At 42.8% G+C, this 142576-nt stretch overlaps 9 protein-coding genes across 21 annotated transcripts in view; 5 read left to right on the top strand and 4 right to left on the bottom strand.

The window, feature by feature from the left end:
- The window catches only part of LOC109868665 (sarcoplasmic/endoplasmic reticulum calcium ATPase 2-like), a 57753-nt gene extending 41154 nt beyond the window's left edge, over nt 1–16599 (bottom strand). For both annotated transcript variants that reach the window (XM_020458378.2, XM_020458379.2), the window contains exons 1-4: nt 15753–16599; nt 15349–15366; nt 15174–15256; nt 11482–11586 (exon numbers count right to left, since the gene is read on the bottom strand). In XM_020458378.2, coding sequence (XP_020313967.1) covers nt 11482–11586; nt 15174–15256; nt 15349–15366; nt 15753–15870 — 324 coding nt within the window. In that variant the 5' untranslated portion in view covers nt 15871–16599. The remainder of the gene's footprint in view (nt 1–11481; nt 11587–15173; nt 15257–15348; nt 15367–15752) is intronic.
- A 14527-nt stretch (nt 16600–31126) lies between these two features.
- pus1 (pseudouridine synthase 1) lies at nt 31127–38720 on the top strand. 2 transcript variants are annotated; one of them, XM_020458323.2, is made up of 6 exons: nt 31127–31301; nt 31958–32190; nt 36898–37035; nt 37227–37329; nt 37642–38339; nt 38537–38720. In XM_020458323.2, the coding sequence occupies exons 2-6, from the start codon at nt 31990–31992 to the stop codon at nt 38573–38575; spliced, it is 1179 nt and encodes a 392-aa protein (XP_020313912.1). In that variant the 5' UTR covers nt 31127–31301; nt 31958–31989; the 3' UTR covers nt 38576–38720. The 2 variants fall into 2 exon arrangements, with proteins under 2 accessions (XP_020313912.1, XP_031658389.1); XM_031802529.1 differs by lacking the exon at nt 31127–31301 and adding an exon at nt 31714–31804 and having other exon boundaries at nt 38537–38714.
- Nucleotides 38721–38986: 266 nt separating this feature from the next.
- On the top strand, nt 38987–46074 carry noc4l (nucleolar complex associated 4 homolog). The gene is made up of 15 exons (XM_020458358.2): nt 38987–39199; nt 39375–39495; nt 40888–40994; nt 41908–42015; nt 42327–42476; nt 42701–42803; nt 43731–43765; nt 43869–43919; nt 44017–44128; nt 44366–44426; nt 44681–44791; nt 44918–45081; nt 45255–45337; nt 45440–45553; nt 45803–46074. Exons 1-15 carry the CDS (start codon nt 39047–39049, stop codon nt 45926–45928), a joined length of 1599 nt encoding a protein of 532 aa, XP_020313947.1. The 5' UTR covers nt 38987–39046; the 3' UTR covers nt 45929–46074.
- A 265-nt stretch (nt 46075–46339) lies between these two features.
- On the top strand, nt 46340–49103 carry LOC109868582 (vacuolar protein sorting-associated protein 29). Of its 4 annotated transcripts, XM_020458239.2 has the most exons (5): nt 46395–46470; nt 47257–47268; nt 48013–48204; nt 48329–48564; nt 48717–49103. In XM_020458239.2, exons 1-5 carry the CDS (start codon nt 46468–46470, stop codon nt 48832–48834), a joined length of 561 nt encoding a protein of 186 aa, XP_020313828.1. In that variant the 5' UTR covers nt 46395–46467; the 3' UTR covers nt 48835–49103. The 4 variants fall into 4 exon arrangements, 3 of the variants coding, with proteins under 3 accessions (XP_020313829.1, XP_020313828.1, XP_031658388.1); XM_020458240.2 differs by lacking the exon at nt 47257–47268 and having other exon boundaries at nt 46340–46470; XM_031802528.1 differs by lacking the exon at nt 47257–47268 and having other exon boundaries at nt 46453–46485.
- A 2242-nt stretch (nt 49104–51345) lies between these two features.
- On the top strand, nt 51346–53865 carry LOC109868400 (GPN-loop GTPase 3). The gene is made up of 8 exons (XM_020457933.2): nt 51346–51603; nt 52043–52151; nt 52236–52403; nt 52554–52678; nt 52797–52912; nt 53075–53171; nt 53280–53408; nt 53567–53865. The coding sequence occupies exons 1-8, from the start codon at nt 51556–51558 to the stop codon at nt 53630–53632; spliced, it is 858 nt and encodes a 285-aa protein (XP_020313522.1). The 5' UTR covers nt 51346–51555; the 3' UTR covers nt 53633–53865.
- A 70-nt stretch (nt 53866–53935) lies between these two features.
- LOC109867931 (actin-related protein 2/3 complex subunit 3-B-like) lies at nt 53936–56632 on the top strand. Its single transcript, XM_020457262.2, has 7 exons — nt 53936–54054; nt 54524–54623; nt 54915–54991; nt 55398–55466; nt 55630–55756; nt 55867–55961; nt 56100–56632. Exons 1-7 carry the CDS (start codon nt 54049–54051, stop codon nt 56160–56162), a joined length of 537 nt encoding a protein of 178 aa, XP_020312851.1. The 5' UTR covers nt 53936–54048; the 3' UTR covers nt 56163–56632.
- On the bottom strand, nt 56395–62058 carry LOC109867932 (ubiquitin-conjugating enzyme E2 G1). Of its 2 annotated transcripts, XM_020457263.2 has the most exons (6): nt 60857–62058; nt 60221–60323; nt 60036–60133; nt 57961–58139; nt 57627–57734; nt 56395–57446 (listed from the first exon to the last, which is right to left on the bottom strand). In XM_020457263.2, the coding sequence occupies exons 1-5, from the start codon at nt 60897–60899 to the stop codon at nt 57648–57650; spliced, it is 510 nt and encodes a 169-aa protein (XP_020312852.1). In that variant the 5' UTR covers nt 60900–62058; the 3' UTR covers nt 56395–57446; nt 57627–57647. The 2 variants fall into 2 exon arrangements, 1 of the variants encoding a protein (XP_020312852.1); XR_004204962.1 differs by having other exon boundaries at nt 56737–57446; nt 57627–58139; nt 60857–61620.
- A 5102-nt stretch (nt 62059–67160) lies between these two features.
- On the bottom strand, nt 67161–100308 carry ulk1b (unc-51 like autophagy activating kinase 1). 7 transcript variants are annotated; one of them, XR_004204968.1, is made up of 27 exons: nt 99535–100308; nt 98641–98733; nt 98489–98530; nt 94314–94346; nt 91870–91906; nt 90864–91037; nt 89341–89414; nt 88901–89002; nt 85901–85959; nt 85501–85583; nt 85352–85402; nt 85070–85161; nt 84143–84305; nt 82675–82738; nt 82466–82552; nt 81768–81902; nt 80443–80597; nt 80266–80343; nt 79676–79926; nt 79196–79508; nt 75427–75549; nt 74787–74971; nt 73611–73801; nt 73269–73387; nt 72864–73061; nt 72397–72532; nt 67161–71331 (listed from the first exon to the last, which is right to left on the bottom strand). XR_004204968.1 is itself a non-coding variant. In XM_020457501.2 (27 exons), the coding sequence occupies exons 1-27, from the start codon at nt 99622–99624 to the stop codon at nt 71276–71278; spliced, it is 3144 nt and encodes a 1047-aa protein (XP_020313090.1). In that variant the 5' UTR covers nt 99625–100156; the 3' UTR covers nt 67161–71275. The 7 variants fall into 7 exon arrangements, 5 of the variants coding, with proteins under 5 accessions (XP_020313090.1, XP_031658474.1, XP_020313091.1 ...); XM_020457501.2 differs by having other exon boundaries at nt 72904–73061; nt 99535–100156; XR_004204969.1 differs by having other exon boundaries at nt 69581–71331; nt 74787–74968; nt 99535–100307.
- A 21082-nt stretch (nt 100309–121390) lies between these two features.
- Nucleotides 121391–142576, bottom strand: part of LOC109868558 (matrix metalloproteinase-17-like) — a 103659-nt gene continuing 82473 nt past the window's right edge. The window contains exons 6-10 of the mRNA XM_020458196.2: nt 135786–135888; nt 133883–133965; nt 130713–130865; nt 126041–126298; nt 121391–122554 (exon numbers count right to left, since the gene is read on the bottom strand). Coding sequence (XP_020313785.1) covers nt 122226–122554; nt 126041–126298; nt 130713–130865; nt 133883–133965; nt 135786–135888 — 926 coding nt within the window. The 3' untranslated portion in view covers nt 121391–122225. The remainder of the gene's footprint in view (nt 122555–126040; nt 126299–130712; nt 130866–133882; nt 133966–135785; nt 135889–142576) is intronic.

Here is a 142576-nt window from a genome sequence, read left to right as displayed (position 1 = left end):
GCAAGGGGATCCATGGCTATAGCGAAGAGAGCAGGCGAAATAGGGCACCCCTGTCGGCACCCCTTGAACAAGCGGAATGACTGCAACATTTCTTGATTGGTTACCACGGACGCCATTGGGTGTGCAGAAATAATTCTTATCCAATTAATAAATTCCTTTCCGAACCCGAAGTGCTCCAGAACCGACATCATATACTTCCACTCAATCCGATCAAACGCCTTCTCTGCATCAAGAGCTATTACCACTGCCTCAACCTTCTCTGCATCAAGAGCTATTACCACTGCCTCAACCTTCTCTGCATCAAGAGCTATTACCACTGCCTCAACCTTATGATCGTGATACATTACGTTGAAAAGGCGTCTCAAATTGTAGTATACATGTCGGCCCGGGATAAAACCTGTCTGGTCAGGGTGTATGATGTCGGAAATATGTTTTCAATCGGTGTTAATGTGTTAATTTCCTCTAAAGTTATCCATGCATCGAGTGCAGAAGCTGCCCCAGTCTAGTTTAGGAAGTTCACATTCAGCGAGAAAGCGTTATAGTGGATTAGTAGCATCGCATTTTGATTGGTATAGCTCTGAGTAAAACTGCGCAAAGCATTTATTAATATCCTGCGGATCTGTTACCATTTTACCCTTGTCTTTATTTTGTGAATAGCTCTAGATGCCTGTACATGCCTTAGCTGTCTTGCTAATAATTTGTGGTTTGTCACCCAGTTCAAAATAACTTTGTTGCGTTCTAGCAAGTAAAGAGCCCACCCGTTTCGAAAGGATGGTATTGTATTCATATTTTAACTTTGTGATCTTCTCAAGGACTATATACGAGGAATTCGTCCTAAAAACTTTCCTGTTCCCCTAACTTTCAATTTCTCTCAGCCTAGTATTGGCGCGTTTCCTCCTCTCTGATGTTTAAGAAATAATGTAACCTCTAATCACAGCCTTTAGAGATTCCCAAAGGGTGGAGTCGTCAACATCTCCTGTGTCGTTAGTTCTGAGGAAAAAGGCAATCTGCTCCTTCAAATAGTGAAAAAAAGCCTCATCTTTCAGCAGGTATGCTTCTAAGCACCACGGTCGCAAGCTGTCGACATATTGTCGAGTTTCAGCACCATGGACACAGGAGAGTGGTCCGTAATTAGAATAGGGTGATAGGTAACCGACTCAGCTGCTGAAATTAGTTTGGAGTACAACAAAAAAGTCAATTCTGGAATATGATTTATGAACTGATGAAAAGAAAGAGTAATCCCTGTCTGTTGGGTGCGTCAGTCTCCAAATATCGACAATGTTAAGGTTTGTCATCAATGTATTTAGACAGACACTGGCATTTTATTGTTGAAGTGACCTTGATAGCTGTTTATCTAAAAGAGGATCTAACGTACAGTTAAAGTCCCCTCCAACAATAACACTTGTATCCGAGATATTTGGTATGTCCTTAAATACCCTTTGAAAATATAATGGATCATCGAAGTTGGGACCATATAAATTGACCAAGGTTACTGGTTTCGAATTCAGTGTACCAGCCACAATAATATACCGACCATTAGGATCTGAAATCGAGGATGAGTCAACAAACTGAATGTTTTTCCTTATCAGGATTGCTACCCCTCTCGCTTTTGCATCAAAGTTAGACTGGTATATCTGACCGATCCAGCCGACTCGTAGCTTGGCCTGAGCGGAGCGTTTAATATGAGTTTCTTGAAGAAACACTGTCAGCACCCAGTGATTTAAGATGAGAAAAAAACCTTAGCTCGTTTCACCACATGCCCTAAGCCATTACAGTTCCAGCTGACTATCTTTATTCCACATGGTCTACTCTGTGCTCTGTCACTATGTGGCATTTCTTATTTTAGAGCAAATGGTTGCTGTCATACAAAACTCAGAGAAAAACGTCCCGCCGTGCGGGAGCTTGTCATGCCACCTGTACTAATAATAAACGTGAACATAAAACACATACCCCCTCCCGTCCATTTACTGAGTGACTTCCCCAAACGAAGCACTCCTTGGCTAACACACAAACCTTAGGGTGTCTAGACATACAGCTTGAACTAACTCGTCGTCTATAGATGCTCCGCATAGACGCTAATATTAAATAACACTTAACTCTCACGTTAGGGGGTGAGTGGTGCTAAAACATGATGTGCCAAACAATGCTATATTAGCCACAACATCTCACCAATCATAAGTCCCAAATTCTGATCTTCTAATCGAAAAGACATAGGCCGGAAATCCAAACACATTCCTGGCCTGTATTTGGTCATTTAGCCAGCTGACAGAGCCGTTCTGTATCCTCAGCCAGGGAGCCTGCTTGTCAAGAACAGATTGGCCTCTTTTGGGTTGTCAAAGGTACGTGTTGATCCTTCGACTGTCACCTTAAACCGGGCTGGGAAGAGGAATCCATATCGGATGTTGGCCGCCCTGCATTTGTTGCGTACCTCATCATACTCTTTCCGTTGGTTCCTCACCTCCAAGGTAAGATCTGGGTAGAAAAACACCCTGGCTCCGTTGAAGTTAAGGGGGAACTTTTGACTAGCCAGCTTGAGGATGAGATCCCTGGTCTGGGGATAGTGCAGCCGTACAATGAATGGCCTTGGTAGCCCGCCCTTGGCCGGCTTCGTTGCCTGAGATCTGTGTGCGCGGTCGATCAGGATGGCCCTTTTGAAGTGTTCACTCCCCAGCAGGGCCGGTATCAGCTCCGAGACAAATTCAGTGGGTTTCCCTTTCTCAGTGTCCTCCTGGATGCCACATACTCGGATGTTCTGGCGTCTTGAATGCGACTCAAGCATTTCCAGTCGGGCTTTCAGGGTTTTGTTGTCATTTTTGAACGTTGTGCACTGTTTCTCTATGTCCTGTAGCCTGGCCTCGTGATCGACTGTCGTCTGCTCAACCTCATGCACCCTTCTCTGTGTTGCCTTCACAGGTTCGGCCAAAGTCCCAATACACTTTGAGATATCAGCCAACCTTGTGTCCACCTTCTTGCTTAGTGAGTTTATGGCAGCCAGTATGTCACTTTGCGTAGGCTCTGTGGGGAACTCTTGGAAGCTAGCCTCTTCAGCTAACTCCTCATGGGTTGGCGACGTTGAAATTGGTTCGCTGTCCATCTCATTCAAATTATCTTGTTTAGCGCTAACTTTTTTGGTGCCTTTTCCCTTTGTCATATTTGTTTGAAGTTATAGGTCGTGAGAGGTTAAGATAAATACTAATTTGTTTCAAAATGGAGCGGAGCTCTAGCAAAGCACGTCTACTCCATAGCACGCTCTCTAGCGCCCCCTCGCTAGCCTAATTTAACTGAATATGGCATGCTAGAGTAAATTAACTTAACGTTAGACATTGCATTTGCTTAGTAGCAGCAGTAGTATGTTATCATTAAAAAATAAAAAGCATTTTCAATACTACACCTAAATCAACCCCCCCCCCCTCCCCGTAGAGGTAACCTCCCTGTGTGCGTGTTGTAGATCAACAAGGGGGACTACGAGGTGAGGTGTAAGTCTTTGGGAGCAGTGAGGTGCAGCAGAAGGCCCGAGAGATGATCGAAGAGTTAGGGACCAGAGACAACAGCCCCAGAGGATTCCGCAGAGATAAAACACACGTAAACCACACTTAGTCTTCTCTAAAATTAAAACACGATCAAGCAACACAAAAATAAAGAGCAATATGCGTGTAAAATCAATGTAAACATTGCATAGGCCTATGCTACAATTTCTTACAAAGAGAAAAAAAAATAAAGGGGGCATCAGTAGCATAGTACTTCTCATGTCCCATTCCGGGGTAATGTGATGGCCTATCACTAAGTAGCTCTCTGTAGCACTGAAAGTCCATCCATCTGAAGTAAGTGCAACACACAGTGCATTGGCCAATTCATGGACTTCAGATTTAGCTTGCTTATATAGAGCAGGTACTACCCTTTTGCTGAAATGGGTGAAAGAGGGCGAAATTTGTAATGTTGCTCGGGCACTTGAGGTGCCGAAACACCCCATTCTCAACCACCAAGAACGGGCGCATATCTGCGGCTATAAACATACCCATTGCTCTGGTAATTTTTTGGGGCCTGGTCATAATCGGAGAACACACACCAACTGATTAAGGAACTGCTGAAACTTGATTTCACATTGGTACGATACAGCCTTATTCTAAAATGTATTAAATTGTTTCCTCCCGCACCCATCAATCTACACACAAAACCCCATAATGACAAAGCAAAAACAGGTTTAGAAATGTTTGCAAACGTATATTTTAAAAAATAAAAATAAAAAAATAAAAATAAAAAATCACATTTACAGTTGAAGTCGGAAGTTTACATACACCTTAACCAAATACATTTAAACTCAGTTTCACAACTCCTGATATTAAATCCTAGTAAAAATTAAATTTTAGGTCTGTTAGGATCACCACTTTATTTCAAGAATGTGAAATGTCAGGAAAAAGAGAAAATTATTTCAGCTTTTTTCTTTCATCACATTCCCAGTGGGTCAGAAGTTTACATACACAATTAGTATTTGGTAGCACCTTTAAAATTGTTTAACTTGGGTCAAACGTTTTGGGTAGCCTTTCACAAGGCATAGCTATTTTCAGGTCTCTCCAGAGATGTTCGATCGGGTTCAAGTCCGGGCTCTGGCTGGGCCACTCATGGAATATTCAGAGACTTGTCCCGAAGCCACTTCTGCATTGTCTTGGCTGTGTGCTTGGTTTGGTTGTCCTGTTGGAAGGTGAACCTTCGCCCTCAGTCTGAGGTCCTGAGCAGGTTTTCATCAAGAATCTCTGTACTTAGCTCTGTTCATCTTTGCCCCAACCCTGACTAGTCTCCCAGTCCCTGCCTCTGAAAAACATCCCCACAGTATGATGCTGCCACCACCATGCTTCACCGTAGGGATGGTGCCAGGTTTCCTCCAGAAGTGACACTTGAGATTGAGGCCAAAGAGTTTAGTCTTGTTTCATCAGACGAGAATATTATTTCTTATTATATTAGTCCTTTAGATACCTTTTGGCAAACTCCAAGCGGGCTGTCAAGTGGCTTTTACTGAGGAGTGGCTTCCACCTGGCCCTACCATAAAGGCCTGATTGATGGAGTGCTGCAGAGATGATTGTCCTTCTGGAAGGTTCTCCCATCTCCATAGAGGAACTCTAAAGCTCTATCAGAGTGACTATCGGGTTCTTGGCCACCTCCCTGACCAAGGCCCTTCTCCCCCGATTGCACAGTTTGGCTTGGTGGTTGTAAACTTCTTCGAATTTAAGAATGATGGAGGCCACTGTTTTTAGGGACCTTCAGTGCTGCAGAAATGTTTTCGTAGCCTTCTGCAAATCTAACTCGACACAATCCTGTCTTGGAACTACAGATAATTCCTTTGACCTCATGGCTTGGTTTTGCTCTGACATTCACTGTCAACTGCGGGACCTTATGTAGACAGGTATGTGCCTTTCCAAATCATATCCAATCAATTGAATTTAGCAAGTGGACTCCAAATTTTAGATACATCACGGATGATCAATGGAAACAGGATACACCTGAACTCAATTGAGTCTCCTAGCTCCTAGAATACTTATGAAAAAAATCTAAAACCTGTTGTCACTTGGTCATTATTGGGTTGTGTGTACATCGGATTTTTTATTTTATTTTTTAAAATAAATTAAAATGTAACCTTATTTTTTTAAATCAGCATTTTTACAATCAGGCTGTAATGTAAAAATGTGGAAAAAGCCAAGGGGTCTGAATATTTCCTGAAAGCACAAATCCTAATTTAAAGCCCTAGTCATTACGTTTATAAGTTAGTCAGTCGGTTGAATCATGGCTGTGTAATGGTGTTGCCAGCAAAGTAGATTAACTTTTGCTCAAGGGAAAATACACAATGTGATTAGCCTATACATCTCTTATACAGTTTGATTGATCAACTTAATTAAAGATTAGTGATCCACATAGCCATTCTTCTTGCCTACTCACTGCATAAAGTGGAAAAGTAATTAACTGCCTAGTCCTCCCCTGGAGCACAGTGTGTGCAGTTCTACAGAACATGGTTTTGCTAGATTGAGTCAAGAAAGCTAGACTTCACTCTAGTTATTCGCTCTACTGCTCATGGGGCTATCACAATGGTAGAGTAAGGCGAGTAACCCATACACTACTCAGTAGTACAGTGGGATCCTCACATGAAAAGGTCAGACATAAACCCAATGAATTCAGCCTCGTCATTCCATCCCTTTTTTTTTGTTGCTACGGGACATTTAGATTAGTTCCTTTACTCTAGCAGGACGAATCAGGTCTCATGAGCTTTGACGCTTTATAACTCGCAAACCAAGGTTTTTTATCCCCAGCTGTGCTTGTGTCACTTAAAACCAAGTCAGAAAAAAACATTGGAAACCAACAGATGTTTAAGGTACTGCAAGAATTGTGGAAGATGTGTGATTCCAGTCACTCTAGTCGAGATGCAAGACTTACTTTAGCTCCCAGGTGTCAAGAAATCCCTAGATGCCGAGGGGAATGGAGTTGGATAGTAAAACTTTGGTTATGAGAAAGGAGTAGCCTATATTGAGTTGTCATTGTAAAACACCAGATCTAACTAGATAACTCCCCATTCAGGCTAAAGATAGCGCAAACATCCCACTGGAATCCCCAGGCCAGGAGCAGAGAGAAAAGAGGTCCTATTTTCCCTTCCTGCCTTCGTTTCTCACTAATGCAGAAACTCTCGTCCCACTTTCTCCTCCTCGTCCCACTTTCTCCTCCTTAGTTTTATTTTAGTCTCCATTCATTACCCTGACTGGCCTGAAACACCATGCCCCCCCCCCCCCCCCCTTCAACCCACATGCCAAGTTTTCCCTCCTCAGTCTTGGGTCCTTTTAGGGGTAAAAAAAAAGTCTCACTGACACTACCTGTATCGTTGTATGGGTATGTCTCTCTGCTTGTTGTTTCCCCTAGACTTCTGGCAAAGCCCAAGGCGGTCAAGTGGCCAGTCATGGACCGGATGGATTATTGATTTGGCTGTGTGCACCTTGGAAGCAGGAGCAGGCTTGGAGGCACACAACCTAATTACCTTTCTGCTTTCTTTTTCAATCCGAGTGGGAGCAGAGGCAAGAGCGGATCGCTGCCTGATGGGCACAGGTACTCCTAGCACCCGCCGTGCGCATGGCAACAAGATTTAGAGGTGATAAGACAACTAGAAAGAGTGTCCTGTTGAGCAAATGTCCACCCACAGCTGGAAGGAATCCCATTAAAGCAGGTCCATACAGTCTCTGTTTAGCTAGTTATATATTTTTGGTCAGTGGTGTCATTGACTACTCGAGTTTAGTACAGAAGTCTTTCTTGCCATATGGCTTTTGCATCCTGCCAAACTGTGGACTATATTCCTCAACCAAGAGAATGAAATCTGTCTCTAGCCATAGAACCCTGTGGTGAGTCATTCAATTCAGAATACACCCTGGATACTGTGGCTTGGACAAACCTCTAATTGAGAGCCACGTATTTTTCTTTATGTGCAGGATGTAAATGAGATTACCCACACTTCAAAAAGACTCATTGTAATTCACACCAAGCCCCTTCTCGGCTCTCATTTGAGAACAATCGGCTGCACAGTTCACACTGAACACACCTCTGCCGCTCAGTACAGTGTGTGGCTCGTGAAATGCTTTCCAACATTCTGTCCCTCTCAGTTAAACTGTGTGGTCTAGAACATTCACATTAAGCTAGCTAGGTGGGACAATCACAGTCGTAAGTTCTTTATTGAGGAAAGATATACTTATCAGCAAAGTCAGAGAAACATCCCTTTTTCAGGACCCTGTCTTTCAAAAATCGTAAAACTCAAAATAACTTCACAGATCTTCATTGTAAAGGGTTTAAACACCGGTTCCCATGCTTGTTCAATGAACCATAAACAATTTATGAACATGCACCTGTGGGATGAACGTTAAGACACTAACAGCTTACAGACAGTGGCAATTAAGGTCAAAGTTATGAAAACTTAGGACACTAAAAATACCTTTCTACTGACTCTGAAAAACACTTAAATAAAGATGCCCAGGGTCCCTGCTCACCTGCCTGAACGTGCCTTAGGCATGCTGCAAGGAGGCATGAGAACTGCAGATATGGGCAGAGCAATAAATTGCAATGTCCGTACTGTGAGACGCCTAAGACAGCGCTACAGGGAGACAGGATGGACAGCTGATCATCCTCGCAGTGGCAGACAACGTGGATCAACACCTGCACAGGATCGGGACATCCAAACATCACACCTGCACGACAGGTACAGGATGGCAACAACTCCCCTTGTTACACCAGGAACGCACAGTTCCTCCATCAGTGCTCAGACTGTCCGCAATAGGCTGTGAGAGGCTGGACTGGGGGCTTGTAGGCCTGTTGTAAGGCAGGTCTTCAACAGACATCACCGGCAACAACGTCTACTATGGGCACAAACCCACCTTTGCTGGACCACACAGGACTGGCTAAAAGTGCTCTTCACTGACGAGTCGCGGTTTTGTCTCACCAGGGGTGATGGTGGGATTCGCGTTTATCGTCGAAGGAATGAGCGATACACAGAGGCATGTACTCTGGAGCGGGATTGATTTGGAGGTGGAGGGGCGGTGTGTCTGGGGCGGTGTGTCACAGCATCATCGGACTGAGCTTGATGTCATTGCAGGCAATCTCAACGATGTGGGTTACAGGGAAGACCTCCTCCTCCCTCATGTGCTACCCTTCCTGCAGGCTCATCCTGACATGACACTCCAGCATGACAATGCCACCAGCCATACTGCTCGTTCTGTGCGCGATTTCCTGCAAGACAGGAATGTCAGTGTTCTGCCATGGCCAGCGAAGCACCCGGATCTCAATCCCATTGAGCACATCTGGCACCTGTTGGATCGGAGGGTGAGGGCTAGAGCCAATCCCCCAGAAATGTCTGAACTTGCAGGTGCCTTGATGGAAGAGTGGGGTAATATCTCACAGCAGGAACTGGCAAATCTGGTGCAGTTCAGATGCACTGCAGTGCTTAATGCAGCTGGTGGCCACATCAGATACTTACTGTTACTTTTAATTTAGACCCCCCATTTGTTCAGGAACACATTATTCCATTTCTGTTAGTCACATGTCTGTGGAATTGTTCAGTTTATGTCTCAGTTGTTGAATATTGTTATGATCATACAAATATTTACACATGTTAAGTTTGCTGAAAATAAGCGCAGTTGATAGTGAGAGGACGTTTCTTTTTTTGCTGAGTTTGATTATATATAATCTTCATTTTCTATTTTTTTTTTTACCACAGATCAAAGTAACGTGCTGTATTCACACACACACCACATGACCAAAAGTATGTGGACACCTGCTCGTCGAACGTCTCATTCAAAAATCATGGGCATTAATATGGAATTCGACTCCAATCAAGTTGAAGAAACAGCTCAAGAATGATCAATGGAAACAGGATACACCTGAGCTCAATTTCTAGTCTCATACAGTAGCAACGGGTCTGAATACATATGTAAATAAGGAGTCTTTATTTTAATACATTATCTAAAATGTCTAAATCTATTTATCGCTTTGTCATCATGGGGTATTGTGTGTAGATAGATGCATACAGTGCATTCAGAAATGATTCAGACCCCTTCCCCACATTTTGATTCTTAGCCTTATTCTAAAAAAAAAAACATCCTCAGCAATCTACACAAAATACCCCATTATGACAATGTAAAAACAGTTTAGAATTTTTGCAAATGTATTAAAAGTAAAAACAGTTTTCAAACCCTTAGCTATGAGAAATTGAGCACAGGTGCATCCTGTTTCCATTGATCCTCCTTGAGATGTTTCTACAACTTGATTGGAGTCCACCTGTGGTAAATTCAATTGATTGGACATGATTTGAAAAGCACACAGTTGACAGTGGATGTCAGGGCAAAAACCATGCCATGAGGTCGAAGGAATTGTCCTTAGAGCGCTGAGACAGGATTGTGTTGAGGCACAGATCTGGGGAAGGGTACCAACAAATGTCTGCAGCATTGAAGGTCCCCAAGAACACAGTGGTCTCTATCATTCTTAAATGGAAGAAGTTTGGATCAACCAAGACTCTTCCTAGAGTTAGCCGCCCGGCCAAACTGAGTAATTGGGGGAGAAGGGCCTTAGTCAAGGAGGTTACCAAGAACCCGATGGTCACTGACAAAGTTCCAGAATTCGTCTGTGGAGATGGGAGAACCTTCCAGAAGGACAACCATCTCTGTAGCACTCCACCAATCAGGCCTTTATGGTAGAGTGACCAGATGGAAGCCACCACAGCCCGCTTGTAGTTTGCCAAAAGGCACCTAAAGGACTCTCAAACCATGAGAAACAAGATTCTCTGGTCCAATGAAACCCAGGGTTAACTATTTGGCAGGACTGGGAGACTAGTCAGGATCAAGGGAAAGATGAACGAAAAGTAGAGAGATCATTGATTAAAACCTGCTCCAGAGCGCTCAGGACCTCAAACTGGGGTGAAGGTTCACCTTCCAACAACCCTAAGCACACAGCCAAGATAACGCATTAGTGGCTTCGGGACAAGTCTCTGAATATTCCTTGAGTGTCCCAGCCAGAGCCCGGACTTTAACTCGATCGAACATCTCTGGAGACCTGAAAATAGCTGTGCAGCAACTCTACCCATTCAACATGACAGATCTAGTGAGGATCTGCAGAGAGGAAGGGGAGAAACTCCACAAATACAGGTGTGCCAAGCTTGTAGCGTCATACCCAAGAAGACCCGATGCTGTAATCGCTGCCAACGGTGCTTCAACAAAGTACTGAATAAAGGGTCTGATTACTTATGTAAAATGTACATTTATTATTTTTAACAATGTTGCCTTGTCATTATGGGGTAGTGTGTAGATTGATGATTTAAAAAAAATTGTAATACATTTTTGAATAAGGCTGTAACGTAACAAAATGTGGAAAAAGTCAAGGAGTCTGAATACTTTCCGAAGGCACTGTATAGGCCTAGCTATATGCCCAGTGTATATGTTCACTCTCCTGTGCCATAAAGGACTGAGAAGAATATCCTCTGGTGCCACTCTAAGCTTGGTTCTATTTTGAACTGTTTTTATATTCATGGCATTTTCTCTCCCTGTGGTTCGGCGGATTGGTTTGGGCAGGCAGGCGTTTAACTGGCAGGAGGATGTCCACAGGGATCCCTCCAAACCCTCATCCTGGGATCCAATCCCTGCCATCAGGGGAACCAGCTCAGTGACCAATCACAGGCAACTAATGGTTGTTACTAACTGGAGAGACCTTAAAACTCATTAAACCAGCCAGAGGAAAAACAGATTTGCTACAATTTGTACAAAAGTTTCAGCTTCTTCCACATACACACAATCAATTCCCTCAATGTATAGTGAGTGAGGCAATCGGTTATCTGTAGATATGGCCTGATCCTATCATAAGCTAGGCCTACTACTATTAACTATATTCCTCTTAAGGTGGGACAGTCTATCAAACCAAAAAAATTACCAAGTTCACCATATTAAAAGAAAAAGGTTGTAAAAAAGATCTGCTTACCTGCCAGACACCCACAATGGCATTTGCTATCAGAATCAGCAAAATTACAAAAGGCTCCACGAAGGCTGTGATGGTCTCCTCTCCCTCCTCAAACCAGGCCAGCACCTGAAACAGGCAGACAAGTCAGACAGCAATACAAAAAAAAATACAATCATTTTATGCCCTGCAGTTGCAGATATCAATGTCTCAGTTATACCAGCTTTAGGGTGTGGCGGAGATGAGGCAAGGGTCAAGATAACAGAGCCTGGAGCACTATTGCAAAACCAGAGCAAAGGCAATCACTTGGTAACAGTAAGTAATTCAATTTGGGTGAAAAGTAGCAGTTGGAGAGTGACAATGCTCGTCAGGGCTGAAAGTGTGATTGTCAGCACAAGCCCATCAAACACTTAATTGTTATGTCAGCTGCAGGACTTTCAGCTCCATCAATCAAATCATGAACATGCCATTTCTAATACCTGTAGTTCACATTCGAAGTACCACACAACTCTACCCTGTTCAGGCATCCAGTCTCTAGCAAAGCATTTTGTCCTCTCAACAGTGAGTGACTGCTCTTTAAAGTGGTGTTCATTTCCATTAAGTCCTTCTCAGCCACTGAAATAGGATGCATGGGTTTAATCCAGTGGTTTGAATAACCACATTACATATCAAAAAATAAGCAATTTCATCTGCTGAGGCCCAGCCACTTTACCTCATAGAAATGACTTGGAGATAGAGGGAACAACAGTAGAAATTACTGAAAAGAAAGATAAAGAAATCTCTAGAAATCCCTAGAAATCCTAAACTAGGCTACACTAGGGCTGGAGCGGTAGCTTCCCACACAACAGTGCTCATAAAGGCCAAGCTTGAACTTGTATGCTATGGAATGACCACTTCTTTGAATGAAGAGGCAAAAAAAACACACATCCTCTTATTTTATTTTGATGTCTCCGACAGTCAATCATGAACAGAGAGATAGGCTCTGCGCTCAGGCAGTGGAGTACACTACAGAGGCCTCAGCATCATTAACTCAGAGGTAGAGGTCGATCGATTAATCAGAATGGCCGATTAATTAGGGTATTTTGGACACCGATTTGGACGATATTTTTTTTATACACCTTTATTTAACTAGGCAAGTCAGTTAAGAACGCCTTCTTATTTTCAATGACGGCCTAGGAACGGTGGGTTAACTGCCTTGTTCAGGGGCAGAACGACAGATTTTACCTTGTCAGATCAGGGATTCAATCTTGCAACCTTACGGTTAACAAGTCCAACGCTCTAACCACCTGCCTCATTGCACTCCACGAGGAGCCTGCCTGTTAAGTGAATGCAGTAAGCCACGGTAATTTTCTAGCTAGCCTTAAACTTATCTTATAAAAAGCAATCAATCATAATCACTAGTTAACTACACATGGTTGATGATATTACTAGTTTATCTAGCGTGTCTTGTGTTGAATATAATCGATGCGGTGCGTATCGTTGCTCCAATGTGTACCTAACCATGAACATCAATGCCTTTCTTAAAATCAATACACAGAAGTATATATTTTTTAAACCTGCATATTTAGCAAAAAGAAATCCAAGTTAACAGGCAATATTAACCAGGTGAATTTGTCACTTCTCTTGCGTTCATTGCACGCAAAGTCGGTGTATATGCAACAGTTTGGGCTGCCTAATTTGCCAGAATTTTACGTAATTATGACATAACAGTGAAGGTTGTGCAATGTAACAGCAATATTTAGACTTATGGATGCCACCCGTTAGATAAAATACAGAACGGTTCCGTATTTCACTGAAAGAATAAACGTCTTGTTTGAGATGATAGTTTCCGGATTACCATATTAATGACTATGTGTGTTATTATGTTATAATTAAGTCTATGATTTGATAGAGCAGTCTGACTGAGCGATGGTAGGCACCAGCAGGCTCGTAAGCATTCATTCAAACGGCACTTTCGTGCATTTGCCAGCAGCTGTTTATGACTTCAAGCCTATCAACTCCCGAGATGAGGCTTGTGTAACCGATGTGAAATGGCTAGCTAGTTAGCGGGGTGCACGCTAATGGCGTTTGGAGTGGTTGTTCCCCTTGCTCTGCATGGGTAACGCTGCTTCAAGGATGGCTGTTGTCGATGTGTTCCTGGTTCGAGCCCAGGTAGGGACGAGGAGAGGGATGGAAGCTATACTGTTACACTGGCAATAGTAAAGTGCCTATAAGAACATCCAATAGTCAAAGGTATATTAAATACAAAATCGTATAGCGAGAAACAGTCCTATAATAACTACAACCTAAAACTTCTTACCTGGGAATATTGAAGACTCATGTTAAAAGGAACCACCAGCTTTCATATGTTCTCATGTTCTGAGCAAGGAACTTAAACGTAAGCTTTCTTACATGGCACATATTGCACTTTTACTTTCTTCAACACTTTGTTTCTGCATTATTTAAACCAAATTGAACGTTTCATTATTTATTTGAGGCTAAATAGATTTTATTGATGTATTATATTAAGTTATAATAAGTGTTCATTCAGTATTGTTGTAATTGTCATCATTACAAATAAATACAAATCGTCCGATTAATCTGTATCCGCTTTTTTGGGTCCTCCAATAATCGGTATCTGCGTTGGAAAATCAACTATCGGTCGACCTCTACTCAGAGTCCACCTAATTATCCTTGTCAAGCTCTCTGGCGTTAACAGTCAATAATATGACTAATTTGCGCAATGAATAGAGGATTGAAAGCCTCTCACTACCATGTATTGGTAAATGTGTTCAGCGTAATGACAGCATCAGTCCCATATCATCAAATCTTATCCAGTAAATGGGTCTATTGTTGCTCAAAGACTATTTCAGAACAACAGGTTAAGAATTAAGTTGTCTCCTCAATCAGAATCTAGGCCAGAACCACCCAGTTAGAGGTACAGCCTATCGCAACAAATGCCAATGAAAAATGTGAACATCTTGACAGCTCAAGCACGTTTAGGACTCTCGTGTGTGTGTGTGTGAGAGAGAGACCCGGCCACTGCTGGATGTGATTTAAAGGCCAGATTCCTGAACATCACTGTGAGTGACTGTCCCCGCTGCTGGTGATATCTACAGTGATGTGGCGTTGAATACGAGCCAACAGGAAGGGAAATGGGGTCACAGAGGTGAACTTGGCACTCACCAGGATCACCACTAGTGAGGCCACTTGTGATATAACCCAAACATTGTTTATGTCCAGATCAACTGCTTCCCCTGAAGGACTTCAATAGAAGGGATATGATGGGGCCTAAAAGGAGTAAATTAGGCATAATTGGGCAACAGCAGGAAAAGGAGGCTCCAAACAGGTGCAAGAAAATGGCTGACGACCAGTGACTCACTAACAACTGGAAACTCAATCTCCATCAATGATGTTCTCAACATAGCAGACTAGGATGTAATGACATTACAAGTAGGTGCAACAACCAATTATCCCTAAATTATTGGATGAATGCCAGTTTAACATCACATTTTCACCGGAATAGACAGATACCATACAAAACCGACATGAAGCTGGAGCTGTGGGTACAAGGCCTAATGGAGACACAGGATTTTGCAATTTCTTAAGAAAACACTCTTCAGTGCCATCTGCCCTAGAGGGGATTTGTGTGTTCCCAACAATTATGCTCATACACTTATTCTGGACATATGAAGCATACCATCATCCTCATTTCAATAAAGTAATTATATACTTACAAAGGATATGCAGGCCGCAAGAAGAAGAATCCTCACAAGTAGATCTCCAAACTGTTCAGCTACCAGTTCCCATAAAGACTTTCCTAAGAAAAGAAGAGGGTTTGATTGCATCCAAATAATTGGATACCTATAAAAAGTTAATTAGCAAACAAAAAAAATAGAACGATTTACTTACCCTCCTCAGCAGGTAATTCTGCGATTCATCCAAAGGATACCACACCGGAAATAGAGGAAAACAGTGAGAGAGGAAGGTTACAACAGAAAATAAGTTATCCGATTACGAATAAGAGTTTCAAAGGGGAAAATACATCTAAATTGACGTGGACTGGAAGACAAACATAAGACATACTGAACATCGTTTAGAACAGGCTGACCACTTTAAATGTACAGCATTTTGCTTTAGCTCGTTCACTGAAATTGTTTCAACACACGAGACTGTACATGTTCGTGACGTCAGTATTTCGTTCAAACAAGCCGGTTGCTGAAGAATGCCAGCGGCGGAGCGAGTTTAGCAGGCTAACAGGCCGTACACCGTGTGGCCAGGGAAGGGATATCACATTTCAGCAACATGTTACTCACCGTTAGGTCCCCATTTTTCCCGCTGCCTCTTCACCTGGTCTAAACCTAGACCTGTGCTTTCGTTCACGTTGAAATGGCTGTAAACTTCCTCCACTGTCTTTGTGTGAGCGTTCTCCATGGTGAGTATCTGTGCGAGGTCACACACTAGCTCGCTAACGTTCGCTGAAACCTCGACAACCCCACTGATTACTCACTTATTTTGTGTCTTCCCCAAACTCACGCTGCCAAAAATTCATTCGAATATCTTGAAATGGATTTGATTTCCCAAACACTAAATAACCTGACGTGCAATGAAAATGGTGGATGTTAGTCCTCACACTTGTTAGGAGACCGATGCCTTCCCCCGTCAAATTCGCCGGTTGGCTACAATGTTCCAGACAACCATGAAATACGGATAATTCATACCACTATCAAAACTATTTAATTTTTTAAGGGGCAATAACAAAAAAATGCGTCTCTGTAGTTGGATAATGCAGGTGGTTACGCGGTAGGTCTGACAAGTACAGCCTTCGTGGATGTCCGCTGTCTATTTGCTCTTGTGTTGTGTGCTGCCGCGGGTTCAATGCTTTCCCCATCAGCACCAATAGCATTTGTTCACTACCCTTTCGCATGCTCTGAATGCTGCGCTCGGCGTCCGCATGTGGAATGCGCTTATTGGTTGGAGAGACTCCGGAAATCCATTTTTCTTCCCGATCTTTCGGTCCTCACTAGTTACCACAGCCTATTTCAAAAAATGGATCTGAAAAAATCGTCTTTCAACCCTAACCACCCTGCTAACATTATGCCTAACCTTAAATTAAGACAAGTTTTGTGATAGCCAATTGCGACTTTGTGGTTGTAGTAACTTCTGACAAACTGATCTTCTTCGGTGGGGTTTATCAGCGGTTGGAATCCAATGTTATTGTGTCTTACCACCACCTACTGTACTGGAGTGTGGGCCAGAGACCAAGAGAAAGTAAATCCTACCTGCCAGCCCCGTTGCTCTTAGAAAAATATTACATATTTGAGACTATATCTAATGACGTTCTACTCAATATACTCTAAACTACTTTTCTGTATCCCCTTCTCCCTCATACTAGATTTCAGCCTCTCTCTTTCCCTCTGATACTTGAAATAAATGCCTGCCCTTAGTATCTCTACTTCACTGCTCCTGCCATCTCTGCACCATCACTGTCCATATCGGTCTTTTGCCTCTGCCTTGCTCATTGAAACTACAACATCCCCACTACTAAGTGCTTGTTTAGCGGGTATATCAACTACCAAGTTCCCCTCCACCCCCACATGGGCTGGGACCACAGGAGGTTGGTGGTACCTTAATTGAGGAGGACAGGCTCGTGGTAAATCCTCCATTTGCTCCGTTTCAGCCATTATTATGAGCAGTCTTCACCTCAGCAGCCTCCACTGACTGGGAACCAAGTAAATCTTATCTGTATGCCCATCTGTTTAATCCTGCCATGGGTTTGTAGTACATCATAAAGCAGGTCTTGTCTGCTATGTGAGCTAAAGGACTGCAGACTCGTCAACACTGCACATGAATCAGAGCAAATAACTACTCTGTCTGGCTTGACTTACTCCACATATTGCAAGGCCAACAGTATGGCCATCAGCTCTGCCACATATACAACCAGATGATCTGAAATACATTTCCTGACTGTCACCCCACATTCCTGCACTTCAAATGCTGACCCAGTACGTCCTGTCCTTGGATCTTTTGAATGATCTGTGTAAATGGCCATAAAATCCTGATACACAGTATGCATCTATCTATTAAACAAATAAGATGGACCAACACCCATCCTATCTTTCCGTAGTCTCTCCAACACTTCTAGATCAACTGCTGAAGGTGGGAGTAGCCATGGTGGATTTACAGGAATAGGTATCGTTGGACTAAACTCTCTTGCATACAGTCCCACCTCCCTCGCCTGGGTATTACCCACCCAAAGCTCGTGTTCTGTGCTCGCTCATGTTTTCCATCATGCCTGTAAAATCCCTTTTGCAGAATGAAACACCCCATGTCCCTGTAGGTTGACCCAATAATTCATTGCCAGCTGCTGTCTCCTAATCTGCAATGGCAAATCTCCCATCTCCACCTGTAGTGCAGCCACTGGGGAGGTCCGAAACACCCCACTACATATTCTGAGTCCTTTCCCCTGAATGACATCTAGCCTTTCCAATAAGGTTCGGGCTGCCGAACCATACTCTATGCTACCATAGTCTATTACGGATCGGATCGATGCAACATACATGGTCCTCAAAAAGGAACGCTCACCCCCCCCCACCACTCCTTCCCCATCAGACAGCGCGTCACATTTAGCACCTTCTTACACTTACCTGCCACTCTCCCAATGTGTTCTGCCCAGGTCAGCCTAGTGCCAAAGTATACCCCAAGGAACCTGAAGGCCCTCACCCTCTGCAAGTTTCTCCCATATAACCTCAAGCGTACCTCATCTCCCATCTTCCTCCTGGTAAAAAACACTGTCTAAGTTATCTCTACAGAGAACCTGAATCCCCACATTAATGCTCACTGTTCTACCTCTTCAATTGCTTCCTGTAATGGCACATTACAGGAAGCCCTCTCCCATAAGGCCCCATCATCTACAAATAACGACCTCCCAATATCCAGCCGTACCTGAGAGTAAACATCATTGATCATGATTGAGAACAGAGGACTAATCACGCTACCCTGCGGTGCACCGTTATCCACCAGGTAGCTGTCTGATAGAGACGTCCCCACCCTCACCTGGATAGACCTTCCAAACAGGAAATAATTTATCCATTTGTACGCTCCTGCCTCCATAATATCAAGCTTTATTAACAACCCCTCATCTCCACATCAAAAACGACAACTACAATAGTCTCCTTGTTCACTGAGTCTTCCTGACCTCTGCTTCTAAGCAGAGCACTGGGTCCATAGTTCCCCTCCCCTTCCTGAACCCACTCTGATGTGGCAATACTAGCTCCCTGCTCTCCAGGAAGTAAGTTAGCCTCTCCGTAATCATACGTTCCATAATCTTACATACATGTGATGTTAAAGCTATTGGCCGATAGCTTGTTGGCCTCGTTGGGTCCTTCCCTGGCTTCCGGATTGGTACCACTACTGCCTCCTCCCAGCTGCCTGGTAGTTTCCCCTCCTCCCACACTCTGTTGTACAACACTAATACCTTATCACTAAGATGGGCCAACATAACACCTCATCTTTCCCAGGTGAAGTTAACCCAGCCTTACCTGTTGCCCTTTTCATCTCTGCCATGGTAAATGGTGCATTCAATGCATCATTTACAACCCCCGTCCTATCCAACACTCCAGGATGCTCCTCTCTCGTTCTCTCTCTCCCCCTCCTGACAAATTTGCAGAGTTATGCACTTGGACAAATGCTTTGTCCATCATCTCTGCCTTCATCTGTTACTTCCACATCCTTTCCTTCTCGTCAACACAGGATAATCCCACTCCCTTCAGAAGCCACTCATCCTCTTAATCATCCCTCCCGCTTTTCAAACAGGTGTCGCACTTCCAATGGTGTCACAGAACCGACGCCAACATGACCTCAATTCCTGACGGATAGTTCTCCTCACCAGGGCCTGCTGATACTGAATCAGATGTTGGAAGTTTTCAGTATTCTAAATGCCCTGTTCCTATTCCTCACCATTGCCCCTCACTCATCCATGTGACTGCGTTCCTCCTCCTCCTCCTCCCTGAACTCTAAGGTATAGCCTCAGTAGCTGCCCCCACTAAAGCTATTCATACTATCCACATTCCCTTTATATCCACCCGAGCCATCACCTGCTCACTCAGCTCCTGAAACTGATCCCACTTTGCCCTTCCAAACCTAGATACCAGAGTGAGGTCCAAGGCAGTCTCTTTCCCTGTGGCTACATCAATCCTGGTCCCTCAGCCATCATTCAGGCACACCAGATCTTCTGTAAGATTTCCCATCACTTGCACCCCCCGAGCATGTTCTGGGCATTAAAATGGCCACACCACTTAACCTCTATCCTAGCACTCCACCATCTCCAGCACTTCCAGGTCCAATATCTGATAAGGATTATAGTAGTTCACTACCACTAGCACCCCTCCTCTCAACCACACATTCATCCTGTTCAATACCTTTGCCTAGCATCCTATAAGTATGTCCTTGCTTTATGAAGGTGGCACCCCCTCCCCCCCCCAAACTCCTATATCCTATGGTTACTTTATTTGGCAGTACCCAGTCCTTGAAGTGTAACAGAATAGAGAGCCTATCTACCCTAACTCCATCCCTTGTTGCTTGCCATCTTTGAACATTTACTAGAACGCCTCGTCTCAAGTTGTCACTTGCTAATGTAACAGTTGTTAAAGTACTATGTGAATTTCACCAGGTTCATATATCAATATGTTGTGTTGATTTGTTATGCATGCCTGCATCCTGGGAGAAGGGGAGTGTGTACTTACGTTTTGCCCGGCGTGCTCAAATCATTTTGATGCACTGAGAGAGGTAGGCACGATTTTTCTGTCTTCAGAAAAGTTTGATGCTTTTAAGTACAAAGTCATACACACAGTGTTTTGTTCATGAATAATGATGTATATTTAGAGGTTACTCATAAGTGGATGGTATTGTTAAGATGCACTTGTAATTTTTAGGATGATATCAACATTCTGAATTCAACATGTGGTTAATAGCTAGCTAAGGTATTAGCAGGCTATTGTATGTGTGAACGATGGCTAGCTCCTCGAATGATCCCAGTCCCTCCTATTGTGCATCTGTTGTAGAAAGAGGCGACGATTCTCAGAACAGATGTGCTCTACAAATGTTTTATTTCCTTTTGGATGCAGATGCAGGATGCAGAGAGGCAGTTCTGCTTGATTAAAACTACCTGATCTCCAAAGTCCACGTTTATAGTCTCTATCAACCACACACAACGCAGAGTTACAGCGGTGCCGTATAGCACCGGCTACACTAACACTCACAGGCACTCCTGTTATCACCCCTTTAATCCACTGCTTCTCTGCTTGATCACCTCTGCTGCTCGACACCAACCTATGTGCTTCACTCAGAGCTTTTTCCCTCTGCGCCATGTCCTTACAGAACACCAACAAGCTCCCATCTCTTAACACTTTAGCCTTGACAACTTCCCCAATCAACTATTTTATAACAGCCGTCAACCTAACCCCCCAACTTTCCCTTCCTCCCTAAACTTCAGAATCACTTTATACTCCCCTCGCGACTTTTCTTGCCCTTCCTCGGCACTCTACCTCCGAACTGCCGTTGGTGTTAGCTCTCCTCAAACTTCCTTTTCTTCTTCATATCTGCCTCCATTGACCTCTCGCTCCCCTTCAAACCACCACTCCCTTTCTCTCCAGTTTTCTTTGTATTTTTACCTTTCTTACTCCCCCTTTATTTGTACCACTATGCTCCATTCTTGCTTCACTTTCTTCTCCATCACTATCTCCTACCATCTCTGACCCAGTCACAGCACAGCCGTGCCGAGTAAAGTTTGACTCTTTGTTTATCAACGATTGATACCGGAGCTCGGATCAACCCACGTTATGTCTCTACTGTTCCCAGCTCACTTTCCTCAAAGAACTATGCCGCGTTCACGTGCTAGTCGGAACTAGGAAACTTGGAAATGTGAGATTTGTGCTAACTGGTTGGTTATTTAGTCGGACATTTTCGAGTCTCCTAGTTCCGACTAGAACATTAATGCAGCGTTACATATATTTTCTTTAATATTACAGCCCATTCATATAATTTATCTGGTAATATTTAGAGCATTTGTATTATATTTATATAAAACCAGCTAGTGTAAAAAACCTGATAGATTAACTGTAAAATAATCTTGGCATATCACTTGAGGGTCAAAACATACAAACATTAGCTAGGATTCCATCAATTGGCCACATATTTTCATGCAAATATTCACAATTCGCATAAAAACAATAACGCCTTTAACCGCCAGAGATGTGTTTCCATAAAATTGGCATGTTGCAGATATAGCCCCACAGTGGAGGCATCATAATACCCTCCCAAAACCTAGCAGTCAAAAAGGGAAATGGTTCTAATAGTTTTTTCGCCATTCATTTTCTCATTGGGGATTTCTGAAACACTTCAAATAAGCACTGTGTTTCGTGTAGGCTTGACGTTTTGATAACCACGTAAATCTCTCTAGGACAAGGCGACTTCTACCAATATATTCAGCTCTATTTACTCTCAGGTTAGATAACGCTAATTAGTATCCAAGTAGACATCATGCAAGATTGCAAATCCCTGCATGGTCCTGCACGTCATTTAGAGAGAGATTTACACGGTTATCAAAAAGTCCCCCGTCCCCCTTAATCATATCACAATCAACTTTTACCAGTTGAGTGTAGATACAAATATATTTTTTCCCCTGAAATATTGTGTTAAAATTAGCAAATTAGTTAATAACTAATGAAATATGTGCATATTTGCATTTCCTGTAAAAACATTTTTGGGGACACTTAATCACAAATCAGCCTAATACTTTGGTTTAATTTTGTTAAAGGCCAATTATGCCACTTTTTAACCTTATGTTCATTATCTCCAGCACCAGACCAGTGTTTAAATATCTGAAAATGGTGAGTTTATATGATCTGTGGTTAAAACGAAAGGTCATAAAAAAGGTTGTCTGTAACATCACAGGGTAGGATTAAATGTAAAAAAGGTGATTTTCAAAACCTGCAACGTCCCTCTGAACAGAGGGAGAGTATTTTCTTGCGCCCCACAATACCGCAAATCTCATTTTTTATTTTATTTATTTCACCTTTATTTAACCAGGTAGGCTAGTTGAGAACAAGTTCTCATTTGCAACTGCGACCTGGCCAAGATAAAGCATAGCAATTCGACACATGCAACAACACAGAGTTACACATGGAATAAACAAAACATACAGTCAATAATACAGTAGAACAAAAGAAAACAAAAAGTCTATATACAGTGAGTGCAAATGAGGTAAGTTAAGGAAATAAATAGGCCATGGTGGTGAAGTAATTACAATATAGCAATTAAACACTGGAGTGGGGTGCAAAGGAGCTAAATAAATAAATAAATAGATACCAGTATGGGGATGAGGTAGGTAGATAGATGGGATGTTTACAGATGGGCTATGTACAGATGCAGTGATCTGTAAGCTACTCTGACAGCTGGTGCTTAAAGCTAGTGAGGGAGATGTGAGTCTCCAGCTTCAGAGATATTTGCAATTCGTTCCAGTCATGGGCAGCAGAGAACTGGAAGGAAAGACGACCAAAGGAGGAATTGGCTTTGGGGGTGACCAGTGAGATGAGATATACCTGCTGGAGCGCATGCTGTGGGTGCTGCTATGGTGATCAGTGAGCTGAGATAAGGCAGGGCTTTACCTAGCAGAGAATTGTAGATAACCTGTAGCCAGTGGGTTTGGCGACAAGTATGAAGCAGGGCCAACCAACGAGAGCGTACAGTAGTGTTACATAGTGTTACAAAATCACTGTTTTTAAAATGTTTTAACCTTTGGTGATGTCAGCAGGTATAACTTTGTAATGTTATATAACTTTTTACAAAATGTGGAAAAATTTGCAGTTTTCACATGTAGACACTGGTTTAGTACTGGAAATATAATTATGAGGTTGAAAAGTGGCGGAGTTGCTCTTTAAGACACACTTAAGAGCAGATTGTGGATAAATTATTTTTTCATCTTTCTATTTGTAAAATACTAAAGACATGTACATAAAATGACTTTTTGCCACCTTTTTCTAAAGAAAATGGACAACATAGAATAAAACATGGATAACATATCAACAAGTCTCGAGAATATATCTAAGGATAACCACACAAAATTTGATGAATGTATATGCTTCTGGAGCTGAGTAAAATTAGTTGTCATGTGGGAAGAGTCTTATTTTCGGGAAATGGCTGGCAGTTAAAGACAAGTAGCCGACACTGAATTTAGACTAGCAAACGCCAAATACCTAAAGTTACCACATATAGTACAGTTTGTTACATTCTCTGTGAAATTGTCTTTTAAATTATGTGTAATTCAATGTAGTGAGCTATGAAATGATGGCTGTATGTCCATTTTAAAGTGGTTAAAAATCATAAAATGTTGCTGATAACTAAAGAAAATATACATTTTCATCAAGATTTTGACATCTTTAGGTTTACTTTTTGAAAGTACTAATATTAATGGACCAAAATACCAACAAATCTCAAAATTGATAGGCAGATGCAAGCATATAATTTCAGTCTGTGATGCCTGGCCTTAACATACAACTGACAGCTAATATTAACACAAATCTGCTAAGGTCAGCAAAAATAAATAATACTAGAATTACATTCACTCATCCGGATTGATAAAAGCCCAGTTAAAATCCATGTTGTCTATGTTTTTTCCCTCATTGATTGCAGTGGAGAGGACCTGGGTTGTGAGGTATTATTCAGAGAGGCCCATTATCTATTGGTTTGCATTGGTGGACTGTGATCACCAACATGTCATAGGTGAACTGATGGGTTTCTGGCGGTCAATTGCGAATTCAGTGTTTTCATACAATCTTGGTCCAGATAATTTAGTCTCATTTGTGAGAATCCCACTAAAAAACCTTTGACTCTGCTCATGTGAGTCATTGACCTGTCACTTCTCCCTCACTCACAGTAGTTGTTCTGTCAATGCAGGAAGAGGATATGAGAGGCTGCCTCCTCCACTCAAGGCCACAACAGATGTTTCTATAGCTCCTCAGCATCCCCAGTGTGAGACACTATTTTCTGCCTGGCTCCAACATGTTCAATCAGGCCACCACTAATAAATCGCTTGCATGAAACCCCTACTCCACTGGAAGATGATAGTCAGTGAGTGGAGAACATGCTGTAACAGCTATCTTGCACAAAGTAACTCACATTCAACACAAAGTAAGAGATGGATAATATTTTTGGTTAGTATAGTGCATGTGTATTGGCAGTGTGTGTGCCTGTATGTGGTTATTGTGGTATTTTATTAGGATCCCCATTAGCTGTTGCAAAAGCAGCAGCTACTCTTCCTGGGGTCCACACAAAACATGAAATGTGACATAATACAAAACATTAATAGACAAGAACAGCTCAAGGACAGAACTACATAAAAAATGTTTTAAAGGCACATGTAGCCTACATATCAATACATACACCCAAACTATCTAGGTCAAATAGGGGAGAGACGTTGTGCCATGAGGTGTTGCTTTATCTGTTTGTTGAAACCAGATTTATTATTTATTTCAGCAATGTGAGATGGAACAGAGTTCATTGTAATAATGGCTCTATATAATACTGTATGCTTTCTTGATTTTGTTCTGGATTTGGGAACTGTGAAAAGACCCCTGGTGGTATGTCTGGTGGGGTAAGTGTGTGTGTCAGAACTGTGTGTAAGTTGACTATGAAAACAATTGGGGATATTCAACACATGAATGTTTCTTATAAAAAATAAGTGATGCAGTCAGTCTCCCCTCAACTCTTAGCCAAGAGAGACTGGCATGCATAGTATTGATATCAGCGCTCTAATTACAATGAAGAGCAATATGTGCTGCTCTGTTCTGGGCCAGCTGCAGCTCAATCTGGTCTTTCCTTGCAACACTCGACCACATGACTGGACAATAATCAAGATAAGACAAAACTAGAGCCAGCAGAACTTGCTTTGTGGAGTGTGGTGTCAAAAAAGCAGATAATCTCTTTATTATGGACAGACCTCTCCCAATGTTTACAACCATTGAATCTATATGTTTTGACCATGATAGTTTAAAATCTAAGGTAACGCCATGTAATTTAGTCTCCTCAACTTGTTCAACAGCCACACCATTCATTACCAGATTCAGATGAGGTCTAGAACTTAGGGAATGATTTGTACCAAATACAGTGCTCTTATTTTTAGAGATGTTCAGGACCTGTTTAATACTGGCCACCCATTCCAAAATAAACTGCAACTCCTTGTTAAGGGTTTCAGTGATTTCATTAGCTGTGGTTCCTGATGCGGAAATGGTTGAATCATCAGCATACATGGTCCCACATGCTTTGTGATTAATGCCAGTGGCAGGTCATTGGTAAAAATAGAAAAGAGTAGAGGGCCTAGAGAGCTGCCCTGCGGTATACCACACTTTACATGTTTGACATTAGAAAAGCTTCCATTAAAGAAAACCCTTTGAGTTCTGTTAGATAGATAGCTCTGAAACCACAATATGGCAGAGGTTGAAAAGCCACAACACATGTTTTTTCAACAGCAGGTTATAGTCAATAATATCAAAGGCCGCACTGAAATCTAACAGTACAGCTCCCACAATCTTCTTATTACCAATTTCTTTCAACCAATTATCAGTCATTTGTGCAGTGCAGTACATGTTGAGTGCCCTTCTCTGTAAGAATGCTGAAAGTCTGTTGTTAATTTGTTTAACATTTGGTCAAACACAATTTTTTTCCAACAGTATGCCAAGAGCTGGCAGCAAGGGTATAGGTCTGCTGTTAGAACCAGTAAAGGCCACACTTGGGTAGTGGAATTTCTTTGGCTTCTGTCCAGACCTGAGGACAAAAACTTTCCTCTAGGCTCAGATTAAAGATATGACCGATAGGAGAGGCTATAGAGCCAGCTACCATCCTCAGTAGCTTTCCATCTAAGTTGTCAATGCCAGGAGGGTTGTCATTATTGATTGATAACAATCATTTTTCCACCTCTCCCACACTAACTTTACAAAATTCAAACTAGCAAATACTTTTCTTTCATGATTTGTTTTTTTATATATGAATGTGGTGGCTCACTGTTCGTTGTTGGCATTTTCTGCCTAAGTTTGCCCACTTTGCCAATAAAGTAATCATTAAAATAATTGGCAACATCAAATGGTTTTGCCATCTGATTTGACGAAAGATGGAGTTGAATGTGTCTTTCTGCCCATAATTTAATTTAAAGTACTTCAACGTTTTTTCCATCATTCTTTATATCATTGATCTTGGCTTCATAATACAGTTTCTTCTTCTTTTTGTTGAGTTTATTCACATCATTTCTCAATTTGCAGACTTATTAGCCACTCCTTTTGCCCCATCTCTTTCAACCATACAATGTTTTAATTCCTCATCAATCCATGGAGCCTTAACAGTTCTAACAGTCAGTTTCTTAACAGGTGTATGTTTATCAATAATTATTAATCACATCAGACCAACAAATATTGTTAACATCACCCACATAAGAGTCACAGCAAAATATTTTGTTGAATCTCTTAAACAGTATTTTAGGCACAGCTTTTGGAACTTTGGCATTCCTGGATATAGCCGATACGGCTTTAGGTGTCTAAAAGCCTCACTGTCATCACTATCTGTATGCAGAGGATTCCCCCCAGATACTGGTATTATTAGGTCTGTGAGAGATGAGCCCCATGCTCTGATAGATATGGATGTGGATTCAACACAGGTCACCCCATTACCCATTAGGCTATCTATGACCATATCAGGGTCTATTAGCATGTGCTGTGGCAGCTAAAAATAATACATTAAATGTTGTTGCAGAGTTCTATAAAGTTCTACTTTATTATTTTTAGGCCTATGTGAGTGTATGATCCACATTTCCTGATATCATACCAACCAAGGGTGCAGGTTCCTGGACACAGGTTAAGCCTAGGGGTGGCAGGTAGCCTAGTGGTTAGAGCATTGAGCCTGTAACTGAAAGGTTCTTGGATCAAATCCCAGAGCTGACAAGGTAATGATCGGTCATTCTGCCCTTGAACAAGGCAGTTAACCTACTGTTCCCCTGTAAGCTGTCATTGTAAATAAGAATTTGTTCTTAACCGACTTGCCTAGTTAAATAAGAAAAATTGTCCTGGAATAAAATGCACACTCAATGCAGAATTGAACATGCTTTTTGGTCCAGGATAAGTTGTAATCTATGTCCAGGAAACTGCCCCAAGAAGTCGAGTCTGTACAAAATCTTGTCAATGTGAATATCACCCCTGGGTTGTGAGTTATTCGGGGAGGTGGATTATAGTAGGAGATGGTTTCTGTCTCTTACAGCTGGCCTGTTGTCTGCCTGAGATTATGGTTATTTATAGACACTGTGATTAGTGTGTCTTTTCATACATCAACCCCCAATGAGGAAAATAGATAGTTTCGTGTAGACCTCTGATGGAAACAATAAAACAGGGGTCTGCAACTTTTCTGCCACGCCAGATAAGATGTAGGAGGGCTGACATTGTTCAGCTGATGTGGGGTTGTTATGGAGATCTGCCCATCAACTAGTCCCAGAGCTTTTAAAATGGGCAGTAGATGTTTAATGCACATTACTCCCATACAATGTAAAGGTTCATGTAAAAGCTTAAGGTAAATGGTGTCTTATTGATGTTCAGATGGACTGAAATCCATCATGAACAGTGGGTCCCCAGTATTACCGTTGAGAGAGATAGAGATACAGACAGGCTGACTGTTGCAGACTTAACATCAGGGTAAAATATCATGTCATGTCCATTATCTCAGATTTGAAACAAACAATAGAATATATTATCTCCCCCAGGTTCCCACCACCAACACACACACACCGTTTCCTACTTATTTTACCAAATGGTTTTACTTGTGTGGAAATGGAATGTGGCTGCTTGTGTTCTTTTCCCATATTAAGTCTGTTTGACAACTTCCTCTGGGCAGTTTGTCAGATGATCACCTTATAAGGTGCTGTGAAAAATTGGGAGAAATAATCTGGTTTGACATAGAAATAGGGAAAATTCACTCTATTGATTAAGGATGATAATGCTGATTGATGTGTCATTCATGGCGTCTCTACATGTAGTAGACTTGTGACCTGTATAGCACCATTAGACATAGGAGATGATTGCGGGGGAATTGGGGGAAATGGTAAAAGAATAACATTTGTTATTATAACACACTGTCATGACAGGATTTAATCAAAAAGGTTATTTGCTATTATTCAGTGTCTTTGCTTACAAATTACGGATGTGTCTTATTGTGAGATCTGGTGAGAGCTGTGAGGTGAGTATACTTCGCATTATAACATTAATCAAAAACCTTTGTGATTGTATTTGACCGAGGGTAGAAATGTACATGTGTGGCTGCAAATTTGATGGAATTGAGCCCTCAACTCTGACCCTTGCTTTTCATGGGCATACAGTATATCTGTGATGATCTACTGCACTCTAGTGGGCACAGATAGTGCATGAAAATAGGGACAGAGCTTGAGAGGATCTGCAGAGAAGAAACTTCCCAAATACATCTGTGCCAAGCTTGTAGCATCATACCCAAGAAGACTCTAGGGTGTAATCACTGCCAAAGGTGCTTCAACAAAGTACTGAGTAAAGGGTCTCAGTACTTATGTAAATTTAATATTTCAGTATTTTTTTAATATATTTGCAAACATTTCTAAAAACCTGTTTTTGCTTTGTCATTATGGGTATTGTGTATAAATGTATGTGGGGAAAAAATAACAATTAAATTTTTTTAGAATAAGGGTATAACAATATGGGGCGGCAGGGTATCCTAGTGGTTAGAGCATTGGATTAGTAACCGAAAGGTTGCAAGTTCAAATCCCTGAGCTGACAAGGTACAAAATCTGTCGTTCTGCCCCTGAACAGGCAGTTAACCCACTGTTCCTAGGCCGTCATTGAAAATAAGAATTTGTTCTTAACTGACTTGCCTAGTAAAATAAAGGTAAAAAAAAAATATATATATGTGGAAAAAGTCAAGGGGTCTGTATACTTTCCGAATGACCTGTATATGCCCTCCAAAGAAAGGTTGGTGGCAGTGGCGTGTATTCATGGATGCCAAGGAAATGTATCCTTGGCATCCATTAATACTGTATCTCACAGGAGAAATCATCCGAGTGAGCGAAACAGCACCCCTCTCTCTCTCTATGTGTAGGCCATCTATCTGATGTTGTCTGGGAACAAACAAGTATGACATTGTAGCCCACAGCATTGAAGGGAAGGGAAGCCAGCGAGCATCTGGCCTCCCTTGACAAAAAAAACTATAAATAAATAGCCAATCAGCGTTGAGCTAAACTAAGCGATCTCAACTGTGAATGCTCCTGGTGCACCAAAAAAAAGTGTCAAGGGAAGCCAACTTGGATTTGGTGTCAGTCCTATCAAATCCCATTGAGATCATTCGTCATTGACAGAAAAACTTGTTGTTCTATCTCGTTGTGTTGTGGTTAGCTTGCCAGCTAGCTAAAATGGTCCCTTTCCTAAATTAGCCATGGCTGGAGAAAGGGATTTGGACTTGTGCTTTTACTTTATCCGCTGTACTAGCCAACGATTATAATGCCAATTCTGATCCAACCATTATGTCATACATTGTTGTGCCCCTGGCCTGAGAGGATGGAAGTTCCCTTTGTAGCTAGATGTAGAAGGCTAATGTTAACTAGCTAACGTTGCCCAAGAATGGAAGTTAGGCTAGAGAGCAAGAATTTTAGCCAGGTAGCCTAGGACATTAAAAAATAAATACTTTACTGTATGACAGAGTGATAGACCGTTTCGTCAACTTGAAAGAGAGGAGGATGGCATTGGTGTTTCTCTACAAGTAGGGTGAGTCAACATGTTTTTCTACTTGCACAAACGCATGTGCACGCACACACACATGCGCACTCAAACAGAAATCAGAACCATGGGCAGCCACATCATATTTAGCTTATGTTGATTGGACTAAATTGTTTTTGGTATCGTTTAGTTGTGACTGTATTAGACTAAGCAGAGGTGATTTGTGGGTGTTGAAATGTTGAAGTTGAAATGGTCCTAGAATAGTGGAGGCAGCTTCTGTTTTCTTTGAGACTTGCGGTAACTGTCTGTTGTTCTAAATTAATAGTTGTTTAGTGGTCTGCACATTTCGGATACATTAACTTGCTTGGCCATGCTGTAGGTGATGTAACGGTCTGTTACTGTACATGCAATATTCTTTGTGTACTTCACTGGACAGAGGTTACTATCTGGTTTTGTGATAAAACATAGGTGTGGTTGAATTTATTCTGCCACTGTGTCTTCTTATTATCTTGGCCTTTAGGCCTATATATCATAGTTGCAAAGCATAGGAATTAACAGGTTATAGAGCAAACAACGCAATTATCACAACACAGGTTGTAATGTGGCTTGAAATCATCATCACATCTGGTTGGCAAGCATGTGAATGGTTTGTGTCTGGAGTGTATAGTAGATGAAATGGTGGAACATGTTATATTGTTGTATGTTGAAGAGAGGTGAAAGGCTATGGTTATTGAGTTTGGAAAGGGATTTTAGAAGTTAGTAGGGCTCTTTTTTCTCAGAAGTAATGAGTCAGGTAGAAGGATTTAGAAATGTGGAGCTTGTGTTGTAAACCGTGATTGACCACACACTCCAGCACAGTAAGTGGCGGCATGCACCTTTAACGTTTGTTTGCCGCCATTATATCATAGAACAAGAAGGAGAAGGTCAAAGTTGATTTTGCCCATGTGTGTCGCTGTTGCTGCCTGCAGTGATAGCTATCTAGCTTGTAAAGGGTTTCTTGCATTTTTGTTTCAGATTGTACAGCTGTCGTAAATGGATTAACTGCCAAAGTTGTGCTATAAGCAAGACGTGTATTTAACGATTTTTCGTGGATCACACGTGAGTCTCCTGCAAAGGATTGTTCCTATTTATTGCTGGTCATGGTAGCTAGTTAGCTGGCTAGGTAGCAAACCATAGGCAATTTGTATTTATTGTGTGAGGAAGCTAGTTTGCCTAGCTGAATCGGTAACGATAGCTATCTGGCTCCTATTTAGATCTTCAGAACTTAAAACATTATTATATGTCATTAAATTAACACTTGAGGAATTATGAATATTTGTCCACCAGTGTTGCGTATCAGAAGCAACAGTAAACCTAATTGAACGAAATGATCTGACTACTTTGGAAGAAGGTCAAATTAAGAGAATCCATATTGTTGTGGTGTTCTAATGTTCGTAAACTTTCATGTAATGATGACCATTAGCTCCTCCTCCTCCAGGCAGGAAGTCATGTAGATCTGAAATGATTGGATATGTTGTCTGTAGTGATTCTAGAGTACCTAGGGATAAGGGTCTAGGTATCGATTTCAGCCTTAAGCCCACGGCTGGATTTCATTTTAGAAGGTTGTTCCCTCCGTTCTGGTCTCCTTCACTCCCCTTCTCATAGGATTTTTTTAGATATGAAGTGATTTATTAGGTTAAAGGAACAGGGTGGAAACTAGCTCTTAGCTCACTCACAATACTATCCCTTTAACTAGCTATCTGTGTTTTCACCAGGTTGGCTTTACAAGTGTGCAGGGATCCGGTGGATGATGAGTGAAGAAGGGTCAGGAAATATGCTGATCAAGCCACTAAAACGAGTGGAGGAAGGAAATGGAGAGTCGGGTGAGAATGGACACATCAGAAAGAAGCTGAAGTCTGTAGAACCAACTGGCAATGAGAGGAAACACCCCAAAAGAAAAGTGGTCCTGCTTTTGGCATATTCAGGCAAAGGTTACTACGGTATGCAGGTTGGTATTAATCTTAATATTTTCATAAAGGGATGATTTAATAAAAATAGCTAGTCCTCCATTTAGGTGCAGCTTTCTAAATATACTGAACACAAATATAAACTCAACATGTTGGTTTCATGAGCTGAAATAAACGATCCCAGGAATTTTCCATACGGACATTTGTTTACAACCATATTAGTGAGCATTTCTCTTTTGCCAAGATAATCCATCCACCTGACATATCAAGATGCTTATGAAACGTTTGATCATTACACAGGTGCACCTTGTGCTATCGACAATAAAAGGCCACTCTAAATTGTGCATTTGTATGTGCCTATGTGCATTTGTATGTGCACTTGTATGTGCACTATGTGCACTGATCTCTTGGCTACATAGCTGATGCACGCTGGACTGTCCATTAATCACGGTACTCCATTCTGCTTGCTTGTTTTATCTGTTGGCCCCGTTGCCTAGTCTACGCCATTTTACCTGCTGTTGTTGTGCTAGCTGATTAGCTGTTGTCTCACCTACTGTTTTAGCTAGCTTTCCCAATTCAACACCTGTGATTACTGTATGCCTCGCTGTATGTCTCTCTCAAATGTCAATATGCCTTGTATACTGTTGTTCAGGTTAGTTATCATTGTTTTAGTTCACAATGGAGCCCCTAGTTCCACTCTTCATACCCCTGATAACTCCTTTGTCCCACCTCCCACACATGCGGTGACCTCACCCATTACTACCAGCATGTCCAGAGATACAACCTCTCTCATCATCACCCAGTGCCTGGGCTTACCTCCGCTGTACCCGCACCCCACCATACCCCTGTCTGCGCATTATGCCCTGAATATATTCTACCATGCCCAGAAACCTGCTCCTCTTATTCTCTGTCCCCAACGCTCTAGGCGACCAGTTTTGATAGCCTTTAGCCGCACCCTCATACTACTCCTTCTCTGTTCCGCGGGTGATGTGGAGGTAAACCCAGGCCCTGCAAGTCCCCAGGCACCCTCATTTGTTAACTTCTGTGATCGAAAAAGCCTTGGTTTCATGCATGTCAACATCAGAAGCCTCCTCCCTAAGTTTGTCTTACTCACTGCTTTAGCACACTCTGCTAACCCTGATGTCCTTGCTGTGTCTGAATCCTGGCTCAGGAAGGCCACCAAAAATTCAGAGATTTCCATACCCAACTATAACATCTTCCGTCAAGATAGAACTGCCAAAGGGGGAGGAGTTGCAGTTTACTGCAGAGATAGCCTGCAAAGTAATGTCATACTTTCCAGGTCCATACCCAAACAGTTCGAACTACTAATTTTGAAAATTACTCTCTCCAGAAATAAGTCTCTCACGGTTGCCGCCTGCTACCGACCCCCCTCAGCTCCCAGCTGTGCCCTGGACACCATTTGTGAATTGATCGCCCCCCATCTAGCTTCAGAGTTTGTTCTGTTAGGTGACCTAAACTGGGATATGCTTAACACCCCGCCAGTCCTACAATCTAAGCTAGATGACCTCAATCTCACACAAATCATCAAGGAACCCACCAGGTACAACCCTAACTCTGTAAACAAGGGCACCCTCATAGACGTCATCCTGACCAACTGGCCCTCCAAATACACCTCCGCTGTCTTCAACCAGGATCTCAGCGATCACTGCCTCATTGCCTGTATCCGCTACGGAGCCGCAGTCAAACGACCACCCCTCATCACTGTCAAACGCTCCCTAAAACACTTCTGTGAGCAGGCCTTTCTAATCGACCTGGCCCGGGTATCCTGGAAGGACATTGACCTCATCCCGTCAGTTGAGGATGCCTGGTCATTCTTTAAAAGTAACTTCCTCACCATTTTAGATAAGCATGCTCCGTTCAAAAAATGCAGAACTAAGAACAGATACAGCCCTTGGTTCACCCCAGACCTGACTGCCCTCGACCAGCACAAAAACATCCTGTGGCGGACTGCAATAGCATCGAATAGTCCCCGTGATATGCAACTGTTCAGGGAAGTCCGGAATCAATACACGCAGTCAGTCAGGAAAGCTAAGGCCAGCTTCTTCAGGCAGAAGTTTGCATCCTGTAGCTCCAACTCCAAAAAGTTCTGGGACACTGTGAAGTCCATGGAGAACAAGAGCACCTCCTCCCAGCTGCCCACTGCACTGAGGCTAGGTAACACGGTCACCACTGATAAATCCATGATTATCGAAAACATCAATAAGCATTTCTCAACGGCTGGCCATGCCTTCCGCCTGGCTACTTCAACCTCGGCCAACAGCTCCGCTCCCCCCGCAGCTCCTCGCCCAAGCCTCTCCAGGTTCTCCTTTACCCAAATCCAGATAGCAGATGTTCTGAAAGAGCTGCAAAACCTGGACCCGTACAAATCAGCTGGGCTTGACAATCTGGACCCTCTATTTCTGAAACTATCTGCCACCATTGTCGCAACCCCTATTACCAGCCTGTTCAACCTCTCTTTCATCTCGTCTAAGATCCCCAAGGATTGGAAAGCTGCCGCAGTCATCCCCCTCTTCAAAGGGGGAGACACCCTGGACCCAAACTGTTACAGACCTATATCCATCCTGCCCTGCCTATCTAAGGTCTTCGAAAGCCAAGTCAACAAACAGGTCACTGACCATCTCGAATCCCACCGTACCTTCTCCGCTGTGCAATCTGGTTTCCGAGCCGGTCATGGGTGCACCTCAGCCACACTCAAGGTACTAAACGACATCATAACCGCCATCGATAAAAGACAGTACTGTGCAGCCGTCTTCATCGACCTTGCCAAGGCTTTCGACTCTGTCAATCACCATATTCTTATCGGCAGACTCAGTAGCCTCGGTTTTTCGGATGACTGCCTTTGCCTGGTTCACCAATTACTTTGCAGACAGAGTTCAGTGTGTCAAATCGGAGGGCATGCTGTCCGGTCCTCTGGCAGTCTCTATGGGGGTGCCACAGGGTTCAATTCTCGGGCCGACTCTTTTCTCTGTGTATATCAATGATGTTGCTCTTGCTGCGGGCGATTCCCTGATCCACCTCTACGCAGACGACACCATTCTATATACTTTCGGCCCGTCTTTGGACACTGTGCTATCTAACCTCCAAACAAGCTTCAATGCCATACAACACTCCTTCCGTGGCCTCCAACTGCTCTTAAACGCTAGTAAAACCAAATGCATGCTTTTCAACCGGTCGCTGCCTGCACCCGCATGCCCGACTAGCATCACCACCCTGGATGGTTCCGACCTAGAATATGTGGACGTCTATAAGTACCTAGGTGTCTGGCTAGACTGCAAACTCTCCTTCCAGACTCATATCAAACATCTCCAATCGAAAATCAAATCAAGAGTCGGCTTTCTATTCCGCAACAAAGCCTCCTTCACTCAAGCCGCCAAGCTTACCCTAGTAAAACTGACTATCCTACCGATCCTCGACTTCGGCGATGTCATCTACAAAATGGCTTCCAACACTCTACTCAGCAAACTGGATGCAGTCTATCACAGTGCCATCCGTTTTGTCACCACTGCGACTTGTATGCTCTAGTCGGCTGGCCCTCGCTACATATTCGTCGCCAGACCCACTGGCTCCAGGTCATCTACAAGTCTATGCTAGGTAAAGCTCCGCCTTATCTCAGCTCACTGGTCACGATGGCAACACCCATCCGTAGCACGCGCTCCAGCAGGTGTATCTCACTGATCATCCCTAAAGCCAACACCTCATTTGGCCGCCTTTCGTTCCAGTACTCTGCTGCCTGTGACTGGAACGAATTGCAAAAATCGCTGAAGTTGGAGACTTTTATCTCCCTCACCAACTTCAAACATCAGCTATCTGAGCAGCTAACCGATCGCTGCAGCTGTACATAGTCTATTGGTAAATAGCCCACCCTTTTCACCTACCTCATCCCCATACTGTTTTTATTTATTTACTTTTCTGCTCTTCTGCACACCAATATCTCTACCTGTACATGACCATCTGATCTTTTATCACTCCAGTGTTAATCTGCAAAATTGTAATTATTTGCCTACCTCCTCATGCCTTTTGCACACATTGTATATAGACCCCCCCTTTGTTTTCTACTGTGTTATTGACTTGTTAATTGTTTACTCCATGTGTAACTCTTTGTTGTATGCTCACACTGCTATGCTTTATCTTGGCCAGGTCGCAGTTGCAAATGAGAACTTGTTCTCAACTAGCCTACCTGGTTAAATAAAGGTGAAATAAAAAATAAAAATAAAAAAAATATTTAAAAAATTGTCACACAATACAATGCCACAGATGTCTCAGGTTTTGAGGGATCGTGCAATTAGCATGCTGACTGCAGGAATGTCCACCAGAGCTGTTGCCAGAGAATTTTTATCTTCATTTTGCTACCATTGGCAATGCGTCCAACCGGCCTCACAACAGCAGACCATGTGTAACCACTCTAGCCCAGGACCTCCACATCTGGCATCTTCACTTGTGAGATTGTCTGAGACCAGCCACCCAGACAGCTGATGAAACAGGAGTATTTCTGTCTGCAATAAAGCCTTTCTGTGGGGAAAAACATTCTGATTGGCTGGGCCTGACTCACCAGTGGGGGGTTCTATGCCCACCCTTGGCTGCGCCCCTGCCGAATCATGTGAAATCTATAGATTAGGCCCTCATTTCAATTGACTGATTTCCTTATATGAACTGTAACTCAGTAAAATCGTTGAAATTGTTGCATGTTGCGTTTAGATGTACTTAATCGGCTGTGTTTTGTGTTTCAGAGAAATGCTGGATCCTCCCAGTTCAAAACCATTGAGGATGAGCTGGTCACGGCACTGATTAAGTCTGGGTGCATCCCAGACAACCATGGAGATGACATGAAAAAAATGTCGTTCCAAAGATGTGCGAGAACAGACAAGGTATGGGAGGCAAGCATGGAAAGGCTTTGTAGCTGTCTGCCCAAATGCATCCCTTGAGCAAGTATCCTTACATTTGTTTTATACCTGAAGAAATTAAATGCACAGGAAAAGACATATACTTTGTGTGGCCTCAAACACTAATTCATTGTTATTACCTTGCTTTGTGATCAGCTTAATTTGTTTTCTGTCAGGGTGTTTCTGCAGCAGGTCAAGTGGTCTCTCTAAAACTGTGGATGATTGAAGACGTGATGGAGAAGATCAACTCCAATCTTCCACCACAGATCAGAGTGCTGGGTGAGATCGCACTGCTTCCTGTCAAATGTGTTGGAGACAAGCCTAAAACCGTCACAAAGCAGCCTATGGTTCTTGTATAAAGACTAGGAGGTCTTGGTGGTCCCTTTTGGGAAGTAATTGATTCAAGGTGTTATGTGAAAATGTGTTGGACATGCACTGACAATGCAATGTTGTTTGTCCAATGCTGTTTATTCTGCCTATTGGCTTGAACATATAATAAAAACAATTTATATAAAAAATTAAACTTTAAAGACAAGAACGGTTTAGTTACCAATGTTGTTCTGCATCGTTTGTGATCTTTTGTCCCTATAGGTCTGAAACGAGTGACTGGGGGCTTCAATTCTAAAAACAGTTGTGATGCCCGCACATACTCCTACATGCTCCCCACTGTGGCCTTCTCCCCAAAGGACTATTACACCAACAATTCCGCTGCATTCCGCCTTGAGCCAGAGACACTGCAGAGAGTAAACCAGCTGTTTGGCAGCTACAAGGGCACCCATAACTTTCACAACTTCACCTCCCAGAAGGCCGCGCGTGACCCCAGCGCCCGCCGCTACATCACAGAGATGTCCTGTGGCGAGCCCTTTGTGCGTGGCGGCGCCGAGTTCGCAGAGATTACTGTGCGTGGCCAGAGCTTCATGATGCATCAGATCCGGAAGATGATCGGCCTGGTGATAGCTGTGGTGAAGGGCTATTCGGGGGACGAAGTGTTAAAGCGAAGCTGGGGTGAGGAGAAAGTGGACGTGCCCAAAGCCCCTGGCCTGGGCCTGGTGCTGGAGAAGGTGCACTTTGACAGGTACAACAAGCGCTTTGGTGGGGACGGCCTCCATGAGTGCCTGGAGTGGACTGAAGAGGAGCAGGCCATCTTGGCTTTCAAGGAGGAGCACATCTACCCCAGCATTGTGGAGACAGAGTGCAAGGAAGGGTCCATGGCTAGCTGGATGGCCACACTGCCCATACATGACTTTGAGGCAACTGCAACAGGAGCGCAGGATAAGGATAGGGAGCAGGTGGGTGAATACAACACAATTATATATTTGCCAGTTCAATTATCAGTGGTTCTTTGTCCTACAAAATGTTTAACATTATTAGATGAATCATCAACTATAAGCACTTAACACCCAGACCTCATAAAACCTGCTGTGTTTTTGGGAGGTGCCATCACCCTCCCTTTTTTGAAACTCATAAAACCATTTTCCATTTTCAGGATGATGAGGAGGGTAATAGATCAGATTCTGCACTTTGAAGTCTCTGGCAAGTGGAAAGACACCTTTTGCTTTGCTGTATCTCAAGAATGAGCTTTTGTTTTGCTATGGAAATGCATTGTCAGTAATGCCACTGATTTACTCAATAATGAAGACATTTTAATAAACATTTTTGTTATTTTTAAACCATTGTGTGAATCCTTTCTAGTAAAATCTTTGTAACACATTTTATTTGTAAGGATTTGTTAGTTGGATGTGTTTCATGAAACAAACACAAATTGATAAGACATGTAGGTCTAAGACAGGATGCAATGATAGGAATGATGGTGTTTTATAAAGCTTTCAATTTGTTTTGGAGTGTCACATGTAAATTATGGAAGTACATTTGTTATAGTACAGCTAGAATATTTATTTTAGATATTTGGCCAGGCCCAGCACAGTATACACGCCGACCGCAAGGGGGCGAAATTAGAACGTAAAGGACGTCAACACTACCCTCATCTGGGGGAAAAATGGCGGCTTCCAAGAGGTGCAACGTGAGTTCGGAAAACTTAACCGTAAATGATGTGAAAACACCGAAAATAGACATCAACGGTAAAGTAGATCTGATTATTCAGAGCAAGAAACATGCCAACGATGTGTTCGACGTTCTTGAGTATCTTCAGGTATGTAACTTAACATAAACGGTCTAATGTGCGTGTTCAATGTTAGCTTTGCCTCTTGGTTTTGGAAAGCTAGCCCCCCCCCCCCCCCCCCCCCCATATTTGGCCCCATGGTTCTCATGGTGATTGACGATATATATTACATACCAATGCACATTCTCCCCACTTTCATCCTCAGTCGGAGAAAGAGAAGAACGTTGTTTGTGCGATTGATGGATGTACTAAACTGTTCAGCACGTTGTTGGAGAGGGGAGAGCTGTATGTTGGGAAACTGCCCAAAGAAGAGTTGTTGATTGGTGGTGAGTATCAGTTTTGCTCTGCAACTCCAGATCTGGCAACCAGAAAAAAGGTATACTAAAAATATATAACCGCAACGAGAAACAATGAACAATTTTACTGAGTAACAGTTCACATAAGGAAATTAGTCAATTGAAATAAATTAATTATGGTCTAATCTATGGATTTCACATGACTGGGCAGGGGCCAGAAAAGGCTTTATTGCAGACAAAAATACTCCTCGGTTTCATCAGCTGTCTGGGTAGCTGGTCTCAGACTATCCCGCAGGTGAAGAAGCCGGATGTAGAGGTCCTGGGCTGGCGTGGTTACACGTGGTTGTGAAGCCGGTTGGACGTACTGCCAAATTCTCTAAAACAACGTTTGAGGCAGCTTATGGTAGAGAAATGAACCTTCAGTTCTCTGGCTACAGCTCTGGTGGACATTCCTGCAGTCGACATGCCAATTGCATGCTCCCTCAACTTGAGACAGCTGTGGCATTGTGACAAAACTGCACATTTCAGAGTGTCCTTTTATTGTCCCCAGCACAAGGTGCACCTGTATATAACGATCATGCTGTTTAATCAGCTTATTGATATGCCACTCCTGTCAGGTGGATGGATTATCTTGAGACAGGAGAAATGCTCACTAACAGGGATGTAAACAAATTTGTTCACACAATTTGGGAGAATATTTTTTTCTGTGTGTGTGTATGAATCATATCTGGGATCTTTTATTTCAGCTCATTTCAAAAAAAAATTATTTCACCTTTATTTAACCAGGTAGGCCAGTTGAGAACAAGTTCTCATTTACAACTGCGATCTGGCCAAGATAAAGCAAAGCAGTTCGACACATATAGCAACACAGAGTTACACATGGAGTAAAACAAACATACAGTCAATAATACAGTAGAAAAATAAGTCTATATACAATGTGAGAAAATGAGGTGAGATAAGGGAGGTGAAGGCAATAAATAGTCCATGGTGGCAAAGTAAATACAATATAGCAATTAATACACGGGTAGATTTGACAGATGAGTGTGCACCGTTGAAATACTGGGGTGCAAAATAAATCAATACAGTAGGGGAAGAGGTAGTTATTTGTACAATTTATAGATGGGCTATGTACAGATGTTGTGAGCTGCTCTGACAGCTGGTGCTGAAAGCTAGTGAAAGCTCATGAAACATGGGACCAGCACTTTACATGTTGCGTTTTATATTTTTCTTCAGTATTTTTGCGGCATTTCCTCACCAAGTATAAGGACAACGTATGTAGTCTGTTTGGGAAAGTCTTTTGTTCAGTTACATCTATAGAGTTAGACTTTGCAAAAAAATATATATATACCTTTAGGTGTCTTGTATCTCTATGTTGCTTGGGCCTCAGGCTATGCTGGTGACTGACTTTTTGTGTCCTGGCAGGTGATCGCAGTGCGGATGAGAAGTACTGCATGTTCATGCGCCACCGATACAACGGTTGTTTGGAGCTGCTGCTGGAGCACATCAGCCATGAATCATACCAGATTAAGGTGAGTTACTTTTTTGTCAACACCAAAAGTTCATTGTTAGGGCCAGGAGGGAAGACTGGCCTGGTTCCAGATCAGTTTGAACTCTTGCCTACTCCTTATCACTCAATTTCATAAGACGTTTACGAGAGAACAGAAACACTGGCAACCAGGCTAAGAAAACTCTGGGCCCTAGTTAGTCCCAATTGTGGCTCATAGGGGAAAAAACAACTAAATGTCCCTTGTCGGTCACGAATGTTGTATAAAATTATATTTGAACATACTCTGCCGATTGGCCATCAGGTTTGTCCTTCAGTGGGTTGAAATTTGACACAAAATATCCACAGGAAACTATTATTAAAAGGACTTCAAAACGCAAGTCTCAGTCTGTGGCGATCGAGAGTTGTTTGCTCTTGACCTAAAGCACGTGCACAAGACGGAAGTACATGCACTTAATGCATTCATACTAACTGAAGTCTTGCAGGTGTTTACATGGTTTTGCACATGTGCTCGGGGTATACATTTCAACAGCAGTACTGGCACTCTAAAAAGTCTGGTAAGTAATACTTTCCTGTGGATATTTTGTCAAAAATGTTGACCCACTAAAGGACCAACTGCACAGACAACCGTTTAAGTAAGTTAAAATGTTATTTTATTTAACATTCTGGCTTGTAATTAAACTTTTTGCAGTGCTGTATACCAGTAATTGGTATCTCAGTCTGATTTTACATCCTAGAATAAAAGGTCAGCTGCTTCATAAGTTCTGATTTATTAGGGCCTGGTGTTTTTCTGGGGTCTGGTCACACGGTAAAGAAAAACCATTGGTCCTAATCATTAGTGACGTGTGCTGTGTGTGTGTGAAATGTACTCATTTTAAATGAAGGATTTAGTCAAATGTTGTGTGTTTGGGCTGACGATGCCATTTATTCCGATGCAGGAGAGTGCCCTGTGTGCACTGATGCAGTTTGCCTCCATGGAAGGAAAGTTCCCCCTCCAAGACTTGGACTGGAGTGAACACTACAGCTTCCCAAGAGAACTCATCCAGGTAGGGGTTTCAATTAAATACTGTACTACATGTTAGTTGCCTGGTGCAAATGTTGCACAATGTAAACTGTCATAAGGGTGCATCTGCGCACCAAAGATGCCAGTTTGAAACTGAACCGCCTGTATTTATGCCATTTATGAGCCGCTTTTATTCAAAGCAACTTAGTCATGTGTGCAGACATTGTTAGTATGGGTGGCACCAGCGGGAATCGATCCCACAATCCTTGGCGTTACAAGCGCCACGCTCCACCAACTAACCCACACCTGTTACATTGAGATTCTGTCTGTAACGATCCGTTGCTCTGTGAACAGGCAGTGGTGGAGCGGCTGCTCTCTCAGAACGAGGATATGGCGCTTCTCATCTCCAGATTTCAGGAGTACCTGGATATGGAGGATGTGCGTTATTACGTCATGAGCTCTGTCCGTGACAACGTGGGCAGGGTGATGGACAAAACCAAAGGGGTAAGCCCCGCCAGGACTGGTGTCTGTTTGGAGGTTCTAAATGAGATGGTGTATTGTAACTTGTTTAGGTGTTTGTTCTATAGCAGTTATGTATTTTTAACATTCTTCACTATTTTGTCTTTAATCACCTCAGTTGACTTGTGCTCCACGCCTTAGCTCAAGTGTTGGGCTGTCATATCTGACTGATGTTGTTTGTTTAGAATGGTCTTGTCTTGTCTCTTCAGGCAGTGATGCCCATTTACCAGAACAACGTGTTCACACTGCTGTCCAATATCAACATGCCTAGCCAGGAGTCAGAACTCACCAACTACCTGGTCAAACAGGAAGGTCAGCCTGCTGTTTTGCTCTTATTCTATATATTAAAATGAAAACAATGCATTTTTAGTAACTTGTGTGGAACATGTTCTTAAAATTGTCCATATTATTCAATGGGGAAGGTGCATAAAGATGGAGGCCCCCATGTACTTAGCACAAATGCTTAGTTCGCCATATTGTACATTGCTCAGTTTTTTTACAGCATTAGCACAGTATACATGGCCCGAACTCTAGCTCCAAGACAGTAGCAATTTGAAAAATCAAAAAAGTAAATTGTGCTGGTTTACTGGTACATTGAACCATGTCGTGCGCCGTAATTTAAGAACTCTGTGGGTAGTGTTAAAAACAATGATGTCATTTCTGAATTCCTTCATCTTTATGCACCATCACCATTGTTGTGCAAAGGTGCCATTAAATTATCCGAGTGGCTGAGTTGCCAAATTCTCTGGATGCCTCTTCAGCTAAACACCTGAAGCTTCTGTGTATGCTTGGGATTCTCTACGCACAGATGTGTTTTAGCTGCTCAGGAGCGATGATCGGACGTCTTTGTCTGGTGTAGCCGGCAACCTTCGACATGTTGTAGAAAATATGATTTAACAAACTTTGTCTGTTGTAACAGTAGGTTATTATAAAACGTAAGCACAACAGACAGGCAGTCTAAATAGCGATTTCATGTTATTTTTTCATCGTCATTGCAAACATTGGCGAAGCAGACAGGCAGTCAAAGTTGTAGTGTTTTTTTTGGGGGGGGGGGGGGGGGTACGTGAGAAATGTGAAGGGAGGGTGAGCAGCAGCTACGGAGAAAAGGGTGTGCGTAAAATAACACATACACAGAATGGGATTCGGTTCTTTAGCTCTGGGGAAGAAGCTTCCAGACTTCCTTCTGTTGCTCAGCCTTAACTTATTGTGTGATTGTTTGTCGCTTGGTTAATTTTACAGCTAAACATGAAGACTGGAAAGCAGCCAAACTAAAAGTAAGCAAAGCACCCTATCATCTGGAGAAAACATGCTTTTTGTGTCTCATGATTTGAAGTATTGCTATAACTGTGAATGTAATGATTCTCTCCTTCCCATCAGGAACACAAGCGTACCTTTGAGCGGTTGTGGCTCGGGTTTCTGAAGTACAAGGTATAAGATCCACTTTAACATACAGACCACCTTTGAACTTGTCTTTTGTTCCAGTCTAGAGTCCCAGATTTTCAGTCATGTCTTTCATACCCTGTAGTTGCCCAGCAACATGTACAAGAAAGTGCTGGTGATCCTCCATGACTCCATCCTGCCCCACATAAGCAATCCCACACTGATGATCGACTTCTTGACTGCAGCCTATGATGTTGGTGAGTTGAGTTTCCATAGTTTGTCACCTATAGAACAATCTGACTAGATGCCACACTGTACTGAAAGAGAAGAGTACTACGAGAAATATATTATTTGTGGTGTACTGTAACCATAAGTGTGTTAGAACTTCTGTAATACAGCCATACTCATCACCCACAGTGGCATTCTGTGTAGCTTTATTTTGTACGACTGGGAAAGTTAATTCCTTGTATATTGTTTTTTCTGTGTCTGTACAGGAGGGGCAATCAGTCTGCTGGCTCTCAATGGCCTGTTTGTGCTCATCCATCAGCACAACCTGTGAGTATTCCACACTCTTAGTGCAGAAGGTACTGAACCAGCAAACATTGTCTTCCTCAGCTTCTGAAGGTTTAGGTTTTTGCATTGGATGCAAACTATTTAAACAGAGGTAGACATTACCCACTATCATAGGAACAAAAAAAAACTGGTCCTAGCTATTGAATATTTTAAAGTTGGAGTTACTTTCCCTCAACACTAGAGTCATGTGACTATTCTAGTAATAACCGTTTAAGTGTGTGCCTGTGTGTTTGCAGAGATTATCCCGATTTCTACAAGAAGTTGTACAGCCTGCTGGAGCCCTCTGTTTTCCATGTGAAGTACAGAGCACGCTTCTTCCACTTAGCTAACCTCTTCCTCTCCTCCACGTAAGACCTCTCTGTCATGATCACTCCATTAACTATCGATGACTGGCATTTTATCATCACACTTTCTGTAAATCAGTTAACAGTTATCAACTATTTGTCCATGGTGTCTTTTCTTTCTCTTTCCAGTCACTTGCCAGTCTACTTGGTGGCAGCGTTTGCCAAGCGTCTGTCCCGCCTGGCCCTCACGGCGCCACCTGCTGTTCTGCTCATGGTACTGCCCTTCATCTGCAACCTGATCCGCCGCCACCCTGCCTGCCGAGTCCTCATTCACCGGCCTAGTGCAGCAGACGGTAAGTGTCCCCATTTCACCCCATACATTCACCTGTCTGGAGATGGGAATGAATTCATTTGATTATGATGATAATGTTGATGTGGTGGTTTGACATATAGGCTAGGTCTTAAAAGGGCTTTCCAATAGATAGGTTGTTTGACATGGCTTGTCATTTCCTGTGTGTTTGGACAGAAGCCTGTGATGACCCCTACCTGATGGAGGAGGAGGACCCCTCCCAGTGCCACGCCCTGGAGAGCAGCCTGTGGGAGATTCAGGTGTGTAGGGGTATCCAGAGAAACAAGAACATGATACATAGAGATGAACACAGCCAAACTCACTGTGCTCTTCACTTTCCCCTCCTGCTCTCCTGAGTGTAGACCCTGCAGAAGCATTACCACCCTGATGTGGCCACGGCTGCCATGGCAATCAACAAGCCACTGTCACAGCAGGAGGATGCCATCAGTGAGCTGCTGGAGCTATCCACCTATGAGGTGAGGTGACATGACCAAACTCTGAATGTCCTTTCGTCCACTTTTTGGTCCTCATGGTGATTCACATTCCCAAGTGGTTTTACTTTGTTGGTGAGGATATTAATCTCATTTGTAATGTCTTATCATTTGTTAGCATGTTACTTTGTCAGTGTATTGGTGTCTGTCACTGTAAATTGTGTGCATACATGTGTACATGCATGGCTTTGATCATGTTGTTGATGGAATGTGGCTCTGTGTCTATGCACACAGCTGATGGAGCGGGACCTGAAGCATAAGCAGAGCAAGACTGTGCCGCTGGAGTTTGACCCTGCCACCCAGCTGCTGCAGGGCTCTGGGGGGGTGGGGGTGCTGGGCCTGAACTTCTCTCTAGAGTAGAGACAAACAACCCCAGGACACTCGCACACCTAGCTCTCTGGACCTCACTATCTCTCCCCCATATCCCCTTTTCATTCCACATCCACGATTACATATTTCTGTTTGGAATTAGTTGTACCCCAATAAACCTTTCTAGAAAACTGTGAGCTGTGTTTATAATTTAGGCTTATTGTCAGATAAGATTTACAATGTTTTGTAGCTGTTGACTCATTGGTATGAATGTCTGCAGTCTCTGTGAGACTGATATAATTTTATACAGAATTGAAATACGGTTTGACATGGAGGGAGTAGCACTTGAAAGATACATTCACAACTCTGCATTATGTCTATAATGCATTCGAATGGGGGCATTGAGATAGAAAGTAAAGCAATGAATTTTAAAAAATGGCAGGAATCCACCTTGCTCACATTCGAGTATGTTCTACATTGGCCTCCGTAAGATTGCTCGGCATTCATTGGCTGATTGCATGACTTACTGTTAACGTCATTACGTTTTCTTGCGTAGCTGCTTCCTGAAGCCCAACACAGCAAAATAGACGATGGTAAGTGAAAATAAAGTAAATATTAGATTTTTTTACCTTGTTTATTTTTCGTGAACACTGCTTGTATGTGGATGTATGGACTAATTGCGTTGTGACCGTAAACTCGTATCTCTAGATCCCAGCATATAAAGCATGTTGGTCTGCTAGCTAGCCCGAGATGGATGAACGATGATCACATGACAAAAAAGTGGTCTGAATAACGCAGTACTGCTCAAATCAATCACCCTTTCAATATGCATTGGGTTCTACTTTAAATTTGTCATTGTCTGTGAATCTGTGTGATGAGATTGAGTTTGCTCGAGTAGCTAGCTAACGTTAGCTAATTTCCTTCTCCATGTCTCAGCTAGCAGGTGATTTCTTCATTTTCTCTGGTTGTTTAGCTACCACTGTCATTTCTCATGCCTCATCGCAGCAAGTTACGTATTTAAATTCAGTCATTTTAGTTTGATTTTAACTTTATGGACCTTTTGACATTTTGTGTCAGTGCACAAACCTAACGTTAGTGTTTGGTAGGGGCACTACTATAATCACTCACGCTATAGTTATGATCTTACTTGCAACCCACTAACAATTAAGGCTATCATCTATTGTCACCTTACTAACACTTATTTGTTTAGAATGTTTCCTTAATTTTTAATTTAAGTTTTCACTATTTTCCCACCTGGTTTTATTTGTTCCTTTCCTATCTTTGATCTTGCTTCATGTCAATCTCTCCACACACATCCTGCTTCCCACCCCTGTTACCCACCCTACCCCTTCTCCAATCTTCTTCTGCTCTGTATTCAGGCTGGTCACCAGGTAAGTGCATGCTCTCTGTGTTGGAACCTGTACTCTGCCTGTTCTACCTCTTCTGGAGGCTTGTTTTGCAGACTAATGGAGGGATGCCTGTCATCGTAACACCCCATACCTCGCTAAACTCTAAGGGTTAGCCTTATAATGATGTCCTGGTAATAAAGACATTTTCCATACTAACACACATACACACCAAGAATGTTGCCATGCATTCAGGTGAGGTTATTGAGCAATCTGTTTGATACATTTAGAGGCAACTCTAAAAACAAACTGTTATTTTGGGTACACACCCTTTGCTGGATGGTTGGTGATGTAGTATGACCTTTCTAATGTGTGATGTGGAAAAATAAATACGCCTTAATTATTTGTTCGTCGCTGTTCAGACAAACTGATATATCTGTGGGGATAGAGTATTCTGCGGAATGGGACAATAAGCTTTAGTCCTTGATCAAATTGGCAACAATCTTCTAATTACCATGGAGTATTGATATACCCTACTCGAGAACTTAGTTATCTTCCATCTCAAGGACCAAAGTTGTGGCATTTTTAAGATGAATTGAAATTCAATACGACAGACTAGTTGAACATTTGCAAGTCACATGTTGAATTTCATTTCCTGAGTTGAAATGCTATCTACTCCAAACTTGATGTCATCCTCCTAATGGACAGCCTACATTTTGTAAGTATGACAGAGCTCCCTCCTGTAACTGCCAACATATCTCATCTCTCCGTCTACTGTTTTGATGCCAGTTGGTCCTGGTGTTAGGTGACCTGCACATCCCCCACCGATGCAACACCCTACCAGCCAAGTTTAAGAAGCTGTTGGTGCCAGGCAAGATCCAGCACATCCTCTGTACAGGAAACCTCTGCACCAAGGAGAGCTATGACTACCTGAAGACACTGGCTGGGGACGTACACATTGTCAGGGGAGACTTTGATGAGGTTTTTATATCCGCTTTCCTTATGCTTTATTACATGATCCATTATATCAAAATGTATGTATAATCTTTTAATAGGTAAGGAAAGTGGATGAGCTGTGGTGTTTTCTGCCTTCTCTTCCCTATAGAACCTGAACTACCCGGAGCAGAAAGTGGTGACAGTAGGTCAGTTTAAGATCGGCCTGATCCATGGGCACCAGGTGATCCCCTGGGGGGACATGGCAAGCCTGGCCCTGCTGCAGAGGCAGCTCGACGTCGACATCCTCATCTCTGGACACACACACAAGTTTGAGGCCTTCGAAAACGAGAACAAGTTCTACATCAACCCTGGCTCAGCAACTGGAGCCTACAATGCACTGGAAAGGTAATGGTGGAATTTCTACAAATTAAGCCGTTCACATATTTATTGGGTCATTTAGCATATGTTTTTAAAGTGACTTGGTAAGTTGCTAACTACTAGCATTACACTGGTGTGTAAACATGAGCATTCCTCTCCCCTGTTTGGCCTCTCCTCAGCAACATCATCCCATCTTTTGTATTGATGGACATCCAAGCATCCACAGTGGTGACGTACGTATACCAGCTCATAGGAGATGACGTAAAAGTGGAGAGGATTGAGTACAAGAAATCCTAAACCCAAGGCTGAAAAGGAAGGGGTGCTGTCGTTCAGTGTATCGTTTCATTCCTGTCTACCTGCAGCTCCAACTACATAACCACAAAAAAAATGCTCTACCATAACTGTTTGCTAACTTAACTCTATAAAGAAATGTATATTTTATGTCATCCGCATTGGCATGTGTTCCACCCACCATGTGGTGTCTGTAAAAATAAATGTAAAAAATGCAATTGTCACACGCGTTTGCATAATGTCATTCAAATAAATATTTGGTGCCACTTTTTGAATTTTATGTATTGTCATGTAAAATGTCCTGTAAGTCCATGGCCTTTTATTTTCCTGTAGTGAGCCTTCTCTTACTAATTTCACCCACAATAAGAATCCCATTTCATTCTCAGCCACCTGTTCCTATTAAACTGTAAGACAAAGAAAACACTTTTAGGGATACTTCAGGATTTTGGCAATGAAGTATGCTAGCAGATACCCATAGACTTCCAGTCATTGCGCTAATACTAGTTAGCATTGGCTCACGAAACTTGACACAGAGACATAAAATGATATCCACAAGATCATCTGACTCTGGGGAAGTAGATAACAGGCCTCATTGCCAACATTCCAAAGTATCCCTTTAACACTTAAAGAAAATTACACCACATGTAAAAACACTGAAAACAAATGAGCGATGCAGTCATATGATTGAGAATAAGTCATCTTGCTCCCCCATAGACAGTGAGCTCATGCATTCACTCAGTCATCAGCCATTTAACTCCAGGTTGTCTTTTTATGAACACTGATAAAGGCACAGATGTAAGTATGGAGTAAACTACTATAGTCCTGCTTTTTGGATTTCCTGTCTTTCGACACAGAATAACCTGGTGATGTCCTGTAGGGTTAACCACAGGCAAAAAAAAGGACCGTTTTTGAGATTCTAAAAAAGTAAATGCCATACACCTCATTTGTTGATTGTGGATATTTGGTAGAATGGTTTTACCCATATGCCCTTTGGTCCACAATGTGGTCGAGGTGTGGTCTTGCTGTGAATTTTGGAATGATGTTAATTTGTCTCATGACTTAACATGGGTGTTCATCCAACCTCTGGATGCACATCTAGGACTCGGTCCTTCTCCCTTATGGAACCTACAAAAAAAATGTGAATCCTATGAGCACTTTTCTTATGCCTCAAACAGGTATGAACCACCAATCTTAAACATCATCATCATTGTAGTACTTCACTGTCCCCCAACCTCCTTGTAGGATGTGTCCACCATGGTTATAGAGTAACCCCTAGTTTTCCCTGTCCTGATGCATCTGTGAAGCACATTTTAGGTCATGTTTCTGGATGAGTTTTTGCGCATGCTCTGTAAGCATCAGCAATCGTGGATATGTAATGCTTCTGTCCTGGTGTCAGCTCCAAATGCTGTAATCTTTTAGCCAAGTGTGACATGCCAGTAGCCTGCTGAATCTTTCACAGATGTGGCCCAGTGATTGCATTGGGCCTGAATTAATTTGCTGCTTTTTGGAGTGGGAATCAATTCTTTAAAATCAATTTTCAGTAGTTCCAAGTTAGCGTTCCTAATGTCGTCTGACCCCACATGGACAGCATGAGCCCCCAGTGATTTGAGCCTTCCTACGGCTTTAGGAAAACACTACAACATTATGCATTAATGTCAATATGGTTTTGCTTTCCTACTGAGACTAAGGGTCTGGTTGCCTTGGAGCTTGATGTTGACCAAGAGGAGTGGCCCTAGCAAGAAGAGGGGCTGTTACCCCAAGGGAAACCACTGAACACACTGCTGCCTGCCAATATGCAACATTCTTCATTTTGATATTTGAAATATTTTGATAAAGATGTTCCTCACTAATATACTTGCTGTTTCCACATAATTCTAGTGCTTATTGGTTATTTTGTAATCTCAGTTTTCCCGCAAATTAACGCGCTGCCCCGTTAGAAAAACTCGTCTCAGATTGCAATCTACACATATCATGATATTGAAAACATGTTGTTTTTCCTAAAGTTACCTCTCTTTGAATTATGAAATTCTACAATAGAAAAGAGTTATTTTCATTGTCTGGTTAAAGTCCTTGAATTGACCTATTGAATGTATTTATTGACGAAGTGAATTGACCTATTCTATTACTTTATGTCAATGTTAAATTTAATTGAACGCTATAAACGAATGTATAACATTCATAACATTTAAATATAACATCTAAAATAATGAATTGTACTGTTTCAATAAGGGACATAGAGACATGATTAGAAACGTGCAATGTAATTTGTCCTATATAGTGTTCAAAGCAGATATTATTGGAAAAAGACATCAAGACCATTATTGCACTGAGACAGCCATACATTTTTGGCAAGATACCATCATCGTGTTTCATCCGATGCACTCTGACATAGTCTTGGCATTTTCAGCAAATATCACCTGTTTTTTCATTCAAAACCAGAAGTAGCAATAATATTGACTGACAAAATCTAAGTTGCTGTCGATTCTTGACATTGGCGTGTAGGTAAGATTATTTTGTACGCATGCGTGAAAATCTACTGCTCACTCTGCTCACTCGAACGATAACTTTTGGTCTTCACACAATACCCGTAGTTAGCGAATGTCTTCTGCCTGCAAGCATGTTAGCTGTGAATGTAGCCGCCGACATGGTTTAGCAACATTACTCTTTAATAATTAAGCGACTAAAATTGTTTTGTGTAGTTTCAGTCCTTGGGATATTATAGTATAAATGCCTCGTTATGCTCAACTCGTGATGGGCCCCGCGGGAAGTGGAAAGGTAAGTTAAATAACTAAGCTAGCTAGCTAGCTAGCTAGCTAATGTTTTTAGCTAAAGTCGTTAGCTATCCACAACACTGAAACGTTACTGTTAGCTTCAGTGGGTAGCTAGCTAACGTTAAGTGTTTGCTGTTTGTTCCATGTCACTCCAAAATGTAGCTAAACGAGCAGGGCTAGGCTATGCTTTACAATTAAAGGCAATTCACATATTAAAATAGTTATAGTTAGCGCTTGCTAGTTTAGTTGCAACATCCAAGGTCTGAGCTACATGCACTGACCATGACTTGTCAGTGTCAGAAATGCAGTTCCAGCACTTTTCTAATGTGCTTGTACTGTAGATGTTGCTTGATTTATCCTATTAAAAGTTATCATATCATCACGTATGTTTTTGCCACAGATATTTCAGTCCGCTGTGGTTTATTAATCTCCCCTATCTGTAGAGTACCTACTGCTCTACACTGATCCAGCATGCAGAAGCCATAAACCGCTCTGTACAGGTGGTCAACCTAGACCCAGCCGCTGAACACTTTGATTACCCGGTCATGGCAGGTAAAACACATCTCTGAGGAGTTCTGTGATAATCCTGTTTATATTACAGTGAGTGGCACTGACTGGTTGTTTTTTTACCCTCAGATATCCGGGAGCTGATTATGGTGGATGATGTGATGGAGGATGAGTCACTGAGGTTCGGCCCAAATGGAGGGCTGGTGTTCTGCATGGAGTACTTTGCCAACAACTTTGACTGGCTGGAGGAGAGCCTGGGCCACGTGGAGGATGACTACATACTGTTTGACTGTCCTGGTAAAGTGCTATTCATAGAGAGGGGCAAGGAACATGACTTTGATGGATCTGATTTTGAACATGATGATCATAGTTGTTGAGAAGTTTGTGCTGATGTTGTAGTGAGAGTGGTATTAACTAAAATTATGACGGGGTTGTTGATGTCTGCAGGTCAAATAGAGCTCTACACACACCTCCCTGTGATGAGGCAGCTCGTAGAGCAGCTCCAGCAATGGGAATTCCGTGTTTGTGGCGTCTTCCTGGTAGACTCGCAGTTCATGGTGGAGACCTTCAAGGTAATCTGGCCACTATTAACCCACCTTATTCCTGATCATGCTGCCTTTTACTCTGTCAATAATATGCTCTGACAGTAGTATTTGAAGTTAATTGCTAAACAATTTTCTCCCATCCCAGTTCATCTCTGGTATCATGGCTGCTTTGAGTGCAATGGTGTCTTTGGAGATTCCAACAGTCAACATAATGTCTAAAATGGACCTGCTGAGTCCCAAGGCCAAAAAGGAAATTGAAAAGTAGGTGCCAGAATGAAAGAATTCCTCCTTTTTATATGTTTATCTGTCACTGTGGTCTTTGTTTATCTGATTTTGTGTGTGTCTGGCTCTGAATGCATCCTATGCACATGCTTAGCGGACCTGTATTGGCTGACACTGACAGATCTCACTCTCTCCATGCAGATACCTGGACCCAGACATGTACTCAATGATGGAGGACAACTCTGTCACCATTAGGAGCAAGAAGTTCAAGAAGCTAACCAAAGCCATCTGTGGCTTGGTAAGTTCCTGCTGTGCACACAGCCACGCTCAGAAAAGGCAGCAATGATTTTGAATGATTTATGAATTTGGAATTCATTTAAAATATATATGTTTGTTTGTTTTCCAGATTGATGACTACAGCATGGTGAGATTCCTGCCATTTGACCGCACAGATGAAGAAGGCATCAACATAGTGCTTCAGCACATTGACTTTTCCATACAATACGGAGAAGACTTGGAGTTCAAGGAGCCAAAGGTAAGTACATAAAAATGCACTATGTGGACTGAAACGTATGCCTAGTGCTTAACTATAATCCTGCTTTTGGAAGTAATGTACTACATTTCTAAGTATACTAAGTGTGCTCCCAACTACTTAAAACCTTTCACTCACTTTACTTGTTTTTCTGTCCTTAGGAGCCTGAGGAGGAGCCTGACAACACAAATTATGATGATTTATTTCAGGACAAAGTAGAGGACTGAGAGGTGACATAAGAGGCCCAGAAAGAAAATCATAACATTTGATGGTCAGAGGGAAATGTTAATTGCAGTATCATGCCACATAATTATTTATTTATAGACTTATTATGTCTGTTTAAAAATGTTTTAGTTATCATTTTAAAATTGTGTATAGTGTATTGTGACCCTGATATTGCAAACCCCCCCCGTTGAATATTTGGATTATATTTTTTTGAATAAAAACTATTGTAAAACAGTTTTCACACAAGTATTGCTATGAAAATGTTAAATTGGCACCACCCTGTGGCCATTCAAATATTCTACACACCGCATCTGTCTACTTCCTGTAATTCTGTTGGGTGGGACATGCGGAAGCAGTGTTCTGGCAAACGAAACATTTTTATTTTGCTGGGTTAAAAGATTGACATTTATTTCTTAAAATGCCGGTAAGTAAATTACAATATTATGACCACCTCTTAAATGAACAACCTTTATCAAGTGTGTAGCAATACTGAAATGGGATTATTTGTATGATAATTGTGTGTGTATGCACCCTAATGACGTACAGACGGTAGAATTGCTAGCTATTGGTGATGCCTTTACCTCCCCAGAAGAAGTTGGCTACGTAATTTGATGTACAATATTGCATGATCGTGTGACAGACTAGTTGCCAATTTAAATGAAAACTAGCAAATTAACATGTTAGCGCTTGCAGCTAATATGGCTAGTTTCTAAATTAGCTAGCTAATCTGCTCTTTTTGTAACTACTAGTATTATTGACAGCTATCAGGTGCACTGGCTTCTCATCTTGTCTATTTTTTATTTAACTAGGCAAGACAGTTAAGAACACATTCTTAATCTCACGAAAGGGCCATAATACTATAGAAACATCAACTTTTTCAATTTGCTTCGCAGGCGTACCACTCTGGCTTGATGGATGGGGACACCAAGATGGTGGGGAACATGGCTATGCTGCCACTAAAAACCCAGTTCAAGGGCCCTGCAGCAAAAGAGAGTACGTTTCAGCTTGCAAACTAGTACCATCCACACATGGTGTTTAGAAAATAGGCTACAATAAGTTCATGTGTGATACGAAAAAGTATTCTGTGATTTATAATTGAGCTATCCATACTCTTTCAACCTGCACATAAGTTTTTTTCATTCGCTTCTGACTTTGGTTGCCTGGTGGTGCATCTTTCTTCCTTATTTGGTGTCATGAGTCAGTCGCGTGTTCATTCTCTTTATTTTGAAGAACTTGTCCATCATTCCCTAACTTCCTGTATACTCAATACTTGTGTTATTTCAGCCAAAGATTCTGACATCATTGAAGAGGCCATCTACTATTTCAAAGCCAACGTCTTCTTTAAGAATTATGAAATCAAGGTAAAGGAAAACTGAATCATTTTATTGTCTATGAGTAAAATGGTGACTGTAAAAGTAGTCACCTGACATGTAAGGAATACTGTCTGTTTCAATGAAGTGACTTTTTTTTTTTTTTTACAGTACTATCCTTTAGGCCTCTTGCTACTGTGCTTTGGCCCTAGTTTTCCAACATGCCCCAGCCTGCCTCTGAATATTGACACTACAATATCGGCAATACAATCTTCTCAAAGCTCTGTTAGCATTCTAACCAATGCTGCCCATAAGTTGGATGGTGACTGAAACTAGGCTCTGCTCGCATACACCTATTCATGTTGTTATCAGATAACAGATAGACTAAAGTCAGTAGTAATGAGAATACAAAAGGCTTGGTGTATTCTTGGAGTTAACAACCTGTCCCCCTTCCCAGAACGAGGCAGACAGGACTCTGATCTACGTCACCCTTTACATTTCTGAATGTCTGAAGAAGCTACAGAAGGTAACTGAATCTGATTTGATTGCCAACATGATTTTCTAATTAACTAAATGGCTTATGAATCCAAATAACCCCTCCCTAAGTTATAGAATGTTAGGTCCTCAGAATAATGCAAAGAAAGACATTTGTATTGTGAACTCCCCTCCCAAATTATTTGTGTTTACAGTGCAGCTCCAGGGGTCAGGGAGAGAAGGAAATGTACACTCTGGGCATCACTAACTTCCCCATCCCTGGAGAACCTGGCTTCCCTCTCAACGCCATGTATGCAAAGCCCAGCAACAAGCAGGAAGAGGGTAAGGAGCATTAGCACAAGTCCTTGCAGGATGAGATGTGGGAATGCCAGTAGTACGTTAATCACTTATTTTTAATTGATCTGATTTGGTTTCTGGTTGTCCCTAATCAGAGACAATGAGGGCGTACCTGCAGCAGATCCGCCAGGAGACGGGGCTGAGGCTGTGTGACCGTGTGTTTGACCCCCAGACAGACAAACCCAGCAAGGTGAGACTGTTATATGACTTAAATCCCAACTGTACTCAAGTACTAACATTGACAATAAAGTGAAATTGCAGATTACTTAATTGATTGGACTGCTTTTAATGGACTAACCTGGACTGTGACTTTTTTTTTTTTTTTCAGTGGTGGATGTGCTTTGTCAAGAAACAATTCATGAACAAAAGCCTTTCAGCTCCTGGACAGTAGACAACTCAGGAGTGCTGGAGGTTATTCTAAACCAATGCGAGGCAGATGGATTTTTCAGGCCTCCACTTTTGTGTGGCTAAGATGATTTTATACTGAATAAGAAGAGTACATGGACGTGCTATTGTTTCATTGATCATGTTAAGCTGGTGCTTAATGTGTCCCTGTCGATCTTTGACAAAATGTAAGAACAGCATTGTATTTCTCTTGTTAATTGTGTAAATCAACATGAAGATAATTTTCAAAACTTTATTGGGCTCAAGTTATAGACATTAACTGTGGGTGTAAATGCCTACAATTTCACATCACACAGGTGAATGGGTAGAACTATTGAGCTACAAGTTTTATTTCTTGTTCTAACAATCCGCCACTTCCATTATTAGATTTTGCATAACACGAAATTGTGTTGCGGAAGGCCAGTCTAATCCACTTGCACAGGAATGTCTATACTTGAGTAAACATTTAACAAAGTGGCATCACTTCATTCATCACAACCTTGAAAGACTACACACAAAACAAAAAGGCTGAGCCAAAGCTAAAATAAGATTGATTTTCTGTGTACATGTGACCAAAGCTAAAATGATTCACAAGAATAGACAAAGGGCAAACTGACAGGTCCCTAAAAATCTAAGCTATAACAGTAAGAGACTCAAGTACACAAACATTCACCCTTAGGTACAACTAATTTGATACAGTACATATTTACATACACAAAATTTTAGATGATCTTTATTACAAAAAAATATTCTCTGTTCATCATGCTAATGTTTTTGGTTTATCCCCAAAAATATATTGATCAAACACAGAAGAAATGTATCCAGACAGATGTTGACATCACTGGAGACAGTTTCCTTTGCTTACAGGAAAACAACTTAAGGCAGCAGTGTATTGACCTCTTTGAAAGGACTTTGCAGAACACTTGAGGGGATGGGCAACGAAAGCCTTTGTTGGTAACAATATCTTCAAATACTCTGAACTCCAAAATTGCATAAGAGACAAGTCTAAAATAGATGGCTCAGTGGCAGGTTGAAAATAAAGAATAAGCTCATCAAAACAAAACACATCTTGAATTGTCATGATCATCTAAATAAATAAGTATAAGGTGAGAACTGGACAATAACCATGAGGGGGATGTTTATCTACACACATTTACTTGACCCTGACCCTATTTACAAAACTAAAGAAAAGAGTTGGCTTTTTATTCCACATCTTCCTAAGAGCAGAACACTGGTGCAAAAGTCTTTATTGAAGAGTGACATGATGTATCCACCAAGGTAAAAATTTCAGCTAAAAAAGAAAAAACAGTTAGCTTGCAGACATAAAATATAACAGACAAAGGAGCATCAAGACTGACTAGGAAACACATAATGGAAGATTATTTAGTGACCAACCAAGGCACTGAATGAGTCTCACTTTCTGCAACATGAGTGTGAAATTATAGCTGTGTGGATCCAGAAAGGGACTCACTGGGTTTGTGTCGGAGGGGGCCTAGTCAAACGCCATCTCCTGACTCTTTCGTACACAGCGAGCTACCTTCCTCTTGAACTCTCCGCAAGGATCCTCTCTCCATTCCTTCTGCAGGGCACAATACAACTGTACATCAAAACCCTGGGTTTAACAATCACTACAATCAACTAAATGGAGTATCCCTCACCACTACCAAATATCAAGACAAATCATGAATAGTGAAATTTCACAGACCATAAAAACAAACTAGCACCATAATTTCAGCTTTTTCTAACTGAATGGAATGCATGTTTCCCCCGTCTGAGGATGTATGTTTGAATTTATGGGACTTAACGGCTGCGTCCACGTTGGCAGGTGAGTCGCCATTCGGGTCGGCCAGCATGGAGATGACACTGATCATGATGGTCTCTACAGTGTGGATGGGCAGCCAGCGCTCCTCAGGCTTCTCATAGCCAAACTTGTCCTCTCCGGGCTCATGCAGAATGGAGATACACACGTCACCATTCTTTGCCACTGAGAGAGGGAGAGGACAGGAATCAACCTGTGCTGACCAGCTGACAAACACAGATCTTTGGCTAGATGTATAGCACATGAAACAAAACTCAAAATGTCAAATACATTCTTCTGTACGGATCCGAAACATGGATAACTACTACGAACATGCTGAACTAAAGTCATTAATTAAACACAGTCTTATTCGACTTCTGGGAGTCCACTGGCCAGACTGCATCAGCAACATCAGGCTGTGGGAAATTAAAAAACAGGTCCCAATAGAAGCACAACTTAAGAGGAGGAAGCGGTGCTGGATAGGACACACACTAAGAAGAAACAATGAATCAATCACAAAACAGGCCCTAACATAGAACACACAAGGCAAACACTAAAGAGGAAAACCTAAAACCACCTAGAGACCAAGCACAGAGCAGATGGTCTGACATCGCTAGGCCTAGAGAGCACATTTTATTTTTAATCTTCATTTAACCAGGCAAGTCAAAGAACAATTCTTATATACAATGACGGGCTGGGATAAACTATTTAAATGTAGGACAAAACACACATCACAACAAGAGACACCACAACATAAAGAGAGACCTAAGACAACAAAACATGGCAACACAAACATTGTTAGGCACAGACAACAGCACAAAATTGTAGAGACAAAAACACATGACGCAGCCACAAGTGTCAGTAAGAGTGTAGAGATGGAGATAAAACTGTCCAGTTTGAGTGTTTTTTTGCAGCTCGTTGCTGTGGCTAGCTGTAGGGAACTGAAAAGAGGAGCGATCCAGGGATGTGGGCCTTTAACAGAATGTGACTGTCAGAATGGGTGCTGGAAGATGAGGGTTGCTGTAGGTATCTCAGACAGGGGGAGTGAGGCCCAAGATGGTTTTTATAAATAAGCATCAACCAGTGGGTCTTGCACCGGTATACAGAGAGGGCCAGTTTACAGAGGAGTACAGAGTGCAGTGGTGTCCATTGGTGGAAAATCTGATGAGTAAAGAGTAAAGAACACACCTAGCCGCTCGAGAGCACCCTTACCTAAAGAACACACCTAGCCGCTCGAGAGCACCCTTACCTAAAGAACACACCTAGCCGCTCGAGAGCACCCTTACCTAAAGAACACACCTAGCCGCTCGAGAGCACCCTTACCTAAAGAACACACCTAGCCGCTCGAGAGCACCCTTACCTAAAGAACACACCTAGCCGCTCGAGAGCACCCTTACCTAAAGAACACACCTAGCCGCTCGAGAGCACCCTTACCTAAAGAACACACCTAGCCGCTCGAGAGCACCCTTACCTAAAGAACACACCTAGCCGCTCGAGAGCACCCTTACCTAAAGAACACACCTAGCCGCTCGAGAGCACCCTTACCTAAAGAACACACCTAGCCGCTCGAGAGCACCCTTACCTAAAGAACACACCTAGCCGCTCGAGAGCACCCTTACCTAAAGAACACACCTAGCCGCTCGAGAGCACCCTTACCTAAAGAACACACCTAGCCGCTCGAGAGCACCCTTACCTAAAGAACACACCTAGCCGCTCGAGAGCACCCTTACCTAAAGAACACACCTAGCCGCTCGAGAGCACCCTTACCTAAAGAACACACCTAGCCGCTCGAGAGCACCCTTACCTAAAGAACACCTAGCCGCTCGAGAGCACCCTTACCTAAAGAACACCTAGCCGCTCGAGAGCACCCTTACCTAAAGAACACCTAGCCGCTCGAGAGCACCCTTACCTGCCGATCTATAAATTGTCTCCACAATCTAGCATCTAAATCTGGGTTAGTTTGGCAGCAGGTGTGAAAGTGGAGCGAGCACAGAAAGGGATGGAAGCATTCCACGATGGCTTATGTTCCACAAGGAATACAAAAGGCCTAAGTAAGTAAGAATAGCACATGAAACCAATTACCATTGGGATGCCATATTTCTGTGATGAACTTCATCTTCGGGGGCCTATGAGGGTAGTCATGGGGAAAGGTCAGGTAGGCTTTAAAGAAACCACCCTCACTGTAAAGAGAAGATGAGACCATTTGCAAATCAGATGGACGGTAGCAAATGACTTCCAAACACACGAAGTTAGTAAAACATACTCACAATAATGTATCTTGAGGACCAATAACGACCACCTCCCACTGATGGATGTCATCATCGTCTATGAGACCGGCAGAAAATCCCTCCACGGGGTTCTTGTTGAGCTCTAAAAAGATTAAACAAACACACTGACGTTACCCAATACCCCAGCCTGGAAAATGTGCTTTACTTGTAACGTTAGCCGTGCGTGTTGTCAAGCTTTTCTCCAACATCCTACTGGAATTCAACTAACTTTGTTAGTTAGCTAACCAGTTACAATGGAAATGTATGTAGTTTGAGACAGCTGGCTTTGAAGTGACGTACCTGGTACACTACTCCACAAGCCTTAGCAAAATAGCTACTAACGTGTTAACGTTACTATCAATGTTGTGTTTCGCTAGTTAACTAGCCAGCTTGCTAGCTAACTACAAGCAAATAAGTGGTATGTCACGCGTTAGCTAGCTAAACATTTATCAGCTGTGAATTTGCATTGCGTAGCTAATAGCTGTAAATAGCTAAGTTGACATATTCAATACAAGCAAAAACCAGCATAATTCGACTACAAGTGATTAGTCACTAACGTTAGGTAGAAAGTTAACGGTAAAAAGCGTGGTAGTTTAACGTTAAGTTAGCTAACGGTTGTGTAGCGAGCTATTTTACCTGCCAGTTGTTTTCGAAGCAGCAGTGATGATTGATCAGTCATTTTATGTGGATTAGTTGAGCTAACTAATATAGACAACGACCTGACCTAACTCTAACATAAAATATAACACAACAAAGAATTAGAGAGATACCCAACTACAGTAGCCTGCTTCCGATGTTAGAATAAGGCCTATTTGGTTGATCGTTTCGCGCAGGGATGCACAGCTTGTTACACGGCTAAGCTAGCAAAAGCCCCACACAAACACCGCATGCGCCTTGCTCGTATTCTTCTTCGAGGTTTATTGGCAGACTACACTCAGTAGATGTTTTGCCGCCACCTATTCTACGAGGTAGTAAAAATACCCAAAAAACAAAATATGTTTTGGATGAACAAATTCATACTAATTACCAACAACAACAAAAACACTAAGCAAATGCACGCTACATTTCAAACAAAACACTGTACTCCTTCAGTTGGATTTAAATGCCTATTCAGATCCATACACAGCACAGCAACCTCTTCATTCAGTAGTCCGTGTAACATTTCGGCTGTAAAGACCCAGAAACCTATTTGCCGCTTTCACAACGATGTCAAGCTAATTCGATTTTTGATTCGTTTGACTAGTGCAAGTGAACGCAACAAAGTCCACCTTCTTCACTGTTCGTGTGTCGGGATCCTTCTCCTGCATGGTATTCACTGCAGATGTGGGACATCCACTACAATCTCTACTCTACTCTACTCACCCCTTCAGCAATTCTCACTGTCTCTACATAGAAAACCTGCTTGATAGTCCTGATCCTAGCTACTGCGACCTTCATCCTTACAGGGCACTCCGGGGATTTTGGAACGTGATTCCTTTCACAACTACAGAAACATGCTTAATCTGACTCTTCAACTACTACACATTTATTTATTTACACTTTCACGTGTCCAATGTTTTACATTTGTACCACTGCAGCAATTTCTGTAAATATGGTCTCACAGCATATTTCACATACCCAACTTTTACATAAATCGGGAGAACCACTTCATCAAACGACAGTAAAACCGATAGTAGTTCCCCCTTTCCGTCTATCATTCGATTTAAGCGACGTGCATCTACCACTCCTGTAATGCTATCCCCAAAAGATAACACCTTTAATCGGTGCCCTACTCTGAAACGCCAAGAAGAAAGAGCAAGACATGTGCAATAGTTTTGTCCCCGTCCCTGTTTAGGTAGAAATACTGAGGGATGTGTAAACCACTCAAATACAAAGCTATGGTTGCAAAACTGACAACCCATGATATCACAATTATAGATTTAACCAGGTTTTGAGGCCATATAGTGTTTGTTTACATTTACTTTGCTTCCAAACATTGGAGTAAAACAAGCTTATATGTTGGGTTCTGATGGGGTACAACATTGATCTAAGCTCATGAGACATAAATTATATTCTTCCAGGATCAATGAATGGTGACTTATAATTAATTTACAAGTCCTAAAATGGATGTAGCAAGATAAATTATTTTACATTTCTTCCATTACTGCAAAAATACTTTTAAACAGCTGAAGGAAAGCTACACAATATTTCTTCATGGAACATTACCTTCTTTATATCTTGAAATTATAACATGCCAATGGATACAATTACACTGAACCAAAAATATAATTGCAATGTAAAGTGTTGGCCCCATGTTTCATGAGCTGAAATAAAAGATCCCATACATTTTCCATACACACCAAAAGCTTATTTCTCTCAAATTTTGTGCACAAATGTGTTTACATCCCTGTTAGTGAGCATTTAGATAGAACTGCCAAAGGGGGCAGTGTTGCAATCTACTGCAAAGATAGCCTGCAGAGTTCTGTCCTACTATCCAGGTCTGTACCCAAACAATTTGAACTTCTACTTTTAAAAATCCACCTCTCTAAAAACAAGTCTCTCACCGTTGCCGCCTGCTATAGACCACCCTCTGCCCCCAGCTGTGCTCTGGACACCATATGTGAACTGATTGCCCCCCATCTATCTTCAGAGTTCGTGCTGCTAGGCGACCTAAACTGGAACATGCTTAACACCCCAGCCATCCTACAATCTAAACTTGATGCCCTCAATCTCACACAAATAATCAATGAACCTACCAGGTACCTCCCCAAAACCTTAAACACGGGCACCCTCATAGATATCATCCTAACCAACTTCCCCTCTAAATACACCTCTGCTGTCTTCAACCAAGATCTCAGCGATCACTGCCTCATTGCCTGCATCCGTAATGGGTCAGCGGTCAAACGACCTCCACTCATCACTGTAAAACGCTCCCTGAAACACTTCTGCGAGCAGGCCTTTCTAATCGACCTGGCCGGGGTATCCTGGAAGGATATTGATCTCATCCCGTCAGTAGAGGATGCCTGGATATTTTTTTTAAATGCCTTCCTAACCATCTTAAATAAACATGCCCCATTTAAGAAATTTAGAACCAGGAACAGATATAGCCCTTGGTTCTCCCCAGACCTGACTGCCCTTAACCAACACAAAAACATCCTATGGCGTTCTGCATTAGCATCGAACAGCCCCCGTGATATGCAGCTGTTCAGGGAAGCTAGAAATCATTATACACAGGCAGTTAGAAAAGCCAAGGCTAGCTTTTTCAAGCAGAAATTTGCTTCCTGCAACACTAACTCAAAAAAGTTCTGGGACACTGTAAAGTCCATGGAGAATAAGAACACCTCCTCCCAGCTGCCCACTGCACTGAAGATAGGAAACACTGTCACCACTGATAAATCCACCATAATTGAGAATTTCAATAAGCATTTTTCTACGGCTGGCCATGCTTTCCACCTGGCTACTCCTACCCCGGACAACAGCACTGCACCCCCAACAGCAACTCGCCCAAGCCTTCCCCATTTCTCCTTCTCCCAAATCCATTCAGCTGATGTTCTGAAAGAGCTGCAAAATCTGGACCCCTACAAATCAGCCGGGCTAGACAATCTGGACCCTTTCTTTCTAAAATTATCTGCCGAAATTGTTGCCACCCCTATTACTAGCCTGTTCAACCTCTCTTTCATGTCGTCTGAGATTCCCAAAGATTGGAAAGCAGCTGCGGTCATCCCCCTCTTCAAAGGGGGGGACACTCTTGACCCAAACTGCTACAGACCTATATCTATCCTACCGTGCCTTTCTAAGGTCTTCGAAAGCCAAGTCAACAAACAGATTACCGACCATTTCGAATCTCACCATACCTTCTCTGCTATGCAATCCGGTTTCAGAGCTGGTCATGGGTGCACCTCAGCCACGCTCAAGGTATCGATATCTTAACCGCCATCGATAAGAAACATTACTGTGCAGCCGTATTCATTGATCTGGCCAAGGCTTTCGACTCTGTCAATCACCATATCCTCATCGGCAGACTCGACAGCCTTGGTTTCTCAAATGATTGCCTCGCCTGGTTCACCAACTACTTCTCTGATAGAGTTCAGTGTGTCAAATCGGAGGGTCTGCTGTCCGGACCTCTGGCAGTCTCTATGGGGGTGCCACAGGGTTCAATTCTTGGACCGACTCTCTTCTCTGTATACATCAATGAGGTCGCTCTTGCTGCTGGTGAGTCCCTGATCCACCTCTACGCAGACGACACCATTCTGTATACTTCCGGCCCTTCTTTGGACACTGTGTTAACAACCCTCCAGGCAAGCTTCAATGCCATACAACTCTCCTTCCGTGGCCTCCAATTGCTCTTAAATACAAGTAAAACTAAATGCATGCTCTTCAACCGATCGCTACCTGCACCTACCCGCCTGTCCAACATCACTACTCTGGACGGCTCTGACTTAGAATACGTGGACAACTACAAATACATAGGTGTCTGGTTAGACTGTAAACTCTCCTTCCAGACCCATATCAAACATCTCCAATCCAAAGTTAAATCTAGAATTGGCTTCCTATTTCGCAACAAAGCATCCTTCACTCATGCTGCCAAACATACCCTTGTAAAACTGACCATCCTACCAATCCTCGACTTTGGCGATGTCATTTACAAAATAGCCTCCAATACCCTACTCAACAAATTGGATGCAGTCTATCACAGTGCAATCCGTTTTATCACCAAAGCCCCATATACTACCCACCATTGCGACCTGTACGCTCTCGTTGGCTGGCCCTCGCTTCATACTCGTCGCCAAACCCACTGGCTCCATGTCATCTACAAGACCCTGCTAGGTAAAGTCCCCCCTTATCTCAGCTCGCTGGTCACCATAGCATCTCCCACCTGTAGCACACGCTCCAGCAGGTATATCTCTCTAGTCACCCCCAAAACCAATTCTTTCTTTGGCCGCCTCTCCTTCCAGTTCTCTGCTTCCAATGACTGGAACGAACTACAAAAATCTCTGAAACTGGAAACACTTATCTCCCTCACTAGCTTTAAGCACCAACTGTCAGAGCAGCTCACAGATTACTGCACCTGTACATAGCCCACCTATAATTTAGCCCAAACAACTACCTCTTTCCCAACTGTATTTAATTTTTATTTATTTATTTATTTTGCTCCTTTGCACCCCATTATTTTTTATTTCTACTTTGCACATTCTTCCATTGCAAAACTACCATTCCAGTATTTTACTCGCTATATTGTACTTACTTTGCCATCATGGCCTTTTTTGCCTTTACCTCCCTTCTCACCTCATTTGCTCACATTGTATATAGACTTGTTTATACTGCATTATTGACTGTATGTTTGTTTTTACTCCATGTGTAACTCTGTGTCGTTTTATCTGTCGAACTGCTTTGCTTTATCTTGGCCAGGTCGCAATTGTAAATGAGAACTTGTTCTCAACTTGCCTACCTGGTTAAATAAAGGTAAAATAAAAAAAATAAAAATAAAATTCTCATTTGCCAAGATAATCCATCCACCTGACAGTTGTGGCATATCAAGAAACTGACTAAACAGCATGATCATTACACAGGTGCATCTTGTGCTAGGGACAATAAAAGGTCACTCTAAAATGTGGTTTCCTCACACAACACAATGCCACAGATGTCTCAAGTTTTGAGGTAGTGTGCCATTGGCATGCTGACTGCAAGAATGTCCAGCAGAGCTGTTGCCAGATAATTTGATGTTAATGTCTCTACCGTAGGCCACCTCCAACTTAATTTGAGAGAATTTGGAAGTACGTCCAACTGGCCTCACAACCGCCAACCACATTTAACTACGCCAGCCCAGGACCTCCACTTCCGGCTTCTTCACCTGCAGGATGGTCTGCGACCAGCCACCTGATGAAATTGTGGGTTTGCACAAGCAAAGAATTTCTGCACAAACTGTCAGAAACCATCTCAGGGAAGCTCATCTATGTGCTCATCGTCCTCACCAGGGTCTTGACTTGACTGCAGTTTGTCATCGTAACTGACTTTAGTGGGCAAATGCTCACCTTCGATGGCTACTGGAGCTGGAGAAGTGTGCCCTTTATGGATGAATCCTGGTTTCAACTGTATCGAGCAGATGGCAAACAGCGTAGCGTGTATGGCATTGTGTGGACGAACAGTTTGCTGATGTAAATGTTGTGAACAGAGATCCCCATGGTGGCAGTTGGGTTATGGTATGGGCAGCCGTAAGCTACGGACAACAAAGACAATTGTATTTTATTGATGACAATTTGAATGCACAGAGATACCGTGATGAGATCCTGAGGCCCATTGTCATGCCATTCATCCGCTGCCATCCCCTCATGTTTCAGCATGATAATGCATGGCCCATGTCACAAGGATCTGTACACAATTCCTGGAAGCTGAAAATGTCCCAGTTCTTCCATGGCCTGCATACTCACCAGACATGTCACCCATCGAGCATATTTGGGATGCTCTGGATCGACAGCATTGTTCAATATCCAGGAACTTCACACAGCCATTGAAGAGCGGGACAACATTCTACTGGCCACAATCAACAGCCTGATCAATTCTATGCAAAGGACATGTGTTGTGCTGCATGAGGCAAATGCTAGTCATACCAAATACTGACTGGTTTTGTGATCCCCGCAGCCTCCTTTTTTAAAGGTGCTTGTGACCAACTGTTCCATATCTGTATTTCTAGTCATGTGAAATCCATAGATTAGTGTCTAATGAATTTATTTACATTGACTGATTTCCTTAAATGAACTGTAAGTCAGTAAAATCGTTGAAATTGTTGTTTCTATTTTTATACAGTGTACAATAATGTTATAAGTATAGAAGTAGCTAGACTAACATTTCAATTACATTTCAGAGAGTTTGTTGCACACCTCCAGAAGTATAACATGGGAACTTCAACTTCCTAGAATATAAAACCACCAAATTAACCACATGCACTAATAAAACAAATAACTTCATTTCTTGCACAATTTTATTATTTTAAACCAAAAAATGATACATCACACAGACATTTAAATGTGTATAGTTTTTAAAAATCTTTTACAGGCTTAAGTGTACAACAGTCAGAGATATACAGTGAGCTCCAAAAGTACAGTGACACTGTTGTCGTTTTGGCTCTGTTCTCCAGAACTTTGGATTTGAAATGATACAATGACTGAGGTTAAAGTGCAGACTGTCAGCTTCCATTTGAGGGTATTTAACCGTTTAGAAATTACAGCACTTTTTGTACATTGTCTCCCCATTTTAGGGGACCAAAAGTATTGGGACAAATTGACTTATGTGTATTAAAGTAGTCAAAAGTGTAGTATTTGGTCCCATATTCCTAGAACACAATGATTACATCAAGCTTGTGAGTCTACAAACTTGTGAATTTGTTGTTTGATTATTTTGTGCCCAATAGAAATTAATGGTAAATTATGTATTGTGTAATTTGAGTGACTTTTATTTGATATTTGTGCTTCTGTAACTTTCCCACACATCATTATTCAGGAGTATTCATAATCATAGTAGCATCCATATGAATGTAGAAGTGTTCAGAACATATTCTATTCTTATTTACAATAAAAGTGACTCCAAAATGACTACCATTTCTATCAGGCACAAAATAATCTGAAACTCAACCAAAACAAACAGCAAATGCATCCAACAAGTTTGTAGACTCACACACTTGACGTAATCCCGGTGTACTAGGAATATGGGATCAAATAACAAAACATTTGACTATTTTAATATAGGTATATGTGGCACCTTCATTGGGGAGAATGGGCTGGAGTGGATTTAGTGGACTGGTATCAAATACATTGCCATTCCATTTGCTCTGTTTCGGCTATTATTATGAGTCGTTATGAGTACTCCCCTCAGCAGCCTCCTGTGAATTTTGTCACAATACTTTTGGTCCTCTAAAATGGGGGAAACTATGTACAAAAAGTGCTGTAATTTCTAAACGGTTCATTCACACGATATAGATGAAAATACCCTCAAATGAAAGCTGACTGTCTGCACTTTAACCTTTTAGTCATTGTATAATTTCAAATCCAAAGTGCTGGAGCACAGTCAAAAAAAAGTCACAACCCCAATAATTTTGGAGCTCACTGTAACTCTGACTAAAATCTAGAATTTACTGTAGGGATTGTTCTAATACTATTATTTTGAAAGATGTTTTGAAAGGTGTGTGTGTGGGGTGGGGGGGGATTCTATCCATGCTTTGTAATATAAACACATTTAGAGCAATAACGTACTTTATCATCATTATTTATAAGTGATACAGAGTCTGAGATAGTAAGGTAAATTAGCAGTGTGGAACAAACTTGCAGGTATACTGCATTTATAAAGCATAGAAGCAAAACTGCAAACCTCTGAAGTTGTATGGCAAAACCTTGTTTTTTCAGTGATATCCCTTATGGAAGTGGGCATGTATTTTTAGTGTCACCTAAGCATTGGCGTGCAGATCAAGCTTTTACGTCATGGGCTTTTCAATTAACCACCTTCTAAGTTGTAATTCTTCTACAGAGTGATTTATTTGACATTTATGTGGCTTTAGGCTACTAATTGTAAGAAACAAAACAAAAAAGTGACAGATGCATAAAAAGCTTAAAGGTCTACCATTGCCTTGCTACCAGCCACTCGTTGAACATTTCCCACTTTACACTAGCTGATCCGTAGGAATCACACTGGGTGACAAGAAGCATATGGGTCACTAGACATGACATAATCATCTGGAATGTGTATCATATAAACTAGACATTAATGCATTGACATACGCTGTATGCAAACGAAACATTTCAGAGTAAGAAAATATACTTTTTACTGACTGGTGAAAGGAAAAGGCAAGAAAGCATCTATGGGGAAACCAAAATATTCAATCTTCACAGGGGAAAATGCTCCCTTCCTCATACTGCTCTACCCATGACAAACAAGGCGGTCAGGTAGGATCCATAGCTCGATATGCAGAGCTGTAGGACTGCTCTCGTTTCTGTTAGTTCCCTGTAGTGAGGAAATATAAAAGCTCTTCACTCTTTCACAAACACGGTTTCACACAAATGCATACACGGAACACGCAAGCTTCTTGGAGTGGGTAGAAGTCGCTTCTAACCACTGGTCCATTGCACCGTCAGAGATATTGTCAGATATTTTATCTACCCACAAATTGTTATTGCTGGGGTTACAATGATGTGGTCCTAGAGCTGTGGTTCGGGAAACAGCCACCCACCTCAAACAAAACTCTTTCCAGCAAATATCCATTTAACAACCGAAACACTACAATACGATAAAATCCAAGTATCAGTCCTCATTTTGGCTACTGTGAAAGGAAACAAACACACTCACTACAACAAATATGTTTTCAGTGTACAAATGTAGAGGTTTTTTTTAGGGGGGGGGGGGGGGTCTTCTTCTCAAAGGCACCTTTCAAAATGTAATAACTTATGACACTTCCCTGTCAAGATTCAGACACCCATCATACATCTGACTATGAATAAACCTAAAACAAAACTGCCTAAAACTACAATAATATATAACTATATAAACTGAAATCTCTCCTAATATGTACATGAAAAACTGAACATATAATGTTTCATGTACATCTTATAAGTCACCTTCACTCTTCTTTCTGTACAGTACTGATAAACCTCAACACAGTGCTATAACACCAGTATATCACTGGTGTAGTCCAGTCACAGGGGCTGCTACTCTACTGCCAACATGTCTTACAAACTGATTGTGATTGCTGTACTCCGATAAGAAGTTTGAATGGGAAAATGTGCAATAAATAAAGCTCAACTAAATCTCACGTGTCTGGTCAGAGATCAGTGCAAATTGGTTTATTTTTCAATTCGGGCAATATTCCTGGCCTATACTGGATAAAATAACAATATTTGCTACAAACTTCAGGAAATATTAATAAGATGATCCATCTCAAGCACTCAGACTAAAAAGCTCATTGGGGTTTATGCAGTTCCAGCTGTTCTTCCACCATGGCAGCCATATCAAACACTTTGGTCAAAAGGAAATGCGCAGTGAGGTCCATTTTCTGTCAAGGCCCAGAAGTGGCACATACAGCAATCCTCTCTACATTCTCCTGTTTATGGTCAAAAAAATCTATCTGCTGGGTCCAAAATGGCAACATTGTCATTCTTAATACGGCAAACTTAGCATCAACAAATTGTCACAGACAGGGATGAATAAAGTACAATACTTCTGTAACAGCACCTTTATATGGTTCTATCACAGGAATGTACATTAAGCTGGGTCAATAACACACAACATTTTTTTCTCCACACACAGGCATGTGGGCTGTGACAGTCCATACAATTGTGTTAACGCTCTTAAACTCTTCTGGTTTCCTTGAAAACGACAAATAAAATCTAAATCAATGTAAACCATCAAAGAAACCAAAAAGAGGCAAACAGACAAGTTAAGCCCACTCGCTGTAATATCACGCTATACTATTGTCCACAAATCACCATTACAAGCCAAACTAAAAATAGCACAATGCCCCGCGTAGGGGTTGAGATTAATACTTTTTACACAGAGTGGCTTCTTATAGAGTGATACCTCATGTCTTAAGAGGAGTGAGGGTCTATTTGTGATTGCTTAGCGCTGAATTATTGACAGAATCAAATGGAGCGTGTCTGTGACTGCAGTAGAATCCTCCGGCAGACCGCTTGGCTGTGATTGCTCAGGGCAGCATTACTGACGGTTAGAGGCTGTGTGTATGGGACACTGCACAGAAATGAATAGCTAACACACTCAGTCCGTGTAGTGGGGTCCTGTCTGACACACGGAGGAGTGAGTAGTGGCCTTCTCACAAGTCCTTCATCTCCAACATCAACTAGGCGGTCACAGGCTCCACTGTGAGTATGAGAGACCAGCGTCACCAGTCCCAACCATACCCAGTCCAGGCCCTTCATAACACCTCCCCCCACTGGCTGGTATCTCCATGGAAACTAGAGGGTGGAGGGAGGATACTGAGTTGGTAGGGAGGGGGTCAGATTGAATGGGCATGGTGGTGTCTGTCCAGAATGACTGACATCATAGTTTAGCAGCATCCACGGGTGCTGAGCAGAGTCCTCAGATGCAGAGCCCTGACTGTAGTGCTGTGAGGCGGCGCTCGATGCACTCCTTACCTGCAGAGAGAGAACGGGGGGATGGGGCTTTAGAAGCAGTAGTTAATCAATGGATATGGTCAAAGGGACAAGTCACTGAGCTAAGTAAACAACAGTATACTTCCAAAACTATTTAGTGTGAAATTGCATTCCTGTAGTCATGGAAATAAAATGGTGTTCTATGAAGATGTATGTTCCTTTATTATTCTCCCCTAACCCAATCACCCCTCCCTTATTCTCCCCTAACCCAATCACCCCTCCCTTATTCTCCCCTAACCCAATCACCCCTCCCTTATTCTCCCCTAACCCAATCACCCCTCCCTTATTCTCCCCTAACCCAATCACCCCTCCCTTATTCTCCCCTAACCCAATCACCCCTCCCTTATTCTCCCCTAACCCAATCACCCCTCCCTTATTCTCCCCTAACCCAATCACCCCTCCCTTATTCTCCCCTAACCCAATAACCCCTCCCTTATTCTCCCCTAACCCAATCACCCCTCCCGATTGGAGAAAACTAATGGACAACAATACTTAGGCTTCTATTTCCAGCTATACATACATTTTACAGACACAGTATATTTAAGCAATAAGGCACGAGGTGGGTATATGGCCAATATACCATGGCTAAGGGCTGTTCTTATGCACAACGAAGCACGGAGTGCCCGGATACATACCTTAGTCGTGGTATATTGGCCATATATCACAAACCCCACCGAGGTGCCTTATTGGTATTATAAACTGGTTACCAACGTAATTAGAGCAGTAAAAATAAATGTTTTGTCATACCTGTGGTATACGGTCCGATTATAAACCAACCAGTTTATCATTTACATTCGTTCTCTTTTGTTTGTTTTAGTCCCATCCTTCAACTATTCTCAACCCCTCCCAACTATCTCTGAAGAACATCCAGTTTTGATTTCTAGCTGCCATATATTTTTTCCACTGTGCTGTTTCACAAAAGTTCTGAACCTTCCTATTCTCATAGTTTCTACAGATTGTAAATTAAAGATACACATTTTTGCTAAGAGTATTTTGCTACCCCAGATCTAGGTAAGGGGTTGTGGTGAGAGATGAGAGGTGACTTGCATTTGGTAACGATGAGGATGTCTTCGTGCTCGGTGAGGAGCAGGGACAGGCCCTCCATCAGCAGCAGGGCCTTGTGGTAGCGCTGCACCGACGCCTCTCGCTGGTGGAACATCTCATCCAGAGCAGCAGCCTGCACCTGGGGAGAGACAGAGGGAGAGTTAGTGGGCAAAGTCAGATAGGAGAGAGGAATACTGCTACGATAAAGGTTTGTAAATGGGTTTGAATACAAGGGATTCCATTTGGAAGTATGGGTGAATAATAGCAAAGACCCCAATCATACTCCTTATTATCAGGTTAACTCAAATATCACTTTATGACAGCTACACACTACATGCACGTGGTTGATGAAAACATGTAGCTGTATAAATGGTTAAACGAGTCTACCACAAGCCTAGTAGAGGGTGAAGAAGAGATCAGATGCTGAGATGACAGAAACGGTGTTGAGCTGAACACAGTGTCTCCCTCACCATCTGAACGGTGTTGAGCTGAACACAGTATCTCCCTCACCATCTGAACGGTGTGGCTGAACAGCAGCCTCTCGGCGGTGATAGTGTTAATGTGGTCCATGAGACGGTGCTTCCTAGAGAAGAAGCGCTCCAGCCGGGCGTTGAGGGAGAGGCAGGACGACACGCTGGACTTAAAAAGCTTGTTCAGTCTCTTCACCACTAAACACACAGTCACAGAGGAGAGGGTTAAGAGAGGAACAGTGTTACATACAGACAGAGAGCATACCTACTCCAAGTAGGGTTGGGCTCAATAATATTTATTGATATATTATCTACTACTTGGTTTAATGTTATATTCTCCTGTAAATGTTGGCTTTTAATTTTGGCTTCTCCAATCAGCCATGTTGTAAGGTTGTTGGGTCTTACCTTGTTTGACAGTAGCAGAGGGGTACAGTTTGCCCTGTTTGATGCACTCCATGGCTGTGTGTAAGGCAGACGACAGGAGCTCTGCAGTCTTCATGTACAACACCAGCTGCTCCGCATAGCTGAGACACAAACACACACAGATCAGACTCATGGCAAGTTTTTTAGCTAGTGCTACAGTCATCGCAAAGTGTCTCTGAATGTCAAAGTGAGCAGTAAACAAGTCTGACTTGCTTTTATCATCCATTTGTAAAGAGCTCCTCTTCCATTAAAGGAAATACTGGACAAAGTCGTTTCAGTAATAGTGGTAGAACTGGTTGAGCTTTATTGGTTGGTGGCTCTCACCTCCACTCCCGGCTGAGGGAGCTGATCTGGTCTGCCACCAGGCTCTGCTGCCGCAGGAGGGAGGGTGGGGAGCTGTCCCCTTGCTCCCCCACAGCCCCAGCCCCGGTCCCCCTGACTCCCGCCACCTCCATCAGACAGCAGGCAAAGTCCAGGGTGAAGTGAAGGCTCCTCAGGGTCTCTGTGTGCTCCTGCTGCTCTCAGACAGTCAGAGGGAGAGAGAGAGAGAGACAAGGTCATTCACATTGACCACTACAAAGTTCGCTATCACAAACCTAATTATCTTAACATGTCACGTTAATTCTCCTAACCTGCTACAAAAAGTCACTTCTGCTATTCAAAACTGGCAGATCTGCCCTGAGAACAGTCTTGGTTTCCGCTAATGCGATAGAGCCGCTCTGCTTTTGAGTAGCCATAGCAACTGCTGCGTTTGGCTGCTGCTCTGCGCTCACGAGACAGTTGCCTAGGCTGCACACAGGTGATAATAACCACATTATGAGATTTTGGCAATGAAAGCAGCCCTTGCACTTTATTTGACCAGATGAGAATCTGTTTGGGATGAAAACATTGTCAGTAGAGTAGTGAATTGGGAGCTTTAACAGTGTGAGGGCCTTCATGTTCTATACTGGTATTCTTTATTAGCCCTGCACCTATGTTTTCAAGGATGTGCATATGACCACAAACTTTTCTAAAGACAGCCCTTGTACTTACCCAGAGTTGGATGAACTCATGGATATGGACATGTGGAATTGTGTAAATCTCTGCATGCATTTGAGGTAAAGTAGTGACTGGCTACAACTGGAGCGAGACTGAGCCGACATGAGAGGGAGGGGCAAAATGACCATGGATTTTTTTATAGATTTCTATGAAGTTAACTATTAGGCCTACAAACAGTCTCCTTCTGATTAACCCCCCAAATAAACTCTGTTTAGAACTACTGCCCGTTACTGTGGAGTGTCGATTCTGTCCTGAACTTGACTCTAGGACTTCACTCCCATTCCTGCTAGAATACCACTGGACCTGCAAGACCCACGGGAGTCCTGTTCCCGTGTCACCCTCTAATGGGCATTCCTTAATACAGACACAGAGATGAAATGAGACAAAGAAACATGCAGAGAGAGAGAGTGACAGAAAGAAACAACCCCACATCCCACCCCATGCCCACTCTCATCCTCTCACCGCCATCAGTGTCTCATCTGGCAGCTCAGGGGCCAGGAAGGTGACCGGTCCCCCCATGTTGGCTGTGATGGGGTCCGTGAAGCTGTAGCGTGGACTGGAGGGATCCTCGAAGCCTTCCAGATAGGTGCCTGTCTGATATCGGCTGGTAAAGGACCCCACTGGGCTGATAGAGCTGGAGGAGCCTGCTATAGAAAGTAGAGGTTAGAGCATGGCAAGAAGCTCAGAACAGGCACTGGGTGCACTGGGTAACAGGCACTAGATCATGGCTAACATAGGGAAATGTATTGTGTACATCTTTGCCACTGAGATCGCCATAGCCGGTCGCATTCTAATTCTGTGGTGGGACAGCTAGGAGGGGTCTCACTATCTTCCTGGCAGGTGGGAGCTGGGGAGGGGGGATGGGAGGGTCAGGTCTATGGGGACCTGGGATTGTGGGAGGAGGGAATCTTATGGTCTACCACAACCTTTTTTGTTTCATACTGCCATATCCAAATTGTACCATTTGTAACCTTTACCAAACTGTGCCATTGTATACTCTACTGCTGTTTTTCATCATTGGTATCAATATCATTGTTTAACACATTACATAGTGGTGCTGTGCTGAGTAAAGGATGACATCACCAGGCTGCTGAGAATTTACCTGAGTACTGCCTGGTCCTGGAGGTGTGTGGTAGGGTGCTGCTGTTGGGTGGGGAGCCCACAGTGAACACCACCTGGGCTGGGCTGGCTGAGCCTGCAGCCATGGCACCATCACCAGAGGGTGCTGACGGACAGAAACACAGCACTAATATTTTTTAAATGTATTTTATTTCCCCTTTATTTAACCAGGTAGGCTAGATGAGAACAACTTCTCATTTGCAACTGCGACCTGTCCAAGATAAAGCAAAGCAGTGTGACACAGACAACACAGAGTTACACATGGAGTAAACAATAAACAAGCCAATAACACAAACAAGTCAATGACACAGTAGAGAAAAGAAAGTCTATATACAGTGTGTGCAAAAGGCATGAGGTAGGCAATAAATAGGCCATAGGAGCAAATAATTACAATTTAGCAGATTAACACTGGAGTGATAAATGAGCAGATAATGATGTGCAAGTAGAGATACTGGTGTGCAAAAGAGCAGAAAAGTAAATAAAATAAAAACCGTATGGGGATGAGGTAGGTAGATTGGGTGGGCTATTTACAGATGGACTATGTACAGCTGCAGTGATCGTTTAGCTGCTCAGATAGTTGATGTTTCAAGTTTGTGAGGGAAATAAAAGTTCAGCGATGTTTGCAATTCGTTCCAGTCACTGGCAGCAGAGAACTGGAAGGAAAGGCGGCCAAATGAGGTGTTGGCTTTGGGGATGATCAGTGAGATATACCTGCTGGAGCGTGTGCTACGGGTGGGTGTTGTTATCGTGACCAGTGAACTGAGATAAGGCGGAGCTTTACCTAGCATAGACTTATAGATGACCTGGAGCCAGTGGGTCTGGCGACGAACATGTGACGAGGGCCAGCTGACTAAAGAATACAGGTCGCAGTGGTGGGTGGTATAAGGTGATTTGGTAACAAAACGGATGGCACTGTGATAAACTGTATCCAGTATTCTGAGTAGGGTGTTGGAAGCTATTTTGTAGATGACATCGATGAAGTCGAGGATCGGTAGGATAGTCAGTTTTACTAGGGTAAGTTTGGCGGTGTGAGTGAAGGAGGCTTTGTTGCGAAATAGAAAGCCGATTCTAGATTTGATTTTGGATTGGAGATGTTTAATAGGAGTCTGGAAGGAGAGTTTACAGTCTAGCCAGACACCTAGGTATTTATAGTTGTCCACATATTCTAGGTCGGAACTGTCCAGGGTGGCGATGCTAGTCGGGTGGGCGGGTGCGGGCAGCGAACGGTTGAAAAGCATGCATTTGGTTTTACTAGAGTTTAAGAGAAGTTGTAGGCCACGGAAGGAGTGTTGTATGGCATTGAAGCTCGTTTGGAGGATCGTTAGCGCAGTGTCCAAGGAAGGGCCAGAAGTATACAGAATGATGTCGTCTGCGTAGAGGTGGATCAGGGAATCGCTCGCAGCAAGAGCGACATCATTGATTTAGACAGAGAAAGAGTCGGCCCGAGAATTGAACCCTGTAGTACCCCCATGGAGACTGCCAGAGGTCCGGACAACATGCCCTCCGATTTGACACACTGAACTCTGTCTGCAAAGTAGTTGGTGAACCAGGCGAGGCAGTCATCAGAAACAACAAGGCTATTGAGTCTGCCGATAAGAATACGGTGATTGACAGAGTTGAAAGCCTTGGCCAGGACGATGAAGACAGCTGCACAGTACTGTCTCTTATCGATGGCGGTTATGATATCGTTTAGTACCTTGAGCGTGGCTGAGGTGCACCCGTGACCGGCTCAGAAGCCGGATTGCACAGCGGAGAAGGTACGGTGGGATTCGAAATGGTCAGTGATCTGTTTATTAACTTGGCTTTCAAAGACTTTAGATAGGCAGGGCAGGATGGATATAGGTCTCTAACAGTTTGGGTCTAGGGTGTCACCCCCTTTGAAGAGAGGGATGAACGCGGCAGCTTTCCAATCTTTAGGGATCTCGGACGATACGAAAGAGAGGTTGAACAGGCTGGTAATAGCGGTTGCAACAATGGCGGCGTAGAGTTTTAGAAAGAGAGGGTCCAGATTGTCTAGCCCAGCTGATTTGTACTGGTCCAGGTTTTGCAGCTCTTTCAGAGCATCTGCTGTCTGGATATGGGTGAAGGAGAAGCTGGGGAGGCTTGGGCGAATAGCTGCGAGGGGGATGGAGCTGTTGGCCAGGGTTGGAGTAGCTAGGAGGAAGGCATGGCCAGCCGTTGAGAAATGCTTATTGAAATGTTCGATTATCATGGATTTATCAGTGGTGACCATGTTACCTAGCCTCAATGCAGTGGGCAGCTGGGAGGAGGTGCTCTTGTTCTTCATGGACTTTACAGTGTCCCAAAACCTTTTGGAGTTAGAGCTACAGGATGCGAATTTCTGCTTGAAAAAGCTAGCCTTGGCTAGCTGCGTGTATTGGTTCCTGACTTTCCTGAACAGTTGCATATTGTGGGGACTATTCGATGCTATGGCAGTCCGCAACAGGATGTTTTTGTGCTGGTCAAGGGCAGTCAGGTCTGGAGTGAACCAAGGGCTATATCTGTTCTTAGTTCTGCATTTTTTGAACGGGGCATGCTTATCTAAGATGGTGATGAAATTACTTTTAAAGAATGACCAGGCATCCTCGACTGACAGGATGAGGTCAATATCCTACCAGGATACCCGGGCCAGGTCGATTAGAAAGGCCTGCTCGCAGAAGTGTTTTAGGGAGCGTATGACAGTGATGAGGGGTGGTCGTTTGACCGCGGACCCACAGCGGATACAGGCAATGAGGCAGTGATCGCTGAGATCCTGATTGAAAACAGCAGAGGTGTATTTGGCCCATGTTTACAGATTTAGGGTTGTACCTGGTGGGTTCCTTGATGATTTGTGTGAGATTGAGGGCATCTAGATTAGATTGTAGGACAGCCGGGGTGTTAAGCATATCCCAGTTTAGGTCACCCAACAGAACGAACTCTGAAGCTAGATGGGGGGCGATCAATTCACAAATGGCGTCCAGGGCACAGCTGGGAGCGGAGGGGGGTCGATAGCAGGCGGCAACAGTGAGAGACTTATTTCTGGAGAGGTTAATTTTTTAAATTAGAAACACATAGGCCAGAGAATATGAACCGTAGTAACTAATGACCTAGCTATGTGCAGTGGAGCAAGTAGTCATTTACCGTGGTAGTTAGATGCATGCTTTTAACATCCAGTTTGCCCATATTATTAGCAGAGCAGTATAAATAAACCTGATGTCCTCCAACAGCAGGGGTTTAAAAACAGTTAATGTTTTAGTATGTTGAAACATAATATTCCAGTAAGGAAACCTCCATCTTATCAGAATCAACTTTCACTGACCCACTTAGACAGGCAATCTTCAAAAATGATTGGCTCTTTGTGTGGTTTTGCACGCCAAATGTGCTACAGTCCAAAGCTGAACGCCACACTGAAAGCCTCTATCCTGACCAAACTGATTAGCATGATATTCCACCTTATCTCATCTAGAATAAAATGGGATCCTTGTCCCTTTTTCAAAGTTAAGTGTTGAAATTGACCCCTGTGGAATGTCACCCAATTGATACCGTGACCCCAGTTGAAAAAGTGAGTGAAAAAATCTGTTTAGTCTTGCTGAACATTCATACAAAGAGTGAACCAACGAAGTTGCTTAACTTTAAACAAGGATCTCCAGTCAGTCACTGATATATATATATATATCTAGTCATGCTCAGTTCATGAACATAGCAGCTCTCTCTTTAGTCATTCAGTCATCTACTGAAGAGTAAAATTTGGTAAACAGCTCTACTAAGCCCACCTGTGATGTCTATGGCTCCTCTGTTAGAGCCGAGGTTCTCATTGCTCCCCCGCTCCCCCAGCGGCCCTCCAAATGCAGCCATCAGCAACATGTCAGACAGACGACTTGCACTCTGAGACCTGCCAAAGCTCTTGTTGTCCTCTGCGGTCCTGTGGCTGTATTGACCAAGCTGCCCAGTGGGCGGCTGTCCTGGGTCCCTGTGGTCTGAGGCAGTCCTGCTGCCAGGCGGGGCCAGAACCAGGCCCTGCTGGGCCAGGAAGGTCACCAGGTTGGGGGTGCTGGGAGGTTTTGGAAACTCAAAGGGTGGGATGGCCTGTAGACAGGATGTCAGTGTCAGAGGCAAGACTCAGCCAAAGTAGAGAATATAAAGACTATGGACAGTGAGATTGACTGATTAAAGCCATTTGCTGGATACCTCAGCTTCCTGTAAACACAAGCATAGGTCTTATACTTGATGCGCTGTCCAAAACATGAACTTACTCTCGAGGGAGATCCTAGAATGGTGGGGAGGGGGCTGCGCTGCATGAGTTCACTCAGCCTGGGGGAGGAGTGCAGGGGCCGCATAGTCACCATGCCTGCCTGGTGGTTGGCCACCACTGGGTCAGAGTGCTGCTTCCTGATATTTTGCCTGCCGCCCCTGCTAGCAGCCTCGAGGAGACATGGGGCGCTGTGAAGCCGGGTGACCAGGCCTTGCTGCTGAGCGGGAGGCCGCATGTCGAGGAACTGGAGAGCTGGAGAGGGACAGGGGTTAGAGGAGGAATAATAGTGCAGCACAATGTGAATAATGAAATGTCAATATATATTATATTAGATGAGGGACTAAATATATACACCGACAAGGTGAGGGAAAGACACATGGAAGTAAAACATCAAAAGGTTCCTTTAAGTCAGTTTTAAACCCCACTGATCAAGCCAACAGGAAGTCATTAACCTTGGGATACAAAGCAAGAGTCTCCAGTGCCCCTGACCAGTTTAACCATGACATCCACCACTAACAAAACACTAAAACAGTCAACATAGAAGTTAGGGGGACGAAAAGGGAAAGAAGGAGGGGAACTCTGGGTTCTCACCTCCGTCTTGCGACCCCCCGCTACCGGTGTCTGTGCCCAGAGGGCGCACCTGCCCTGGCAGCTCAGGGATGGTACCCACTTCAGACAGAGGGAAATGAGAGAGGGGGGGAAGAAAGAAGAAGAATAAGAGGAGAGAAAAAGAGACATTTTATAACACATCAGTGCACTCTGGCAGACCTTGAGGTGAAAGCTGGAAGGGTCTGGCCCCTCCTACAGACAGCCTGCGGAGGCCAGCCAAGGCCCCGTAGCCTCCAGGGTAAGGCAGAGATGGGCCAGTCCTTCCAAATCCCAGTGAACTATTGCTGCTACAGCGACGCACTGGGGTGGACAGCCTGTGGTGGGGAGAGAAACAGAGAAGTCACAAAATAAGACAATATTCCCTATTACCGCCAAGCCAGAAATTAAACTACTGTGCCACAGAGGAGACTATAGGTTAATATAAGCGTGTGTGTAAATAATGCATGTATATCTGCAGTGCTTTCAGAAAGTATTCATACCCCATGAGTTTTTCCACATTTTGTTGTGTTACAGCATGAATTCCAAATTGATTAGATACACGTTAGAATCACCTTTGGCAGTGATTACAGAGTCTTTTTAAGTGAGTCTTTCTGGGTAAGCCTCTAAGAACTTTGCACACCTGGATTGTACAATATTATTTTTAACATTCTTCAAGCTCTGCCAAGTTGGCTGTTGATCACTGCTAGATAGCCATTTTTATGTCTTGCCATAGATTTTCAAGACGATTTAAGTCAAAATTGTAACTAGGCCAATGTCTTCTTGGTAAGCAACTCCAGTGTATATTTGGCCTTGTGTTTTAGGTTATGTCTTGCTGAAAGGTTCAATTTGTCTCCCAGTGTCTGTTGGAAAGCAGACTGAACCAGGTTTTCCTCTAGGACTTTGACTGTTCTTAGCTCTATTCCGTTTATTTTTATCCTAAACAACTAGTCCTTGCCGATGACAAGCATACCATAACATGATGCAGCCATCACCATGCTTGAAAATATGAATCGTGATACTCAGTGATGTGTTGTATTTGCCCGAAACATAACAATTTGTTCGTTATTCAGGACATGCAGTTTACTTTAGTGCCTTATTGCAAACAGGATTAATGCTTTTTACCCATCTACCAATAGGTGTCCTTTTTTGTGAGGCATTGGAAAACCTCCATGGTCTTTGTGGTTGAATCAGTGTTTTAAATACACTGCTAGACTGAGGGACTTTAGAGATTATTGTATGCGTGGGGTACAGAGATGAGGTAGTCATTCAAAAATCATGTTAAACACTATTATTACACACAGTGAGTCCATGCAACATATTATGTGACTTGTTAAGCACATGTTCACTCCTGAACTTATTGAGGCTTGTCATAACAAAAAGGTGAACTTACTAATAAAACAATTCTAAAAATGTAATACCACTTTGACATTATGGGGTATTGTGTAACAACAAAATGTGGAAAAAGTTAAGGGGTGTGAATACTTTCTGAAGGCCCATACACTGACCGTGGGGAGCCGTCCTGGCTGGGGGAATGGAGCTTCTGCTCCATACGCTGGTAGTTTTGGACCTGAGTGGGAACCGGAATGGGCACCGACTGACCGTAGTTACCACAGTTACTGCCAGAGAACTCGTTAGGCCGACTGAAAGAAGAGAGAAAGGGGGAGTTGGTTACGTTTAACCATCCCATCTGTTAAATGCATTAAGAGAGTGAAACGGCAAAAATACTGAGGAAAAAATCTATGTAAAAGTGTGTGAGAGAAAGAGTGAAAGAGAGAGAGACAGAGTGAGAGAGAATGAGAGCTGAGAGAGCCCTTGCTTTGGGGTTGACCTACTGGCCAACCGAGTGGCACAGTGGTCTAAGGCACTGCATGTCAGTGCCAGAGGTGTCACAACAGACACCCTATTTCGAATTCACGCTGTATCAGAACCGGCCGTGATTTGGAGTCCCATAGGACGGCGCACAGGGTTTTGCTCGTGTAGGCCATGAATTGTAAAATAAGAATTTGTTCTTTACTGACTTGCCGGTCATCGAGCCTTACACACTAATCCTCTTACTATAGAAGGGTATATCATCGACCTTTGCTTTCAGTGCACAATACACCACCCAGCTACCAGGGTGACCTGACTAGCATGTCTAGATGGTTTAATCTGTCTGAACACTGAGAATGAATTCCTGTCCAGTAAGAGTGTGTTTTGCTCTTACCTGATAGGATTGGGGGAGCCACTGTAGGAGGGGGAGTGGGGTGGGGTCTTGCCCTGACTGCCCAGGCCACCAAAGGCTAGCAGAGAGCTAATGAGGAGTTGAGAACACAAACGTTTTGTGATTATAATGTATATTATATTACTATGAAGAAGTAGGATTGGGTGTATTTCCCATTAGCATCTAGGTACGACCCTGACCACTAAACTCACCCGCTGTTCATCAGACTGTCGTGGAACACCTTTCCAGTAGGCCCCTCACAGTTGAGCTCACCTGCTGAGAAACCATGGCAACACATCAAACCAAACTGATGAAACCTTGGAGTAGAAACCTACTACATCCTTAAATCCAGACTTAGTACGTCTCATTTAAATAATTTGTGATTATGAAATATCAAATTGTCGAGGCGACAAAACAAACCCAGACAAGACGTCATAATGTGCTCTGAGAGTTCTCAAGTGGCTCCTGGGCCAGCCACCCTGCCATCAGTCAGTACCAGACAAGCATGTAGGTTACTCTACTGCATAAAAATTACAATTTACAAGTGAGTCAGCTATGAACGTTGCAGCACTAAAATTTCATTCTAATTGACATAGACATGTTCAACAATATAGGCCGTCTACTGCCATGCGATGGTAGCGCTGTTATAAGCTTGATCTCTTGCAGTGCAAACACTTGCCTGGAGAAGTTGACACTCAGCAACTATAGGGTTGAATAAATTCACCATCTAAAAGGTTGCATTAGAATAAACAGAATAAATAGAATAAACTCCACATCCAAGAGGAAAACAATAAGCCAGCTAGCAACTCCAGATAAATTTGCAAGAGTATGAATGTTTATTTAGCTGAAAACTAATCACCCAACGGTAGACTATGCACATTTGCAAGCAATGCGTGTGTGGTCAGATCTATCTGTTTCCTAGCTAGCTTGCTTCACTTCCCAGTAGACAGAGCTGACTTTCGTAAATATTATCCATAGTGTCCGGCATGCTGCTGGCACAGATCGTGCTGAGAAGTCTGAAATATTGTCAAACTAGCAAGTGCTGCACTAGGAAAATATTCTCAATCCCCTGCTGAATGAAAATGGCCCACAATTCATTAAGAAGCTCAAGCTAGCAACATCAAAGCAACTCTAACAACAGACCCACCAGTGGTTTCAAATCTGCAAATCATCAGCTGTCGCAGACAGACACACAGACAGGAGCCAATATTAATAACCTTTACAACATGAATTTGTCTGCTAAATTACATGTTTATTCTGTATCACTCAACTCTCATTTGTGAGTCTTGTTTGTATTCAGAGGGATATAGCTAGATTGTGTTGCTGTAGTCGTGGATGTATCAGAGGGACAGATCGGCCTATTGCATGTTCTATGTGTCATAATTACCTGGATAAATCTTACCTGCAATGTCTTAACAATGCTGCTGTACTTAGAATTTGTAAAACCTTCATTTGTATCACTTCGAAGTGATCCAAATGACAAATTCATCTTTCATCTATACATTGAGATATATATTTTTTTAAAGTAACATTTTATTAGTCTGGCTTTAAACCTTTATTTTCTTACTCAGAGAGAAAGTGATCAATTCTACTCACAAACTTCACTCACAATTTCTGGATTCTATACATTACTGACTGAGCTCTATGGGAGTACAATGGTAGAGTAAAGAGTGTACTCACTGGGAAAGTGGGCGGGCACCATGACAAAATCGTCTGTGTCACAGGAGGAGTTCTTACTGCTGCAGCCCCCTCCAGACGAGTCCTTGAGGAGGAAGCCAGGGGAATCCTGGGTAGGAGAAGCGAGTGTCTTAGTACGGACCTGCTGGACCTCAGCCAGGGACTGCTGTAGAGAGAGAAAGGAGAGAGAAAGAGAGAGGTAAGGCAGGAACGATGACCACAGCATTGACCCTGAACTACCCACACCGTCTATGTTTCAAACAATCAACCATCCACCATATACAGTATCACTGATAAAATACTATAATCACAAGGGTGTCATCAAATTTCACAGGCAGCAGCACATTACACTACAGATTAGACAAAAAGCCCTATACCAGCCAGCAAACACAAGACTGAACACACACTTTGACAGTATATACTGTATTTTATACCATCTATTGCATCTTGCCTATGCTGCTCTGTCATTGCTCACCCATATATTTATATATTCTTATTACATTCCTTTACTTAGATGTGTGTGTATTAGGTAGTTGGTAGGGAATTGTTAGATGACTTGTTAGATATTGCTGCACTGTCAGAACTAGAAGCACAAGCATTTCGCTACACTCGCAATAACATCTGCAAACTATGTGTATGTGACCAATTACAATTTGATTTGATCAACAGTAGCTCTAACCTAGTATGTTTCAGTTCACAACTGTTGGGCAATAACAGTCTATTCTGCCTATGGGTCATTAAGTCAGACAGCTGGGCCTTATCACACAGAGTTGAACACATCATCAGTGATAAGACTGAGGCCCCACGGATGAGTTACTACAGTCACCTCTGAATCACGCTGTTTAACAAGATGCTTTAAACAAACACATGGTATATACACTGTATAGCATGCACACAATCATGTATATATTGATGCACACACACACTCACCGGTGGAGAGGCCAGGTGTGAGGTGGAAGAGCTGCTACAGGAGCTGGCTGAAGCGGAGCTGGGAAAGCACGTCATGGTCACAGCAGGAGTTGCTGTATGAAAGAAAAATATCAATATCAATTCTCAAAGTAATAAATCAGACTGTCCTCTTGATATGATAGATAGGCCAATTAAGTCAAACCCATCAAAAATCAACAAGAAAACAAGTGAAAATCAATATCGGCATGGTTTGGAGGTTTCAGTTAGGGATGGGAAGATGGATGAATAAGGACTATTAGTCACTTTTCTTCATGGACGAGCTCGCCTCCAGGAAGGGGTGACAGAAGAACTCCTCTACAATGAGAAGAGAAAAAGATTGAAAGTGAGGAACATGCTAGGGATACCCTATCAATTTGAAACATCTCTTAAATAATGAGCTTGGCCCCACTGACCAAAGTCCATGCGGTCCTTGTGGTTTCGCTGCAGAAGACCCAGCAGCAGAAGCCTCAGGGGACAGGAGGTCTCTCTGGGGATACTGGGAGGGGAAACACACAAGTCACCATGAATGCGTGATGGTACTTTACACTTCATTCCTGCTGTAACAACTGATCAGGGGCATGTTTTGCAATTTGCCAAAAATGGTTAATTTTACGATTGTGCTAGTGAAAGCTGCTAAAAGCAGTATGTGAGAGTATGATAATCAAAAGTAATTTGTAACACAGGCAATGATGAAATGTGATCTCCCACAACATTAGTACATTAAAATGGAAGCAACATTCAACAAACAATCTCCTGTGAAAGAATAAATCTGAACCCTCGGTCTCTAAAAACAGACAGTTTGTGAACACTTACTTGGGGCTGAGGTTCTTGTTTTTCTCATAAAATAGCCGGAGGTCCTGGGGACTGCTAGCCTACGGGTACACACACACATCAAATCAAAGTTGAATGGTCGTGTACACAGATTTGCAGGTGTTATAGCAGGTGCAGTGAAATGCTTATGTTACTAGCTCCAAATGTGCAATAGAACGTCTCGCAAATACAATACCATTTTAAAAATATACAGACAGAACAAATCACTTGAATGTTTGCATGCACACAAATTATTTTCAGAGTGGAAAGATCTGAAGTGGAAACAGTCAGTTGACCTTTAAAAATCCTGTCTGGACAGTTTGGATTACTTGTATGTAGTTCACTCTCAGAGACAAGACACCTCTATGGTTTCCCTAAATTAGACTGTCATGTTTTGACCTACCTGAGAGCCTTAGGAAAGGCTGGATAAATAGTATTGTTGAGATAAGACGGTTTGTTTAGAAAAGTCAGTCTGTTTGGACAAGTCTCTGAGAGAAAACCAAAACAGATTGCTTCCATACCAGCCTGAAATATTGAAGTGCAGGCAAAGCACGTGTGTGCAATTGCCTGAGGTACAATGAGTGTGTGCAAATGGCTGGGGAACGACGGCTGGCTAGTGGTCAGTTTGTTCATATGGGCAGAATATAGGGCTTGAATAAATAAAAATGTGCTGCATTTGCTGCCTTTCTTTTAAACAGAATAACCTAAATAAAACAGGTTTGGGCAAATAACTTGACAAATTTAATCCACAAGCATACATTAGTGGGTAAACTCATTTAAAACCCGTCTGAAGGTTTTCATATATTTGTTCACGTATGTCTTAAAATACATTTGTTCATATGGGCAGAATATTGTATAAAATATATATTTTTTATGAACTGCAATCGTTGTCTTCCTTTTAGACACAGAAAATAAATCAAGGTTGGGGGAGTAACGTGAAATCGATAAGCCTATTAATATATGATTATATTTAAAATTTTCACATATAAAAGTTATTTCAATTGCTTCATGGAATCTAATTATCAATATAATGAAACTAGGCCTATGATAATTCCTTGATATTTGCTTCCAACCCCTTATGGCCCATCAGCGGGACAAGTCTAGCTGAGTCTATAAGAAGGCGCGTTATTAACGGCAGCACCGCTTTATCAAATGTTCATATTGATATTTTAGGCTACGCGATGAAAACAGTTTTCATGGGCACACAAATCCAAAATGATTGCAAATTCAAATGCTTCTTCCTGAAAGCGTCACCTAACTTTTGTATGGTTCTTCAATAGGCTATGCCAAAGTTAATCGACTTACCTGTTGGATGCGCATTAGGTACCTGTTAAGTTAGGCCTAGTGATATTGTCAACCATCCTGGATCATTTCCTTCTGATCCAGGAAATACTTGACAGTCAAGTGACAAACAGCTGTTGTGATCTAGCATACGGATGCAAAAACACCCAGTGTGGAAAACGGTGTCCAGAACATGTTGAGGACTCATTCGCTGCGCGAGGGAAGTTGTGATCCGCGTAAGATCCAACCCAATACCCCTACTTTTATGTTGATTATCTGCTATTGTCTACAGATTTACAGTAGGGTAAATTTTAAATACTTAAATATTTAACAGAGAAACCACCAGGGTATTAAAGATTTAACAGAGAAACCACCAGGGTCTAAAAGATTTAACAGAGAAACCACCAGGGTCTAAAAGACTTAACAGAGAAACCACCAGGGTCTAAAAGATTTAACAGAGAAACCACCAGGGTATTAAAGATTTAACAGAGAAACCACCAGGGTCTAAAAGATTTAACAGAGAAACCACCAGGGTCTAAAAGATTTAACAGAGAAACCACCAGGGTCTAAAAGATTTAACAGAGAAACCACCAGGGTCTTAAATATTTAACAGAGAAACCACCAGGGTCTTAAATATTTAACAGAGAAACCACCAGGGTCTTAAATATTTAACAGAGAAACCACCAGGGTCTTAAATATTTAACAGAGAAACCACCAGGGTCTTAAATATTTAACAGAGAAACCACCAGGGTCTTAAATATTTAACAGAGAAACCACCAGGGTCTTAAATATTTAACAGAGAAACCACCAGGGTCTTAAATATTTAACAGAGAAACTACCAGGGTCTTAAATATTTAACAGAGAAACCACCAGGGTCTTCAATATTTAACAGAGAAACCACCAGGGTCTTAAATATTTAACAGAGAAACTACCAGGGTCTTAAATATTTAACAGAGAAACCACCAGGGTATAACATATTTAACAGAGAAACCACCAGAGTCTTAAAGATTTAACAGAGAAACCACCAGGGTCTTAAATATTTAACAGAGAAGGCAATGAGTTAATGTTTTCATATGTTTCTGTGCATGGGATTAGACACCGAGGTCGGCTACTTTGCGTGACTGTGTAGGATAGCCTAGGCTGTTGTAGGAACACCCAAAGGTATTTCCTTTCTATTATCCAGGACATTTAATGACAACAAGTTAGTAGCCTAGTGGGCTTCTAAATATAATTATTTGGTGCTTTTGAATGATGTAAATCACGATAATGATGATGGTAACAGACGGACTCTGGTCTCTTTAATCATAAACTATTGTTACCTTGTGTCTCTGAAATCACATTTCTAATGTCACGTAACAGTCTTGAAAGGACCAAATGTCGTTGGCCTTTCACCAGATGTAATATTTTCATAAAACCAGAAGCCTATGCTACAAAGTATAACATTCTGACCATATGAATTCATTTTAGGCCATAGCCTAAAGAACAGGTACATGATTGAATGAAAAGCAGCAAACAGACAACATTGAGTCATTTATTGAAGAATGTGAAACAAACAGAAACAGGCAATATAATACGGGGGGGGGGTCTGTTTCTCTCTCTCCCTCTCTGAATGACCCGTTTCTGCATTGAGTGGATTCATTTTAAACATTTAAACACCCTCTCTTTGAGTTGGGTCTATCTGCGTATGATTGAGTCTTATATTGTTAGGACTATGGTGCTCACCTGAAATGGGGATTTCCCTGTCAGACACTGGAACAAAATGGTTCCTATGCTCCACAGGTCAGCCTTGGCATCATAGTTCTGAGACATGATGACTTCAGGTGCCTGGTGGATACAGGAAAACATTTCAGAGTTGCACACATCAAACATGGTACCTAAAGGCAGATAAAACATACAAATAAATACAAATGCTGTATTTAACTAGGCAAGTCAATTAAAAACAAATTCTTATTTACAATGACGGCCTACCCCGGCCAAACCCAGACGACGCTGGGCCAATTGTGCGCCGCCCTGTGGGACTCCCAATCACGTCCGGATGTGATGCAGCCTGGATTCGAACCAGGGACTGTAGTGACGCCTCCTGCAGTGCTTTAGACCACTGCGCCACTAGGGAGTATGACCATAGGCTGTTTGAGGGTGTGTAAGGAACTAGAAGTGCTCACCATGTACATAGGGGACCCACACAGAGTAGCAGCCATCATGTTGTTCTGAAGGTACCGTGCAAACCCAAAGTCAGCTGGAGAGAGGAATAGGAGAGAGAGGGATAGAAGGGGGAAAAGATGATTCAGCAATAAACAGGTTGGTTGTTTAGCAACAAAAACCGATGCGAACACAACTATGGTGTAAAACAGACAGGGCTGGCTTAGATTGCTGATAACATATAAACTATACATCTTCTCCAAATGTTTATTGCAACAAATACATTTGTACAACGAGCACTTGTCAATGCTAATATTACAAAAAATTGCTAGCTAATCAACAACTGTAACAGTGTATTTGAGAGACAAGAAATCAGTCAAAACACCTCTACTAAACTATATGAAATTGTTTTAAGGTCATACCAAGGATCATTTAGCGATTTGATTTTAAGTGTTGAGACCCCTTGAAGTATCAAAATAAATATATATGATTTTTTAGGCCTTACTGCTATTAGCCCATACAAACGCATTGAATAACAGATTCACTACATGGAACAACAGATAGTGCCATTCATTTTTTCAACTGGTACCGGGGACCTTCGGACAAGTCTTGTGAGACCTGTGGGCGTCCTAAAGCAACATCTACGTGTTCGTGAGAGTCTCATCTTACCATAGAGGGGTATTCGTGTGTAGGTCAAACCGTTCGACGCTACAGACGATTTTGTGTGAAGAACAATTTTCGGGATGTCTCATGGTCTGACAAACACTGCTCTAGCTCTGTCACCTTTCACCACAGATGCAGAACTGCAACATAGGCCGATGCCTGACTGATTTTTATGGGGATTTTGTTTAATGCTAATTAGATTTGTGGGGTTAAAAAGGCTAACATTCAAGATCAATGGGCACTGAGAAATATCCACACAAAAATAAATGAGCAAGTTTCAAAAGAAGTATCAGGATTATAGCAGTCTGTTGTGAAGCATGCTTCAGTCTTCACAAAGGCAATCAATTCTGTCTGCCGGATACATGGGCTTGAGAAGGATTAATATGAGTAAGGACTAACGATGTATAAAATTCTGCTCTTCAGTCTTCAGCCCTGCACTCATTCTACCTCATCCCCATACTGTTTTAATTTATTTACTTTTCTGCTCTTTTTGCACACCAATATCTCTACCTCTATATGACCATCTGATCATTTATCACTCCAGTGTTAATCTGCAAAATTGTAATTATTTGCCTATTCGCCTACCTCCTCTTGCCTTTTGCACACAATGTGTATAGACTCTCTTTTTTCTACTGTGTTATTGACTTGTTAATTGTTTACTCCATGTGTAACTCTGTGTTGTCTGTTCACACTGCTATCTATGCTTTATCTTGGCCAGGTCGCAGTTGCAAATGAGAACTTGTTCTCAACTAGCCTACCTGGTTAAATAAAGGTGAAATATATTTTTTTTTAATTCAAAAATTCTTCACAGCTATAAGCTTGAACACGTCTCTATCATTTATATGATGCATTACTGAGCATGTGCACACACACACCCCCCTACCTATCTTGATGCAGGTGTTGGTAGAGTGGGACTTGCGTCCTGCGGGGTAGGAGAGCAGAATGTTCTGTGGTTTGAGGTCTCTGTGAATGATCCCCTTGGCCTGCAGCACCCTCATGGCCCCGGCTATCTGCTGCAGGAACACTCGGATAGTGTCCTCACTCAGGGTGCCCTTGGCTAGGGGTGGAGGGGTGGGACAGGACAGACTGACATTAAGGGAAAATAAAATACTCCACCTTATTTGACTATCAAAAGTATGTAAATGATGTTATTTTTCAATACTGAACTTTCTTTTTGGTGCCATTTGACTGTCGTGTGGTTAGCCTTGCTTCACAGACCATAACAAGCATGTTCATTTCACTTCCAAATGTAACGGCAAAAACAGGCCCAGACGAGGCATCATCTCATTCCACCTACCTCTGGCTCTCACCCCACTGACCTCTCTCTCCAATCACTTCCCTGGCCCAGAGATGGTGTCATAATCCCTCCCTCCCCCTCAGTCGTCTGTGGAAGTCAGACAGCGTGCCCCCCTTGCATCCTAACAGAAACACCAGACCTGTTCCTGTTCCCCAGCAGCCTATCAAAACACAGCTTCCCTGTAGCCCGGGACTGGAGTCTAAATAAACAAGCAGCCTAGGGAGGGCCTAAACTTCCTGTGCTAAATTCAGAGGCCTGGTTGCTTCAGCCCACACCCTCATTACCCACCATTACATCATCCCAGCTTTCATTTTCACTTTGCCAACATACTCTAATACTCTGCCTTGATGCTCTAGGTGACTTTCAATATACCCAGCTTTTTCCACACACAAGCTGGCTCGTCACTGTGTGCTCTGAAACCTTCCCCCATTTCATTGAGTGCTCTGAAACCTTCCCCCATTTCATTGAGTGCTCTGAAACCTTCCCCCACTGAATTTGTCACACTATGTGCTACAGAGGCCCAACTGAAAGAAAGCAAGCAATTATAATGAGAGCTTCTCTGGGCTTTTGACAGATGAAATAGTCCACTTACAGTGTAGATAGTCCGCCAGGTCCCCACCATTGCAGTACTAGAGAAAGATAGAGAGATGAAAGTGAATGACATTTGGAGACATACAATCAGCAGAGAGCAACACACACAGAGGTTGAATTGCTGAAGAAACATTAAGCCTTTAAATGCCTGACATTACCCTCAATCAAATTACATTTTTTAGCAAATATACAAAGTTTTAGTCAGGGACAGCCCTAATGGGGATAGATACATAATACCCCTCACTAAGGAGGTGTGTGTGAGAGAGAGGGGTGGCGGCTAACTGAATGACACTGATGGTGCAGCATTAATATGAATGAAGCCTGGTCATTGGGTGGGGTACGTTTGGACAACAGGAGGTCTTTTGACTCCTTTGTATAACCCTGAACTGGTTTTGTCTTGTGTCACTTCACTCTGTAAGACATACAAGTTCCCTTTTAACAAGAAAGCTAGAGAAACATTCAAGTTGAGTTCAGCAGGAATTGGGTCTTTTATTTTGTTAAGTTACTGAGGTGTTTAGTCAGAACCCTCATAGATGGAGGGCGGTTAAGTTGACATGACCCAATGGAAACCATGAAACCTACAGTGGCAAGAAAAAAGTATGTTAACCTTTTGGAATTACCTGGATTTCTGCATAAATTGGTCATAAAAATAAAATCACAACCATAGACAAACACAGTGTGCTTATACAAATAACATACAAATGATTGTATTTTTCTTGTCTATATTGAAAACATCATTTAAACATTCACAGTATAGGTTGTAAAAAGTATGTGAACCCCTAGGCTAATGACATCTCCAAAAGCTAATTGGAGTCAGGAGTCAGCTAACTTGGAGTCCAATCAATGAGACGAGATTGGAGATTGTTTTTTATAGAGCAGGGCAGCTTTAACCAATCACAAAACTTGAGTTTGCTATTCTCAAGAAGCATTGCATGACGTGAACCATGCCTCCAACATAAGAGATTAAGAATTGTTGACTTGCATAAAGCTGGAAAGGGTTACAAAAGTATCTAAAAGCCTTGATATTCATCAGTCAACAGTAAGACAAATTGTCTATAAATGGAGAACATTCAGCACTGTTGCTACTCTCCCTATGAGTGGCCGTCCTGCAAAGATGACTGCAAGAGCACAATGCTCAATGAGGTTAAGAAGAATTCTAGAGTGTCATCTAAAGACTTACAGAAATCTCTGGAACATGCTAACGTCTCTGTTGATGAGTCTACGATACGTAGAACACTAAACAAGAATCGTGTTCGTGAGAGGACACTACGGATGAAGCCACTGCTGTCCAAAAAACAAAACAACGCTGCACGTCTGAAGTTAGCAAAATAACTCTGGATGTTCTACAGCGCTACTGGCAAAGTATTCTTCGACAGATTACACTAAAGTTGAGTTGTTTGGAAGGAACACACAACATTATGTGTGGAGAAAAAAAAGGCACAGCACAACAACCTCATCCCAACTGTAAAGTATGGTGGAGGGAGCATCATGGGTTGGGTCTGCTTTGCTGCCTCAGGGCCTGGACAGCTGCTATCATCAACAGAAAAATGACTTCCCATGTTTATCAATACATTTTGCAGGGGAATGTAAGGCTGTCTGCCTGCCAATTGAAGCTCAACAGAAGTTGGGTGATGCAACAGGACAACGACCCAAAACACAGAATGGCTTCAACAGAAGAAAATACACCTTCACCTCATCCCGATTTGAGATGCTGTGGCTTGACCTCAAGAGAGGGGTTCACACCATATAACCCAAGAATATTGCTGAATTGAATCAGTTTTGTAAAGAGGAATGGTCCAAAATTCCTCCTGACCATTGTACAGGTCTGATCCACAACTACAGACAACGTTTGGTTGAGGTTATTGCTGCCAAAAGGAAGGTCAACCAGTTATTAAATCCAAGGGTTCACATACTTTTCTCACCCTGCACTGTGAATGTTTACACAGTGTGTTCAATAAAGACATGAAAACATATCATTGTTTGTGTAGTATTAGTTTAAGCAGACTGTTTGTCTATTGCTGTGACTTAGATGAAGATCAGATCAAATTTTATGACCAATTTATACAGAAATCCAGGTAATTCTAAAGGGTTCACATACGTTTTCTTGCCACTGTAAATAGGTTTGTAAAATTCTGGGACCTTTCAATAAATTCCCTTTTTCCCCCCAGAAATCCATGTTGGAGGATTCTTGTTTTCCTGCATATACCAACCCTCCTGATTCCTCCAACTGGGATTTGGGGAAACCAGGGAATTATAGAAAGTTCCCCGAATTGTTCAACCCTAAGCCTAACTGAACACAAAAGCTGTCCTGAGGTCTGATTGTAATTTGATTTGGCACAACCGAGGATCAGTCTCAGTAACGGTCGAGTTAGAGCAGGAGTGCTTGTGTCGAACCTCCGACCAAAACAAAGGCCAAAGACAAACATGACAACACCAGAAGCTTACCTCCATGACCAGGTACACAGAACTGGCCGTTTCCTAGAGAGAGACAAACACACACAAGTCAGGGTGGATGCAGAGGTCAAAGTCTGTGACTTAAGTAAAAAAAGTCATTGCTTCACTGGAGTAGGTAGGGTAAATTAAGAAGGATGACTTCTAAACAGGGACATTTGTAGAGAAGAATATGTAATCAAAAAATGTATGTTAGTCAAATTAAAGTCTACCTCTCTGGAACTTATGTTACATCTTCTTTGACATAATCCACTACAATGACTACTGGCTTTTTAAGTTGTTTGAGCTCAAACCAAAGATAGAGGCAACGGCACATCACTACACTAAGTCCCTGGGCCATCCATGCTGAGCTAGCAGTATGGTCCGTGTTTGCCTGGGGGTCACAGAGGTTAATGCAGACCAGGAGTGAGGAAGAGTTCAGAGGGTCCCCCTGCTGTGACAGATAAAGTGTGAACCATGCTAAAGCGATTATCTGAGTCATCGCGCTCATTCAGCTAAAAGGTGGAGAGGATCAACATCTAGCAAGCTAACCTCTACAGGGTTCTCCAGTACTGCTGCCTTCAGCACAAGTAGCACACCGATAGAACTGAGCTCATCATAGAACATATTGGGAGCAAGGCTTAACCTGACTAATTAAAATTCAGAAGCACCATGAATGTGCCACAGAGCCATATGAATATGGGGGCTGCCTGCATGACACACAAACAGGAAAGTTCCATTTGAAACTGATAGGCTCGTCTTCTCCCATAGCAACAGTTGGCATGTCAAGAGTGTAATGGATTATAAAGCACTGTAATAAAAAATTACTGTATGCAGTGTCTGAGCGTTCATTTCAGAGAGGCATCTGCATTAAAGCTAATTGGGTTTTTGTGGGGGGACAGCTTGACTTGGTTGACAAAGGCAATATTGGACCACCAGGGAGGTTCACTGTTAAAGAGATGGTACAAGTATATTGTCTGAAACCAAAACAAATGATCTTCCAAAGCAAACAAACAAACAATTAGAGTTGTACGCCATATTACGCCCACCTCAGTAGCTTGTAGGGCTGTGATGATACCAGTATCAGAATATATTAAAACAAGAAGCAGACCAAACTCTGTGGTCCTTTAAAAACCTGCTGTATGTCAAATATTGTGTGCTACATAGCTTGGAAAATACATCAAATGTGACCATGGATGACAACATAATGTTTGTTTCCAACATTAGGGCTGTTTTCCTAAATAAGTTAAATCAGCCTGTTTTGTTTCCTTGCCACGATACTAACGAGTATCACGATACCGGTATCGTCCAGGCCCTAGTAGCTTGGCTGCTCTTTGACACTGAAAACAGATGGGCATTACTGAGCCCCGGCAACCATTTTTTTTCTCTCTACGTTTTACCAACAGCTTGTCAGCCATGGCACATGCCTTATGAAAACAAGACAGTGCAGCACACTTCAAAAAGCCCTTCACATAGAAACAGATGACCCTGCTCTTTCTCCATGTCTAGGTCTCTTTCGACAGCCAATCAGAGCTAGAGTACTGGCTGATCTCAGAGTTAACTACTGCTGAGTCAAAGCTTCTGAAGTTGTTTTTTTGGCCAGATAGCAGCCAGCCATCTGGTTTCCATTGTACTTTGCCAGGCAGGCAGGGACAGAGATACAGTATGTCTGCCCAAGGTGGTTTTGGCTTACCGACATGCTAACATATCTTGTTTATGACAACCAGCATTCAATAGAAAATGATGCATACAGCGCTCCTCCCCAATGCTACGTGCCAAGAGGAGTGTAAGGCCTACATGCCAGCTAGGTGTTAACACATGCCAACACAGGAGCTTAACACAGGGCATGGCTTTTCTTCTCCACACACCACTCACATGTAGCAAGGAGCCCAGTGAACTGCAGCACATATCATGCAGGGATGCACAGAACTGTGTTTACCTCACAGGTCAAACATACATGTATGTTTGCCCAGAGGCCTAGATCAGCCTAGCCTCGAAAATTACCAGACTGTAGCGAAACAGAATGTAAGCTTCCGAGATTTCTGGATGGTTTTACGAGGTTAACTGCAGCAAAGGTAAATACAAAACCTATCTTATAGAAATACTGTAGCATGAAATACAGTGAGACTAACAAAATCAATGGGGGCCCCGACAATGAGGGGCCTCGACAATGATAAAAAAAATAGATTGCTGGCAATGATAACAAATTTAGATTGCTAGCAATCCCAAAAATGTTAGCTGACATGGGCTAATTGACTGACATAAGAGTAAAACTGCTGATACACAACCAAATTTCAAAATTGCAACTTGTGTTCTCGTCACTTCCTGTTGAACGCAGAACTAAGGAGAGCTCGGTTTGTTGTTTTGGAAAAGTTTGTAGTATAGGAACAAATTGAAAGGCTATTGAACATTTTTTTAAACTAAATCGAATCAAATGTTATTAGTCACATGCGCCAAAAACAACCTTACAGTGAAATGCTTACGTTTCCTGTTTGCTTATGGCAGACCACAGCTCATTGAATGCGGTCTTAGTGCCAGCATCAGTCTGTGGTGGTATGTAGACAGCTACGAAAAATACAGATGAAAACTATAGGTAGATAGTGTGGTCTACAGCTTATCATAAGATACTCTACCTCATGCGAGCAAAACCTCGACACTTCCTTAGATATCTAGCACCAGCTGTTGTTTACATATATACATAGTCCCCCCCCCCCCCCTTGCTTTACCAGACGCCGCGGTTCTATCCTGCCAATACAGTGTATAACCAGCCAGCTGTATGTTGATATTGTTGTCGTTCAGCCACGACTCCGCGAAGCCTAAGAAATGTGTTTTTAACGTCCCGTTGGTAGGTTAAATATCCTTGTAGGTCGGCGATTTAATTTTTAGCGATCAATAATGGCAACCCTCCTGGCATTGACAACTGAACGCTCAGCTAAGAAAAGCCAACTGACATTAACTCCTGAGGTGCTGACCTGTTACACCCTCTACAACCACTGATTAGTATTTGACCCTGCTGGTCATCTATTAACGTTTGAACATCTTGAAGATGTACTCTTAGAATATCTGCACGGCACAGCGAAAAGGGGACTGTCAACCCCTCAGAGCCTGGTTCATCACTAGGTTTCTTCCTAGCTACTGTGCTTCAACATCTGCATTGCTTGCTGTTTGGGGTTTTAGGCTGGGTTTCTGTATAAGAACTTTGTGAAATCTGCTGATGTAAAAAAAGGACTTTATAAAGCAAAGTGATTTAGGTAGCAGTGGTTCAATTACAATCCTTACCATCCCCAGTTTTACGTGACTCCATAGGAAAACAAATAAAACGCATCATATACCTGAGAACACAGTTTGCATGACTGCCTAGGCTGCGGCTCAGAGGACAGGCGTAAACATGGTAGGCTGCTGTATTGGCTTAGCACTGTGACAACACAAACCTCTGACTACTGGAACACGCCTGTATGAGATCATCTTCAATCATCGCCACTTAGAGCCATATGGTTTCATAGTGAGACCACAGAAAAATGGCTACCAACACCCTTCAGTGGGATGTGACATTCCAGTTTCTGGAACCATTTACCACCTGACCGTGACCTTGTTATTGCTTGAGGCGGAAAGGATCGTCAAATGAACTAACGTGTCTTAAAATTAGCACAGATCAAGCTACACTGGGTCGGGTCAATTTGTGTTGTAAGATGTGGATATTTTTGAAGCTGCTCCAGTATTCATGACTGTCAATATTTTCATGTGTAGGAAGACCATGAATAATAAAAATGTAGATCATTGACAAAAAGGTTTTTTATAATAATATTGTAATGAAACAGACAGGGAGCAGGCATTTTGACCTTCTAGCCCGAAGTCCAGCGCGCTATCGACTGTGCCTCAAAAGCATGCTCAAGCGGCAGAGTCGATATTCGTCATAAGCCCAGGGTCGTTACAATATAAACAGGCCTATGATCAAACTTTGGTCACAATCAGCAAGTGATGTAACAAAGATTAAATGAACAGAAGTGGGTCAAAATTAGAATTTCATCCAACACGCACAAATGCTCTACTTGGCTGATATGACAACTGGGACATGGAAGAACAACATGACACGCTTTAAACTTAGTGTAAACAGAAGTTCCAACTCCATAGTAGAAATCTTGCCCCGTCCACACATTTCTTAAAAATGTATTTGGCTTAATAATACATACCTGAAAGTCATGTAATGCAACAATGTTTTCATGTTTTAGTTCCTGGGGAAAATAAACAGGAAATGTTAGTTCTTTGCAAATAAAAACTCAATTTGAGTAAACATATGGAAATGATTGAATATACTACTTCAAAATAAAACTGGTTGCCTTACCTTGAGAATTTTGATCTCTTTCCCCAAAAGGGTCTGAGACTTTGCCAAGTTCTTCTTGTTTATGCATTTCACGGCCACCTCCCAGTCGTGTTTCTAAAGACAGACAAACAAGAATGATGAATTATAATGCAGTTTGACTAGAGTTTTCTGGATGCCTGTAAGGCTGTTTAAAGAATGTTAATAGGTGAAATGCATGGAACATAAAATAGTGAAAGTGGTAAGGTAGCCTACTATATAGTGAAGGAATTAACCATGGACACAGGACTTAAATCCTTAGTTACCTACTAGCTATAAGAGGCATGGTGTCAACATATAAAGGAATGTATAGCAGGCTTGGCTCCATTTTCCCATGGACCAGAATCCTCCCTCAGCATGAAGTGTATTGATGTTGGACAGACATGTCTCAGCATGCCTTTGTGGTCAATACTTACATTTGGTCTTTTGGAATAGCAATTTTTTCCCCTCTTTATCATTTCACAGCTTCATCTCGATTTGAACACCCTACCCACCCACTTCAACATAAAATTATAATTCTAGCCTAGATGTTAGATCATCACAAACCCACCGACCAAACTGTCAAAGAAAAATACTAATGTATGTTCATAATACACTTGTAATAAATTATCATCATGAGACTCAAAAGATCACATTTCATCTGCAAATGGCTGTTGATATTTTTCATCAACCCAGACGATCACATCCTTCAGCTGCCAGGCCTCTCGATTTAAGGTCGTACTAAAACAACAGAGCAAATTCTACAAACGTAGGAGAAACATGATGAACAATGCATACGGGAAGACTTAATTTGAATAATAGCTAAATTGATACAATCTTGTTAGATCTAGAAAAAATACATTAAAACAAGTTTTAAAAAATGCCACATCTTCGCCTCACCTCTCTATTCCTGCCTTTGAACACCACCGCAAATGCACCGTGTCCTATCAAATCCTTCCTGCTAAACTCGAATTTCCCCACGGTTTCCATCGCTCCAGAACCTCAGGGTTTTATTTTGAGGTAAAATGAAAAGCGTTGCAGGGTTGCAGATCTCTCTCGGATGTCCCTTCCTCCTCCGTGAAGTCAGCACAGCTGGAAAGTTCACCTCGTCTTTCGATTGCCATTGGCTGCCTTCCTGAGAAAGAACGATTTTCTTCTCGCATGTTTAGCTAACGTATGGAAAGGAGTCTGCCTCCTTTCAACAATATACGAGTCCCATGTTTCTTTGTTATGGTAGTTAGCTAGCTAGCACAACTGACGCAGTGTTTACAAAGAGACTAACTCCAATGTAGACCGGCTAGGTAGCTGCTAGCTTAAATATCCACCTTAAAAACAGAAGCCTCGGTTTTGTTTGTATACGGAGGAAATCGTTGGCTCCATTGCAACCCGTTCAATAATGTGTTGTAATTTGTTCCAACGCAAGTTCACGATAATTAGGCAAGCGGCATCTCGTAATCATTTCAATGGGCTTGAGTAATAGTTATTTTTTCTTTGCAGAGTAATTCTCGTATCAATGGTGGTCTCCAAAAAGCCTTCAGTTACTCTCCAAGCCCCGAAATGTTGCGCAGGCGCACGAACTTAAAGCTTTATTTTAAAGAGAGTTGTCACATCGGTGTTCTGTTGTTGCCTACTCTACTGCATGTAACCACGTAAATACTATACCACCTCCTACACTATAGAGTACAACAGTATGAGCCATATCACCCAGTACACCTAGCGGTCAAACAGGTAAATGGTTCCAATCGTTTTTCCACCATTCATTTTTCTCATAAGGGATTATAGAAAAAAAGGGCTGTGTTTTGTGTAGGCTTTTCCTGGGGTGACGTTTTGATACATGTAAATCTCTCTAGGACAAGGTGACTTTTATCTATATTTACCTCCGAAAAATGAAACGCTAATTAGTTGCTAATGTGGCTATCAAATCAAATTTTATTGGTCACATATTTAGCAGATGTTATTGCGGGTGTAGCGAAATCCTTGCGTTCCTGACTCCAACAGTACAGTAATATCTAACAATTCACAACAGTACACACATATCGCAAAATAAGAATTTGTTCTCAACTGACTTGCCTAGTTAAATAAAGGTAAAATAAAAAATAAAAAGTCAAATAATGGAATTTATAAATATTAGAATGAGCAATATCGAACTGTCATTGACTAAAATACAGTAGAATAGAATACAGTATATACATATGAAATGAGTAAAGCAGTATGTAAACATTATTAAAGTGACTAGTGTTCCATTATTGAAGTGACCAGTGATTCCATGCCTATGTATATAGGACAGCAGCCTCTAAGGTGCAGGGTTGAGTAACCCTGTTTTTCAGTATTTATTTCCCATATTTGATGCACCTGTACTGACCTTGCCTTCTGGATGATAGCGGGGTGAACAGGCCGTGGCTCGGGTGATTGATGTCCTTTATGATCTTTTTGGCCTTCCTGTGACATCGGTTGCTATAGGTGTCCTGGAGGGCAGGCAGTGTGCCCCCGGTGATGCGTTGGGCAGACTGCACCACCCTCTGGAGAGCCCTGCGAGTGCGGGCGGTGCAGTTGCAGTTCCAGGCGGTGATGCAGCCCGACAGGATGCTCTCAATTGTGCATATGTAAAAGTTTGTGAGGGTCTTAAGGGCCAAGCCAAATTTCTTCAGCGAGGTTGAAGAGGCACTCTTGCGCCACACTGTCTATGGTGGTGGACCATTGCAGATCGTCAGTGATGTGTATGCCAAAGGAACTTGAAGCTTTCCACCTTCTCCGCTTTTTCCTGAAGTCCAGCATCAACTCCTTCATTTTGTTGACGTTGAAGGAGAGGTTATTTTCCTGGCAACACTTCGCCAGGGCCCTCAACTCGTCATTGTTGGTAATCAGGCCTACTATGGTTGTGTCGTCTGCAAACTTGATGATTGAGTTGGAGGCATGTGTGGCCAAGCAGTCATGGGTAAACAGGGTGTTCCCGGAGGTGGCTGAGTACGCACCCTTGTGAATCCTTGTGTTGAGGATCTGTGAAGTAGAGGTGTTGTTCCCTACCTTCAACACTTGGGGGCGGCCCGTCAAGAAGTCCAGGACCCAGTTGCACAGGGCAGGGTTCAGACGCAGGGCCCCGAGCTTGATGATGAGCTTGGAGGGTACTATGGTGTTGAAGGCTGAGCTATAGTGAATGAACAGCATTTTTACATAGGTATTTCTCTTGTCCAGGTGGGATATGGCAGTGTGCAGTGCAATGGTGATTGCATCGTCTGTGGATCTATTGGGGCGGTAAGCAAATTTAAATGGTTCTAAGGTGTCAGGTAAGGTAGAGGTGATATGATCCTTAATTAACTAGCCTATCAAAGCACTTCATGATGACAGAAGTGTGTGTCATTTAGTTATTAAAGTGCTACGAATGCCATGATGATCTGGACGAGACTGCCCAATCGAGACAAAGGTAAGATTCTATGGATTAACTATCTAATGTTAGCTAAATGTAGTAATTAATAAATTGGCTACATTTCAACTGTCTTGTGCAAGTTTTAAATTGACACAATACCTGGTAGCAAAGGTGTCAACTAGAGATGACGTGCAGGAGCTTGCAGGTATTTGTAGTTTTCCATGGTTTTTCAAATAAAATCAAACGATGTCTACGTTGATGCTAATTAGCATTTTAGAATCTGAGAGTAAATAGAGCCGAATATATTGATAAAAGTCACCTTGTCATAGAGAGATTTAAATGGGTATCAAAAGGTCATGCCAAGATAACCCTACACAAAACACAGCCCTTATTTTAAACGTTTCTAAAAATCCCCTATGGGGAAAAATGAATTGTGGAAAAACGATTGGAACCATTTCCCTGTTTGACCGCTAGGTTTTATAGGTATTATGAAACCTCCACTGTGGGGCTATAGTCCACCTAGTCCTAGCCAATACCAGTAGTTAGACTACAATAGGCTGTTGTCTTTGATAGCAGAACTGATGTCGAGTCTTATTATGGGTCTTATTATTATTATTATAGTAAAAGCACACATTTTATGGAATCTTATAACACAAGTGTAATAATAACATTATGGCACTATGTGTTATAAATCAGTGTTGAATGAGGGTCATACACATCCCCAATACCCGTCTGCAAGCGTGTGTGTGTATGTACACAGACTTATGAGTTACTTATTATAGTTTTAAATATGAATGGCTACATTATTGAATATTAAAGGGCCATTATGATGAACACTAGCTAGCTGCCCACTGAACTACAGTACAGCTGTTTTTTAATTGAACCTTTATTTAACAAGGCAAGTCAGTTAAGAACAAATTCTTACTGTATTTACAATGATGGCCTACACCGGCCAAACCCAGACAAGGCTGGGCCAATTGTGCGCTGCCCTATGGGACTCCCAATCACAGCCGGTTACAATGCAGCCTGGATTCAAATCAGGGTGTCTGTAGTGACGCCTCTAGCACTGAGATGCAGTGCCTTAGACCGCCGTGCCACTCGAGAGCGTTAATAATTGAATTGATTAAAAATGCCTTATGTGTTGTCCTGAGTGTTTTATCATGGCTACAAAACAAAATGTAATAATAAGGCTTGACATCACAATATAATAGAATGTGAGAATAGAAGGTTGTCTACTCTGTAGTAGACAGTGTTTCCAACATTCTAGGGACATACTGACTAACAAACGGTATTTCAATTGAATTCGATGCCATTTATTTTCGCTTGAAGGAATTGGAGTACTTAGAAGACTACACAGTACACACATAACAAACAACATAGAGGACAGGACATACAGAACAAAACATCAGGAACAGCCAAATGTAGACCAACACAGCAGGTTAATGCTGCATTCGTAACCAAGTGGGAAATGGGAATTGACCACACACGACTGGGAAAAATCCACTTGAATGGCCCTCTAACAGGTCATTATGAGTGGGAAACTTGTCTGTCATACTGAGCTCCCATATGCTGACCTCTGATGTCACCTACCAAGGAAATGACCTCGATAACAGTATTTTCAGCAGTTAAATGCAAGAACAAAACATTATTTACAAAAAGCAATCTATTAATAATATAGTTTTTGAACACTATCATTTGTTTACAAGCATGATATCCATACTTTAATTTATTGTTTACAGAGCAAGCTTGTTGGCCATTAGCCAATCAGCATTTTTCAACTAGTTCAAATCGCAAGAGTGCATCCAACTGGTATTTACTCCCACTTGGTTAAAAACAGCAAAAGTTGGCTCATGATGATATTCGTTTGCCATTCTTTTCTATTTAATTTTAAAAACTTTTTCATTTTTTTTTTTTACAAATACCAGAGCCAAATAATGTATGGATTAAGAATCTTTATTTTGGATATTTATTTTAAAAGTAGGCTAGAATCCTCCTACCTGACCAGTGATGACCCCCATACCCCTGATGTCCCCTGCACCTTTGGCAGCGATTATAGCCTCGAGTCTTCTTTGGTATGACACTACAAGCTTGGCACACCTGTATTTGGGGAGTTTCTCCCATTTCTCTCTTCAGATCCTCTCAAGCTCCATCAGGTTGGATGAAGAGTATTGTTGCACAACTATTTTCAGGTCTCTCCAAAGCTATTTCCAAGTCTCTCGATCGGGTTTTAGTCCGGGCTCTAGCTGGGCCACTCAAGGACATTCAGAGACTTGTCCCGAAGCCACTCCTGCATTGTCTTGGCTGTGTGCTTAAGATATTTGTCCCGTTGGAAGGTGAACCTTTGTCCCAGTCTGAGGTCCTGAGCGCTCTGGAGCAGGTTTTCATCAAGGATCCTGACTAGTCTCCTAGTCCCTGCCGCTGAAAAACAACCCCACAGCATGATGCTGTCACCACCATGCTTCACTATAGGGATGGTGCCAGGTTTCCTTCATTAAGTCAGGATTCCTATTTGACTTAGACATGCCTCCTTGCCCGTCCAACATTTCCTCATCTCCCACCCTTTCTAATGCGACTATCCCTGATGCTTCTCCCTCTTTTTCCCCTGCAGTGACTGAGTCCAAGGTGCTAGAGGAGCTCCTGAAACTTGACCCCCAAAAAACATCTTGTTCAGATGGTTTAGACCCTTTCTTCTTTAAGGTTGCTGCCCCTATCATCACCAAGCCTATCTCCAACCTTTTTAACCTGTCTCTCCTTTCTGGGGATGTTCCCATTGCTTGGACCTTAAAGGTCCTCAATGATGTCACCATTGCCCTTGATTCTAAGCAATGTTGTGCTGCTATTTTTATTGTACTTGGCGAAAGCTTTTGATTCGGTAGACAATTCCAATTCTTGTGGACTGGCTAAGGAGTATTGGTGTCTCTGAGGGGTCTTTGGCCTGGTTTGCTAACTACCTCTCTCAAAGAGCGCAGTGTATACAGTCAGAAAATCTGCTGTCTCAGCCACTGCCTGTCACCAAGGGAGTACCCCAAGGCTCAGTCCTAGGCCCCACTCTCTTCTCTATTTACATCAACAACATAGCTCAGGCAGTAGGAGGCTCTCTCATCCATTTATATGCAGATGATACAGTCTTATACTCCCTGGATTTTGTGTTAAATTCTCTACAACAAAGCTTTCTTAGTGTCCAACAAGCTTTCTCTACCCTTAACCTTGTTCTGAACACCTTCAAAACCAAGGTCACGTGGTTTGGTAAGAAGAATGCCCCTCTCCCCACAGGTGTGATTACTACCTCGGGGGGTTTAGAGCTTGAGGTAGTCACCTCATACGTGTACATGGGAGTATGGCTAGACAGTACACTGTTCTTCTCTCAGCACATACATGTATCAAAGCTGCAGGCTAAAGTGAAATCTAGATTTGGTTCCCTCTATCGTAATCGCTCCACTGGTTGATGCTTATTTATAAAACCCTAGGCCTCTCTCCACCCTATCTGATATATCTACTGCAGCCCTCATCCTCCACATACAACAGCCGTTCTGCCAGTCACATTCTGATAAAGGTCCCCAAAGCACACAAATCGCTAGGTCGCTCGTCTTTTCAGTTCGCTGCAGCTTGCGACTGGAATGAGCTGCAACAAACACTCAAACTGGACAGTTTTATCTCAATCTCTTCATTCAAAGACTCAATCATGGACACTCTTACTGACAGTTGTGGCTGCTTTGCGTGATGTATTGTTGTCTCTACCTTCTTGCCCTTTGCACTGTTGTCTGTGCCCAATAATGTTTGTACCATGTTTTGTGCTGCTACCATGTTGTTTTTCTACCATGTTGTTGTCATGTTGTGTTGCTACCATGCTGTGTTGTCACGTGTTGCTGCCTTGCGGTCTTAGGTCTCTCTTTATGTAGTTTTGTGTTGTCTCTCTTGTCGTGATGTGTGTTTTGTCCTATATTTATATGTTACATATATTTTTTAATCCAAGCCTTCGTCCCCGCAGGAGGTCTTTTTGTCTTTTGCCTTTTGATAGGCCGTCATTGTAAATAAGAATTTGTTCTTAAATGACTTGGCTAGTTAAATAAAAATTGTAATAAAATCCTCCAGAAGTGACGCTTGTGATTTAGGCCAAAGAGTTCAATCTTGGTTTCATCAGGCCAGATAATCTTGTTTCTTGTGGTCTGTGAGTCTATGTGCGTTTTGCCAAACTCCAAGCGGGCTGTTGTGCTTTTTACTGAGGAGTGGCTTCCGTCTGGCCACTACCATAAACGCCTGATTGGTGGAGTGCTGCAGAGATGTTGTCCTTCTGGAAGTTTCTCCCATCTCCACAGAGGAACTCTAGAGCTGTCAGAGTGACCGTTGGGTTCTTCGTCACCTCCCTGACCAAAGTCCTTCTTCCCTGATTGCTCAGTTTGGCTGGACGGCCAGCTCCAGGATGAGTCTTGGTGGTTCCAAACTTCTTCCATTTAAGAATGATGGAGGCCTCTGTGTTCTTGGGGACTTTTACTGCTGCAGAAATCTGTGCCTCGACACAATCCTGTCTCGGAGCTCTATGGGCAGTTCCTTCAACCTCAAGGCTTGGTTTTTGCTCTGACATGCACTGTCAACTGTGGAACCTTATATAGACAGGTGTGTGCCTTTCCAAATCATGTCCAATCAATTGAATTTACCACAGGTGGACTCCAATCAAGTTGTAGAAACATCTCAAGGATGATCAATGGAAACAGAATGCACCTGAGCTCAATTTCGAGTCTCATAGCAAATCAAATCAAATGTATTTATATAGCCATTCTTACATCAGCTGATATCTCAAAGTGCTGTACAGAAACCCAGCCTAAAACCCCAAACAGCAATCAATGCAGGCGTAGAAGCATGGTGGTTAGGAAAAACTCCCTAGAAAGGCCAAAACCTAGGAAGAAACCTAGAGCGGAACCAGGCTATGAGGGGTGGCCAGTCCTCTTCTGGCTGTGCCGGGTGGAGATTATAACAGAACATGGCCAAGATGTTCAAATGTTCATAAATGACAGTAGCAAAGGATCTGAATACTTATTTAAATAAGGTATTTCTGTTTCAAAAATTATTTTTTTTGCTCCGTCATTATGGGGTATTGTTTGTAGATTGCCGATGAATAAAAAAAAAAACATTTTAGAATAAGGCTGTAACGTAACAAAATGTGGAAAAAGTATTCTGTATTCTGTATTCTAGTCAAGACCATCCTACTCAACTGTTGCCATACACATACTATTTTATCCTACGTTTTCTTCAAATATACTACATATACTATATACACAAAGGTATATGGACACCCCTTGAAATGAGTGGATTTGGGTATTTCAGTCACACAACCATGCAACATTGGCAGTAGAATGGCCTTACTGAAGAGCTCAGTGACTTTCAACGTGGCACCGTCTTAGGATGCCACCTTTCCAACAAGTCAGTTTGTCAGATTTCGGCCATGCTAGAGCTGCCCTGGTCAACTGTAAGTGCTGTTATTGTGAAGTGGAAATGTCTAGGAGCAAGTGGTATGCCACACAAACTCACAGAACCAGAACGCTGAGTACAGAAGCGCATAGTGGGAAGCAACGTCTGTCCTTGGTTGCAACGCTCACTTGCAACTGCCTCTGGAAGTAACATCAGCACAATAACTGTTTGTTGGGAGCATCATGAAATGGGTTTCCATGGCCGAGCAGCTGCACACAAGCATAAGATCACCATGCACAATGCCAAGCATCAGCTGAAGTGGTATAAAGCTCACTGCCATTGGATTCTAAAGCAGTGGAAACATGTTCTCTGGAGTGATGAATCTTACGCTTCACCATTTGGCAGTACAATGGACAAATTTGGGTTTGGAGAACGCTACCTGCCCGATTGCATAGTTCCAACTGTAAAGTTTGGTGGAGGGGCAATAATGGTCTGGGGCTGTTTTTCATGGTTCGGGCTAGGCCCATTCGTTCCAATAGTATGCAAGTATAAACACCATGGGACCATGCAGCCGTCATACCGCTCAGGAAGGAGACGTGCTCTGTCTCCTAGAGATGAACATACTTTGGTGAGAAAAGTGCAAATCAATCCCAGAACAACAGCAAAGCACCTTGTGAAGATGCTGGGGGAAACAGGTACAAAAGTATCTATATCCACAGTAAAACAAGTCCTATATCAACATAACCTGATAGGCCGTTCAGCAAGGAAGAAGCCAGCGCTCCAAAACCACCATAAAAAAGCCAGACTACGGTTTGCAACTGCACATGGGGACAAAGATCGTACTTTTTGGAGAAATGTCTGCTGGTCTGATGAAACAAAAATAGAACTCTTTGGCCATAATGACCATCATTATGTTTGGAGGAAAAAGGGGGTGGTTTGCAAGCCGAAGAACACCATCCCAACCATGAAGCACGGGGGTGGCAGCATCAGTTTTTCATACCAAGATGGCATAGCAGTCAGACGTCCTTTGTCCTCGTCGTGTCCCGTGGATATATATATTTACATCTTTCTTCGCATATCTTTTATATATTTTATTTTCCAAAAACTCAACTTCAAAACACTCTTCTGCAACCCGCCTCACCAATTAAAAAAAGTATTATTTACCTCAAATCTGAAATCCACCATAGAAGCTAACCAGAAGCTATCCAGAAGCTAACCAGAAGCTATCCAGAAGCTAACCAGAAGCTAACCAGAAGCTAACCAGAAGCTAGCCAGAAGCTAACCAGAAGCTAGCCAGAAGCTAACCAGAAGCTAGCCAGTTTACTGGCTAACATTAGTATTCAGCTAACCACGGTTTGTCAACTCCCCTTTAGCTCAAAAAGCTATCACCAGTTTTGTACAATGCGATTCAGACCAGAACATACCAAACCTATTTTTCTCTCCATATCCCCAGATTTCAACCGCAAGCTCTAGACTTTTACACCTAGATCTCGCAGCTAGTTGCTATCCGTGTGACTATTGGCTTATGTCGATCCCGGAGCAAACATAAATGATTCCAGAGCTAGCCAGCTGAAGAGTTCCATCAGCCACTCTTGGGCTACAATCTTTTACTGCCGTTGCGGAGCCCCATCGGGCCTTCACGACTGGACTACCGACATTATCTGCCCGAGGGAGTTATCCAACTGGCCCTCCGTCGCGACGTTACCTGAACGCCCATCTGTGGCCCGCTAATCGTTAGTTGTCTTATCGGCTTCTATCTGAATAGGTCTATTGGACAATTTAATGTCAATATGCCTTGTCCATTGCTGTTCTGGTTAGTATTTATTAGCTTATTTCACTGTAGAGCCTCTAGCCCTGCTCATTATACCTTATCCAACCTTTCAGTTCCACCACCCACACATGCGATGACATCACCTGGTTTCAATTATGTTTCTAGAGACAATATCTCTCTCATCATCAATCAATACCTGGGTTTACCTCCACTGTATTCACATCCTACCATACCTTTGTCTGTAAATTATACCTTGAAGCTATTTTATCACCCTCAGAAACCTACTTTTACTCTCTGTTCCGGACGTTCTAGACGACCAATTCTCATAGCTTTTAGCCATACCCTTAACCTATTCCTCCTCTGTTCCTTCCTGGTGATGTAGAGGTGCAGTGCGTAGCTTCACTCTTATTCCCCTGGCGCTCTCTTTTGATGACTTCTGTAACTGTAATAGCCTTGGTTTCATGCATGTTAACATTAGAAGCCTCCTCCCTAAGTTTGTTTTATTCACTGCTTTAGCACACTCTGCCAACCCGGATGTTCTAGCCGTGTCTGAATCCTGGCTTAGGAAGACCACCAAAAATTCTGAAATCTTCATCCCTAACTACAACATTTTCAGACAAGATAGAACTGCCAAAGGGGGCGGTGTTGCAATCTACTGCAAATATAGCCTGCAGAGTTCTGTCCTACTATCCAGGTCTGTACCCAAACAATTTGAACTTCTACTTTTAAAAATCTACCTCTCTAAAAACAAGTCTCTCACCGTTGCCGCCTGCTATAGACCACCCTCTGCCCCAAGCTGTGCTCTGGACACCATATGTGAACTGATTGGCCCCCTGCTATCTTCAGAGCTCGTGCTGCTAAGTGACCTAAACTGGAACATGCTTAACACCCCATCCTACAATCTAAGCTTGATGCCCTCAATCTCACACAAATTATCAATGAACCTACCAGGTACCACCCCAAAGCCGTAAACACGGGCACCCTCATAGATATCACCCTAACCAACTTGCCCTCTAAATACACCTCTGCTGTTTTCAACCAAGATCTCAGCGATCAATGTCTCATTGCCTGCATCCGTAATGGGTCAGCGGTCAAACGACCTCCACTCATCACTGTCAAACGTTCCCTGAAACACTTCAGTGAGCAGGCCTTTCTAATCGACCTGGCCACGGTATCCTGGAAGGATATTGATCTCATCCCGTCAGTAGAGGATGCCTGGTTGTTTTTTTTAAATGTCTTCCATAAATAAGCATGCCCCATTCAAGAAATGTATAACCAGGAACAGATATAGCCCTTGGTTCTCTCCAGACCTGACTGCCCTTAACCAACACAAAAACATCCTATGGCGTTCTCCATTAGCATCGAACAGCCCCCGTGATATGCAACTTTTCAGGGAAGCTAGAAACCAATATACATAGGCAGTTAGAAAAGCCAAGGCTAGCTTTTTCAAGCAGAAATTTGCTTCCTGCAACACAAACTCAAAAAAGTTCTGGGACACTGTAAAGTCCATGGAGAATGAGAACACCTCCTCCCAGCTGCCCACTGCACTGAGGATAGGAAACACTGTCACCACCGATAAATCCACTATAATTGAGAATTTCAATAAGCATTTTTCTATGGCTGGGCATGCTTTCCAGCTGGCTACCCCTAACCCGGTCAACAGCACTGCACCCCCCACAGCAACTCGCCTAAGCCTTCCCCATTTCTCCTTCTCCCAAATCCAGTCAGCTGATGTTCTAAAAGAGCTGCAAAATCTGGACCCCTACAAATCAGCCGGGATAGACAATCTGGACCCTTTCTTTATAAAATTATCTGCCGAAATTGTTGCAACCCCTATTACTAGCCTATTCAACCTCTCTTTCGTGTCGTCTGAGATTCCCAAAGATTGGAAAGCTTCCGGCGTCATCCCCCTCTTCAAAGGGGGGAGGGACACTCTTGACCCAAACTGCTACAGACCTATATTTATCCTACCCTGCCTTTCTAAGGTCTTTGAAAGCCAAGTCAACAAACAGATTACCAACCATTTCGAATCCCACCATACCTTCTCCACTATGCAATCTGGTTTCAGAGTTGGTCATGGGTGCACCTCAGCCACGCTCAAGGTCCTAAACGATATCTTAACCGCCATCGATAAGAAACAGTACTGTGTGGTCACACACAATACTTATTTTCCACCATAATTTGCAAATAAATTCATAAAAAATCCTACAATGTGATTTTCTGGATTTTTTTTCTCGTTTTGTCCGTCATAGTTGAAGTGTACCTATGATGAAAATTACAGGCCTCTCTCATCTTTTTAAGTGGGAGAACTTGCACAATTGGTGAATGACTAAATACTTTTTTGCCCCACTGTATATACACACAGTATCATTCAAAAGTTTGGACACATCTACTCATTCAAGGGTTTTTCTTTATTTTTCCCAAATTTGTCATCAAAACTATGAAATAACACACATGGAATCATGTAGTAACGAAAAAGTGTTAAAGAAATCAAAATATAGTTTATATTTGAGTTTCTTCAAAGTAGCCACTATTTGCCTTGATAACAGCTTTGCACACTCTTGGCATTCTTCCAACCAGCTTCATGAGGAATGCTTTTCCAACAGTCTTGAAGGAGTTCCCACATATACTGAGCACTTGTTGGCTGCTTTTTCTTCACTCTGTGGTCCAACTAATCCCAAACCATCTCAATTATGTTGTAGTCAGGTGATTGTGGAGGCTAGGTCATCTGATGCAGCACTACATCATTCTCCTTCATTGGTCAAATAGCCCTTACACAGTCTGGAGGTGTATTTTGGGTCATTGTCCTGTTGAAAAACAAATCGTAGTCCCACTAAGCGCAAACCAGATGGGATGGCATATCGCTGCAGAATGCTATGGTAGCCATGCTGGTTAAGTGTGCCTAGAATTGTAAATAAATCACAGACAGTGTCACCAGCAAAGCCCCCCCACACCATCACACCTCCACCTCCATGCTTCACGGTGTGAACCACACATGCAGAGATCATCTGTTCACCTACTCCGTGTCTCACAAAGACACGGAGGTTGAAACCAAAAATCACACATTTTGACTCATCAGACCGAAGGACAGATTTCCATCGGTCTAATGTCCATTGCTTGTGTTTCTTGACCCAAGCAAATGTCTTCTTCTTATTGGTGTCCTTTAGTAGTGGTTTAAAAACTACTTTAGTAGTACTTTATAGTATTTTTACTTAAGTGCTTTACACCACTTGTTTCATGATGGTGTTTGCGACCGCACTTGAAGAAAATTTCAAAGTTCTTTAAATGTTCCGCTTTGACTGACCTTCATGTCACCTTCAAGTAATGTGGGACTGTCGTTTCTCTTTGCTTATTTTAGCAGTTCTTGCCATAATACGGACTTGGTGTTTTTCCAAATAGGGCTATCTTATGTATACCACCCACTACCTTGTCACAACATTAACTTATTTGCTCAAACACATTAAGAAAGAAAGAAAATCCACAACTTAACTTTTAACAAGGCACACCTGTTAATTAAAACGCATTCCAGGTGACTACCTCACCTGGTGGCTACTTTGAAGAATTTGTTTAACCCTTTTTTGGTTACTACATGATTCCAAATGTGTTATTTCATAGTTGGATGTCTTCACTATTATTCTACAATGTAGAAAACAGTAAAAAAAAAAAAACTTTAATGAGTAGATGGTTCCAAACCTTTGACTGCTTTTGACTGGTACTAGATATTTATACATACATACATACATGTCGTTTCCTGTTTTATACCGTCCCATTGATTCCATTCCAGGAATTACAGACAGCCCTCCTACTATAGCTCCTTCTACCAGCCCCCACTGCCGCAATAACATCCATCTGCTAAATATGTGTATGCGAGAAATACAATTTGATTTGAAGTAATTAGCCAATTTTGTAGTTATTAATTCATATCATAGGCTAATTTGTGTTTTATAATTTGGCCAATCATCAAAAGTATCAATATGGTCAGTAAAGCAAGTTCAAGCTCTCTTGTGGTGGTCACATTAGGCCTCCTACTCAGACTTTGCCCTCCTACTCGGACTTTGGTAGCCTATTACGAACCTTACTTTCTGTTTCGCTACAGACTTTGGCCACAGAGTGCTGTCTATGCTTTAGCCTCCTAGTCAGACTTTGCCCCCCTACTCAGACACAGTCTATTTCCTGTCTTCTCCACCAACATTCTACCTTCATTCCTTAGGATAGGATTATCATCTTTCCACAGTTATCTTCTGAATGTCCTACAAAAAAAAGTCCTATATTACAAAGATAAAAAATAGTTTTCGCACGTTATCACAATAGTATTTGATTTTTCACCACTAGGGGACAGTGCAGGTCTTCCCAAGTGAGGACACGGAAGCTAGAGATGAGGTACTGCAGATGAGTGACAGCAAAACGTTGTCACCGGGGGCGATAGTTGGGTCCCCATACCCTAGGTAAAGACCACAAAAACTAAAAATAATTCCAATTCCGATTAAAATGCAAAAGCTTTTGAGCATTGTGGTTGACTTTAGGACCATGGGAGCACTGCTCGGAGAGCAGCCAGTCTGTACGCCTTTTATGACTGGTTTAGAAAGCTGAGGGCAGTGCACCTATTGCTTTGAATTTGATGTCATTTGAACATAATGTAAATTGATAGCCAGGGGTTAATTTAACTGGGAATTGAGAGGTGGGGACCATTCGAAATTAAAACCTGCTTTATTGCTATTAAAATATAAGTTGTGATAGCTGTAAGCATAATTTTAATTTTAATTTATTTGCCCAATAGGCTAGTGCAATTTTGGTTTCATGTAGGCCTATTGGTATGAACTGAACAACTTGCTATTTAGAGCATTTCCCCTAAACACGTCTTGTTTTTGGCTTCAAATACAATAACAATGGCAGGCAATAACAAATGTGCATTGCATTGCAGTGACAGAACGATAATTGAGAAAATGCAAATCATTAATGATTTAGTTGGGCTAACTTTTTAACTTCTTGCTGTAGGCCTACTTCATCATCATCCTCTGCCTGCATCCCTAATCCCTACCTGAAGCCTATCTGCCTCTGGTATAATGCATTTCCACCTCTCACTCGATCAGTCTTGCTTGCCCATCTTCCTGAATTAAAATGGCATATTCTAACTGATTAATCTTGCTGGCAAAACATCATTAAATATTGCTAAGTAAATATAATGAGCACCCAGATAGTGCAAATGCTATGTAGGCACCACAATAATCAGACAGAGACAAGCTGTCCTGGGGAAACATTTGTGCGGTCCTCCTCCTTGTTGGCAACTATGTTGCAATGTTAATATTCTCGCTGCCTTGTTGATACAAAATGTTTTTATATTCTCAGAGCCGACTTCTTTGTTTATACAATCAGTGGCGATTTTAGCATGTAACTCTTGGTGGGGCATGCCAGCACAGCCTCTACACAACACTAAACAATACATGAATTGCACTATAACGGTGTCAAACTGTGCCCACAAACTGTTAGTTCCTACAGCAGTCCCAACGCCTGCTACGCCTGGCTATCAGCCTATTCTGGCAGCAAAACAGTTAATTCAGTCTCATTTACTGCCTTAAAAAAACGTAGCTGATATGACTGACTTGCTTAAACAAATGGGTAGAAACAAATGTTTCTACTGACAATTGGGATGTGCAAACTATGGCATAAGGGGATAATGAGCGGATAGGAAGGAATCCATAATTTAGATTAAGACGTTAATGAGCGAGCTAGGACGGACGTATTCAATATAACTAGTTGTTCAGCACTATTAAAATGTACTGCGACAGAATTCAGAACATGGGCCGTTCTGACTGTATTCTCCCTGTATACCAAGTCAGAACCGTGGGATAAATAAAGGGGGCATATAAGCAGACAATGAAAGCACTTACAATATTCAATGATGGCATTTCTCTAATACAGACTATAGGCTAAATGTGTGCCACCAAGTCAGAAAAGTAGGCTAAGTTATTAGGTGAAAAGGGAGAAAATTATTAGGGTGAGGCACATGGGCTACGAACAGCTTACTACACAATATACACTTGGTATTGCTTTCTTAGCTATAGTATACATATCTCCCTGTCATGTTACATAATTTATGCAGCAGCATACAATACAATTTTGGACTCACGTGAACAGGAAGGTGGCGCAGGGATCCTTTGTCGTTAATTTTGTCATCAAAGTCTGCCATTCTCTGGATTTATGGTGCTTTCAAGACAACTGGGAACTCGAAGAAGAAAAAAAACAAGGTTGAATCATGACATCAGTGATCTTCAGTTCCGAGCTCTAGAAAGAGGCCAGAGTTCCCAACATGGAATTCCGAGTTGGATTACCGTTCAAAACGTATTTTCCCAGTCGGAGATCTCAGTTGTCTTGAACTCACTGACGTCTGAGATTTCCCAGCTCCGAGAAGTCATGCTGGATTGACAGAATGGCCAGTGTTGAATGTTTATCCTTTTAAGCTTGGAAAAGAGACCCTTAAACCAAGACTTGGACACCCACTCCACTCAAAATAAAATAATTTGCCAGTAGCTTGTCAACTTGATTCATGATGATGACTGCTAACTTGCTAGCTAAGATTTAGAAAGTAGGATGTTGACATTATCAGTTTCCAAATAAGCTACGGTACGGTACATATGAGGTGATTTGACGTCATTTTATCTGTGACCTTCTTGGATGGGCACTTCTAATGTAACTCTATGGCAGCACCCAAGGGGCTTGAATTATCGAGCTCTCCCCGTAGATTTTGCAGTGACGTAGTGTCCCCATGAGTGACAGAACACTGAGCCAATCACGGTGCAACTAGAGAACATTACCAACCCCGACGCTCTGTATTTTCCACTGGCTGCCCCACCACCACAGAAAGCACTGAGCTAGGCTGAAACACCTACATTTTGGAGATGCCTTAATCAAGAAAGCAAAAAAGGGCTTTATAATATATATATTTTTTACATTGTTTTTAAACTGATATGGCATTTCCAGTCAACTGTTTTATGCTCTGGTTACTTTCACATTGATGTTGGTACAGTATTTGAAGTCGACCTTGATAGCATGTATTATGCATCTATTTCATGTTGCACTGTATGCGTTGTTCCACAAGTAAATAAGTCAATGTATGTACACTGAGTATACCAAACATTAGGAATAGCTTTCCAATATTGAGTTGTACCCCCTTTTACCCTCAGAACAGCCTCAATTTGTCAGGGTGTCAAGGTGTCAAAAGCATTTCACAGGGATGCTGGCCCATGTTGATGCCAATGCTTCCCACAGTTGGGTGAAGTTGGCTGGATGTCCTATGAGTGGTGGACCATTGTTGATACACATGGGAAACTGTTTAGCGTGAAAAACCCAGCAGCATTGCAGTTCTTGACACAGACGGTACGCCTGGCACCTTCTACCATATCCTGTTCAAAGGCACTTAAATATTTTGTCTTTCCATTCACCCTCTGAATGGCACACATACACAATCCATGTCTCAATTGTCTCAAAGCTTCAAAATCATTCTTTAACCTCCCCTTCATCCTCACTGATTTAAAGTGGAATAAACAAGTTACATCAATAAGGGATCATAGCTTTCACCTGGATTCACCTGGTCAGTCTATATCATGGAAAGAGCAGGTGTCCTTAATGTTTTGTACACTCAGTGTATGATGAGTAGCACATTTTTTTTATAAGTGTCAGGGTTAGTGTCCGGTTCCTTGAAATCGGCAGCTCTAGCCTTTAGCTCTGTCCAGATGTTTGCTATTTTATTTTTTTATTTGACCTATAATCCATGGCTTCTGGTTGGGATACAGTATGTACGTATGGTCACTGTTCGGACGATGTCGTCGATGCACTTATTAATGAAGCCGGTGACTGAACTCCTCAATGCCACCAGATGAATCGCGGAACATATTCTAGTCTATGCTAGCAAAACAGTCCTGTAGTGTAGCATCCACTTCATCGGACCACTTCCGAATTGAGGGTGTTACTGGTACTTCCTGTTTGAGTTTTTGCTTGTAAGCAGGAATCAGGAGGATAGAGTTATGGTCAGATTTGCCAAATGGAGAGCGAGGAGGAGCTTTATATGCGTCTCTGTGGAGTGAAGGCGATCTAGAGCTTTTTTCCCTCTAGTTGCACAGGTGACATGCTGGTAGAAATTAGGTCAAACGGATTTCAGTTTTCCTGCATTAAAATCACCGGCCACTAGGAGCACTGCCTTTGGATGAGCGTTTTCTTGTTGGCTCATTGCCCTATAATAACTTGTTGAGTGCGGCCTTAGTGGCAGCATCAGTTTGTGGTGGTAAGTAGACAGCTATAAAAAATAATAGTATGGTAAATAGTAATGTCTACAGCTTATCATGAGGTATTCTATCTCAGGCGAGGAGAACCTTGAGACTTCTTTAATATTAGAGATCGTACACCTACTGTTGTTGACAAAGAGACACACCCTGCCCTTGAGTTCACGAGAAGCTGCCATTATGTCCTGCCGATGCATAGATAAACTAGCTAGATTGATCTATGCCACGACTCTGTGAAGCCACGACTCTGTGAAGCATACGATATTACAGTTCTTCAGGTCCCGTTGATAGGATTGTCTCAGACGGAGCTTGTCTAGTTTGTTCTCCAGTGATTGTACATTCAACAATAAAAAATAAAAAAAACTCCATTGAAAGGCAGGAACCTAGGAAGAAACCTAGAGAGGACAAAGGGTCTGAGGGGTGGCCAGTCCTCTTCTGGCTGTGCCGGGTGGAGATTAAAGGATACATGTCCGTTAAGGCCATATTGTTCTTCAAGATGTTCAAACGTTCATAGATGACTAGCAGGGTCAAATAATAATCACAGTGGTTGTAGAGCGTGCAACAGGTCAGCACCCCAGGAGTAAATGTCCGTTGGCTTTCATTGCTGAGCGTTCAGAGGTGGAGACAGCAGGTTTGGTAGAGAGAGTAAGTGAGAGAGAGAGAGGGGGGGGGAGTCAGGCAGAACAGGCAGAGCAGTTGAAACTGGAGCAGCAGCACGACCAGGTGGACTGGGGACAGCCAGGAGCCATCAGTCTAGGTTGTCCTGAGGCATGGTCCTAGGGCTCAGGTCCTCCGGGAAAGGAGGGAGAGAGAGAATTAGCGGGAGCATACTTAAGTTCACACAGGACACCAGATAAGACAGGAGAATTTCACCAGATGAGACAGGAGCCCCCCGGCACATAGACTACTGTAACATAGATACTGGAGGCTGAGACGGGGGGGTCGGGGGGATCGAGGCGGTTTATTCACTTGCCGCTGTCGTTTCATCAGATTGCCCCACGTCGGTCTCTATTTTGTAGTTTCATCAGATTGCCCCACGTCGGTCTCTATTTCGTAGTTTCATCAGATTGCCCCACGTCGGTCTCTATTTCGTAGTTTCATCAGATTGCCCCACGTCGGTCTCTATTTCGTAGTTTCATCAGATTGCCCCATGTCGGTCTCTATTTCGTAGTTTCATCAGATTGCCCCACGTCGGTCTCTATTTCGTAGTTTCATCAGATTGCCCCACGTTGGGCTCTACTTTGTCATCTTTTCCTCTTTTCCTAGTGTCTGTGATTAGGGCCTGGTCCCGGGTCATTGAAGTAGAATTCTTCATACAAATTGAGGTTAGTGAACACTATTCTGATGTCCAGAAGCTATTTTCGGTCATAGAAAAATATGGCGGAAAGACTATGTACAAAAAAAAGCTAAGATCAGGTTAATTATTTTTTTGCATAATTGGTTAGGAGCCCGTAAAACGACTCCTATACATGCCAATGCCATTCTTGTCCCGATAAACTCCCAGACAGCAGCACTGCAGCCTCTTTAGGCTCTGCCTTGGGGTGACAGGTAGCCTAGTGGTTAGAGTGTTGGACTTGTAACCGAAAGGTTGCAACATCAAATCCCTAAGCTGACAAGGTAAAAATCTGTTGTTCTGCCCCTGGACAAGGCAGTTAACCCACTGTTCCTAAGCCGTCATTAAAAATAAGAATTTGTTCTTAACGGACTTACTTAGTTTAATAAAGGTTCAAAAAAGGGCAGGTTGAGTGTAGAGGAGCAGGTGGCTTGAGAAATTGAGATTAGAGAGCCAGAGCACTTCAGCCAGTGTAAGGTTTTAACTGTTCCAATAGTCAGTGTGGTGAACAATGTGTCATGTGTGGAATGTGTGACATGTAGTTGTTGTACAGTGCCTTTAGGAGGCACATCAGAAAGGGTTATTAAAGAAGTTGTGCTTGTGTGTCAAATATACCATCAGCAGAGGAACGAGGCCAAAATATCCATCTAAAATCAGACTGACAAATGCAGCATGAGTGCGGGCAGTGGCACATGGCTCATGTATATAACATTGCATACAATGTTGACAATACTAAGATTCAGTGGTTGTTCGGTTCACACATCCGGTGTGTATTTTCATGTTAGAATCTCCCCTCAGTGCAGGTGGTGTAACCTGCCGTAAGCATCACAACACCACCTCCTGTCATTGCTATCAATACCAGCAGATGCTGCACTCTATAAGCATTTTCTCTGGTCTTGGATGTGGGGGTGATGGATTGGTTAAACCTGGTCCGTCTGCGGCTTGGTCCAAAGTCTTGCGGTCTTCTGGATAAGTAGGGATTGAGGTTAGCTCAAACACACAGGTTAGACACATACATGCACACACAACCTCATACCCTACACACACTCACATGTCATATCGGTCCTACAGTGCTCACCAGTCCTACAGTGCAAACCTGACCTACAGTACACACCTGTTCTACAGTGAATGTCTCACAGAGCTCAAGCTTGGCTAGGAACTTGCCTTTCATCTCATATTAATATTGTCAGTCTATGACAAACAGAAAGTGTTTTTTTGTTGTTTAAAATCTATTAATTATTTTAGATGACTGGTTGTAAATCGATCTCTGAATGTGCTACAGTGACGAAACCACTTTCTCCCTTTGCGTTATGATTTAAGGATTCCAGGCATATCTGTTAGTGGCTGTAACATAGGGTTCAGCCAGGAGTTGATGGACAGTTGGAAGAGCGAATTAAATGGTAGGAAGGACATCCCAGCTTCAATTGGTGTCAGATTTTACATCTTGCGTCACACGGGCAGAAGAGACATACTCCCGTGTCCCTGAGAATTAAGGCTACCGCTCAATGCAAGCCTTTTCAATCTAAAGTACGATGTCCACATAACGATTTATAAGCAGAAATGTTGGTTGGAACCGGTACCAGAACCACGCAGGTCCCCAAAACAGGGGACTTTACATCTAACAGGTTTTAATGCTGAAAAATACTCACGGCATGCATTGTTTGTGTGCGTGTCTGCTTCCTGAGTGTCTGCCTCACATTTATTTTTCCTTGAGTCAATAATATCTGGAGTTTTATGGTCTCTATTTACTAAGTCAACATTGTTCAGTCTTCCTCTCAAAAGTCACTGATTCCTATGACAAAACATACATACACATAATATATTATGTATACACATAATCCTGAATAAACAGATCTGGAACAAGGAATGCATGTAGAAGAAGATGTCTTATTACCAGGAGAGCACATCTTGATTAGCATGGTTTTGGAGTGAGGAAACAATAACCTGCCTGTACATGGGAAACCTGGCTCCAAACAACTCAAACCAGAAAGTAGCTGCCAGCCTGTGACTGCAGCTGTTGCGTGTCCTCCTCTCCCTGTTCCACCTGGGCTCCCTGTGACACAAAATCATTACACAACCCAGCACACACTCTCTCTATTACCCCCTCTTTATTTTCCTACAAAAATATTTCATCTTAGAAAAGATGGCTTAAAATGTTGTTTTTGGGCAACTGCCATTGAACTTCTCAGCTCAAATATATCTGTATATATATATATATATATATATACACAGATATATTTTTCAAATATATACAAATATATACAGATATATTTGAGCTGAAAAGTTCAATTTATATTCAATATATATATATATATAGACTGTAAGTAAATATATCGTAGTAATATTAATAAATCCAGTTGTGTAGTGAGTGGGTGCACTCCTCTAAGCAGGCAGGTCTCTGGTGGATATTCATGTCCTGTCACTGCCCTGTACCCAGGCATCCCCCCTATCCTTAGAGAAAGTTCATGTTAGGAGAGATGTCCACTGGAGAAGGAGAACGGTGTCCCTGGGTGACTGTTGGTTAATATTGACCGCTGATCGCTGTGGTGACCACTGACCAGACCAGACAAGACCAAGGCATTATGAAAACCACATCATGCACATCCCCGAGTAGGGCTCAACCACAATCCCTCTGTGTTTATTACAAAAATACGTCCTAATAATCAATACTAACAGGTTACCCTCTCTGATAACGGCAAGAGGTGCTACTGTTACTGAGCTGAGAAAAAAAGAAAGATACAGGTGCAAAGGTCACAAAAGGGCACGTGAGTGCAGTCAAGGAAGGACAGTCAGTGTCATTACAGGAAGTAGTGTCCATTCCATCCAGATAGTCTTGACATTAAAAACTCAGTGAGAGAGCAAGCTGTCCAATGAGAGCGTAGTGTCCATCCGGCCAGACCAGACATTACCATTTGAGCGAGTGAGCAGAGACGGAACATTATTTCCCAGCTAGCTCAGTCCATAGAAACCGCACATGGAGTGGTCTATGTATGTGCGAGGGTTCTTAAAGCACTTATAGTGATTGCAGGAACAAGGGGACAGGGCGTGCGGCATCCCAGAGTACCACTCTCTTGCTAGACTGCTTAGTCACAGAGGAACTCATTTTCTGTGAACTTATCATAACTATAATCAAATTGACAAACTATTTCCATTTGTCATGTTATCACATTTCTAATTCAATCCAATATCATAATTTTAACATAAATAGTTTAAAAGCAAGTTGATCCATTGAATATAATAAATAACAAAAACACAAAAAAACAAATAAACACTGAGGATCCCAATTAAGATAATAATAACAATAACAGCTAATTCCTCCAGTCATCGTTTTGTCGGACGGTGGGGCTGGTCTGACAGTACCCCTTAAGCCACTTCCCCACTCTCATCAGATTGGCTGCTGTACTTCATGTCACAGAGTGAGGCTGCTCACCTCTACTTACATCATAGAGGGACGCAGGATTGTACCACTGAGAGAGTCAAGAGAGGGGTGAGCAACCAGAGGGGGGAGGGCGAGGGCCGGGCTCCCAGGGGTAAAGCAGAGTCAGAAGTGCAGGAGCATACCTCGTAGCCATTTTCGGCATGGTCGGTGTGGTGCTGCCCATGTAGCCGCGTGTTAGCTGTGTTATTGGCCTCTGTGGCTGGGGAATCCGACTGCATCTCTGTGCATACCAGCCAATCCTTTCCTATGGGCCGTGGGTACCCAGCCTCCACCTCCATATCACTGCCAACCACGCGCCAGTACTCCTTCCCCTTGAAGAAGTATGAGGAATCTGAAGGAGAGGAAGAAGACAGAGGCTGCATGAGGATTACAAGGGGACTGTGATGATGATTGCTATTGCTATGGTAATACATCAATGTCGCTTGATTCTGTCACACTGTTTTCCTATCAGGCTGCTCTCTCTATCCACCAGTTCGTTTTTTACACAAAATAAACTCTCCCTCTCTCGCATGTCATTTTTTCCCTCCCTTATCTCTGTCTTTCCCCCTCTCGCCATCCCTTCCTGTCTATCTGTCTCCTCCTTCCCAGCCACTTTCTCTCCCTCACTCTCCCTCCCTCCCTAGCTCTCATCCTCCCTAGCACTATCTCTCCCTCTCTCTCCATCCCTGTCGCCACAGCTCTCTCTCTTCCTGAGGTGATGGAATAGGCCTGGAGAGAGAGCTCTCTGACTTGCTTCCAGTTCCCAGGCCCACAGGTCTGTATGTGTGTATGAGTGTGTGCTTCCACTCTGGTAGCTTAGGCGTGGGGACTCTTGCTTTTATACTTGGCTTGTGCTTACACACACACACACACACACACACACACACACACACACACACACACACACACACACACACACACACACACACACACACACACACACACACACACACACACACACACACACACACACATTAATCAGCTCTGAGCAGGACCTTGGAGCTGGAAGTGGTAAAGAGCCCAGACCCTGAATGAGGGTAGCGTTCATGTGAAGACTGGGATCGTGCCATGTTTGTGTGTGTGTAATGCCTTTACTGAAGAATTTTGATAAGCTATTTGATATGCGTGTGTACTACGAAGCTACAGTGAAGGCTTGATTGTTTGTTTGTGTGTGTGTGGGCTTGAGTTTGTATGAAACAGATGGAGAGGTGAGTATAATGCATGTGTGCTTTGGTGTGATATGATTTATGTAAATGTTTCCCAATGTTTAAGGCGGTGAGTGTACTTTAATTGCAGGTAGACTGGCCCTCCATGATTAAGGGTCTGACTCTGAGATAGGCATGAATAAGGAGCTCACTGCTGAGAATGCTGTGCATGAGCTGAGACATGATGCCCTAGCACCATTCTGCTCTCTTGCACGCACGCACGCGCACACGCACACGCACACACACACACACACAAACATATCCCAGCTGTAGGTGCCCGCTGCCATGATGACCCAACAATGAAAACACAGACTCAGCTCAGCTACTTTCGCTCTCCTTCCTGGACCAGCCAGCCCCATTCACCCAAACACTATGGTTGTCCCAAATGACACCCTATTATGCATTACTTCTGACCAGAGCAGAGCCCTACGGGCCCTGGTCTTTTGTAGCTCAGTTGGTAGAGCATGGCGTTTGCAATGCCGGGATAATAGGTTCAAATCCACCCATACATAAAATGTATGCACACATGACTGTAAGTCGCTCTGGATAAAAGCGTCTGCTAAATAGCATTTATTATTATTATATTATAAGCAGGAGGGAGTGGAGAGAAAAAGTATCCAGTGTGGGCTAATATAGTGGATATGGAACTAAACCTTCTGTCAGCACCCTAAGGGCAAGCATGAATAAAATACAGTGAGGTACTCCATTCTTTTTGACAAACGCTTGTTATTTTGGTTTTAGTGCAGTACTGTATGTGTAAGTATTTAGCTTGTATTGTGTGAGTGTTTAGAAGTGAGTGTCGTGTGTATATGGAGTGTGTATGTGAGAGTATACAGTACGTGAATGTTTAGCTTGTTGATGTGTGTGTGTGTGTCACAAGAGGTTGGCGGCACCTTTGTTGGGGAGGACGGGCTCGTGGTAAAGATTGGAGTGGAATTAATGGAATGGTATCAAATAGATCAAACGCATGGTTTCCATGGTTTCCATGTGTTTGATGCCATTCCATTTGCTCCGTTCCGGCCATTATTATGAGCCGTCCTCCTCAGCAGTCATACGGGATTGGTACGGTATACATCATCCAATGAAATGCTTACTTGCAGGTTCCTTGTCGACAATAATAAATAATAAAAGATAAGAATAGAAAAGTAGTAGAATTAAATCATTGTTTTATCATAAGTATAGTACAGGAAGGCACAATGTATAGTCCAATATTTACACATGTATTGGGGAAGGGGGGGATGGGGGGCAGTGTAAAAACTGAGCACTATAATAAGTCTGGTAGAAGCAGCTGTGACGAGTGTAGTATGAATGTAAAATCAGCGACCAATTTATTAGGTACAATTTATTAGGCACCCTGTTCATGAAAATGTATCGCTCTTGCGGACAGTGATTCACGTGGCCACGGCTTGCTATATAAAGCAGGCAGACAGGCAGAGGCATTCAGTTACTGTTCGATTGAACGTTAGAATGGGCAAAACGAATGACCTAAACGTCTTTGAGCGTGGTATGATCGTCAGTGCCAGGCGCGCCGGAGCCAATATCTCAGAAACGTCTGCCCTCCTGGGATTTTTACGCACGACAGTTTACCAAGAATGGTGAGAAACAAAAAACATCCATTCAGTTGAAGTCCTGTTGCCGAAAACAGCTCGTTGATGAGAGAGGTTAAAGGAGAATGGCAAGAATCGTGTAAGTGAAAAGGTGAGACACAAACAGACAAATAAACAGTGCAATACAACAGTGGTGTGCAGAACGGCATCTCTGAACACACAACTCGTTGATCCTTGTCATGGATGGGCTATTGTAGAAGACGATCACACTGGTTTCCACTCTCATCAGCTAAAAACAAGAAGAAGCGGCTTCAGTGGGCATGCAATCACCAACAATGTACAATTGAGGAGTGGAAAAATATTGCCTAGAACATGACAGCGAGCTCAGCTTACTTGTGTGGCTCGTGCAGTCCTCAGACATCAACCCAATAGAGCATTTTTGGGATGAGAGAACAGGCTGTTCACAGCATGAATGCACCGCCGTCCAATCTGCAGCAACTGAGTGATACCATCGCTTCAGCATGGACCAACATCCTTGTGGAAAATTTCAGTAGAATACCTCAAAGAATTCAAGCTGTTCTGAAGGTAAAGGGGGGTCCGACCCAGTCCTAGATGGGTGTACCTAATAAACTGGCCAGTGAGTGTATATGTCTGTCTGCATGAGTGAGTGTATGTGTGCTAAGGTGCAGAGAATCAGTGCAGTTCAAGTGTTCTGCCCGACGGTAAGGGAGTGAACAGCTCATGACTGGAGTGTGTGAGTCCTTGATGATGCGAAGTCCTTTCCTCACTGTTCCGATGGCGGGAGCATGTTCCCAGTGATGTACTGGGCCGTCTTCACCACCTGCTGGAGTGCCTTGTGGTCGTGGACGGAGCAATTCCCGTGCCAGGCCGCAATGCAACCAGTCTCGATGGTGCAGCGGTAGTATTTGGAGAGGCCCCAGGACCGAATTTCTTCATCCGCCTTAGGAAGTAGAGACGATGTTGCGCCCTCTTGACAAGAGTGGTGGTGTTGTTAGTTCATGTCAAGTCCTCTGTGATGTGGACGCAGAGGAACTGTGTGTGTGTCTGCATTTGTCTAATACTCACCATCCGACCATCGCATGGCGTCGTCTAGTTGGGGCGGGACCCCCTTCCACAGTGTGCTGTCTTTGGGGTAGCCCAGATCCATACGCCGTAGATGGTCATCATAGCGCCAGTAGTGGTTGTCCTTGAAGAAGTAGGTCTTGTCGTTGTGGAGCCACACGAAGGCTGCGTCCACGCCCTCCATGGGCAGGCCAAAGTCACTGATTGGCCGAGGATAGCCCTCCTCCACATTGTTGTCCTTGAATATCCAATACTTTAGTCCTGAGGAGGCGGGACAAAGGAACGTCAATCAACGAGAGTTAACTGGACAAGTTGTTTACATTTGATTTCAATCACTTTGGTGCAATTTTCAGAAGTACGTGGTACATTTTCACAACTCTAATCACAAAAATCTAAACAGGTCATCAAAATGTCTCATGTTTCAAAACTCGAAGCACATTTTCAATAGACTGAATACAATAAATACATTCGCAAAGTCACTTGTTCACTGCACCACTTGTTCACTGCACCACTTGTTCACTGCACCACTTGTTCACTGCACCACTTGTTCACTGCACCAAATCACTCTTTCTAAGTACATGTATCTGCTTTTCAAAATGCTATATTTACCTTACTTTTGATATGATATTCTTGTAATTTGTTAACAATACAATAAACTATCACTTACAGTAATTAAACTGCTCAAAACTACTGAACCACAATGATGTATTGCCTAGTTAAAGTATATAGTTTGATTCTGCTGAACACTGTAAAATTATATATTTTCACCTCATAAATGTATCAATTTGACATGAATTTGTGTTGGAAGGTAAAACCATTCTTCTCCATCAGCCAGGGTGCTTCAGTAGGACAAAGTGGAAATAGCCACCATGTGCTACCATGGGAATTATAGTGTATTATACAATGCACTGATTTACCTGGGTTGTAGAAGGCCCTAAAAATTGTCAACGACTCCAGTCACACTAGTCATAGACTGTTCTCTCTGCTACCACATGACAAGCTGTACCGGAGCGCCAAGTCTAGGTCCAAGAGGCTTCTAAACAGCTTCTACCCCCAAGACTCCTGAACATCTAATCAAATGGCTACCCAGACTATTTGCATTGCCCCTCATTCCCTCTTTTACACCGCTGCTACTCTCTGTTGTTATCATCTATGCATAGTCACTTTAATAACTCTACCTACATGTACATATTACCTCAACTAACCGGTGCCCCATTGCACATTGACTCTGTACCGGTACCTCCCTGTATATAGTCTCGCTATTGTTATTTTACTGCTGCTCTTTTATTTTTTTATTTTTTAAAACTGCATTGTTGGTTAGGGGCTTGTAAGTAAGCATTTCACTGTAAGGTGTACACCTGTTGTATTCGGCGCATGTGACTAATACAATTAATATTAGATTTGCATATACAGTATTCCACTCATCTGAATTTCATTGTTGCACTGTAAGCTGATAAATTACAAGCAGAGAGACAGGCGATTCTGTATCAGTTGACAAGTCACATAGAAAAGGTGATCTTGACAATGTTGCATGGGGAAGAAATGGCCTACAACACTGTGCTATGTTTTTAAAATAGCCAACTGCTTTACAATACCCCTATTTGTCATGGTTTTTCCTACGTATGTATTGCATAAGAATAATGAAAGTAGCCTTGGCTTGTGCGAGCCGACACTCATCGGAGCAGAAGCCTGTCTCCTGTTTCTGTTGGGCAAGGCTGTTTGATGTACAAGTACACCATCTCACCAGGGCGCTATAGTCTATCACAGGGCCTGACATTTCTCCACATGTTCACAGCCTGCCATTGGATACAAATTATTGAAAAAAATAGCCCCAAAAAAATTATAGCCAAATTCTATATGGAAATCTACTATTCAGTTTTGAAATGTGTATCTTTTAGCCATTGGATTTAATGGTAGTTAAAATTACTAAATGGTGAACTTAACATTATCTTATGTATTGGTGACTAAACAGAAAAACACTCGCATGAATGACTCAGGGGTGAAAGATGTGTGAAACCCCAATGAATGCCCAATCAAAGGTTCTGAACATAAGATAGGGGGCAATCACCACATACTTGTGAAAATAGCACCAAACCGAAGAAAAAAAAAACTAATTTGATAACTCAACCAAATGAAAGTGATTAAATGTGTTTTGAGGGTCCTGGGTGGCGCAGATCGGACGTGATAGGGAGCCCCATAGAACGGAGCACAATTGGCCATCCGGGATAAGGGAGGGTTTGACGGTGGTGCTTTCCTTGGCTCATCGTGCTCTAGAAACTCCCTGTATTTATTTGTATTTATTATGGATCCCCATTAACTGCTGACTCTTCCTGGGGTCTGACAAAATTAAGGTGGTTACTAAATTTTAAAAACATTACAATGGATTCATAACAGATTTCACAACACACTAAGTGTGTGCTCTCAGGCCCCTACCACATAAAATCCATGTGTACGTGTGTATAGTGCGTCGGTTATCATGTGTGTGTGTGCATGTCTCTGTGCCTATGTTAGTGTTGCTTCACAGTCCCCGCTGTTCCATAAGGTGTATTTGTATCTGTTTTTAAAATCTGATTCTACTGTTTGCCTCAGTTACCTGATGTAGAATAGAGTTCCATGTAGTCATGGCTCTATGTAGTACTGTGCGCCTCCCATAGTCTGCGCCTGCGTGTCTGAGCTGTGTGCTAGTCGTTTAAACAGACAACTCTGTGTTTTCAACATGTCAACACCTCTCACAAATACAAGTATTGATGAAGTCAATCTCTCCTCCACTTTGAGCCAGGAGAGATTTATATGCATATTATTAATGTTAGCTCTCGGTGTACATTTAAGGGCCAGCCGTGCTGCCCTGTACTGAGCCAATTGCAATTTTCCTAAGTCCCTCTTTGTAGCACCTAACCACACGACCGAACAGTAGTCCAGGTGTGACAAAACTAGGGCCTGTAGGACCTACCTTGTTGATAGTGCTGTTAAGAAGGTAGAGCAGGGCTTTATTACGGACAGACTTCTCTCCCTTTTAGCTACTGTTGTATCAATATGTTTTGACCATGACGGTTTATAATCCAGGGTTACTCCAAGCAGTTTAGTCACCTCAACTTGCTCAATTTCCACATGATTTATTACAAGATTTAATTGAGGTTTATGGTTTAGTGAATGATTTGTTCCAAATACATTTCCAAATGAAATATGTAGGACTAATTATGCCTTGACACCCATTCTGAAACTAACTGCAGCTCTTTGTTAAGTGTTGCAGTCATTTCAGTTGCTGTAGTAGCTGACGTGTAAAGTGTTGAGTCATCTGCATACATAGACACACTGGCTTTACTCAAAGATTGAAAAAAGTAAGTGGCCTAGATAGCTGCCCTGGGGAATTCCTGATTCTACCTGGAATCTGTTGGAGAGGCTTGATTATGTTGTGACTGGGCCGGGCGTCTGTACACTGACTCCGGTCATCAGTCGAAAGGTGTTTCCTCTGACACATTGGTGCGGCTGACATCCGGGTTGGAGAGCAATGTGATAAGAAATAGGTGGCCAGGGGAGTCATGTTTCAGAAAACACCTTGGCCTCTCCCGAGCCCATTGAAGAGTTACAGAGATGAGCCAAGGGACCAAATTCAGGGAGAAAGAAAAATACCCTTGTGGCAATACCACCCTGAACACACCTTAAACAGCCACCACTAACATTGAGTGGCTGCTGCCAACACACTGACTCAACTCCAGCCACTTTAATAATGGGAATTGATGGGAAATGATGTAAAATATATCACTAGCCACTTTAAACAATGCTACCCAATATAATGTTTACATACCCTACATTATTCATCTCATATGTATACGTATATACTGTACTCTGTATCATCTACTGCATCTTTATGTAATACATGTATCACCAGCCACTTTAACTATGCCACTTTGTTTACATACTCATCTCATATGTATATACTGTACTCGATACCATCTACTGTATCTTGCCTATGCCACTCTGTACCATCACTCATCATATATCTTTATGTACATATTCTTTATCCCCTTACACTTGTGTGTATAAGACAGTAGTTTTGGAATTGTTAGTTAGATTACTTGTTGGTTATTACTGCATTGTCGGAACTAGAAGCACAAACATTTCGCTACACTCGCATTAACATCTGCTAACCATGCGTATGTGACAAATAACATTTGATTTGATTTGATTTGTTTAGGGTCGGACCTGGTCAGTACTGGGTCGGGAGACCGCCTGGAAATACCAGGTGCCGTAGGCTCAAAAAATAAATAACAAATACATGTGTTTTGTGATGAAAAAATTAAATTGACCTTGAAATACAGACAGAGAAAGAAATATTTTTACCAAGAGGTGTAAGGGAGATGTCCTTGTTTTTGTTCTTTTGTAAGGTTGATTGCATTTTTAAGCCCTCTATCATCCATAAAACCGTTAACAAAGTTCAAAGCCCATAATGACACATCACTTGATGGACCTCTTTTCATAACTTTCTCAGAACACCTTCACATTTATTTGAACAGCCTTGACACTTCAAAATAATAGTCATAACTGTCTCCTCGACAAATCAAAAACCTTTAAATTACATCACAACACTCCCTTTCATAGTTGATGTAACATAGTTGGTATATGGTTGACCTCCTTGCCACCACCACAACCATGGTTGGGTTTCTGGGTCGGGTACCTTTGAAGAAGACTATCTTGTGGTCCCCAGGTCTCTCGTAGACAGCGTCCACACTGTCCAGGTTGGTAGGCAGGCCTCTCCAGAACCTGTGGATCTGAGCCGGACGCAGAGACACCAGGTGCTTCTCCCGCGTCAGACGCCAGAAATACTTCCCTATTTGGAGGAAGAGAGAGAAAGTAGGAAGAAAATAAATGTAGGTAAATAGGTAAAGGAGGACGGGTACAAAGTTATTCAAATCAAATCTTATTTGTCACATGCGCCGAATACAACAGGTGAAATGCCTGTGAAATGCTTACTAACAAGCCCTTAACCAACAATGCCGCTTTAAGAAAATAGAGTTAAGAAAATATTTACTAAATAAACTCAAAGTACCATAATAAAATAACATAATAAAATAACAATAACGAGGCTATACAGGGGGTAGTAGCGTGATGCAACCAGGATGCTCTCGATGGAGTAGCTGTAAAACGTTTTGAGGATCTGGGGACCCATGCCATATATTTTCAGTCTCCTGGTGGGAAAAGGCAATGTCGTGCCCTCTTCACGACTGTCTTGGTGTGTTTGGACTATGATAATTTGTTGGCGATGGGGGGGGGGGGGGGGGGGGGGGGGGTTCGGCCCTCCTTTTCCTGTAGTGCACAATCAGCTACTTTTTCTTGCTCACGTTGAGGGAGAGCTTGTTGTCCTGGCACCACTCTGCCAGGTCTCTGACCTCCTCCCTATAGGCTATCTCATCGGTTGTCGGTGATCAGGCCAACCACCGTTGTGTCGTCAGCAAACTTAATGGTGGTGTTGGAGTCATGCTTGGCCATGTAGTCATGGGTGAACAGTGAGTACAGGAGGGGACTAAGTACACACCACTGAGGGGCCCCCGTGTTGAGTATCAGCGTGGCAGATGTGTTGTTGCCTACCCTCACCACCTGGGGGTGGCCAGTCAGGAAGTCCAGGTTCCAGATGCAGAGGGAGGTGTTTAGTTCCAGAGTCCTTAGCTTAGTGATGAGCTTTGTGGGCATTATGGTGCTGAACACTGAGCTGTAGTCAATGAACAGCATTCTCACATAGGTGGTCCTTTTGTCCAGGTGGGAAAGGGCAGTGTGGAGGATGATTGAGATTGCGTCATCTGTGGATCCGTTGCGGCAGTATGCGAATTGGAGTGGGTCTAGCGTTTCTGGGAGGATGGTGTTGATGTGAGCCATGACCAGCCTTTCAAAGCACTTCATGGCTACCGAAATGAGTGCTACGGGGCGGCAGTCATTTAGGCAGGTTACCTTCGCTTTTTTGGGCACAGGGACTATGGTGGTCTGCTTGAAACGTAGGTATTACAGACTAGTCAGGGAGAGGTTGAAAATGTCAGTGAAGACACTTGCCACTTGGTCCACTCATGCTCTAAGTACACGTCCTGGTAATCCGTCTGGCCCCGCGGCCTGATTAAGCGTTTGTGTAAGTGTTTGTGTGAATGTGTGTACACAACTTGTGTATGTGTGGGAGTGTACTGTATGTGTGTACGCTAGTGAAAAGTGTGTGTTTGTATACATCCCGTGTGTCAATGTTTACGCTGTTGTCCATATTCAAATGGTCCACAGGACAAACATGTGTGGATGCCGCAGAGGAGATTTTTACCCGGTTAGGCACTCAACTGGCTGAACCAACTAAGCGAACACAGAGAGGCAGATTCTGCCTGGCTTCCAGTATCTGTGTTGGACAAATTTAGTCTAAGTTTGTCTGAGTTGGGTCACAGCCTCTGTATTATTTAAGTGATAATGCCAGAGGAGCCGGTGTTTGGAGGATCTATTGGCACGGGTGTTGTTAGGCCCAAGAAAAAGTTGAGGGCTGGCAAACTGTGCCGATATATCCTCCAAACACCGGTTTCAATGTCATTATCACTTTTATACAACGTGTTACCAACATATTCAAATAGTGATTGACATATTTTCATAAAAAATGTTATTTTGATAAATGTATTCATTCTTTCATCCTTCCACAAGATATAGTCCTGACACAATTCTAGGGTTGCTACCCAAGCCAGCTGGTCATTCATTGTATAGGTTCGGTTGCCAGAGACGTGACCCAGTCGTTCAGTCTTTTTGTTCTGTATCTCTGGACGTGACCCAGTCGTTGTTCTAAATGTTTCATTGCCATACTGCCTGACAACATTCTTATCCCTTGCTTGCTAGCTAGCCAACTACAGCTAACTTACAGTCACGTCAAACATTGCAGCCAGAATAACAGCAAAGTAGCTACATTTGCGTTTGTTTAAGCTGTTTTCCAGTGACATTTATTTGGATACATCCATAACAATGAGCTAATGATGCACTATTTCACCTGGCGGAGAAAATGTGCTCTCTCGTCAGGACTCAGTTGTTCAGAGGAGCTAGTCAACAATAAAGCTAACACAATCACTTCAAACTGAAGCTGGAAAGACAGCAAACTAGCTGCACTTTGTTTCGTTTGGCCTGTTTTCTATTGATAGTTCTTTGTGTATATCCATAAAAATGATGCTGATTCATGATTTCGAATGGCTGAGAAAAGTTGCCTGCCTTTCTGTCTCATCCCGACTCCCTACAAGTTCATTACTATGGGACAGCTGGAGATTGAATTTGCATATTGAAACAATGTTGCAAATGTCGGAGACAGACAGCAATGTTTAAACAAATCTCTGCTGTTGAAATCTAAATGCTGGTCTAAAAGAAATGTGAGATACTGGAGATCAAGTTCATAAATTGCCTGGCTGTGCAGTTAGATGGGACGGGGTAAATAGGCATTTCAGCGTCATAGATTTAGCCGGTTGTAACTTGTGGAATAGACACCAGCTAGAATTAGGTTTTAACCAATCACCATTCAGGATTAGACCCACCCGTTGTATAATACTTTTTCATCTGCAGCTCTACAAGCTATTAACATCGTCCATAACATACAGGCCAAATAAAACTTTTTATATTACCATGGAGATCTCTTGAGGTTAACATATGTTAATTAAGAATCTCCTCAATTCAAACCATATAGTTTTACAGTCAACATGGGACCATGGGCCCCTCCAGGGTCTGTCTATCTGTCCGTCTGTTGAGTGTGAAGGTGTGTGTGGAACTCTGAGAGAGATGCTTGGCTGACTTTTATATTGATCGCAGGCAATGCCACAAACTGTTCTCTCTCCCTCTGGCCCATCTCTGTACCTTTAAAAAAGAAGGCCTCCCCGCGAATCTGGGCCACTGCATCAAAGTGACTGGTGCACCTGTCAGGGGAATCTCGTGCTGGCCTAAGAGAGGAAGAGAGAGAGGGGGGGGAATTAATTAAAGAAACTAAAACAGAATGTACACCAAACCACTTCTCTATCCCCAGTCACTATACCAGTCTAAATCAGTGTCTTCCCATCTTAAAGCATTGTGTGTGTGTCTCTGTTTGTGTTTATGTGTGCAGAGCGCTCATGCACACTATGCTTGTGTGTTTATCTACTGAGTGTATGTGTGTGTGTGTCACTTAAAAAAACAGGCCAAACATCCAGGGAGATGTTATCGTCCTGACGCAGGAGACCGAGGTCCTCACATGCATTATCCCAGTGCTAATGACTGACTTTAAGCGCCTGACGTGTTCGGGCTGCAAATGACGAGGCAATTACCACAACAGGGCTGCTTTTGTGAGACGCTACTCGCCTAGCTCCTTATTAACAAAGATCTCTATTCAGGGAGTATTAACAGAGGAGCGCAGAGAGGACTATATTAGTGACCTTTGTCAGGCTAAATCCACCTTGTCCACACACACATCATCCTGCAAGATGGAGTGGACGAGAAATTATAAGGGAAAGCTACAGAGAGGAGTGGGGAAAAATAACAAAAAAGAGGACAAAGTATCCACTTGCTACCAGTCAAGTATGAAAATCTATTATTTTCTGAGGGCTTCTGTTCTGACACTTGCTGTTGAGTGCTGTGTAGTCTGTGTGTGTGAACACTGGTGACGTGGTGTGGTATAAACATACAAATGTAATACTGAGCACACTTGGAAACAAGGACTGTTATCTCTCTCTGCGGCATTGTGACAATGTCCAAACTCGCTGAACTGCAGAACAGTCTGGAAACAGAGAGAATAGTTTATTAGGTACACCCATCTAGTACCGGGTCAGGCCCCATTTGCCTCCAGAACAGCCTGAATTCTTCAGGGAATGGAAACATTACTCAATTGGTACAGTTCTAAGGGTCCTAACGTCTGCCAGGAAAACATTCCCCACTGCACCAACACCACCAGCCTGTACAGTTGACACCAGGCAGGATGGGGGCATGGACTCATGCTGCTTGAGCCAAATCCTAACTCTTCCGTCAGAAAGCGTGATTTGTCGGACCAGGCAATATTTTTCCACTCCTCAATTGTCCAGTGTTGGTGATAGCGTGCCCACTGGAGCTACTTATTTTTGTTTTTAGCTGAACCCGGTGTGGTCGTCTGCTGCAATAGCCCATCCGTGACAAGGATAGATGAGTTGTGCATTCCGAGATGTTGTTCTGCACACAACTGTTGATCTGCGTAGTTATTTTCCTGCTTGTGGCCCGTCTGTTAGCTTGCACGATTCTTGCCATTCTCCTTTGACCTCTCATCAACGAGCTGTTTTTGCCAACAGGACTGACGCTGACTGGATGTTTTTAGCTTGTCACACCATTTTCTGTCAACTCTAGAGACTGTCTGTCGTGCGTGAAAGCCTAGGAGGCCATCTGTTTCCGAGATACCGGAACCGGCGCGCCTGGCACTGACGATCATACCACGCTCAAAGTCGCTTAGGTCACTCGTTTTTCCCATTCTATAGTTCAATCAAACAGTAACTGCCTCAATGATGCTCGTCTGCCTGCTTTATATAGCAAGCCACAGCCACCTGACTCACTGTCTGTAGGGGTGAACCATTTTCGTGAAAGGGGTGAAGTACCTAATAAACTGGCCTCTGAGTGTATGTGAGTGGGTGAGTGTATGTGAGTGGGTGAGTGTATGTGAATGGGTGAGTGTATATGAGTGGGTGAGTGTATGTGTGTCAGCAGATATATTATATGGAGTGCTAAGGTGTATGTGTGTGTGTGTGTTTGTGTGGGTGTGACTCACGGGACAGTAGATCTGTTCTCAGGGAGGTCCAGTAGTACAGGTGGGTCAGCGGTCTGGGAGGGGTCATCTGGCTGGGCCGTATGTGACACTGAATCGCTCACCCCTGGGAAGGACGAGAGGTCAAGGGTAAATTCAACTGTACTTAGAGACACACAACCCCACATTCACATACACACATTCCAAACATACAGCCCCACTCTACAGCGGCAGCATGATTCAACATGTTTTCTCTCTCCCTTCCTTTCCCTGTCTCTATCTCACCTCTCTCTCTCTCTTTCCTTTCCCTGTCTCCTATCTCACCTCTCTCTCCATCCCTTCCTTTCCCTCTATTTCACCTCTCTATTCTTTGTCCTACCTTGCCTGTTACCTCTCCAGTCTCTTCCCTTCTCCCCCAGCCACTTATCCCCTCTCGCCTATCAGTCTTCCTTTCCTCCCTCTCTTCTCATCACCCCTCACCTATCCGTCTTCGTCTCCTCCCTCTCTCAGTAGCATGGCACACAGTGATAAGCAGGGTCTGTGCCACAGGGATGACCAATTAAAGCAATCTCTCCACTAATAATTAATTAAATCAATTATCACTGCATACAAACTAATGAATTCTGCTTCCTGTGCCGAGGCCTTGGGTTTCCTGCTCTACACCGCCATGTTGCATTAAGGGATGGGCGGACACGTCCCATTAGGAATCATGGGTAATTCTAGGAGACATTTGCATTGAGAGGTTTGAGGGGTGGTGGTGGGGAGGTCTGCACCTGTAGATTAGACAGTTAATGTATACAGTACCACTAGGATTTTCTGCACAGTATATGCACATAGAAGGGATGGCAGAATGCCAGTCCATTGATGTATGTCTAGTATAAGTGAGGTAGGCGTGTGGAGGGACGGGTATAAAATAATAGAGGAGTAGCTAGGCAAGAGGTGTTCTGATTTGTGCCAGATTAAGTGATATGAGATGCTATTCTATAAAATCCTTTCTCCGTAATGAATATTACCTGATTGAGCTAATCATGTAAATGTAATTAACTAGAGTTGGGGCACCACAAAATAATATTTATAGAGCTGTTATCTTCCGAATAAACTCTTAAAGACCTAGTAATATTTTAAATCAATAGCAGTCAATATTAATCATCACCTTAATTCAGTCTCATCTGAAAGTTGTACATTCTTGGTTATCTTCACGAACCCTGGCTAACAAGTTGAATCACCAATACAAAATTGGGTTTAATGATTTATTTACTAAATAATCACACAGAATTACATATACAAAGAATGAATCATACCTTGATTACAAATTACGTCATAAAGGAAAACGTCCGTAAATACAGCATCTTATGCATTTTAAGTTACCGCCCATTTGGAAAAGGAAAATGCAATAAATATTTACTCTGAGCTGCGCTTCGGTAGGTTGGTGGTAGATGGAAGGACGTGTTGCCAAACCGAGTCCTTTGAACAATGTCTCTGGTGGTCAAATGGATACGTTGTAGTAATGTCGTTGTGTGGTAGACGGGATACTTTGTCGGTTCTTTCCTAGCCCGCGTTTGCAGCTGCTGTGGCTAACTCAACGGCTAGGAGGTATCACTTCTGTAGTGAATAAGAGTTCAAAGTTGATACCATTCGCAACCAAAGCTCACGCTGAGGTTGGCTTAGTTCTGTAGTTGACATGTTAGTCCTTTTAATGCAGAGGCTGCAGACCTCACGTACTTGGAACAGGAGGTTACATTTTCGTCAAGGCTTTATATAGTGGAGCGAGAAGGGTGTGTCTGAAAAGTTTTATAACCCATGTCTCTTCACAGGGGCGGGCCACTGATTGAGCAGAGCCCTAACCTTATGAAAATCCAAATCTCTCATTTGGATGCTAAAATTACATTTAATCTTTTCACCAATAATTTTATATTCAAACATTTAAATTGAACAACAATTCCATGTGAATCTGATTACTCTGATGTGTAGACTTTCCACTGTAGAGTTTGTCATCCTATCATCGATGAGAATGTCTCAGATGACAACCGAACTGACATCATATTCATTAAGTACCACTGCATATGTTCAATTGGTCGGATTACCAGAATATCGTTAATTTCCCCCCACCTTCTGATGTTCCCAGAATCTCTATGTTAACCAAGGGATTTTCAAATGTCACATCATTAGGGTAGAGAGAGGAAAAAGGGGGAAAGAGGTATTTATGACTGTCATAAACCTACTCCCAGGCCAATGTCATGACAGTCCCCCAATGTTGGGTTCAATCTTGCGATTAACCTGCATGTTGCAAACCAACATAAAAATGACCGTGGGTTGTCCTGGTTGTGGACCATCGTTGTGGTCTCCATCTGGTGGTCGACCCGGGTAGCGTTTCCGCTGGGCAGCAGATGTCCAATTGGTGATCGCTGTTGCAGTCCCCCCTCTGGTGTGGTCGACCCGGGTAGGGTGTCTGCAAATGAAGAAGTCCGCTCCATGGCTGGGCAGCGGATGTCCGGATTGGGATCGCCATTCTGGACCCATCGTCTGGTCATCCAGACTGGAAGATCTGGGCAGGTACTTAGGCAGATGTTAACAACGCACACACACTCATTAAATATATTATTACATTTCCTCCCAAATGAGCGGCGTTGTGGCACTAACTGAAGTTGTTTATGGCTCTGTCACTTTCTACGTGCCGAAGAAAATGAAACAAAATGAATGAAAGCATAAACAAAACAAAATATAGTTATGCCCCCTTAATCATCTAATTGGACTGTATTCCATCTACGTCCATGGTCTTGGCAAAATGACCCTATCATGGCATTGTCTAATGTCATATCTAGGGCTTTCCTAATTTGCTGGGTGTTGCTTAGGGTACTATCCTAAGTTGATGTTAAGTCTACAGCTGTAAGGCACTAGTTTTGGGCAGTCTACAGGGATGATCTATGGACTTCTGGGGAGAAAACTGGAGAGTACGGTAGCGGTAGAGTTAAAGGCCTCAAAATAAATGTTCAACTTTACTAAGGCTGGTATTTTCCTCTGACCCTTAAGTGATCCTAGCATAAATCCTAATTAGATGTTTCGTTGTGCAAGTGCGTTTATGCTTATGCAAGCGCACATGTCAAGGGAAGGAAACCAAGTATCCTGGCAGATTACAACTTGTTCAGAATGAGTCTGACGTAGTCAGGTAATTTTCAGGTCAATGCCTGGAGGTCAGTCAGAATTGGTGTCGAGGGAGTCTGTAGTGGTTTTACTACCAGTCACTGTCTTCCACTATTGTAGTGGCGGTAGGTATGAAGAAGTCTACTTCATAGCTATGTTATCCACAGAGGAGCTAACCTCATGACGGAAGTACTCTAAGTATTAGACCAGTAGTACGTGGTGTGATCGTGGTTCATGACTCCTAATAACGTTTCTCCTGAACGGAGGGTTCTATTTATTAGTGGCGTGTGTAACCATTGGAAGAGTGCAATGGAGATTCCCTTCCCCGTGTTGCACTCTGAGTGACTCCTATGTTGCTATTATCAATAGCAATTTAACTTGTGAGGTTACTAATCCTCTTACTGAGTGTTGCTGGACTGACTGTGGTACTCAAGGGGTCCAGTTGTCCTACCGATTTATTCTGAAATGTTATCCTACAGGAATACATGATTAGAGCATTTTACTAGTTGTCTTGTAGTGACTACTACACATGGCAAGGAATGATTATTGTTGCCATTTGCTTTGGAGGTGGACATGTCCACTGGACTTCCTTTACAAGCAGTGTGGTACACCTCAGTACTATCTTAGATGTGTTCTAAGATTATCCCCGTCTAGGGGCCTGTCTGCTCCTCACTGTTCTCAAATGGTAGTTTACAACTAGATTTGATTTATGCTCTGGCGGCCTCATACAGTGTTGTCCATAGTCTCGACCCCCCCCCCCCCCCCACCGGCCTCGATAAGGCTCATCATGGGTCTGGACTACTATTCCCCCAATTTGTGTCTTGGGACCCCCCCACCAGCGGGTGGTGTTGGTATCCGAGGCGCAAACGAAAAGTTCGGACCCTATGTACGAGTTGTCAGTGGCCTTGTTATTATGAGAGTGGCTGTAACCTTTCAACCAAATCTCCTGGTGTTTGTGCTTCAACCCCCTCAGGTCTGTCAGTCACCACCGCGTCCGCGTGTGGCAACCTCTTCAGTACCTGCAAACTGAGACGAGGATATCGGTCTGTGATATCGCAAAGTGTTTCACCAGTAGGACTTATCGGGTCAGTTACTGGACTGACGCCATTAATGTCATTGTAAGGGTTGACAGTCCCCCACAAAGCGGAAGATGTGTCATCTGAAGCAGAGTATACTCTGCGCATCAATGTTTTTCTGGCTGAAATGACTGCAGTGCTTGCGGAAATGTCCGAAAGGCAAGATAAGTTAATCTGAACTACTGTATTGCACGACTGCAAGGAGGAGGGAAGCTGCTCATTCACAGAGACAGCTGGCTCGAAATCATGAAAAGAATGGTCAATCAGATCGGTTGATGGATGTGTCGAGATATCGTAATATCTCCTTGGATCGGATTCTGCACCAAGAGGTTTCTAAACGTCTTTTTCCCAAGGGGTGCTTTTGACAGATACCCCTCGTGAATGACTGCGTTGCAGCTAGAGTTAGGGGAAGAGAGTGTGGTCGGTGGAGAAGGCACTGTAGCCTGTGACCATACCTGGTTGGTTTTCCAATCCATCAATGGGAGTAACCGATCCATCAAGTCTGCTCCAAGTAGCAGGGGTACAGTTTCGAGGCTGGTAACATACACAGGGTGAACGAGCGAGACGTCCTGGAAGTGTAGTTTCAGCATGACTCTCAATGTGAGAGGCGAGGTAGTCTGAGTGACCCCTCGAAGTGGTGTCGCATCGTTCCACTTTTAACCAACGTTTAGTTGGCTTCAAAGCCATTTTTAGATCATCAAACAATGTTTGAGAGATGAGTGGTATTGTAAGTTAAGCAGTCCTCCAGGACTGTTTCCAGGTATGGTCGTTTCGATTCGTGTTTAGTGGACATATTCCCCACAAAGTGGAGTGGTCGTTCGCAATAACGTGATGTGTCATTTCTGTTCAAGGTGGAAGCCGATCAAATTTTCAGATTTTGAGTGGGCTTGGCTTTAACGAAGTGTTTGATCTTTTTCTTCGCAATCTTTGTATCAGAGTCTATAGACAAAGCCCGTGGGATGTTTCTTGATCAAACGGGCCGTGGATAGGGTCTCAAGTGAGAGCGGGAGAGATTTGAATTTTAACTTCCTTGCTATGGGTGTTAATTCCTGCGGACCTGGTGTCTGGTAATCCCCCGTCTAGTCCTTGTGACTTATCTTTGACCCTTTTCTCAAATGCTTCTCGCTTTAGTTCTTCACGTAGTGGAACTTCTGGAGAACATTGGTCTACGTTTTGATCCTCCTTCAACCCTTTGTTACCCTTGTGCTCTGACACTTTGTGTGGGTTGGGTGCAGGAACGTAGTGAACAGGTCGATTGTAGCGGTAGTCGTTTTGATGGCGACGTACTTTACAGTTATTTAAACCGCGGAGGTTATTGGAATCATGATTTCGTGGTAGAAACTGTTGTTATGCGTCATCTCTTAACACTCCAATACCTGATAAGGCACCCTCTAACTGGAGTGAGTGCTCCTGGTCAAACTTCAAAACAGAGTGGTCAGGGCTCTTAGCATTGCGAGCTTTCTGAGTTGTAAGATAGGCAAGCATATGTGGGCTGCAGGGCCCAAGTAGGAAATGAAGGTGGGATACATGTTCGAAAGGAACATTTGTTTAAATGGTAACAGGTCTTCCATGCCTGTTTCAGCGAGTAGGCCAAAGTAAGCTGAAAGAAGCCTATGATAGTAAGCTTGTGCGTGTTCATTCCGAGCTTGTTTGACCGTGTTAGCCAGTGAGCTATCGTGTTTGCGAGTTGCAGAACCACTGAATTCTCATTTCAAAGCTGTGGCAAGTTTAGCGTAGTCATTTAGCACGTGTTGCTGTTGTAGGCGAATGAACCTTGTCGCGTGTCTATTCGACGTTCGCTTCAACAGGTAAACCCTGTCAGAACCCGTAACGTTCGGGAAGCCATCCAACGCGTCCTCTGTCAGCTAGGAACGTCTCAGTATTGTTTGGCTGACCTGGAAGTTGGGGAAATTCTTGACGAGTTTGTCAAGTTATTTCGCGTCAAGCGAGCAGAGAGGGTTGGCTTCATCCTGTGGGGAAATTGGGGCCGAAAGGCGAAGAGGAGAAGCCAAGCTTTGGCTTTGTTGGCCAAGAGGCGCCATATTACTCAGTGCCCGAATGGCCAAGAGGAGAAGACTGAGGGACACTTAATGGAGGCAATGTCTGAAACCTATCGTCTTCACTTCTTTGAGTACAGGGCTCCGGTTGCTTGGGATGGGTAGTCACGCTGAGGAGCGTGACCATTCTAGATTTCCTCCAGATGGTACCTAAGGGTGGTATTCTGCTGCAATGCAGAGTCCACTTGAGTGCTCAGAGTACTGATTTTGGACACGTGAGTGTCGCACTTGCTCCTTTCGGTCTCAAACTTATCTGTCATGATTTGCAGATAGAGGTCTTGAGTACGGAGCGAGAGATTCAGTGATGAGATTTCTTCCGCTTGCTTAGAAATCAAGATTTCCATCTTCATCACCCGAGTTCTCTCATCATTCATTTGGTCAGGGACTTCAATGAGTTCTGCTGATTTGTCATCCAACTTAGTCATTGTGTTCACTAATTTGTTGTCTTTGGTCTGCAGAATTTGGAGTAGAACATTGTTACCTTGTGTAACATTCGACAAAACTGCCTGCATGTTATCAAATTGCATGCTCCTGTTTGTAG

Source organism: Oncorhynchus kisutch, linkage group LG23 (assembly GCF_002021735.2).
Source record: "Oncorhynchus kisutch isolate 150728-3 linkage group LG23, Okis_V2, whole genome shotgun sequence".
Lineage (NCBI taxonomy): Eukaryota > Metazoa > Chordata > Actinopteri > Salmoniformes > Salmonidae > Oncorhynchus > Oncorhynchus kisutch.
This window is presented reverse-complemented; position numbering and strand designations above follow the sequence as displayed.

What these genes read in the sequence shown, in the direction of transcription:
- pus1 (XM_020458323.2), top strand. Translation starts at nt 31,990, where the DNA reads ATGATGAGTGAAGAAGGGTCAGGAAATATGCTGATCAAGCCACTAAAA. An exon ending in AAGGTTACTACGGTATGCAG is followed by an intron (nt 32,191 to 36,897) that starts GTTGGTATTAAT and finishes TTTGTGTTTCAG; the next exon opens with AGAAATGCTGGATCCTCCCA. An exon ending in AGGATAAGGATAGGGAGCAG is followed by an intron (nt 38,340 to 38,536) that starts GTGGGTGAATAC and finishes TTCCATTTTCAG; the next exon opens with GATGATGAGGAGGGTAATAG.
- noc4l (XM_020458358.2), top strand. Translation starts at nt 39,047, where the DNA reads ATGGCGGCTTCCAAGAGGTGCAACGTGAGTTCGGAAAACTTAACCGTA. An exon ending in TCCCAAGAGAACTCATCCAG is followed by an intron (nt 42,016 to 42,326) that starts GTAGGGGTTTCA and finishes CTCTGTGAACAG; the next exon opens with GCAGTGGTGGAGCGGCTGCT. An exon ending in GGAAAGCAGCCAAACTAAAA is followed by an intron (nt 43,766 to 43,868) that starts GTAAGCAAAGCA and finishes CCTTCCCATCAG; the next exon opens with GAACACAAGCGTACCTTTGA.
- LOC109868582 (XM_031802528.1), top strand. An exon ending in TCAGGGGAGACTTTGATGAG is followed by an intron (nt 48,205 to 48,328) that starts GTTTTTATATCC and finishes TCTTCCCTATAG; the next exon opens with AACCTGAACTACCCGGAGCA. An exon ending in GCCTACAATGCACTGGAAAG is followed by an intron (nt 48,565 to 48,716) that starts GTAATGGTGGAA and finishes GCCTCTCCTCAG; the next exon opens with CAACATCATCCCATCTTTTG.
- LOC109868400 (XM_020457933.2), top strand. Translation starts at nt 51,556, where the DNA reads ATGCCTCGTTATGCTCAACTCGTGATGGGCCCCGCGGGAAGTGGAAAG. An exon ending in GCCCCGCGGGAAGTGGAAAG is followed by an intron (nt 51,604 to 52,042) that starts GTAAGTTAAATA and finishes CCCTATCTGTAG; the next exon opens with AGTACCTACTGCTCTACACT. An exon ending in TGATTACCCGGTCATGGCAG is followed by an intron (nt 52,152 to 52,235) that starts GTAAAACACATC and finishes TTTTACCCTCAG; the next exon opens with ATATCCGGGAGCTGATTATG.
- LOC109867931 (XM_020457262.2), top strand. An exon ending in GTCTGAAGAAGCTACAGAAG is followed by an intron (nt 55,467 to 55,629) that starts GTAACTGAATCT and finishes TTGTGTTTACAG; the next exon opens with TGCAGCTCCAGGGGTCAGGG. An exon ending in AGACAGACAAACCCAGCAAG is followed by an intron (nt 55,962 to 56,099) that starts GTGAGACTGTTA and finishes TTTTTTTTTCAG; the next exon opens with TGGTGGATGTGCTTTGTCAA.
- LOC109867932 (XM_020457263.2), bottom strand. Translation starts at nt 60,899, where the DNA reads ATGACTGATCAATCATCACTGCTGCTTCGAAAACAACTGGCAG. An exon ending in GGTCCTCAAGATACATTATT is followed by an intron (nt 60,134 to 60,220) that starts GTGAGTATGTTT and finishes TTCTCTTTACAG; the next exon opens with TGAGGGTGGTTTCTTTAAAG. An exon ending in AGAAATATGGCATCCCAATG is followed by an intron (nt 58,140 to 60,035) that starts GTAATTGGTTTC and finishes TCCCTCTCTCAG; the next exon opens with TGGCAAAGAATGGTGACGTG.
- ulk1b (XM_020457501.2), bottom strand. Translation starts at nt 99,624, where the DNA reads ATGGAAACCGTGGGGAAATTCGAGTTTAGCAGGAAGGATTTGATAGGA. An exon ending in CAGATGAGACACTGATGGCG is followed by an intron (nt 73,802 to 74,786) that starts GTGAGAGGATGA and finishes GTCTGAGAGCAG; the next exon opens with CAGGAGCACACAGAGACCCT. An exon ending in CATCCTCATCGTTACCAAAT is followed by an intron (nt 71,332 to 72,396) that starts GCAAGTCACCTC and finishes CTCTCTCTGCAG; the next exon opens with GTAAGGAGTGCATCGAGCGC.